Source organism: Melanerpes formicivorus, unplaced genomic scaffold (genome assembly GCF_026170545.1).
Source record: "Melanerpes formicivorus ecotype bairdi unplaced genomic scaffold, bMelFor1.0.p_v2 SCAF_21, whole genome shotgun sequence".
Taxonomy (NCBI): Eukaryota; Metazoa; Chordata; class Aves; order Piciformes; family Picidae; genus Melanerpes; species Melanerpes formicivorus.
The window spans coordinates 1,123,859-1,232,032 of record NW_027142373.1 but is presented as its reverse complement, the minus strand read 5'-3'; the positions used below and the strand labels follow the sequence as shown (position 1 = coordinate 1,232,032).

General features: G+C 50.0%; 3 protein-coding genes across 5 annotated transcripts; 2 read left to right on the top strand and 1 right to left on the bottom strand.

Annotated features, from left to right (window-relative positions):
- The first annotated feature begins 2,492 nt into the window (after window positions 1-2,492).
- ZMPSTE24 (zinc metallopeptidase STE24) lies at window positions 2,493-23,334 on the top strand. 2 transcript variants are annotated; one of them, XM_068150945.1, is made up of 10 exons: window positions 2,493-2,618; window positions 6,686-6,832; window positions 10,270-10,356; window positions 11,313-11,429; window positions 13,253-13,405; window positions 17,321-17,462; window positions 18,733-18,893; window positions 20,249-20,353; window positions 21,977-22,120; window positions 22,566-23,334. In XM_068150945.1, the coding sequence occupies exons 1-10, from the start codon at window positions 2,508-2,510 to the stop codon at window positions 22,788-22,790; spliced, it is 1,392 nt and encodes a 463-aa protein (XP_068007046.1). In that variant the 5' UTR covers window positions 2,493-2,507; the 3' UTR covers window positions 22,791-23,334. The 2 variants fall into 2 exon arrangements, with proteins under 2 accessions (XP_068007046.1, XP_068007047.1); XM_068150946.1 differs by lacking the exon at window positions 2,493-2,618 and adding an exon at window positions 4,872-5,029.
- A 2,753-nt stretch (window positions 23,335-26,087) lies between these two features.
- KDM1A (lysine demethylase 1A) lies at window positions 26,088-58,972 on the top strand. Its single transcript, XM_068150943.1, has 20 exons — window positions 26,088-26,381; window positions 29,221-29,386; window positions 34,083-34,142; window positions 37,388-37,521; window positions 39,485-39,563; window positions 40,298-40,390; window positions 41,475-41,581; window positions 42,309-42,390; window positions 43,541-43,635; window positions 45,047-45,189; window positions 45,695-45,785; window positions 47,553-47,687; window positions 48,842-48,915; window positions 49,561-49,672; window positions 52,462-52,594; window positions 53,334-53,521; window positions 54,201-54,315; window positions 55,289-55,416; window positions 56,911-57,057; window positions 58,099-58,972. The coding sequence occupies exons 1-20, from the start codon at window positions 26,094-26,096 to the stop codon at window positions 58,282-58,284; spliced, it is 2,556 nt and encodes an 851-aa protein (XP_068007044.1). The 5' UTR covers window positions 26,088-26,093; the 3' UTR covers window positions 58,285-58,972.
- Window positions 58,973-64,576: 5,604 nt separating this feature from the next.
- LUZP1 (leucine zipper protein 1) lies at window positions 64,577-104,107 on the bottom strand. 2 transcript variants are annotated; one of them, XM_068150941.1, is made up of 4 exons: window positions 103,950-104,107; window positions 75,068-78,319; window positions 69,968-70,132; window positions 64,577-68,611 (listed from the first exon to the last, which is right to left on the bottom strand). In XM_068150941.1, the coding sequence occupies exons 2-4, from the start codon at window positions 78,200-78,202 to the stop codon at window positions 68,573-68,575; spliced, it is 3,339 nt and encodes a 1,112-aa protein (XP_068007042.1). In that variant the 5' UTR covers window positions 78,203-78,319; window positions 103,950-104,107; the 3' UTR covers window positions 64,577-68,572. The 2 variants fall into 2 exon arrangements, with proteins under 2 accessions (XP_068007042.1, XP_068007043.1); XM_068150942.1 differs by lacking the exon at window positions 103,950-104,107 and adding an exon at window positions 97,605-97,662.
- Window positions 104,108-108,174: the final 4,067 nt, after the last annotated feature.

Genomic DNA, 108,174 nt, shown 5'->3' with positions numbered 1-108,174 from the left:
TGAAAGCAGCCTTGAAGAAACTGCCTTGGGGGTGCTGGTGGATGAGAAGCTCAACAGGAGCCAGCAGTGTGCATTTGCAGACCAGAGAGACAACCAGAGCCTGGGCTGCATCAAAGTGCAGGGTGAGGGAGGTGATTCTCCCCCTCTGCTCCAGTATGCTAAGACTCCACCTGGAATACTGTGTCCAGTCCTAGAGCCTCTATTACAGGAAAAATCTGGAGGTGCTGGAAGGGGTCCAGAGAAGGGCCATGAGGATGAGCAGAGGGCTGGAGCTGCTCTGCTATGGAGAGAGACGGAGAGAGTTGGGGTAGTTCAGTCCTGGAGAGGAGAAGGTTCTGAGACCTTATTGTGGCCTTTCCAGTTTTCTTGTAGCCCCTTTCAGATACTGGAAGGGACTTGCTTAGAGTATCAGGTAATGATAGGACTGGGGGGAATGGAGCAAAACTAGATTCAGGTAGATTCAGGTTGCATGTTAGGAAGAATTTCTTCCCCATGAGGGTGGTGAGACACTGGCACAGGTTGCCCAGGGAGGTGGTAGATGCCCCATCCCTAGAGGGTTTTAAGGCCAGGCTGGACATGACTCTGAGCAACCTGATCTAATGTGAGGTGTCCCTCCCCATGCAGCAGGGTTGGAACTAGATCCTTGAGGCCCCTTCCACCCCTGACAGTTCTATGATTCTTCTGTGTTTCCTTCCTTGCTGTCCTTCTGGATACATTACAAGGCCTCAAGCCTTTTCCTGTGAGTGGCCTTTCCCAGTCTCTGTGAGGATCCTAATGAGCAGGCATTTAAACACAGCCTTTTTGCTTTCCATTCCCCTTGATGTGGCTGGCAAGGGCTTGGCTGGCAGGTGGAAATGTTTTAACTGGGGTAAGAGCTCAGTGTAACATTTTTACCTGTATACACAACAAAATGTTTCAGAGAAGTTTGCCTTTATTCTTTTAGCCCTTCTGCTGACAAATAGTTGAGGTTCTTGGAGAACAGAGATTGGGTTTAGAAATATCACAAATAGTACAGCTCCACCTGCACCTCTGAGCTTTCCCCCCGCCATTGCCTGTGCTGTATTTTGCACACATTGTAAGCAGAAGCTGGGTAAGATTTCACTTCCTGGTCAGGGTTTCCTTTGCTTTCTTTTTGCACTTGACTGATGCTCACATCTGATTGCATTTAACCTTTCCTCAGGTTGTTTCCTTTCTTTTCCACTGTTGCCTCTGGGTGTCAGTACTGATAATTTTCTGCCCACTAGGAAGCTGTAGCCACAGATTTCCTGTGAACCACCTTATGGAAGCTTGTGAGTGAATTTTGTCCTCCCAGAATGATGGTGAAGGGACTGGAAAATCTACAAAGAGAGACTTTAGTCTGGAGAGAAGGCTGAGAGGGGATCTGATCAATGTTTACAAATACCTGAGGGGTGGGTGTCATGATGAAGGGGCCAGGCTCTTTCTGGTGGTGCCCAGCGGTAGTACAAGGAACAGGTAGAAGCTGGAGCACAGGAGGTTCCACTTCAACAGGAGGTGACACTTCTTTGGTGTGAGGGTGCTGGAGCTGTGGAGCAGGCTGCCCAGAGAGGTTGTGGAGTCTCCTTCTCTGGAGACTTTCAAAATCCACCTGAATGCATTCCTGTGTGACCTGCCCATGGTGACCCTGGTTTGGCAGGGGATTGGACTGGATGATCCCTGGAGGTCTCTTCCCACCCCTAGCATTTTGTGGTTCTGTAGAAAATTTTTAAGGTACAGGCTAAAACTAGCATGTATCTCCAGAGTAACTCACAGTATATCTGTGTGCCTGTTCTGACAGGTGTGTAAGAATGGGCTCACTTAGGATTGGTGTCAAAAGCAGCAATCTGAAGTGCAGGTTCAGTGGAGGTACCATAATGACCAGACTGGTGCAGCCTTGCCTCTCCCTTGGGAGCAGAGCTTCCTCCTCCTTTCTGTCAGGCTACCAAATTGTGGATCATTTAAAAACTACAACTTTGAGTTTTCATTTCTTTTACACTGTTAATATAAACTCTGCTGCAAACTTGCCACTGAAGAGTACTACAAAAATCAGTAAGAAAACCCACCTTTGTCCTAACCTGCTGCTTAAGCTCTTTAATAAAGTTCTCTAGTGTACACCTTTCCTGTTAAAACAACTCATCCTGCTGCTTGTGTCAACAAATTGGCACTGAGATTCAATTTTATAGCAGTTGTAGTTCTGTAATCCCACAGAACAGTCGTGTGTGAAACTTAAATTCCTCCAAGGTGTTCTGCTCTCACCAGATTGGAGTTGTTGCATGCAGGGGAGTCGCCACCACAATACCCAGGGCAGGTTTCACAGTTCATGTCTCTGAAGGATTCTGCAGAGCCTCTTGAGCAGGTTGCTGCTGTTACATCAGTTCTGCCCACAGGCTTGAATAGAGCTCAGGACAAATGTTTCTGTTTTGTCAGGTAAGAATTCAAGTCCTGGGAAATTCTTCAGTCCAGGAATGGCATCAAGGAAGTGGGGAGTGGGTTTTCCTCAGTGGTCGTACATGAGTCTTGGAAGCTGTGCACTGCTGGGCTTTAGTGCTGTGCCCTCCAGTTGTGTTCTTAGTTCTGCTGAGATGAGCCAGTTCCTGTGTCTTCAAGAGCTCCTGTTTGAAGTAAGTCCAACCATCCTGGACCAAGGTTCTTAAGGGCTGCTGCCCAGGTTACTTTCCAAATAAGTTTCTTAAACAAGTTGAAGTTTGCCCTCTGGAAGTCCAAGGTGAGGGTTCTGCATATTGAAAACTCCACTACCTCATGATTGCTGCACCCTAGACAACTTCCCACCATCACATTTCCCACCAGCCCTTCTCTATATGAGAACAGCAGGTCAAGCAGAGCCTGACCCCTGGTAGCTCACTTAAGAGCTGCATCAGGAAGCTGTCCTCCATACACTCCAGGAACTTTCTGGACTGCCTCCTCTCTGCTGAATTAAGCTCCCTGCCGATGTCTGGTAGGTTAAAGTCACCCACAAGGACAAGATCTGATGATCTTGAGACAGCCTTCAGTTGCTTGTAGAATATTTCATCTGCCTCCTCATCCTGGTTGGGTGGTCTATAACAGACTCCACTTAGGATGTCAGTTTAGTTAGGCCTCACTCTGATTGTAACCCACAGGGACTCATTCCTTTCATCTGCAACCTCAAGTTCTGAGGCATCAAGAGATTCCCTAATATACAGGACCGCCTCTCCTCTTCTCCCTCACCTGTCTCTCCTGAAGAGCTTTTAACCCCCCAGTGCAGTACTCCAATTATGTGCATCATCCTACCATATTTCTGGAATAACAACTCTAATATAGTCTTCTGGAGAACCAAGACTGCCAGTTCTTCTTGTTTGTTACCCATACTGCGTGCAGTGGTGTGCATGCACTTCAGCTGGGCTGTTGCTTTTTCAATTAACCCTAATTTATGTTCCACTCTCTCCTCTCCAGAGAGACTGGTTTCCTTAGCCACCCCCTTCAGATTTAGTTTAAAGCCCTCCCAATGAGCCCTGCCACCTCCAAAGCTAGTACCCTCTTGCCCTTTCTAGATAAATTCACCCCACCAAAGTCCAGCAGGTCAGGTGCAGTAAAAGTTGCCCCTTGATCAAAGAACCCAAAATTCCGTTGCTGGCACCATCCCTTGAGCCAATTGTTGATGGCAGGGGTTCTCCTCTTCCTCTCAGTGTACACCCCTGCCACTGAGGGAACTGAGCAGAACAGCACTTGAGCTCCCACCCCATCAGTCAACCGAGGGCCTTGAATTCCTTCTCAATCATCCTGCTGCTCATGTTGAGCAAGGACACCTCTGCATCCCACAAAACTTGTACCCACCAAGATCACTGTGAAGGCTAGGTCAGTGACAGCTGAGTGCCAGACAGTGTGCTCCCTCCTGACCAGGCCTCGATGGTCCTAGGTCAGAGCACTGGACAACAGCCTGCTCTTTGCTTTGTTGCAAACACACATGGTAGGGAGGGAGACATTGCAGGAGTCTGGTCTCAGAGCCAGGTTCCCATGGATACTACATCCTGCTAGTAAGTGCTTGGGAAAGTTCAGAAGTGTACTGACCTATTGATGAGATTTACATGGGAATGTGTTTGCTCTTGTCCAATCAGTTCTACTCCACCTTTATCAGTCCAGTCCGATGCCACTTCTGGGGGGCAATGCTGGGGTTGGTGCTCCCAGAGGTCTGCACTGTGTTCACTGTGCTGCAGGACACAGCAGACCCAGTGCATGTGCATGAGCACAAACCCCATCTGTTCAGCGTCCTCTTCCACACTGGTCAGCCTCATGGTTGCAATCAGGTGCAAACTAATGCAAATATGATCAAATTCAGCACTGTTAGGGCTGATGGAATCACGAGGCATAGAAGGGAATTTCCCCGAGGATCAGCCCGTGCTCTACACCTGAGCAGCAGGAGAGGCCTCTGCGCAGCTTCAGCGTCCAGCACGGGCAGGTGGGCGGGCGGCGCCTCCCGACACCACCAGCAGGTCCCGACAGCTCTTCTCCACCTTGGGGCACAGGGCCCACAGGCGCTGCAGCTCCAGCGGGGCCGTCCCGGGCGCCGCCTTGTCAGGCCGCCTCTCACGTGCTGTCCTTCCAGCAGCAGACTCGGCGCGGCGCCGCGGGCCCCTCGTGACGTGAGGAGGGGCGGTCGCCTCAGCCTCTCCTGCTGCTCCACGGGGCAGGCCCTCCCCGTCGCCCTGCCCTCTCCGCGGCTGGGCTCCGTGCGCCAGCGCCGCCCGAAGCGGCGGAATTGCTCCGTGGCAGCAGGGGCGGGCTGGCGCGGCAACCCCCCGACCACAGCTGCCGCTCCGCCTCAGGCCCCCTCACGCCTCCCCTCGGGGCCGGGGCCCGGCCCCGCCCGTTCCGCCGCTCCTCCAGGCGCCAGGCGGCGCCGCAGCGCGGGGTCGGCAGGAAGCGCGGGAGCGGCGCCATGGCGCTGCCCGGCGAGCTGTGGGCAGAGCTGCCGGCCGAGAAGCGCATTTTCTGCTCCGTGCTGCTCTTCTCCTGGGCTGTTTACCTTTGGGAAGCTTTCCTGGCGCACCGGCAGGTCGGCGGGGGGCTGGCGGGGGCTGGCGCCAGCAGGCCGGGGGCTGTGCTGGGCCCGACCCGGCCTCACGTGGGGGCGGCGGGCGGCGTTCTGGGCGCGGAGCGGGGACCGGCTTAGTCCGGCCCCTGTCTGAGAAGGACTTGGTCGTGTCCCGGCCGAGGCAGCAGGGCTGTGTCGCGGTGTCAGCCCTGTGCGCCCGCGATCCGCCGGTGGAACCGGTTCGCGCCGGCAAATTGCGAATAGCTATCGGGGAAAGGACCCCCGAGCAGGGGAAGGGACTCGCTGTGCTGTCTGTGCTCCCCGAGCCGAGCGCGAAGCTCTCGGCAGCTCTGCCGAGCCCGGCTCCTGCCCCTCTCTGCGCCTGCTCTGCTCGCACCGGCCCAGCTCCGGGGCACGGCTGCGCTGCGGGCCGGCCGTAGCCGCCCCTTGCTCTAGCGGGTGGTGGGGACCCTGGGCGTCACCCCCGGGGCTGGGTGAGCTCATGGAACCCTCTGAAAAATGCGGCTGTGGTGGGCAGCACCCTAACACCCACCCAGCAGCTCGAACCTCCTCCCCTGGCCAGGTGAGAGAGCAAGACCAATAAAAACTCATGGGTCGAAGCAAAGACCGATAACAGGTGAAGGAAAAGGGGGGGGAAAGCCCTGCAAGTTTTGTAAAGGCAATTGCTCACCACCTCCCACAAGAAGGTAGATGCCTGATCTGCCTCCAAGTAACAGCCACCTTGTAAGTCAAACTCCCCTCTTCCCCTTACTATTTCTGCTTTAGCTGTGGGTGCTTGGAACACCCCCCTGGTGAGCTCGGGTCAGCTCTCCCAGCTGTGTGGCCTTGCAGCCTCTTGCCCATCCTGAGCCTTGCTGTGGAAGAGAGAGAAAGAGAAAGCCTTGGCCTTGCCTCTGTTTAGCAGTGGCTAGACCAGGGGTGTCACCAGCAGATGCAAAGCATGCCTCCGTGCATGCCTCCGTGCATGCCTCTGTGCAGGCTAAACCCCATCCCAGCCTGACTGGCACAGCTGGGAAAGTGCTGCCAGGACTCAGTGTGGCAGAGAGAGATCAGCTGAGCCCTTTGGGAGGCTGCAGCCTGGTACTTGGTCAGAGGAAAAAAGTATTTTGAAGTGACACAGAATAGGAGCCTTTTGTCTTTGAGAAGGGATAAACATTACTGAAGCAAGGTAAGGAAGTGGGTGGAATAAAGACCTTTAGTCTCTAGAATTTTTCAAGTGGTGAGCTCTCTACCAAAAATGGAATTGCACCTTATGCAGCCACACAGCACAGTTACCTTTTCTGGTGAAGTTGCATGATTTGCATGGAAGGATCTAGTGTTCAGTTTCAATCTCTGCTTAGTCATTACTGTAGTGCAGTAAACCATATCCTGTGGAAAAACGAGTTTATGTGATCTACATGTAATAACTATTAGAAATACATTAAGTGGGCAACTCAGTTCCTGGTTATGACACAGTTATGCTTCAGCTTTGTACTTGGGACTTGATAGAAAGCAGGAGTTTAAGAGTATTTGTAATTTTTGAGCTATTTTTTGGCTGCTTTTTAATCTTAGAGTGGTGGCTCATAGGATCACGTCATATGTTGCTTTTAAATTGTATTTGTCTTTGTCTTTAAAACCTTGGATGCAGATTTCTAAGTTTCTTTTTCCCTCTTTCAGAGGCGGGTGTACAGGACAACAACATGTGTGCCACAGGAGTTAGGACAGATCATGGACCCAGAAACCTTTGAGAAGTCTCGCCTGTACCAGCTGGACAAAAGCACTTTCAGCTTTTGGTCAGGCCTGTACTCGGAGGTGGAGGGCACTGTAAGTACCTGTGCTTCCCCAGCATCCATAGGATACTGTTCTTAAACTGAAGTGCTTGTATTGCTGGTGCAGCTGCCTTGGTGGTGTCCTGGTATCCTAGGCCAGACACTGATGTTTGGCTGGTCTGGGGTCCTGTGTTTCTTCTTTGGCCCTGTGTTTGCTGTATGAAATGAAATTACCCAGCCAGCTCATCTTCTGTCAGTGCAGGGCTGAGTCACACTGCACAGCTACAGGGTGCAGTGCATTACTGGTTTAGTGGCACAGCTGGGCTGTTAGGGTTTCTTCTGCCAAATAATGAAGCAGCATGAGAATTATTTACAACTGTTACAGACACCTGTGGTTGAAGTGATGCAACTGGGATCAAGTTCTTTCCCACAGGGGTGATGGAGCATTGGAATGGGTTGCCCAGGGAAGGAGTTGAGGCCCCATCCCTGGAGATATTCAAGGTGAGGCTTGTCCTCCCTGATCAGCAGGGAGGACAACCCTGCTGTCTGCAGAGGGAGTTGGACTGGGTGACCTTTCGAGGTCCTTTCCAATCCGAACAATTCTATGAACTACTTTAATTTATAGATAAATTTTTAAGTAGAAGGTAATAAGAAAAGCCTGTGGGAACAGGAAGAGTACCAGTGGATACTTCTGAAGAGTAAGAACAATTAGCCTGGGCAAGTGACATTCACATATGTGAAAAAGCAGAGCCCTTGAGTTAGAACAAAGCATTACAGGTGTGGTACACAGACTTAAGAGAAACTTCTGACTTACTGCTGAAATGCAGCACTGCTCATCAGTAGCACAACTAGGTCAAAAAGGAATCCTGAAGTGCTTGGCATTGCAAAATAGAACTCGAGTATGATCTACAGCAGGATGTACTTAAGGAAGCAGCCAGGTCAGTTCTGAAAGGTAATGGCAGCAGTATTGTGAAATAGTGCAAGTGATGGAACTGTGGTGGTAAACCAGTACTGGAGAGTGGTGACTCCTCTTGACTTTTGCATATCCTGATCTCTTCTGTGTGGCCTGACCTGGACATTGTTTCATTTTCTGTGAACTTGGGAAAATGTAGTTACACACCTGTCAGCACTGCTGGTTCATTCCTCTTGTTGGGCTTTTTGGTTTGCTTTGGAGAATTTCTGACAATTTTGGTGTGAATGTGAAAAGCTTCTATGGCTTTGACCAACTGGAGAAGCAGTACTTAAATTGAAAACTGAAGTGATCCTCCAGCAGTGGATTAGTGGACACAGTGAGATGGTACCACCTGGCAAGTACAACAAGTCAAAAGGTTCTGAAGCTTTATCTTGCTTTAAGAGCTTTAGCCAAAGCAGCTTCCCTTGCTGTCTCTGAGGAAAACACACAACTGGAGTGAGCCTTTCTTGCCACTGTAGTGCCCTGCTAAACAAAGAGCTGCATCAGCAGTTTGTGCTTACCTTCACCCAGGACTACCATTGTTGCAGTCCCCCACAAAATTCTGGCTGCTAATTTGGAGAGGTAGGGGTTTGACAATGTTGTAAGCTTAGTTTCCTGTTGCAACCCCCCTGCCATGGGCAGGGACACCTCCCACCAGCCCAAGTTGCTCACGGACTCATCCAGCCTGGCTTTGAACACCTCCAGGGAGGGGACATCCACAACTTCCCTGGGCAACCTGTTCCAGTGCCTCACCACCCTTACTCTAAAGAATTTCCTCCTGATCTCCAGTCTCAATCTCCTCTTTTACTGCTCTTCCATTGCCCCTTACCCTGTCACTACTAGCCCTTGTAGAAAGTCCCTCCTCAGCTATCTTGTAGCCACTTCAGGTACTGGAAATCTGCTCTGATTTCTCCCTGGAGCCTTCTTCAGGATGAACAGCCCCAACCCTCCCAGCCTGTCCCTGTAGGGGAGGTTCTCCAGCCCTCTCATCATCTTTGTGGCCTCCTCTGGACCCTCTCCATCAGTTCCACGTCCTTCTTGTGCTGGGGACACCCGCACTAGACACTGTGCTCCAGGTGAGGTCTCAACTTCTGAAAGATTTCTCAAGCATTGGAACAGGCTCTCCAGGGAAGTGGTCATCATTTCTGGAGGTGTTGAAAAGATGTGTAGACACAACACTTGAGGACATGGTTTAGTGGTGGACTTGCTGTTGTGTTGGGTTAATGGTTGGGCTTGATCTTAAGGGCCATTTCCAACCTTAATGATCCTGTGATCCTGTTCTACCCTGACATCCGTTGTGTAGGGAGCCTGCAGCTGCTTCTCTGCGTACGTGTGATGAGGAGTTACTGCTCCTTCCTGTGATGTTGATCTCTGGCCTCTACTGGCTGGGCTTGCCACTTCCTTAGAGTGTGAACTGCATCCTTTGTTGTCTTTGGGAACTGCCTGGACTTGACAGAGGTTGTCATGGCCAAAGCTGGTGAAATTGGATGACAGCTTTGCAACATTTTGCTTTCAGTAGGCAGAAGGATGATTCGCTTACCTGGCAATTGAGCTGGAGGGAGATGCTGTGGTAGGATTACTGGCATGCTTTGATTTATTTCAGCCATTAATTATGTGTTTTTCTTTAATGGATAGTGTCAACATCATGCTAACAGCTGTCTTTGTTCAGGGATTGGTACTTCTTGGATTTCCAGCTCTGAAACCTAGTTTTTAGCCTATGAATCAAGCTTGCTTTGGGCACTTGCATCTCCTGCTGACACTCAAAACACACCCTGATAGTTAGGTTTTAAGACTACACCTTGTAAAAATGTGAACAGAATCTGCTTCCCATCCTGGAAGCCTGCTTGCTTTAAGCCTGATTTTTGTCTGTATAGGGATTGGTCACTTGCTGAGAAAGTAAAAGTGAAACGTTTGGAGTCAAGCTGCTGAGCAAACACCCCGCCCCAGCCTTTAACCACAGGCAGTGCTTGCTGTATTAGCTCTGGCTCAAGCATTTATTTGGTGATGGTGTGTCCTGAGCAGTCAATTAGAGTGGAGGCAGGCAGAAGGAAGAGGGCAGAAGGAGCTTCCTTAACATGGCTGATGCAGCACTGATACTGGAAATGAAATCACAGCCTTCTTCTGAAGGCCTTCCTTGGGACAGGGACTGCAGGCAGGTCCCAGAGCAACCAAGTTGCTAAGTCTTGCCCAGTCCTCCTAGGGAGGAGTTTTACAAGCATAGGCAAATGAGTTTAAGGTCTTCTGAAAAATCTGCCTTCTGTCTGAGCCAGTAGAGCACCAGAGTGTAGGCTTGGAAATGGTCTGGTATTTAACATATCTGCAAAAACCCAAACAAAAACTTGACCTGATCTGTACTTCTCTAAAGTACAAATGAACCATTGCCAAACATTCCAGCTTTTCTTTATGCACTGCTGAGATTAGAGAGGAAAAAAGCCTCATTTCTCATACAGCAAGGTGAGAACCTTTTGAGGGTGAAATGTCAGTAGAAGATGGTGACAGTCTGTTTCTCACTGCCTCTGCTATGTGCTTTTGTTCTGCAGATGATTCTCCTCTGTGGAGGAATTCCTCTTCTCTGGAATCTGTCTGGGCAGGTCTCTGGCCATGCTGGGTTTGGACCAGAATATGAGGTAAGTAATTTCAAACTGTGGTGAAAACATTTGATCCATAAACCATACTGTTACCATTACTTTTATTTTTAAGCTTGTGTTTACTTGAAGCAGGACTCAGCCACCATGTATTAAAAACAACAGGTGTGTTCTGGTGCGTGCAGGGATCACCAGATGGGACTTTCATATTAGCTTACTAATGAAATAGCTTTGTGTGCTGGAAACATTCAAATCTGAAAGCTACCTGAATCACATGGGGGTGAGCTGGCGGGGGTTGGAGGCTTTTTGTTTGAGTATTGTCATTTTACTAACCTTAGAAGTGATCTTCTGGCACAGCAAAAGGTCAGCAATTGGAGGCTGCTGCTGATGTTGCCTTTGTGCTGTGGGTGAGGCAGCCAGCCAAGGCCTGTCACAAACCCTCAGTTTGCATTTCAGTTTCTTTCATCAGTGTATCTCTTCTCCTTCATTTAACACAGTGACCAGCAATCTGATCATCACAAATGTGTTGTTTCTGTGAATTTGTCTAGCTCCAATTTCTAACTGGTTTCAGTGAACACTGACATGAAATCCATTTTTAACAGCTGGACTAGCAGTGTTAGTGCAGCTTAGCCATTTTTAACAGCTGGACTAGCAGTGTTAGTGCAGCTTAGCCATTTTTAACACCTAGACTAGCAGTGTTAGTGCAGCTTAGCCATTTTTAACACCTAGACTAGCAGTGTTAGTGCAGCTTAGCCATTTTTAACAGCTGGACTAGCAGTGTTAGTGCAGCTTAGCCATTTTTAACACCTAGACTAGCAGTGTTAGTGCAGCTTAGCCATTTTTAACACCTGGACTAGCAGTGTTAGTGCAGCTTAGCCATTTTTAACACCTAGACTAGCAGTGTTAGTGCAGCTTAGCCAATACCAGATTTTTTTTCTCTGTGGTTATGGCTTAGGGATTGTTTGTGGTTTTTTTTAATGGTGTCTCTTTGTTTTTAGATTGTTCAGTCTCTGGTTTTTCTGCTGCTTGCAACTCTCTTCAGTGCAGTGACTGGTCTCCCATGGAGTTTGTACAACACGTTTGTCATAGAGGAGAAACATGGCTTCAATCAGCAGGTACTGCAGATAGCCCTGCACTGACTGTCTGGGGTAGGTTTGGTGGGTTAGACACACTGCTGTGTCCCTGGCCCTGTGCCACAGACAGTTTGTTTTAGGAACTTTCCTACACACACTGCATAAAAAATCAGAGTGGTGCCACTTTGTGACTGTTTCAGAAGTACCCAGGCAGGAGGGCTCTGCATGAGCCCACCTCTGAGCACAGGGACCTGTGTGTTCTGGTGGTGGAATGAAGAACATTTCATACCTCAGCTCATTTTTGGATGGACTCTTCTGCTCTTCATGTGCCCTTGTTGAGCAGCCTGGGTCACTGCTTGGCAGGGGCAGTTCTGAGTCATGTACCCTGAGCAGATGAAACAGACTCAAGCAATGGCAACGTTCCTGCTCTGTTTCCTTTATTGAATTCTTGTAATCAGAAAATTCTGCTCCTCATTTGGATTTCTGCTAGGTACTCAGTATCAACCCTGGCTTTAACTTCTCTCACCAAGTTAGTTTAACCTGCTTCACTGTCTGTTTTTCCATGAGATCAGATTTTCCTGTTGAGAGAGGAGCCTCAGTCTGAGATTCACCATTAGCCATTTCTTGCCAGAGCACAAATTTGTTTCCTGCTTTAGGACCCAGCTAGCATTGCCCACAGTATTTTCTGTTCCAGCTCCACTAGGAAACTTATTTTACAGTAGAATAAAATCTGGATGGGTAGCAGAAGTGGGATAAAGCTGTTTGGCACACGGGCTGTTGTCTGTGTTTAACCTGTACCTGTGGCTAAGCTGTAGCAGTTGCTCTATCACCTGATGAGCCCTCCCCAGAAGGAAAGAGGACTTGGGAAAAGGAGAGAAGACCCCAGACTGAGAGGGAAGCAGGTTTAATGAAACCACAAAGCTAATGGCAATGCCAACATAAAGTATACAGAGTTGAGGGGAAGAAGTCAGAGAGTTGTGGTCAGTGGAATGGAGTCAAGTTGGAGGCCTGTGTTTAATGGAGTCCCTTGGGGGTCAATACTGGGATCAGTGCTGTTCAGTATATTCAATGACCTGGATGAGTGCACAGAGGGCACTGCCAGCAAGTTTGCTGGTGACACCAAACTTGGTGGAGTGGCTGACACACCAGAAGGTTGTGCTGCCATTCAGCCAGACTTAAACTGGCTGGAGAGTTGGGCAGGGAGTCTAACCTCCCTGCCAGAGCAGGACCACTGAGGCAGGTCACATGGGAACACACACATGTGGGTTTGGGATGTCCCTAGAGAAAGAGACTCCACAACCTCTCTGGGCAGCCTGCTCCAGGGCTTCAGCACCTTTGCAGGTAAAAAGTTTTCCCTCCTGTTCCCATGGCACCTCCTCTGCTCCAGCTTGCCCCCAGTGCCCCTTGTGCTGTCCTTGGACATCCCTGAGCAGAGCCTGGCTCCAGCCCTGCACATCTTTATCACTAGCAACGTGGGCAGCCTTCAGGCTCCTCTGCTCCCAGCTCCAAGCCCCAGCTCCCTCATCCTGTCCCTCAGCCTGCAGCAGCTTTGTGGCTTTGTGCTGGAGTCTGTCAAGCAGTTCCCTGAGGTCCTTGAACTGAGGGACCCGGAATTGGACACAATATTCCAGATGTGGCCTCACCAGGGCAGAGTAGAGGGGCAGGAGAACCTCTCTGACCACTCACCACAGACTTTCTAATCGACCCCAAGATGCCATTGGCCACCTTGGCTACCAGGGCACCTTGCTGGTTCAGTGGCATTGCTGGTTTGTGATTTGCCTGACTTTGCTTCTGTGCATCCACTAAAGGGGTCAGTTTCCTCAGCACCGTGGCTCTGACCACATCTCTGGATCCTTCCTTTGCAGACACTGGGATTCTTTTTTAAGGATGCCCTCAAGAAATTTGTGGTGACTCAGTGCATCCTGCTGCCCGTGACAGCCCTTCTGCTTTACATCATCAAAATAGGGGGAGACTACTTCTTCATCTATGCCTGGCTCTTCACATTAGTTGTTTCCTTGGTGAGTATATGGCTGGGGATCTTCCAGATGTTAGCTCATTTACATAGCTCAGTGTGCCAAGGTTTAAAAACAACTGTAAGGACCTGGGGACAAATCCAAGTCTCTTGGGAATTCCAGTGTCTGTGGTTCTGCTACTTTTCTACGCTGAATCAGTAGCTGGCATTTGTTGTTGTTACTTCAAAGGATCTTTTGTATCCATCATAAGGATTTGATGTTTTCTATTGTTGCTGTGAGCTCTGGAGTCTGTATTTCATTGAGCTTTTTATTTCTCAACATAAAGCTCTTCTGGCTTTTTTTCTCCACATGCTGACACTGCTCTCCCAAGGAAGGGATGACAGAAGTGCTGCTGTGGGTGCTAGTTTATTTTTAGATGACAAGAACACCTTAACTAGTAAAAGAATCATTACATTACAACCTGCCATATGAGCCTAATTATAAATTTAAGCTCATCAACCCCTAATTCTTGTGTGAAATTCAGACTTTCTGGTTCAACTGGAATATGTCACCAAGGAAATGTTCAGAAGTCCCTCGGCAGGAAATCAGGGTTGCTTTCTTTCATGACTTAAGTGGTTTTGGCTTTGTGTTTTTCTCCTCTTTCTCCCACTGCTTGTAGGCTCAGATTACTTTTACAGCTTGCTTTGAGTTTCAATTTGTCAGCTTCCTGTCCAAAGCACAGACACTGGCTGTACAAAAATGGGATCTAGTGCTGCGTGGGAGCCATGCAGTTAATGCAGGAAGACCTGATTTCCCACCCAGATACCCAATACCTCCATTGACTTTTCCAGACATGGCAACAGGGTAGGAATTGTGGCTCAGTTGAACCCATGGCTGCAAAGTCTTCTCATAGTCCTGGCTTTATGGGTCACAGATGTCCTTATCTGAATTGTATTGGCTGTTCTGCTGCGATTTTTGCTTCATTGATGCCTGTGGTGGGTTGGAAATTCCCCTCCCCCCGACATTAAATTTGCCAGACCAGCTCAGTTGGAAGCAAATGAGAGCTGTATTTGCAAGCAAAACTACAATCTACAATGAAATGCAATTAATATATACAAAATATACAATATTTACAGGTATTTAGAAATAATGAACAGCACAAGGACCACCCTGGTCAAAGACCAGGGAAGCTGCTAATAGCTTCTCCCTTCCCTGCCTCCTCCTTACCCCCCTGTACACAAAGGGACAAGAGACAGAGCACAGCAGTCACAACAAAGCAGTGCAGCCAAGGTCAAGCAGAAGCAAGTTAGCACCTCCCAGCCTGAAGAAGCAAGGAGAGAGAGAGAGACATTGTTTTGTACAACCAGTTCTGGTTCCTTCTCTCTCCAGTGGGATTGTTTAGAACTATCATTTTCCTTTTTACACCCAATAGTGATTTATTTACATTTTTACTGCTTTCTGTTCAAGATCTGTGAAAACATTTTAAAGGCATAGCCTAAAACTACCACAGTGCCTCACATGCAACTGAAAGAAAACCTGTGTGCAGCAGTGGATGTCTGCAGGGCCACTCTGCCCTGGCCTAGTGCAGTGACCAGTGCTGTGTTTCTGAGCCACATAGGGACAGTACAGTAGCAAAGTGCCCCACAGAGGTGGCAAGTCTGGCTCACAATTACTGCTTTGAGTTCTTTGCTGCTTTTGTTTGTTGGTTTCACCATGCAGCATTTCCTGGCTTTCTGTTGTGATAGCTCCAGCTGGCCTTATGCTCTGCCTTCTTCCCTTTTCTGTCTCTGCATGTATTCTGACTAACCCTGGTGTTAGCTCCCAGAAGTGTCAGTTCATGCCTACTGAAATGTCTGCTACAGGAATGCTTGTGCAGACTCCTGGCAGGGATTTCTTAATGAATTGCTCTTTTCCTTTCAGCCTTTTTTCAGAGCATACTCTTACATCCTAGTGCAGCATGGAGCTGGTACTCTGCCCAGCTCAGTGAAGCAGCCAAGCTCACAGCTTATTCCAGTGTGGCCCTTTTCTTTACAAAAGCTGGGCAGACAGTCATTCCTCATGGTGATAGCTAGTTCCTATTTGAAGCCTTTAGTCTTAAAGGCTTTAATCATTTGCTTTTTCATGGCAGGCTTACAGTGAAGTTTTAAAAGAACAGGTAGCTTTGGGACTGAAGGAAGAGCCCAGATTTTCTGGAGTGGCGTGCCCTTGCCCTTTGTACACCCAAAGTGAAACTTTTTTCCCCTCAGTTTCCTTTGTACCAGACATTGGCTGCTTTATTTTTGCCATATTTTCCTTAAAAGATGTAGAAAAACGTTGTGTGATCTCCTGTGAGAAGCTTTCTGAAAGTCCATCTGACAGCTTTTGCCAAGCAAGTTTAGTAGAAAGAAGAGAGAGATGTCAGTTGTATCTAACACTGAACTTCAAGGCAAGAAGCAGAATGTACTCAGCTAATGCCACTTATCTTTCTGGCACTTTCCTATCACAAACTATTATTTTAGTATTGCTTTGCCTCTCTCTTCCAGCTGAGCAGTCCAGCCTCTGTGCTGACAGGCAATGTTGCAAGACCCAGTGGCTCACTTTTCTTCTTTTAAAAAAGAAAGTAGTATTTTTTTCCTGAGGTTGCAGTTCATGCCCAGACAATTGGTGCTTTTCAGGTGTCTTGCAGTGTCACTGCAGCTTTACAGGGTGTTGATCAAGGACTGAGGCCTGTTTGAACAGTCTTTGACTTGCAAAATATGCTTAAGAGGTGTTAGATTTACCATTCAGAGTTCCAATTAGGGAAAAATTCCTTTACTCTGTAATCAGGGTTAAAATTACATCCTTCTGCCAGTCTGCTAATATCAGGGCTTTATACAGAGATGAGAGATAAAAGCTTGACGTTAGGCCATGCATGCTGCGTGTCTGAGATGCTGGTCTGGACTGAAAACGACAGCTGATTCCTGCTGGTAAAATACCTTCCTACAGCTGCTGCAAAACATCTGCAGAGCTTTAAATCCTTGTCTGAACTGTTGGTTTTATTTTCTTATGGTGTTCCATGTTGCTCTGCCTCCCCTTTGCTCTGACTGTGGGAAGGTCACTTTCCCTAGCTTTAGATTTTATTGGACTTTCTCAACAGGGCAGGTACTTTGGAAAGTCAGGAGACTTGTTTCAGTGGATAAAAACCTGTTGAGACAGTTTTGAAGCTCATGTTGCTGTCTGCTTGCCTCTCATGCCCTATTCCTTTTGCACTAACCAGAATTTGAAGTTTTCTCCAGTCCAGCTTTTTAAAATAACTAACTTTGTGAAGATTCAGAGTGTAAAGGAAGGTAGTTCAGCTTGTCTTTCCATCATGGTGTTATTCCAGTCCTGCCTTTCTCAACTGGGCTGCATCTCCTGTCAGTTTCAGGAGTTGCAGGTTCAATGCAGTGGTTTTTGGGACATGGCTGTGGATTACTGTGGACCAGAGGCATCAAGCAGTTCCTTAGCCCTCATACAGAAGGGCAAGAACAAGGGGGACATGGTTTTTTTTTGCCTACTTTAAACTGTGACTTTATAAGCTAAGAGGAATTTGAAGAACAGGACCATCTTCTGGTCCAGTCAGCTCTGCTGCTTAGTGTGAGGCACCTCAGAGCTCTCCAGCATTGGTGAAGTGGGTGAGAATGACAGCCTGTGGCTGATCAGACCCATACGCCCAGCTGTCATAGTGGTTTTGCAGTTTGATGTGCCCTCAGAGCAAACCCTCTGTTCACACTGGCTCTGCTGAGGACTGCAGATTATAGCTGAACCTGCCCCCAGCACATCTTGCCTTGTCAGCAGGCTAAGGAGCTGTGTCTGCAAATGGGATGAGCCACAGAAGCCTTGCTGTGGCTCACACTTCCTGCAGGACTCTGCTTTATCAAGTGTGTTTTCTGACATTGTGCCTTCTCCCTGTACTTCTGCTCCATCTTTACTACTGAACAGACATTTCTGTGCCTTGCTTGTAATTTCTGCCTGTGTTTGCAGGTGCTTGTCACAATCTATGCAGACTACATTGCACCTTTGTTTGACAAATTCATTCCACTTCCTGAGGGAGAGCTCAAGCAACAAATTGAAACGATGGCAAAGGGCATTGACTTCCCCTTGACTAAGGTCTACGTTGTTGAAGGTGAGATTCTTCAGCTAAAACACCTCTGTCATTTCACACCTGTGGATTTTAGCTTCCATTGTGGGTGCTGTAGTAGAGCACTTGCTTATATTCCTCAGCTGTTGGAATGCTTGTCAGTGTCTGTACCCTTTTCCTTGCCTAGAGGTCAAAAAAGCAAAGCTGAATGTACAGCCTGAACTCAGCATCTCATTGGGAGTGTTGTCCTGTCTCTGTGGAATGGAAATACACAGCACAGTCAGAAATGGAAGCAGCAATCAAAAGTCCTATTTTAGAACTTGAAACCAGAGGGGAAAGTTTTTGATCCTTTCTGGTCTCAGTTCAGTATGAGGCACTGTAGTGAAACAGTTTAAAAAGTTATGAAAGTTAAACCCACCTGTTCCTTCTCAGGGTTGTCACATCAGTGGTTTTTCACAGTCTGGCTGCACTCTTCTTACCTTCTGCATGAGACTGATGTGGTCACTTTCTAGTGATGAGTACAACGTGGAGCAGCTGCCATGTCCCTTCCTTGTAACATGTTCATGCAGCACTTTGCTTGTTGATGTTCCTGCTGTTGCTCACCTTGCTCCCTTCTGAAACAGATTTCAAGGACTTTCCCAAATTTTGTTTTGGTTTTGCCTGCTCTGTGAGGATCAGAGGTGCTTTTACTGCCCTGTCCAAAGCAGCATGAGATGGCATGAAAAGCTGGAATGGTAGACTTTAGCTGTAAGAGTCTTAGCTGCCAGGGTAAGAGAGTTGGGGCTGTTCATCCTGGAGAAGAGAAGGGTCATGGGAGATTTTGAAGCAGCTTTCCAGTACCTGAAGGGGACCTATGGAAAAGCTTGGGAGGGACTGACAGGGGCTTGTAGCAATAGAAAAATGGGCAGTGGTTTGAAAGTGGAACAGGGCAGGGTTAGATTTGACATTAGGAAGAAGATTTTTACTGTGAGTGTGGTGGAACACTGGAGACATTTAAGGTTGGTTGGGGCTCTGAGCAACCTGATCTAATTGGGATGTCCCTCCTGACTGCAGGGGGTTTGGACTGGGTGTGACCCATGGCTGCTCTCACATTTGTAGTGATTGTTGTGGTTGCATCTTACAGATGGACCAAAGGCCTTCCTTTCCTCCTGTCAGTGAATGCAATCAGCATTACTTAGGTAACTTCAAAATATGCTTCAACCTGGAATCTCAGTTGCTTGGCTTTGTCCACTGTTCATTTGGAATGCCAATGGAACACCCCAGAGTCTTCAGTGCCTGGCCTTGTCCAGCCTTTGATGTACATTTTCCCTCTCAGGTTCTAAGCGTTCTTCTCACAGCAATGCCTATTTCTACGGATTCTTCAAGAATAAGCGGATTGTGCTCTTTGACACCCTCCTGGAAGACTACTCTGCACTGAACAAAGAGCCAGCAGAAGGAGAAGATGGTGAGAATGAAGAGACAAAGTCTAAAACCAAAGTGAGTTCATCTTTGCTTTTCATGGTGTTACTTACTTTAACTTCCTGGTGAGATATTCCCACGTGTTTTCTGAGTGTGTCATAAAGATTCTAAGTGAGATGCTAAAACCCAAACCCTCAGGATTTCAACACCAAAGTATCCCTGAGCTGCTGTGACAGTTTTAGGAGTTTCTGGGGCTGTGTGAGTTATGTTGATAGTGGCAGAGACCATAGAAATCCACAGAGGCTTTAGGAAACTATTGGTTCCCTGCTTGTGAAAACCAGGACTTGTGATTGTTTGAAGCAGGGACCTGTTCAGAATTTTAGCTGAAGTTCTTTCTCTTGGGACTGCCAGGACTGTCTGTGTGCCATTTGTCTGCCTTTCACTATAGGCAAGAACTTGGTGCTAGAGGTGTGCAGGTGTGCACAGAGAGGTTCTACATGTGCCTCCTCCCCCAGCCTGCTCATCAGCAGGATAATGGCTTTTCATTGTCCTTTGCATTGCAGCTGCCATCAGGAGTCTGCTGGAACAGCTTTTGGGGATTCAGGAGAGTGTAGGGAAGGTTAAAAATGATGGAATCCTTTCTCGAGAGCTTGAAGGAGTAACAGAGAAGAAAGAATTGTCTCCTGCAGCCTAGCATTAGGCCAATACATGGATTGCTGTTCAGTCCAGCTTCTGTTTCTTGTAACTGTGTTGGTGGTGGCATTCTCTTCCTCCATGATGTGGGATAGCTTACTCCAGATAGGGTGATGACAGGAGGGGATGTTGAGCTCACCTTCTCTGGTCATAATGAGAATCATTTGTTCCATCTCAACAGATTCTTCAGCTGTGTTCTCAGTACACAAGCCCATGTACACAAGCCCATGTACTTCATTCTGCTTTGCTGGTGTACCTTTGAGGGTACAGATGTCCCTCTGACCTCAAGTTTTTTTGCAGAGGGCAGGGATGTTGTCATTACCTTCTAAGGGGACTGCAGTGCCTTGGAAGGGAAGCTACAGTTGAGGGCTCTGCTCTCAATTCTACATTGAAAATCTGAGGCCCTTCATTGTAATGAATTTTCTTGAGTGAAAAGAAAAGCCCAGGATGAGATCAAGGGATGGTAGGAGAGAGTTTGGAAAGGAAATCTTCTAGCATTCTTCCATGTTTGCATGAATGCCTCCTCAGCAGAGAAGTCCTGGGAACTTAGAAGTTGGGAGGGGTTGTAAGTATCTTCTTGAAAAAGGCTCAAAAAAGGCTCAGTCTGTCTGATGGTAGATGGGAAAACCCTAATCTAGGGACACTGAAGTGACCCTGGGAAAAAAACAGACTAGTATGTAAGAAATGTATTCAGTTGCGTTCAATCACATCTGATTTACTTTTGCTTTGTATTCCCTCAGAATAAGAAACAAGGATGTAAAAATGAAGAAGTTCTGGCTGTACTTGGTCATGAATTAGGTCACTGGAAACTAGGCCACACTGTCAAAAATATTATCATCAGCCAGGTGAGTTCTGCCAGAGTGGTGATTTGCTGATTTCCCTGCAGCATTCTGTAATTAGTGCTGTTGCCAAGCACTTGCGCCCAGATTTGCAAGTGCACATTTACACACTATCATAGAATCACGGAATGCTGGAGATTGGAAGGGACCTCCAGAGATCATTCAGTCCAACCCCCCTGCCAGTGCAGGGTCACCCAGGGTAGTCCACACAGGAATGCATCCTGTGTGGACATAAACTACAACACAGGAGGTTCATTCAACATGAGAGAGAACTTCTTCACTGTGAGGGTCACAGAGCACTGGAACAAGCTCCCCAGAGAGGTTGTGGAGTCTCCTTCTCTGGAAACTTTTAAGACCCATCTGGGTGTGTTCCTGTGCAATCTGTGCTAGATTCTATGGTCCTGCTCTGGCAGGGGGTTGGACTTCATGATCTTTGAAGGTGCCTTCCAACCCCTAACATCCTATGATCCTGTGAACCGCTTGCATTTTTTCATTTGCAAAGCACAGGTGTGTGCCTTCAGTTCTGACAGCAGTCTGTGCTGTGTGTCCCTCTGGCATGTTCCAGGTGTCACTCACCCTGCTGTTCTTACAGTTCCCAGGCTTTGCTTTCCTTTTCTTTAGCTGCACCTTCTGTAATCCCATCATGTCTTTCCTGAGATGTCTGCACCAGGAGTGCTGTGCTGTTCTATTTTGAAGATTGTTCACAAGCTTTTCAGGCTGTAAGCGTAACTTTCAAGCTCCTGCTTAAGACAATCTCTGTCTTTCCATTTCCTGGATTTTTTCCTAACCATGCAGCTGAACACTTTAGGGAGGTCCTTGTTGCTTTCTGCTTTGAGGGAATTAACCTTCAACTTCTGACATCAGTGTTGATCCCTCCTACCAACAACTGTTATGAAGCCTTTTGCCACTCTCCTAACTCATGTAGCGTTGGTCTTTGGATCTATTTTCTAGGTACTATTCTTTTGCTGTAATAGGGAGAATTTTTTTTCTTCACCAGCAGAAATTGTCACAAATTCTTGTTCAATATCTTCTCTTTCTGTTTGCTGTTACAGCCATTCCTTTTCTTTTTCTGTCCTGTGCGTTTCAGTAACAAACAATATTCTGGCACCTTCCTCATTAAGAAGACTGTTTGGTCTTGAATGGGCGCTAATGGCTTGGAAAGGTGCTAATCACCTGTAGAAAATGTGGGGCATGGCCCTGCCTCTTGCTTCTGGAAAGCCAGGCAAGCAGTGTGGCACAGGTGATGCATGACTTAGAGGCCTGGATTGTTCTCAGGAATAGAAGTCTGACACGGCACAGGCAGATTTGATTTCCTTTTAAGCTTTCCTTGGAACTTGTGCTTCATTCTAAGGAGATGGATTCTGCCCTGTGCTTCCTTCTCACTTCTTGCCTTTTCATCTTCCTTCACTATTGACGTTTTTATGTCCCTGACAGCAAACATCATTTCCTTAACTGCACACTGTAATAGAACCAGGCCAGCTGTTCATCCTCTTTGTCTGTTGGTTCTGAAGTGATCTCTCTGGGTATTTTTTCAGTGGTGTTTCTGTGCCAGTCTGTAATACGAATAAGCCATGTTTTAGACATCGATAACCCCCCTTCCTAATCAAGAATGTTGTTTCCTTTCTGCAGATGAATTCCTTCCTCTGCTTCTTCCTGTTTGCTGTGTTAATTGGTCGAAAGGAACTCTTTGCTGCCTTTGGTTTCTATGACACCCAGCCTACCCTGATAGGCCTGATGATTATTTTCCAGTTCATCTTTTCGCCTTACAATGAGGTAAACTGTTTTCAAGAAATAGATGCTGAAGTATCATCCTATTTAAAGAACGATTTTAATTTGGGGTAAAGGGGAAAGCTTGGAGTTTCTAGAGGCTCTGTGTGGTATCTTGCTTTAATCAGGAAGCTTAGAGGCCCTGTCCCTGGAGGTGTTTAAGCCCAGGCTGGATGAGGCTCTGGCCAGCCTGATCTAGTGTGGGGTGTCCCTGCCCATGGCAGGGGGGTTGGAACTAGATGATCCTTGTGGTCCCTTCCAACCCTGAATGATACTATGATACTATGTGGTGTAAGGCTCCCAGTTCCAGGTGTGGCCTGCATAAACCTTAGTGAGCTCACTCTGTAGCCACAGTGAGGTGTGGGCTGTGGGCAGGCAGATGCAGCAGTGGTTACTGATACTCAGGAGCCTGCAGATAGCTGAATGTTAAATGTGATCTTTCTCTCCACAGGTCCTCTCGTTTTGTTTGACTGTATTAAGCCGACGATTCGAGTTTCAAGCTGATGCATTTGCCAAGGAGCTTGGGAAGGCTCAGGACCTGTATTCTGCTTTGATCAAGTTAAACAAAGATAATTTAGGATTCCCTGTTTCTGACTGGATCTTTTCCATGTGGCATTACTCCCATCCACCGCTTTTAGAAAGACTGCAGGCCTTGAAGGACGTGAAGGAAGAGTGACAGGAGCGCTGGCTGGGCCCGAGACCCTGCTTCCATCTCAGAAGCAAAGTTCAGAGCTGCTTTTTAATTTCTTTTTAAAAGTAGTGCTCATGAAGTTCAGTGTTAAAAGCACCACACCCTGAGCTGGGTATTAAATTATAAAGTAATTTTTTTTTAAAAACAAAAAATTCCTGTGGAACTCAATTTAGAAGCACTGGGTGAAGCCCTGCCCCCCCCCAGACCCAGGCTTTTATCTTCCATACCATAGCATAAACCTGGAAAGGGAGGAAAACAAATGGATAGACTTCAGAACACTATTTCTTCAGTTTGTGTATGCCTTGAACAGTGCTTTTGATCCTTTTCCCATTCTGAGCACTCTGAACCTTCCCAGTCTCAAGTCTCTACATGGTGAAGCCTGTTGGAGTGACTTGATTTCTGAATAGTGATCCTTGTTCTTGCCAGGCACTCTCTGGGTTTGAAAGCTGACTGCAAGGGCTGGCCTTGCTCCTGGATTCATGTATGTCACCACTGAAAATGCTACTTAATAAAACCTCCTTTCTCTGAAGCATGGGAGGAAAGATGAATTCCAGCTGAGGCAGTGCACCATGGCTTCCATGAAAATGAGCACCAGTTGGTATTTGATAGCTTTATGCTAGGGCCGGGCTCCTCCTCTTCTCTGCAGTGCTGCTGGGGATGTGGGAGGCTGTACTGAGAGGCAGAATAGGATCCAGATGTCAGAGGAAGTTTCTAGTTCTCTGTTCTCCCTTTGGCCTGTGAGCAGAATGGTTAACAGCTTCTCCATGCCTCTGTTCTTCCATTTCTGTTGTACTTTGTCTGAGTTTGTTTTGTGTATGGAGCTGTCCAGTTTCTCAGGCAGTGCAGCAGAGCTGAACTTTTCTTTCCAGGGGGGTTTGTCCTCCATGCCATGGCGGGGGGTGTTCCATTAATACAAATCCAGCTGAAATAGCAGTGCTGGAATACTTAGGAAACACTCCTTGGCATTGTTCTAGCCCAAGAAAGAGTTTGGTCACGTAGGTTAGTGAAGGACAGAGTGAAGAATTGCTGGTGTGGCTTCTGCATTGATTGTCTTGGACTTTTCTGATGTGAGGGGGCAATAAATTGACTTCTGTTGACACAAAGCTAAAAGTTAATCTAAGGCAGTTTGTGTGTGCCATACAAATGTTTTGGAGCCATCTGAAGGCACATACTTAGTGTAAAAAGACAATTTTCTATCTGTGGTAGACGAAAATGTTCTGCTCAGCTCTGTATAAAGAGAGAAGAAGCTGAAGCAAATTCTTTCTTTTTTTTAGATGTCAAAGCATTTTCAAAAGACTCTGTTGTTAGTTTCAATTTGTTCTCCTGGGGATAGGGGAAAATGCCTTGTAAGATGATGGGTATGATGGTGGCTCAGGTGCAACAAGAGAAAAGATGTTGCTGGAAGCCCTTTGTATGCCTTATTCCAATGTTGTTTATACCCTAGTGACTGTGAAACTAAACTAGATAGATGGGCTTAAGAGACAGTTTTACAGAGTGGGGGAGCCTCTGTCTGTCGTGTCAGCTGTGTTTAATAAATAGCCCTTCAAAATAAAAGGATTAACTTAATTCTCTCAATTCAGAAGAGCAAATACTTGTGTCAGGTTTTCAGAGATTGGTTGGTGTACACCTGTGGAAAATGTATTGAATGTGTTCTGACAAAACCATTTGTCTCACCCAGAAGGGAAAACTTAAACTCAGCAATGAATTTTGTGGCTGATTCAGAGATTTGGACAGACACAAACAGGAGTGAAGTGGCATAATGAAGGAAATGTCAGTTCCTGTGGAGGCTTTAAATACTCTACATATGGGAGGACATGCACAGGGGAAAAGTTCAGTGTAGACCTAGGAAAGAGATGGGAGGAAGACTAAAACTCGAATGCTTTATAGACGTAGGACAAATGTTTTCCTTTCATCTGTCTTCCACGTTTCAAGGGACCTCATGAAGCATGCTCTGGGCATACTTGTGTCCACAAAGGACTGCTGTGGTCATAGGGCTTCTCACTTTCCTTGGTTGCCAGCTCACAAGGTCCTAACACTCCCTATGTGGATTAGATGTGCAGGCAGGGAAACTGCAAAACAGAATGTGTAGGTTAATTTGATGGCATGGCTGAGGTGTGTCGATTCAGCTTGGTGCTTGGGAGGCTTGCAGGACACAGACTTGGTAAGGAACACTGTGAAGCCAGGTGAGTAACTGAGATAAAAAATTTAAAATAATAATTCCATACTCAAGGCACCAATTCTGTGTGGAAACAGCAAGGGCTGCAGCAGGCAAGCACTGCCAGCAGCGAGACTGAGACTTCATTCTGGCCTCCATCTTTGAACCTCATGAGGTTCAGCAAGGTGAAGTGCAAGGTCCTGCAGCTGAGTCGGGGCAATCTTTGGTATCAGTCCAGTCTGGGGGATGATGAGATTGAGAGCAGCCCTGAGGAAAAGGACTTGGGGGGTGCTGGTGGGAGAGAAGCTGGGCAGGAGCCAGCAATGGGCACTGGCAGCCTGGAAGGCCAAGGGCAGCTTGGGCTGCACCCAAAGCAGTGTGACCAGAGAGGGAGAGAGGGGATCCTGCCCCTCTGATCTGCTGAGATCTCACCAGCTGTGGGCCCCCCACCACAAGGACATGGACCAGCTGGAAAGGGTCCAAAGGAGGGTCACACAAATCATCAGAGGCCTGGAGCACCTCTGCTCTGGGGATGGGGCTTGGAGAGTTGGGTCTGCTCAGCCTGGAGAAGGTTCCTGGGAGACTTCATTTCAGTATCTGAATGGGACCTACAGGAACGTTGGGGAGAGGTTGTTCAGAAGGGCCTGTGGGGACAGCCAAAGGGGCAATGGTTTGAAATGAGCAGGAGGGATTTAGGTTGGACATCAGGAGGCAGTTCTGCACAATGAGCCTGGGGAGATGCTGGAACAGGCTGCCCAGGGCTGTGGTGGAGGCCTCATCCCTGCAGACATTCAAGGCCAGACTTGACGGCGCCCTGAGCAGCTTGATCTATTTGGAGATGTCCGTGCTCACGGCAGGGGGGTTGGACAAGATGACTTGGGATGGTCCCTTTCCCCCCCAAACCGCTCCGTGATCTCCGGAGCCCTGCCCTGCTCCCTGCTGACGTGAGGCTTAGGCGCTCTCGCAGCCCGCGCTCCGCCTTCAGCGGCTGAGCCTCCGAGCGCCCCCTACTGCCGCGGAGGTTCGCCGGGAGGCTCCGGCTCTCCTGCGCACGCGCTCGCTGAGACGGTGGTGACGTCACAGGCGCTGCCGGCAGCGTGCTCGCGGCTCCTTTGTGCGGCGCGGCCGGGGCGATGCTGGCGGGGGGCAAGAAGGCCGCAGAGGCGGCGGCGGCGGGCGGCGAGGGCGGGCCTGAGGCGCCGGTGCCTCCGCCCGCCGCCGCGGGGGCGCTGGGGTCCTCCGCCGAGAGCGGCGGGGTCGCGGAACGCACTCCTCGCAAGAAGGAGCCGCCGCGGGCCTCGCCCCCCGGTGGTCTGTCCGAGGCGCCGGCCGCCGGCGCGGCCCCTGCACCTGGCGCCGAAACCACTGGCATCGCCGAGACCCCCGAAGGCCGCCGGACCAGCCGCCGCAAGCGCGCCAAAGTAGGTGTGGGTGGGCTGGCGCTGCGGGCTGGAGCGGGGGTCTGGCGGCCGCCTCGGGCGGGACCTGCGGCCGTTGGGCTTCGGGCCCCGCCCCTGCTCGAAGCAGCTTGCAGCGCCCGGGACCTGTCCCTGAGCGAAGGGCTCTGAGCTGAGCAGGCTTGACCCGACCTGGTCGGGCTCTGCTGGGCGGCACTAGTGGGGGGTGCCTTGAGCAGGAACGTGCAGGAGTGCGGGCAGCAAATGCAGAGGGTGGTCTCCTGTCACAGCTGAACCGCACAGGACCTAGGCAGAGTTTGGGCACTGTCACAAAGGGCAGCGTCTGCAGCGGTCCTCGGACCTTTGCAGGGCTTCCTGGTCAAATACCCAGCCGTAACAAATAGACCCCCAAACCAAAACGACCTCAGCACTGCATCAAAATGCCTCTCAGCTGATGTTCTCATGAAGCCCTTCGCCTTCTTGCTGGGGGTGTGTGGATGCAGCCTCTTTTGAGGCTTATGTGCCTGGACTGAGGCTGATTTGTCAGTTTATAGAGGCTGTTCTTCAGCCTCTCTCGGTGTTGCCGAGTTGAGTCATTGCTGTGTTGGAAGGTGTTACCCTTGCCCATTGAACAGCGATGTGTTAAGTCTAAAGGCTGTAAAAATCTCTCAATAATTTTGTCCCCCGGTAGGTGATTCTGGACATCTGTTTGGTGGGGAAACTTTTGATGTAAACCTTGGTGCAGAAGACTTTGGAGATCGTGGCTGTTGTGAGAGCTGGGTGTGTTCGATACGGAGGCTGAAGTTATGAACTCTGTTGTATTGTAGCTGTGGTGTTGGAACGTCTTGCTCTTCAGAGCTCTTAAGTGATAGCTGGAATGGTTCTTTGCATGTAGGAGCCGTTGGGGAGTCCAGCCTGATGCCAGTCTGAGTGAGGCTAGATGTCTATTGGACATAAGGTAGATTTTTTTTGACAGTGGAAGTGGTGAGAGCCTGGAACAAGTTGTTCAGAAAAGCTGGGAATGTCCTGTTGAATGGGGAGCAGCCTGATGTAATGAAAGATGTCTCTCCCCATGGAAGGGGGCGGTTGGACCAGATGATCCATCATTGGAGGTGTTCAGGAGGAGACTTGATGGGGTGCTTGGTGCCATGGGTTAGTTGTTTAGGTGGGTTGGATTGGTTGATGGGTTGGATGCAGTGATCTTGAAGGTCTCTTCCGGTGTGGTGTGGTCTGGTCTAGTCTATCCTATTCTATCCTATCCTATTCTATCCTATCCTATTCTATCCTATCCTATTCTATCCTATCCTATTCTATCCTATCCTATTCTATCCTATCCTATCCTATCTTAAAGGTGACTTCTGACCCAAACCACTGTGGGATCTTCAGAGAGGTTTTACATACAGTGCAGCGGTGTGTAACAAGCAGCAGTTAGTGCACTAGCTCTGGGTTGTATTTCAGTGTCATTTCTCTGCACTGCCCATACCCATCTGCCAAAGGCTTTCACCTCTAATACAGTATATCCCCATGATCACTTCAGATCAGCACAATCACAGAATCAAACAGGTTGGAAGAGACCTCCAAGATCATCAAATCCAACTGATCACCCGACCCTATCTAATCAACTAGACCATGGCACTAAATGCCTCATCCAGGCTCTTAAACACCTCCAGGGACATTGATTCCACCACCTTGCTGGGCAGCCCTTTCCAACGGGCAATAACTCTTTCTGTGAAGAACAAAGTTGCCTTACTGCAAAGTTTGTGGTGTGAACTCATTTGGGGAGGGAAAGCATAGGTTTTTATTTGGCTTGATTGTTCTCTGGAAGTCGTATGTGCTCAAGGAGGATAGCAGAGCTCAGATGGCCTTAGGGCAGAACTGGTTTGTGTTCGTTTCAAATGCCTGTGATACTCAGGACTTCAGAGTGGGAGTTCACAAAAGATCCTGCATTTACTCAACAGTGTGGAAAACCGAATGTGCTGGGCAGGGTGGAATGTAAGTATTTGAGAGATGGCAGATGATGGAGTGAGTTTTACTGCCCAGGGCAGTTGTAGGAGCTGACCTGTAGGATATTGGAGCTGCTTTCTTTTTGTTTTGCCCATGCCTGCACGTTGTGAGAAGTGCTTTTCTCCCTTCCTGTAGCTAGGAAGTTCAATAGCAACACGCAAAGCTTTCTAACTTTGGACAAAATCTTGGTGTATTAAACAATGTGGGACACTTTCCTTCTAGGCTTTCTCTTGGGAGATTTCCATGTTTCTTTCAGGAGGAGCAAGTCTTTCTAGCTAACAATATTGTTTATTTTTACTGAAGAACGAAACAAAATACATATGGCAATAACAGATTTTGTATTTTTCAGTCTTGTGTTGAGTGCAACCATCCTGGAGGGGAGACAAATGTCATCTGTAGCAGGGCAAGAATTGCCAGTGAACAGGAGACTGTGCAATTCATGTCTCTGTATAGGATATGGGTGGGATTTTCTTAGGAAATCTTGTGTACAGTTCTGGACTCTCACCTCTGAGAGATAAATTTAATTTGGAACACAGGAGGTGAAGGCAGGGAAGAAAAGTAGAGAGCTTAAATGGTGCTGTAACAAACACACATGAACTAAGCTCAGTATGAACAGCAAGTGCCTGCTGTTCAAGCTGGATACTGGATGGAGACCTGTTTTTAGCGGAGGTACCAAAAGGCAGAGCTTGTTAAACTGTGGAAGACTTTGTAACATGGTAACTGTGTTGAGGCTCTGGACTTGGTAACTCAGGTTTTTGCTTTCAGCCATGAGCAGTATGCTGCTTGCGATGTTGTTCCTTTTGATAGTGAGACTTCGAGACATCTTCTGTGTGTTTATTCTCTGTTGTGCTTCTTGCAGGTGGAATATAGAGAGATGGATGAGAGTCTTGCAAACCTGTCAGAAGATGAATATTACTCTGAAGAAGAGAGAAATGCTAAAGCTGAGAAAGAGAAAAAGCTACCACCACCACCTCCACCAGCTCCTGCAGAAGAAGAAAATGAAAGTGAGCCAGAGGAGCCATCTGGTGAGCAGAGACCTTACCATCTGATACTACTTACCTGTTTTATTGCTAGAAGTTAATTGGGGTAGGTGTAGCATCATGAATCCTGTGTCTGGTTTCAATCTGGTTTGGGGTGATTTATCTACAGCATTTTCTTTGCTGGCCCTGTATGTGGAAGGAGGGGAAAACCACAGAGGAGCAGCCTGATGAAGATAGGAATGTGCATGATCTAATTCCAGACTAAGCCAAACATCTCATACTACATTCTCATGATCCTTGTCTTTGGAAGCTTGCTGTCCAGAATAACTTCTTTGGCACTTCACTGCCACACCTGCTCATGCACCAACATTCACTTGCACCTCTGAGAGACCAGAGGTTAGCTTCACTGGGAGGCTTGCTGTGCAGGAGGAGGGTCAATCTACAGTAATTCTTGTGGCTTTGAACTATGACTCTGATCTTAACGTTCTGGTTGGATACTGTTTGCTTGAAGTGTAATGCTTTCTTCATTACCTTTGACAGAGTTGTAAAGCTTCACTTTACCTTGGGAAGTTTTTCAATCAATCTTGTTAAGGAAGCAGCTTTTGAAATTCATGGTATCCATTCTTTGCCTCTGCTGTGTTTACAGCTCCCATCCTTAGTTAGGGCTCTGCTGCTGTATTCCTTTTCTGTCTACACAGTCCTGCTTTTGCAAAGTTTAGCTGTTGGAGAGATTTCCAGAGATGTTTGCTAGTTGGTTTTAGACAGTAGCTGAATCCTAGGAGCTGAATTTTGGTTTTTTTGCTTCATCACTGATGTGAGTAACTGTTAATCTTCATGTCTGCTGCTCTTAATTGGCTTCTTTTTGGCTGGCAGGTTTGAGAATGTGGACTGCTGTCAGTTTGGGGATACTGACAGTTTCAGAAAATACATGAGAAGCCACAGTTGTGTTTTCTGTCTTACAATTTGCCACTGCAATCTCTCAGTTGCAGCTGTTGGCTGCATATCCTAACTTGATACAGGAATAGCTCATATGCTTGGCTGAATACTGGCAGTGATAAAAGCCCTTCCTGCCCCTAGCTGTAGCTGATCTATCAAAAATTGAATTTTAATAGGTGTAATGAAGCAAGTATCTTAAGTTTACTGTTTAATTAAGCTTAGACTTCGGGTTTAATCCTTGAGACCTAGCATTAATACACATCTGGTATTTCTCACATGTTCTTTTGTGCCTGTAAGAATAATTCTGGAAATCAATTTGAGGCAAAAGCAGTTTGTACAGTGTTGTAACCCACAATGGAAGAAGCATGGAAGATTGGCAGGGGCAGGCTCATGTCATTCCTACACACAAGTGTCTGTTCAGCAATCACTGTGCACACACTATACTCAATTGCCTAATTACAGTAACCTTTAAAACAAGCTCTGTCTAGCTCCTTAGAAATAAATAGATTTCAGGTCATCATCTCTGTTCTCCATTCCTAGAGATCATAGAATCAATAAGGTTGGAAAAGGCCTGAAAGATCATCAACTCCAACTTGTCACCCAAGACCTCATGACTGCTAAACCATGGCACCAAGTGCCACGTCCAGTCCCCCCTCAAACACCTCCAGGGACAGTGACTCCACCACCTCCCTGGGCAGCCCTTGTGATATGCATGAACAGCAGTGTAGGAAGGTGACCCATTTTCAGTTGTCATTCCACAGCTAGTGGCTTCTGAAACTCTGTGCATTGGTGGATCTCTTTATCTTTATTAATGCAGATGTCAAGAACGTTAGGTCTCTTATGCTGACTATTAAGTGCACCAGAACCTGTAATTCAAGCAGCTGTTAGCAGAAAGAGGCTTGGAGTCTGCTGTGTGTGAGGAGCAGTGTTTATAGTTGAAGTTTTCTCCCTGTCATTTCTTGGAAGCATCAACTGGAGTTTTCAGTAGGAACTATTAACTAGAGCAGGATTGCATATTGGAAATTGAACAAAATGCCAACAGTTATCCTCAGTGTTTCTGGTAGTTTGTATCCTTTGTATGTTTGGAGTTGTGCAGTAGAGGAGCAAAGCTGTCCTGTTAAGTGGTTGTGACCTCCCATGTGGAAAAGCCTAGCTGTGGAAACATAATGATTTCATAGTGGCAGTAGCTGGTGTTTCATTAGAGTGTCCTCACAGACGGTTTCCAGTAGAAGCAGGTTATTGATTAGCACACTGAGGTGACAGGGACATGCTGGTGTGATGTGTTCAGCTGTGGAGGAGCCCAGAAGTTCTGGCTGTGCAGACTGTTAGGGTCTGAGTTTTCAAGACGTACTGCATCTTACAGCAGAGCAGCTTTGAAGGGTGTGACACTATTTAATGATTAAGGTATTAATTTCCCTAACCTACCTCTTCTCTTTTTCACTTGATACATACTGTCTGATAGCAGAAAGGTTTCTCTACTCAATGGCATTGGTGTTGCTGTTTGCCAACATCCTTTTTGAAATTAAGCAGCCTGCTTTTGGTTTTCTCTTAAGGACCTTTTATGTTTGCCTTTACCAAAACAGTTTTTGTAGCTTCCAGAAGGTTTTCTTTACCCCCACCTCCAGTCTGTTTAGTTTTGTCAGTATTCTTTGTGGTACCACAATCTCAATATTCTGGCTGTGATTTTTCCACTGAAGTGTGAGACACAACATGACCCAGGTCGTCATCAAGTGAAGAGTCACACTTAGTGGTGCTCTGTCTCTGTCTTCCATCTGACTTACCTGTTTTCTCAATCCAGTGCAGTATTCAGTGGTTGTGTGCTGAGACAGTGGATAATTGTATGCAGTGGACTTCATTGTAGACCTTCTTTCTGTCTGCTGGTAAGCCTTTGTCATTCTGTTGCCTTAAGGCTTCCAGCAGATTCTGCTCTGCATATGCTGTGTGCATCTGCAGTCACTGGATCTTAGCACAGATCTGCAGTTGGCTCTGCAGGTGGGACCTGACTTCTAGGAGAAGCAGCTTGCACTGGCAGGCCACGTGTCCACGCTCCTGTAGTCGGGCTGGGTGGTGTTTGGAGTTGTGTCTGAGCAAGCAATAGTAGGGATGCTTTTTTTTTTTTCAACCTGACAGTTTTTTAGATGTTGTTAACAGAAGAGGAAGGTAATGGATTATTTTTCTTTTAAGTAAAATGAAGGGAGGTTTGTTCCCTTTCCTCAGTGTTATCTCAGGGATAATGAATGTCCCAGGCTGATGCCAGCACCTTTTCAGTTTAAGGAACAGAAGGCAGAGGTGTAACTTCTTGCAAACCCAGGGCCTGTGCCAGAGTGCAGACAGTGCTTGAGTAATGTTAGTCTTTCCCAGGATGGAAACACTCCCAGCAGATCCTTAGAGTGTAGGTGGGGGGAGGAATTTTCTCTTGCTATTGCAGGATTCATAGAATCCTGACATTGGGACTTCTGAGGCCTGCCAAAATGCAGCTTTTTGTCATGGCCTCTCCTGTAAATTTCTGAACTTCCCTGCTGGTAACCTAACCTGATGATAGAAAGTACTACCTCTTGCTCCTCTGCTGTAGCTGAGTGAAAATGGCTTTCTTGCTTCAGTTCCCTTTTTTTTTCATCTGTAGATGTGGAATGTTGCCACGTTCCAGACGCCCAGACATCAGTCTAGGGTATTGAAATTTGCTTTGCTTTCTGTGTCTTGCTTTAGGGGTTAAATTTGTAGCTCAGATGAAATTCTTTTAAGTTAGAGCATCCCCTAAGAGCCTGAAGTTGTATTCTGGCAAAATCATGGGCTCAGTCCCAAACTCAGCAGAGTAATCTTAACAGTTGTGTGTTCAGCCTTCCTGCTCTCTGGGGTGACAAGACTTTAGGCAAAGTTCTGACTGTGGAAGAATATTGCTTACAAGCTAAGCCTGGAGCTAGTATGAAGATTAGGAGTGTGAGGGGTGACCTATGTTAGCTTTGTTCCTGCAATCATCACAGCTGTACTCATCTCTGTTCTAGACATGCTCTGTTCCTGGTTGTGTCTGGGCTGCTGTGTAGGACTTGGATGCAGGCTCAGGTGATTCTGAGGCTTCATCAGATCTTTTAGATGAATACTTTGCCTTTCCTCGTGTTTCCAGTCCTGAACACATTGAAAGACTGATGTCTTTCAGTGATGGGTATTGATCACATGGCTGATCAGTGGTATTTACAGGTACTTGGATTCAAAGGTGGTGCTAGTGTGCTAGAACATTGTAGCTCTATCAAGGGTGCCGAAGCCTATCTGAGTGATCTGAGCCTTTCAATGCAATTTCTTTCAACAAGATTCAGTGAAGGATTTATGTCACTGTCAGGCTCCCTTGAATGTAAGAGGCTTCTCAGAATGGTTCATACTGTCCCTTGCATATGGGGAGACTTGGGATTACAGAGGACAAGATTATCAAATTCTTACAGTTTGAGATGATTGATAGAATCTGCTGGTATCCATCCACCAGATCTTGGCAGTAGGAAATGCAAGCTTGCTGTTCAACTCCTAGCCATTACAGCAGTCGATCATAAGTGTTTGGCCAGCAGCAATGCTGCATACTGTGTGCTTCTTTGTTTCTCTTAAAGTCTGGTGTGAAGCGTTCCAGTAACATGGATAAACTTTAGAAGACCACAGACTTGGGTGCACTGAACCTAGGTTCCAGGAGATGGGGTTCTCAGGAAATGGGTTTAATTAGTTGGTGGAATTTAATACTTACAACGCCAACTGCCGGGCCTTTTGTCCAGTATGGTTTAATTTATGGAGTAAGGTCCCTGAGTTCTCCTCTTTCCTTCCACAGGGCAAGCAGGAGGACTTCAAGACGACAGTTCTGGAGGGTATGGAGACGGCCAAGCATCAGGTGAGGGTGGCGTTTGATGCTTGCCACTTAGTAGCAGGAGCCGCCAGGATAGGGATCGATGCTTGCGAGTGCGCATGGGTGCGGCTGTCCAGACCTTAGCAAGAGATGCAGGAGCTGGTTACCCACCTGTTAAAGTGAGGAGTGTTCTCCCATTTCAGTTGGGATCCTTACTCACTGCAGAGGAGGATGCTAACCTGTGTGGGAATGCCTCAGGCCGATCTCTCATCCCTCCGCTCCTCTCCATGTTCAGAGGAGTCCAAATGTGCAAGCAGTGATTTCTTACCTAGCCTATTTTTACCAGCTAGAGTGACACAGAAGGACCTGGACTTCAGCCAGCTTGCTGAAGAAACATATAGCCTGGGATGCCTTTTTGTTCCTTTGTTGTTTTTTCCCTTTTGCAAGGGCTTGTCTTTGAGCTGTGTGCAGGGCTTAGCCCTAGATCTGTCTGCTGGGGACATTCAGAGTCTGCTTCTCTGGGGCTGGAAGGGGAACTGCATTTGCATTGGGTCAAAATACTGATGCTAGCAGTGTGCACATATTGCTTGACTGACAGCAGTGGTGTCATTACTCTGAGGTACTGAATGCTACTGAAGATCTTGTCACTCTCACTTGAAGATTGAGGATTAGGATTTTAAGCAAAGGCTACAGAACCTATTCTGTGCCTCCAAGTTGCTCTTTTTGAAGCAAATGTAACTTGATTGTAACTTCTGCCAGTCCATCCTTGCTGTTCCAGGTAAAGGAGCATAGTTGTAGTTTGGATCTTGCCACTTGCATAGAATTTCTGACTGCTCTAGATTGTGGCCTTCAGGATGCTTTGCCTCTCTCATTTTTAGGCCAGCACTGTCTTTTTGGACATTCTGCATCTTTTGCATTTTGTGTCTCTGTGGTGTGTGTGCTTTAGCCAGTGTCTGATCCAACATCCAGGTAACTTTACTTCAGAGTGTTTTTCATCTGTAGATGTTTCAGTAAATCTTTAAATGAGCAGCATCCCTTAAAATTTCTTCTGTGGGGAGGGAGATGATCAGAACTTCTAGCGCCTTAGTTGATGATGCTGAACGTCAGAAGTGTGCAAGAATGTGTGTGAAGAGATGAGAGTCCAGACCAGGCAGAGCCATTCCTTCAGTCATTAAAGAGTTCCCTGCCTCAAGGAGAATGTGTGTAGCTCTGAACTGGTACTGCCTTTAACATGTGGCTTTCATGAAACACAAGCAGTAAGTGTGTGGGATGGGGGAGAATTTAATCAATACTTCCCCTTGGAGTTCTGTCCAAGGCCCGTAGGAGCACCAGTTATTCTGGATTCTCAATTTGAACAAATAAATCACAGCTTATCAAGAAATTGGCAGGTTGCCTTAAATCCACATCTGAGAGCTTCCTGGTAGTTGATTTGCTGCATGAGACTCAACCCTTTTCAGCCTGTGTCTGGAGAAGGCACACTCAGTTTAGCATAAGCCTACAGATGGAGCCAGGCTCAGCACTTCAGATCTTTGTGTAGCTGACCATTCTCTGAAAGTTCTGCTGCTAAGCTTTTGCTAACACTTCATGATCTAGAACCTGAATTCAGATTTGTTAATGTTAGCAGAGCATTGGTAACTTGGGTTTGGTTTACATGCACACTTGTACTGAATTCCTCATTTAGCTTCTGCATTTGTACAGAGACGCTTGCACGCTTGGACCAGTGTTAGGCTGCAGGACAACAAAAGGGCTGAGGGCTTCCTGGAGAAGCTGATGTTCCAGCAGAGCTGGAGTTTCTATTCAGTAGTAATATGCCTGTCAAAAAGTGTTGTAGGTGTGTCAGCTTTTCCTGTTAATTTCATTTTACTTTCTTGCAGTGGTCTGCTACTAATTTCCTCTTGTAAAATCCCTGTAAATGATCACAGACAGTTTTTGTTGCCTTGAGTCATCAGACAGATCTAGCCTTTGCTTGTGAGTGATTTTTTTTTTTCCCTTAGGTTTACAATTGTTTCCTTGCTTGTGGTTTTTTTTTTTTCTCTTCACTTTGGGGATGTAAAAATGCTTGGAAGTGAAAGGTGTATGTGGCCACACCAGTGTTGAAAGAATAGAATTCCTCTCCCCAGTGCAGTGACACAACTACCTCTGCACATGAGCTTCAGACTTTCAAACAACTGTCTTAGGCAGTGTAACACTGCAAGGTTCTGTTTTCTTTGATATTGACTTAGACTCCTTCAAACAATTGCAGTTTCAGCAGATGATCTTACTAGGTTACTTCTGGGTTTTTCTCCACCTGGGGATGTATTGGCTTGTATCTTTCCAGATTGAATCTCCTCTCCTCTGTGTGTCCTGATCTTAAGCCACTTCCTAGGACATACAAGATTTTTACTGTTCTTGCTGGGTCTCACATCTCTGTACTTCCCTCTGCTTGCTGTGCCTGCAAGTGTCACTTTTTACCTTCTGCTTGTGCTGTAGCTTGGTTTGTTGGTTTATCTATAGGGTATAATTCAGATGAGATTGAGGAGTGTAAGATACATGACTTCATTGCCAGCCTCTGAGTCAATACAAATGCCTTTATGAATGAAGGAAATCTCTCCTGTATGTGTTCAACATTAGTCTATTCCATGTGGAGCATTTAGAAGGACAAGTCAGAAATCTGTAGTTGATTGTGGGCAGCACCTGTGGAAGGGGACACAAGAACAGCATAAGCAGGATTGTATTTCATTGCCCTGCCTGGTGTCAATAGACAAAATATGCCAAAGGAGAGCTTAAGGTAGGTTCCTCTAGCTTGAGGAGTTGGGTGCCAGTGAAACCTTGAAAAGTAGGTAAGAGGGCTCTGGAGGCATTGTTGCTTAGATCTTACAGATCTTTTGGCTTGAACAGGTTCCAAAATACTTTTCATATTCTGGTAGGAACTGGAAGCCACACAATGAAGGAGAGCATCTGAAGCAGTTGTGTTTTATGACTGATGTGTTCTGCACATGTTCTGTTGACTCTTCTGTATTCTACTGATACTTGCCCCTGCCCCACTGATTTTTCAGGGCTGGGGGTGTGTGCTCCTGCTCCCATAGTATCTATGTTATTCACCCTAGATGATACTTGGAATTCAAAGACCTGCTGCCTTGGAGACTTACATGTCTTGCAGAAGCAAATCCAAGGACTAAATGAAAGCATGCCATGAAGTTGGCTACCATATCACCTCCAGACTAGATACACTGGCTAGGAAGAGCAGTGTAAAAGTGCTTCTTCAGCAGTTGCCTTTGCCTGCCTGTAGACAACTTGTCTTTTTATTGTAGGTGTGGAGGGTGCAGCTTTCCAGAGTAGACTTCCACACGACCGTATGACATCTCAAGAAGCTGCCTGCTTCCCTGATATAATCAGTGGGCCCCAGCAAACTCAGAAGGTGTTTTTGTACATCAGGAACCGCACCGTAAGTTTACTGTCAAAGCCTTGATGAACAAAGGGTAGGATGTTCATCTGCCCTGCAGTTACCATGTCTAACAGTGGGTGGGGTTTTGGGGGTTCAAGGTGGTGTGGCTTCATCTCTGACATCCCATCTCTGACATCCCATCGTGATCTAAGTTGCTGCAGAAGGTGTTACCCAGTTCTTGCTTGAGACAGTGCTGTGAGGCAGCATAAAGAATCTGTAGGATGTTTACAGTCAGGGCAACCTTCAAACCTACAGGATTCAGCTTGTACAGATTCTATAAAGAAAAGAAAGAGGAAGCTGGTGCAAGTATTCTGTTACTTGGTCTCAGCTTGAAGTCTCTGTAGAATACTTAAAAATAATATTCAAAGACATTGCTTAGAATAAGGCAAACTGCTCAGCTTTCATTCTTTTTACTTTGCTTAGCATTCAGTTGCTGTAATGCTGAGACATCCAGCCACTCCCTGGCTTATTCTCAGCACCGGGCAGTTACTTTGCCAGCTTTGATTTCATGAAAGAGACTAACACTGAGAAAAGTAAACTGCTTCTGAATGTTTGTAGCTTTTCTGTCCTATTCAATGCTTCCATGCAACTTAAAATATAGAAAGAAGGGTCAATACAACAGCTCATTGGGGAGTTCTTTCAGCTGAGTCCAGGCAAGCATGCCTGAAGTTTAAACCCTAATAAACCTTTAACAGCAGTATTGTGTTTTGCAGATGATGCTTTACAATTGTGGCAATGCTTTTAGGTTCCTCAGCACTGAGAGTTCAGGGCTTTCTTCTGTCCTTAGTGGAAGGTCCTTTAGGCAGCTTAGAAAAATTCATGGTAGGAAAGCAAGAAATATTTCTTTTGGAAATGGCTTTGTTGCCATAGTGAAGAAAGACAACATCTTAGGTACCATTCAGGTGTTTTCAAGAGACTTGAGCTGATCAAAAGGTGTCACAGTGTGCTAACCATGGCAGCACTCAGTGCTTAGTAACTTCAGTCTGTTGAGATCTGTGTATGGGGACATCTTGTGCTAAGTGCCTGACTTTGGCTTTTGGGAAGCCTCCCTCTCATTAACCTCAGTTGTAACTTTTGGGGAGTCATGAGATGTGTAAAAACAGAGCAAGGCAAGCACAGGGACTGGAACAACAGTTTGCTCAAAATGTGCAGTGTCACAGACAGAAGCTCAGCAGTGATGGCTTTTAAAGGAAGGCTTGCAAGGGGAATTTGCAGGCCTGGGCCGTGGCAGCTGCTGGGCTGGTGTCTGGTTCCTATATGCTGTGGAGGATCTTAGAGAAGTTCCTAAGCAGGAATCCCTATCCAAGGAAGACCTGTGAGAGGATCTCCTCCAGCCAGGATAACAGGTTGTAGAGCAGTGGATGAAGTAACTTCTGTGCACAGCAGAGCTCTGGAGGAGCTGTAAACTGCAGCCTGCAGCCTCTTTCTTAGAACTAGCACAGTACCAAGGGGTTTGGCTTGGGCACAGACACCCAAAGCTCCTGGAAGCTGGAGGAGTCAAATTAGTAAGACTGGTATTTCCAATTTGCCTGGTAATGACTGAAATCAACACCTGAAGGAATGACTTGATAGGTAAAAAGTCAGATGCCGACTGGTGTTGCATGCCTGATTGAAATCACACTCATCACCCTTGCCACACAGCTGGAAGGGAGGCTGTACAGACAGGCATTCTGCTCCTTCCATTTTGGAGGGGTTTTTTTTGCTTCAATGTGTGTTTCCTCATATGTGTGATCAGGAGATTTCCTAATCTGGTGTGTTTAAACTTGCTCAGAATGGTGTAGGATGGGCTGTACTGCACCTTAAAAACAGCGGAATGCTGGGTCCAACGTGGCTTGGATAGAGCACTGCTAAAGTCTGGCTCACTGGGGAGTTTCATCTCACAGTGTTTGGTAACAAACAGGCATGTGGGCAACACCTTCTATATTGCTTAGTAAAATGTGTCATCTTATTTATTTAAATACAGCTGCAGCTCTGGCTGGATAACCCAAAGATACAGCTGACATTTGAGGCAACTATCCAGCAATTAGAAGCACCTTATAACAGTAAGTCAATCCTTTTACTTGTCAGTGGAGCTCCATGAGCATTTGTGTATGAATGGGGTGTTGGAGTGTGCTGATTCAGGTCTGTTAGAGTTTGTCTGCTAAGGAAAGACATTCCTAGCAGAATTCCAAACAGCTGGAACAATAAAGGGTTATTACAGAAGCTTCCCAGGAGGGGATTCCCAGACATTTTTTAAGGTTTGCTGTGACTCCGTGGTGGTTTGCAGCTGTGAGATTGTCTTAGCCATAAGGTTTTTGTGTAAGACCTGAGCAGCAAAGAGATGAAAGAATGCAGCAAAGAGCCAATAAACTGGAAAAGGCTGGAGGGAAGTCTGTGAAGATCCAAGTGAGCATTTCATGCTCCAGTGATGGCTTGACTTGAAACTGGCAAAACCCTTTACAGTTTTGTGTAAAGAACTCTGGATTTTTATAGTCAGTTTCAGAAGAGGCTCTTCTGCACTAGAGAAATGGAAGCATGTAGTGGTCTGGAGGGCTTTCCAGGCAGTGCTCACAACTGCAGGACAGCATGGAAAACAGCTTGTGGTTTCCAGAAGATTTGGCCCTAGCTTTCCTCAAGAAGATGGATGCTTCAGTGGGGCAGCTGGGGGTGCAGAAAGGGACATGTCTGGTGTGACCTTAGTGGGTTGCTGCTGCTTTACATTGGCTTGTGAAGACATTTTCAGTACCTAGGTGCTGCAGGAGGTGCAGCATCATCTTAAACCATGACCATGTTGCAGGTGACACCGTGCTGGTTCACAGAGTACACAGCTATCTGGAGCGGCACGGGCTCATCAACTTCGGCATCTACAAAAGAGTGAAGCCCCTTCCCAGTAAGAAATGTGTCTGATTGGAATTGTTTCGTTGTTCTGTGGTTTCTTAGGACAAACTTTTGAGTGCATTTTTCAGGATTGTGGTAGTGAGAAAATAAGAGAAGGCTGGAAAGCCATCTGGTAGACATCCAGGCTTTTAATTTTGAGAGGGGAAATGTTTGCAGATCATCTGTAGATCATAGAATCATGATTTTGGTTGGAAAAGACCTTGGAGATCATCTTGCCCCAACCATTACCTAACTACTAAACTGTGGTGCTAAACCCATGTGCCTCAGCACCACATTTCTGCCCCTTAGAAACACCCCCAGGGATGGGGGTTCAACCACCTCCCTGGGCAACCTCTTGCAGTCTGAGAACCCTTTAAATCAAGAAATGTCTTCCAATATCCAACCTAAACTTCCCCTGGCACAACTTCAGACCGTTTCCTCTTGACCTATCATCTTTCTAACCAGTTGAAAGAATCCTGCTTGATGATTTCAGTTTCTAGGCAGTTAATATTTCCAGCTCCTTATCAAGTTTTCAATCCTAATTTTTAAAAGAAAGGAAAAGCTTTTAAAACTGTAGCTGTCCCCACTCCCTGCAGGGGGCTTGGACCAGATGACTCCTGGAGGTCCCCTCCAGCCCAAACCACTCCAGGATAATTCAGTGACTGTCACAGTTTAATTGGTTCTCTTTGTTCCTTGTATGTGTAATGAAAGCCAAGCACAACACCCTGCTTACCCTGTATGCTTTATCCTGCTTGAATTTGTACTTTCTAGGTTTTATTCTGGGACAGAAACAAGTAAAACTATGATACTCTACCCCACAGTAATTAATAAGAATCAGTTTCTTCCAAGAGTTCTTTCTAAAGTACTTCTTTGCATGTTTTCTTCCCTGGCACAGAGGCACTGCTGGTGCATTTTATGTGTATGTAGTGACCACGCTCTGTACAGCATTTTCTTACTGTCTTGTTAAGGAGTTTGTTCTGTCAGAGCCACCAATGAGAAGGAAGCAGCTTTTTGTTCTTGGTATCTGTTACATGCAGCTTTAACATGAGCACTCAGAATGCAGCAATGCACAGCAGCTTCTTTCCCCCTTTCTTTAGCCAAGAAGACTGGGAAGGTGATCATCATCGGTTCTGGAGTCTCTGGGTTGGCAGCAGCTCGCCAGCTGCAGAGTTTTGGAATGGATGTCACAGTTCTGGAAGCCAGGGTATGAATTTCTGTGCTATTTCACCTCTATATGGAAACTTAACCACATTCAGTAGTGGCATAAGGCTGTGTATCCCAGCAGCATGCCCATGGGCTCTGTGCCACTGGAGGCAGTCAGGGTGTGCTGCTGAGTGCTGAGCCTGACTCATGGGAAAACAAGTCTGCCTGTTCAACTGGGGCTGGGCCAGTCCTTTCTCAGGGATGGGCTGGGAGTGTAGGCAGGTGCTGGTGTCATATACCAGTAACAGGCTGCAGTCTTCTTGCTTTCATGGTTGGAAAAACTGATTTTTCACTGGAAGGCAGCATGCAAGTCTGTCAGAAGCTTGCCCACTGGGCAGACTTGTATGGAGCTGCCATGTAGTGTCTTGCACCTTTGAAGTCTGCGAGGATGATTTCCTTGGTTGTTACTGTCTGCTCAACAGAGGCTTTAGTTCTATGGAGCTAAGTTCTGTGGTGCCTGAACTACTGATTGTTCTTGCAGTGCTCAGGTATTGTAGCCAGCCCTAAGTGAAATCTGCTTGATGTAAACTTGATGAGGTTTGGTGTAATTAATCAATGAAGAGCAGCTTCATAACTCGTGTAAAATAAATCCATTGACCCAGTACATTGAATTTATCTTGTGTTTTGCTTCCTGACTTTGTTTTGTTTGGATATTTACTTCTGACACTTTCCTAACACAGATGTGTTGCTGAGTGTTACCAAAGGTCTCCTCTGTTCTGCTTTTAAAGGACCGGGTAGGAGGAAGAGTTGCGACCTTCCGCAAAGGGAACTACGTCGCTGACCTGGGAGCCATGGTGGTGACAGGACTTGGTGAGTTTGCAGTGCCAATAGGAGTGGGGAAGAAATGAAACCTTCTGCTGTTGCCCAATGATTTTGGTCATGCTAGGACTTTTCAATGATTAAAAAGTAGATGTTCCAGTTCAGCCTCTTTGACAGTCTGCGTTTGTCATCAGGAATTCTTCAGGACAGGAGGCGTCCTGCGCTGGACCTGCTCCAGCCCTCAATGTCCTTCTGGGAGTGAGGGGCCCAAAACTGACCCCAGTACTCAAGGTGTGGCCTCACCAGTGCCTAGTACAGGGGCATGATCACTGCCCTGGTCCTGCTGGCCACACTGTTGATCCAGCCCAGGATGCTGGTGGCCTTCTTGGACACCTAGGCACACTGCTGGCTCATCTTCAGCTGTTGTCACCCAGCACCCCCGGGTCCTTTTCTGACAGCAGCTTCCCAGCCACTCTGGCCCAAGCCTGGAGTGTTCCTGGGATTGTTGTGACCCAGGTGCAGGACCCAGCACTTGGCCTTGTTGAACCTCATACAACTGACCTTTGCCCATAGATCCAGCCTGGCCAGATCCCTCTGCGGAGCCTTCCTACCTTCAGCAGGTTCACACTCCATTCCCCATCACTCTTTGTGCCCATCCAGCCAGTTCCTAACCCAGCATATTCCACCCATCTAAGCCATGAGCAGCCAGTCTCTTCAGGAGGATGGTGTGGGAAGCAGTATTGAAGGCTTTATTAAAGTCTAGGTAAAGGACCCCCACAGCCTGTCCCTGACCCACTCAGCAGTCACCTTGTTGTGGAAGGAGATCAGGTTCATCAAGCAGGACCTGCCCTTCCTGAACTCCCTGAAGTTGTGGTGCAGCTGTGGGAGTTTTCTTTGACCCTCTGAACACTCTGCACATAAACATTTTGAAGATGTTTACAGCTGTGAAGTCTCAGTCCTGTAGGGTTGCTGCCACCCTAGGACTGTGCCCTTTTTATGTAGCCCTTCCGGTGCTGGTGGGCAGGGGCTTTTTCATGACCTCGTGGCAATAATTGCTGGGAAGAGAAGACCTTGGCAGTGTTCTGCTGCATCACTGGAATGCATGCCCTGGAGCTGTTGTATTTAGCCTAACTGTGGAATTTTTATTTAATTGCAGACAAACTTTGTGGCTGCTCTGTTAACTGTGCACAATGTTTTCCAGGAGGAAATCCCATGGCTGTGGTCAGCAAACAAGTGAATATGGAATTGGCTAAGATCAAACAAAAATGCCCACTCTATGAAGCAAATGGACAAGCTGTAAGTCTGGTACTATTTTCATGAACCTTCTACAAAGAGGTAGCATCTCAAGTGTATTTGTTCCCAGGCTACTCTTCTAGCAGGAGAGACCCTCCAGGAAGAGAGCAGGGCACTGATGAAAGTGTGTGTCTGTTTATAAGCAGTGAGTAATCATACAATCACAGACTGGTCTGGGTTGGAAGGGACCTTTTAAAGGTCATCTATTTCAACTCCCTGCAGTGAGTGTCCCTTTCCATTTCCTTTCAGTTTATCCCATGAGTCCCTTTTTTGCCCCACTCTTCCTCAAAACCTTCTCAATTCCTGTCCACCACTAATAGCCAAGAGCACAGCCTTCCTTGGTTCAAATAACTACTAATGTCCTTCCTCTGGCATTTTGACAGGCTTGATGGTGCTTGCCAGGAGGCAAGTTGTGGCTTTAAAATCAGCTAATTCTTCAGCCTTCCTAGGAAGTACCAAAGGTGTCCTTGAAAAACAATATACACCAGAGAGTAATTCAGACTAAAGCAGGATTTGCCTCTAGAAGTCTAGGGACAGGTACTAATTGGATGTGCTTCATACCTTGGCTACTGTCTTGACAGCTTTTCACATCTACACAGGTACCTTTGCAGTGGTTAACCCTCCCTGCCAGTCTGCTTCTACTGTCTGCATTTGCATGGAGTGTGCATCCTCATCATCAAGCAGGTTCCTGCAGGCTGGCAGCAGCACAGGCTGTTTAAAGGAGACTTTTCAGTGCAGTCAAGTACCACTGTAAGAGTCCTGCAGTGCTTCCTCTATCATCCTGTAAAGGCTGGACTGGTAGTTTTTAGTCATGCTGACCAGTCTGTCCCCTGAGCTGTGTCAGGACTAAAGCCTTGTGATTGTGTAGAGCCATCTTGCCAGCAGAGTGATCTTTTGTCCCTTTGGCAAGCTTTAAGAGCTTTGAGCCCAGCATCCAGTAAGGAAGTCTTTGTGTTCCCATAAATTGCTTTTCTCATACAAGATAAGTCATTTGCCATAGAGATTTGTTCTTCTTGGCCAGAATAGCTTTTTAGCCACACATCCTGGCAGAGGGACTTTTGTGTCCTTTTGGCACATCTGCGAGAGCTCAGGGTATTAAACTGATGAGGCCTGGTTTTCCTTACCCTCCCTCCAGCTGAAGGCCCTGTGATATCTGACTGTGTGAGCACTGCTCTAAGAATTCCTCTGCACCCTGCCTTACCCCTGATTTGAGGAATGGCAGCATTTGGAGCTTGTTACAAGGTGCTGTGAACTGAGACACCGCACCAGAGAAATTCCTGTCATTGCTCTGGTTTCTTTTCAGTTTTTAACCTGTACTGTTCAAGAGGCTTTGAGCTTTGGTGGCCTTTGTTTGTTTTCTTTTGTTGTTTATGAGCAGAGTTTTAAGAAGCCAGTTTGTTCTTTTGACTCCTAGGTCCCAAAAGAGAAAGATGAAATGGTGGAGCAAGAATTTAATCGTCTTCTGGAAGCCACATCCTATCTCAGTCATCAGCTGGATTTTAATGTTCTCAACAACAAACCCGTGTCCCTGGGTCAGGCTCTGGAGGTTGTCATACAGTAAGTGACCTCTCTCTTCCTGCCAGGCTTCCCCAAAATACCTGAAACAATTGTCATGCTCCTAAAATAAGCATTGCCTACTGAACACAACTGCTTGGTCTCTGAAGAGTTCTTGTTGTGTATTTCTTGTGTGTTGAAGCTAAATGTGTCCAAGATGGTTAAAGGAGCAAACATCTTTTCTTGAGAGACTCCTGAAGCGACATCACTGCAGTAGCTGGTGGGGGGGGTGGCTGACTCAGTATGAACTGGTGTACATAGAGCCCACTTGTGCTGCTTAAAAGGCAGTGGCATTTGTCATACATCTTTTAATAACAGTAGGTAACTGTAGACTCCTTTTGGCTAGTCAAGTGTCCCCTGTTTACTGAAGCCACTGTTAGTTTTGTTTGCCATGCAAGGATTTACCAGGACACTCCATGCTATGCACTGTTGCCCTGCACTGATATGGTGCTAAGGAGCTTCTCAGTCATTCTGTGCCTGAACTGACTCCAACTTTTACCTTTCCAAGATTGCAGGAGAAGCATGTGAAGGATGAGCAGATTGAACACTGGAAAAAAATTGTGAAAACACAGGAGGAGTTGAAAGATCTGCTTAACAAGGTCAGGTGATGGCAGCCAGCACAAGAGGTTGCACTGTGTGCCTGAAGATGGCAACTGTACAAAAACTGCCATGAAAGAGTCACCAGACAGTTGCTGGTGGTGCTTAGTTTTAAATGTATCTGTTAGTTTAAGACCTGCCTAGAGGCTCTGTCATGACAAAGGAGTCTCCATTTGGGAGGAGGAGCTCATAAGTGGTTAGACACCAGACTGTGAAACATAAATGTGGGAAAAGGAAGGGATAGGACTGTTGTAGTTTAGAATCTGTCAGCAAGTAAGCACCATGCAGCTGCTTGCTCACACAGAGCCAGGCAATGGTGGGAGACCTCTGGGGATCATCCAGCCCAACCCTTCTGCTAAAGCAGGGCACCCATGCCAGCTTGCCCAAGATCACAATGTCCAGGTGGGTTTGGAATCTCTCCAGAGAAGGCGACTCCACTACCTCTCTGGCAGCCTGCTCCAGACCTCCAGCACCCTCAAAGTTTCTCATGATGTTTAGGTGGAACTTCCTTGTGCCTGTTGCTCTTTGTCTTATCACTGGGAACCATTGGAAAGTGTCACCCCATCTTCTTGCTCCCTACCCTTTATTTGTTGATCAGCATTAAGAGCAGCCCCTCTCTGGCTGCTCTTCTCCAGGCTAAACAGCACCAGGTCTCTCAGCTTTTCCTCCTCAGATCCTCCAGTCCTCTCCTCATCCTTGTGGTCCTCCAATGGGCTCTCTCCAGTAGTTCCCTGTCTCTTGAACTGAGGAGCTTAAAACTGGACACAGTACTCCAGACCTGGCCTCACCAGGGCAGTGGATTAATCCTCTGTTTGAATATTCCGAAGTCTATGCCTCTGGGATAGGGAGGAGGAAATATGAGAAGCACATGAGTCAAGATGAGGAGAGGGGAGGAGTCATTCACAGTCCTGGGCAAACCACACTTGACTTGGGAATAAAATCACTTCAGTCTCATACCTCATCCCCTTCTTCTCTGACCCTGATGCCTACATGGGTGTTGTTCTCTCATCTTACTCCCCTCTCCACCTCAGGCTCCCCAGCAGTTTTTTTTCCCCTTCTTAAATGAGTTATCTCAGAGGCTCTGGCACTGTTGGTAATTGACTTGGCCTTTGCCAGCAGCAAGTTCAGCTTGCTGGGGAAGCTTCTAGCAGCTTCTCACAGGAGGCTCCCCTGTAGCTCCTCACCACTACCAGCACGTACAACACATCACACAAACCCCATCCAAGGAAGACAGGATAAACTTTGTGGGGTAGCTTTCTTTATGGGTGGGGGGACATGTTTTACAATGTTGACTTGACCACAGAGCTCCTCTGTGGAATAGAACCAGTGCTTTAGGCCTACATTCTGTTGTTGTGGTTGTGGAGGAGGACATCTTCATGGAAGTGTCTCCAAGATGTCTGAGAACAGCTCCCATCTCCTAAGTTACTTGCCACACAGTTTTCTCAGAAGTCAGTGATACAGGGTTTAGACCAGGTTGGTTTGGGGTTGGGGTTTAGTCTGGTTTCTTGGAGGCAGAATTTCATGGAATGCCAGGTTGGAAGGGACCTCAAGGATCATCCAGTCCAACCTTTCAGGGTAAGAATAGAGTTTAACTGAGATCCCCAGCACCCTGGCAAGCTGTGCCTTGATACTAACAAAGCCAGGAGATCTCTTTGGTATAATGAGATAGTCTGAGGTGAATATCCAAGTTGCACAGTGACCTGCATGAGATCTACCATCCCTCATTTTTTTTTCTCCTTTTCTTTCTCCTTACTTCTCCACCTAAAAAGATGGTGAATCTGAAAGAGAAGATTAAAGAACTTCATCAGCAGTATAAGGAAGCCTCAGAAGTGAAGCCACCTCGTGATATTACAGCAGAGTTCCTTGTGAAAAGCAAACACAGAGATCTGACTGCACTCTGCAAGGTAAAGGCTGGCACACAGCCATCACCTCAGTCAGTGGTTTGTGAGGACTTCAGCAGCCAGTATAAAAGCATCCCCATGCCTCACTCTGATCCAGCACTCTCCAGAGAATGTGACTGATGATAACTGGGTTGCAGTGGTGATAGCAGTGCTGTGTTGCCTTTAAGTCACCTGGCTTTCATGGCTCATGATGGATGTTAACATGCTGAAAGTTCAGTTTTAGTACCAGTCAGTGCTGGCTGCTGTCAGAAACTCTGTGATGTGCTGAAGGTCTGCGGATGTTCAGACTTGGTCCTTAGTACTGCTGGGTCTCACAACAGTCTGCAAGTTTTGCATTTGGAGAGAATTACTCTTTAAGATTAAAAAAAGGCAGTTCCTTAAACATCTGAAGATTATAATTTCCAGAGCTGTGCCTTGACAAGCAGAGTCAGTCCTCTACTCTGTGTGTATCTTGGTATAGAAATACCCCTTCAAAAGGAAACCAGAAAAGCTGTTCTTTCTGCGACAGTGAAGGACACTTGTTAACCCAGGGCACACAGAACCGAGCATCATTGGCCAGCCCCTTCTTCAACAGGACCTCTATTAGGAAGCTTGATGTATCTGGATATGCATTGGCAGATTTTCTATCCTGTCAGCAGAGAACAGCTTTGTGCTCTGGTGGCTGCTGTTACACTCCTGGTAGGACACTTCAAGGGAAGTGATTGTTGCCTTTGTTCCCAGTTGTACTAATGGTTTTTAAACTAAGGAACAAACAACCCCCAACCTCTGAAAGAAGCTTGAGGTAGATCATGGTTTTGCCTTTTGGATCACTGCTTCTGCTTTGGAAATCTCTCTTTTCAACATTAATTATCATCTTTGAAGAGAGGAAGAATGTAAGTAACGTGTTGTCAGTTCATGGTACCATGGGGCCCTTAGAATAGCAGGGTGTAGAGGACCTTGGTGTCCTTGAGACACGAGTGTTTCAATTCCTGAAATGCCAGCAAACTAACCTTTCCTGTTGGTGGCACAGACTTCTGCATTAACTTGACTTTGGCTTCACTAAAACCACGACTCTTGCACTGATTTCTCTTGTGATTAGGTTTAGTCTGATGCTGGATGATGTCGTTCAGTCCTTTCACAAGTAAACTGATGTTAACGTTTGCTTGTAATCCTATCAGGAGTACGACGAATTGGCGGAAACACAAGGAAAGCTGGAAGAGAAGTTACAAGAACTTGAAGCCAATCCACCCAGGTAAAGCTACAGACTGGAAAACTAGGCAGGCTTTGTGCTACTTTTCACTGAGTTTCAGAAATGCTGTGGTGTGCTCTCTGTGAATGTTTTGAACTCCAGGTGTTAGGAAGGCACAAAGATGGAGTTCCCTTCTGTGTTTTCAGAACTGACTTGAACTAAAAAGGTGGTTGTAAGTAGGGTACATTTCAGTAGATACCCTTGCTGTCAGCAGTGCCTGAGCCCAGGAAGCTAAGCTCAGCAGTGACAGCACACACACACTCTGCTGGTTTTGGCACAGCAGGACTGGTTTGCGCGCTGTAGGTCTGTAGGAGGTTTTGAGTCGTCTGCTTTCCACATACTACTTAAGCCATGATATATCCAATGTGGGCTTTTTTTATAGCTAGAATTAAGTTTCTAGCTTCCCTTAAAATATTTTCCATGAGCTCTGCTTTGAAAATGTGGACTTGCTGGGCTTTGTTGTTCAGCTTTCATGTAGGAGGAGTCTGTCTTTGAAACAGATTCTACTTGCTCTTTGAATTATTTTTTTCCACTGAGGTGGGATTCAAACAAAAAAACCTTCTCAATAAAGTGTCAAAAGCAGTGCATTTGCACCTTCCTGCTCTAGCAAAGTAAACACCTTTAGTTTGTTTGTTTGTTCTTCCCTAGTGATGTTTACCTGTCATCAAGAGACAGGCAAATACTCGACTGGCATTTTGCCAACCTGGAGTTTGCCAACGCCACGCCGCTGTCCACGCTCTCGCTGAAGCACTGGGACCAGGTAGCTCCTTCCTGCCTGCATTCAGCAGGGCACTAAAAACTGAAGCTGTGTTTTTTTTCCTTCTCATACAATCTTCTCTGTTTACAGTTTCTAAACACAGAATTATAGAATGGGTTGGAAAGGGCCATCCAGTTCCAAGCCCCGCTGCTGCCATGGTCAGGGACATCTTCTACTAGACTGCGTTGCTCAGGGCCTCATCCAGCTTGGCCTTGAACACTTCCAGGAAGGGGACATCCACAGCTTCTCTGGGCAACCTCTTCCAGTGTCTCATCACCCTCATGGTGTGGCAGTTTTGGGCTATGCTTTTAAAGTTTAGCTGCAGAAGAAGAATTTCGTCCTAATGTTTCATCTAAGTCAAGCTTCTTCCAGTTTGAACCATCACTCCTTACCTTTCACTACATGTTTCCATAAAAATCCCCTCCCCAGCTCTCCTGGAGACCCTCTTCAAATACTTGAAGGCTGCTCTAACATCTTCCTGGAGCCTTCTCTTCTCCAGGCTCAACAGCCCCAACTCTCCCAGCCTGGCTTCATAAGAGAAGTGTCCCAGCCCTCAGATCATTTTCATGGCCTCCTCTGGACCTGCTCCATCAGGTCCATGTCCTTCCTGTATTGAAGGCTACAGGGCTGGACACAGCATTGCAGGTGAGGTCTCCCCAGAGCAGATCAGAGGGGCAGGATCCCCTCTCTCCATCTCTGGCCATGCTGCTTTGGATGCAGCTCAGGCTTCTGGGCTGCGAGTGCCCATTGCTGGCTCCTGTCCAGCTTCTCACCCCCAGCACTCCCAAGTTCTTTTCCTCAGGGCTGCTCTCAATCTCTTCCTCCCCCAGTCTGTATTGATAGTGAGGATTGTTCCTACCCAGATGCAAGACCCTGCACTTGCTCTTGTGAACTTCATGAGGTTCACCTGGGCCACCTCTCCAGCCTGTCTAGGTCCCTCTGGCATATTGACCACACCACTCAGCTTGGCGTCATCTGCAAACTTACTGAGGGTGCCTGAAGCTTGCTGTGTCATTGATGAAGAGATTGAACAGCACTGGCCCCAGGAAGGACCCCTGAGGCACACCACTTGTCACCAATCTCCATCTCAACAATGAGCCATTGACCACTACCCTTTGGATGCAGTGATCCAACCAATTCTTTAACCACTGGGCAGTCCATCCATCAAATCCACATCTATCCAGCTTAGGGAGAGGGATGCTGTGAGGGCTGTGTCTAAGGTTTTATGGAAGTCCAGATGGATGACATCTGTTGGACTTCAGTTGTCCATTGATGTAGTCACTCCATCATAGAAGGCACTAGGTTGGTCAGGCAGGACTAGCCCTCGTTGAACCCATGCCATCTGTTTTGAGTCACCTCCTTGTCCTCCACATGTTCCAGTGTAGCTTCCAGGAAGATCTTCCCAGGCACAGAGGTGAGGCTGGCAGGTAAGTAGTTTCTAGGTGCTCTTTATCACCCATTTTATAGATGGGTGCAGTGTTTCCCTTCTCCCAGTCTCCAGGGACTTCACCTGACTCCAGGACTTTTCAAGTATCATGGAGAGTGGCCTTGCAACTACATCAGCTAGTTCCTTCAGAACTCTGGCATGTGTCTCATCAGGTCTCATGGATTTATGGGTGCTGATGTTCCCCAGGCAGTCCTGATCTTCCCTTATGGTGGGAGGCACTTTACCACGCCGGTCCACACTGAGTGGTCCATGGGCTGGAATGAGGGGTCAAGCAAGACTGCCAGTGAAGACTGAGGCATAGAAGTTATTGAGTACCTCAGCCTTTTCCTCATCTGACACCAGCTCTGCACCCTCACTCCCCAGTGGGATGCACTTTCTCTACCCTTCCTTTGCCAGCTGCTAGACCTGTAGAAGCCTTTCTAATTATTTTTTACGTCCCTTGCCAGGCTTGGCTCCAACCATTCCTTGGCCTTCCTGACCTCATCTGTACACCACTCACCAGTGTTCCTGTGCTCCTCTCAGAATTCCTGTCCCTGCTTCCACTGCCTGTGTGGTTCCCTGTCGCTTTGTTTTCACAAGCAGGTCCCAATTCAGCCATGCCAGGCTCTTCTCTTCCCTGCCTGATGTCTTACACACAGGGCATCAAGAGTTCCTGCACTCTGAGGAGAATGTCCTTAAAGATCTGCCAGCTCTACTCTGCTGCCCTATCCCTACAGACTACAGACTAACTCCCTGAGGAGCTAGAAGTTTGTCTTCCTAAAATTTAAAGTCCTGACTCTTCTCCTTGCCTGTCCTGTGTCCCTTGGGGCTGCAAACTCCTCCAGTGCAGGATCATTGCAGCCCAGATTGTGACAGCAGTGATGAGTTTGCATTTGTGACCATCAGGTACACTGTTTTTCATGAGGTTGGCTTGGGCCCACCTCTCCAGCCTGTCAGGTCCTTCTGGATTTCATCCCTTCCCTCCAGTGTGTTAACAGCACCACACAGCTTGCTGAAGGTGCCTGAATCGCACTGCCCATGTTATGAACAGAGATGTTAAACAGCACCACTCCCAGTACCAGCCCCTGAGGAACACCCTAATCACTGGTCTCCACTTAGACATCACCTCTGTTTTTATGCAGATACTGAGCCCTTGCATTATTATTTGCTGATAAAATTCCAGGCCACTTTCTGCCAGTACCAAACCAATCTCTTAACACCTTCAGAAAGTCCTTGTCCTTCTTACTCGACTGATACCCAGGATCTCAGATTTAACTCACAGTTTGCCATTGTGTGGATTTGCTGGTTGTTTTCTACTGCATTGTTTGCTTTCCTTACAAATGCTTTTGATGCATCTTCCTTTCAGGATGATGACTTTGAATTCACAGGCAGCCACCTGACTGTGAGGAATGGCTATTCCTGTGTGCCTGTGGCGCTGGCAGAGGGGTTGGACATCAAACTGAACACAGCAGTTCGACAGGTTCGCTACACAGCGTCAGGTGAGTGCCACCCCCTCTGGAGAACTGCTTTGAGCAAGGGTGGTCATGGAAATTAGACTTCAGTGCTTCTCCAAACAGCTCTAAAGATCTCTAAAGATCTAAATAGGTTTCCTCTTATAGGTTTGGAGTTAGATAATCAGCCACATTTCGTACTCCTGTTAGTTGTGTAGGAAGATGGAAATTTGCCAATGTTTAATGTGTTTTGCTTGTTTCCATGCCTGCTTTAAGGTCTTCCTTTCATGCTGTGCTTGCTGGCTGACAAGTTCCATTTCTTTACTTCAGTGGCAAGTATTTGGACTGCCTAAGGTTTGGTGCCACAGGATCTGATACTGAAAGTATTACTGAATGTGATATGGACTTGGAAGGAACAGATCTTGTTCTGCAAAACACTGGGCTTGGGAAACTGTCAGCTGGGAGAGCAGCTCAGTGAGAGGCTCCTTGTTTAGTATCCATTTATTTCTGCATATATTCAAATGCCATTAACTGGCCTTAGAGGAACCTTGAGGCTTATCCCACTCTGGCCATTTTGGGTGCTGTGTGAATTGCACGTTCTGGAGTTGAGCTGTGTGGCCAGTAACACTCACTTGCCTACAGGTTAAGTAGTTGTTAGTGTAAAGCTGTCTCCATAAACAAAACCTTTGCTGCTGTAGGTATGGTTTTATGGTGGTTTCTTCAAAGTTTAATCCAGTGCTTTTTCCTCTGGGCCTCCTAAGTGATTGAGTTTTTCTCCTCTTCCCAGGCTGCGAGGTGATAGCTGTGAACACCCGATCTACCAGCCAGACCTTCATCTACAAGTGTGATGCTGTGCTCTGTACCCTTCCTTTGGGAGTGCTGAAGCAGCAGCCTCCAGCAGTACAGTTTGTGCCACCTCTTCCTGAGTGGAAAACTTCTGCAGTGCAGCGCATGGGATTTGGCAACCTTAACAAGGTGACTTGGTCATCACGGGGGCTGCAGCAGGCATGGGCCTGCAGGAGGCAGAAGCTGAAATGTATATGGAATATGTGTGGTGGGCGAGAGGAAGAGCACATTTCCCACTTTTTTCCAGCCAGTTTGCTAGACTTTGGTCTGGGAAATTACCTGGGGAGCTGTAAGGACCTCTTTTCTATTTCCTGTAGGAGTTTAAAGTAGTTACATTTCAGAAGCAGGTTGAGCCACTGTGGTTTATTAACCAGCAAATCTGTAAGCTCTGAGAGCCTTCTGACCTTGGCAGACAGCACAGATACACTGCATGTGCACAAGGCTGTATCCATTCACCAGGTTTTCCTTTCTTCACCCTTCCAGTGATGAACATCAGTGAGTGTAATTGTCTGGTGTCAGATTGTTTAGCTGTGCCAGGGGAGGTTTAGGCTGGATGTTAGGAAGAAGCTCTTCCCAGAAGGAGAGATTGGCCATTGGAATGGGCTGCCCAGGGAGGTGGTGGAGTCACCGTCACTGGAGGTGTTTAAGAAGAGACTGGATAAGGCACTTAGTGCCACAGTTTAGTTGATTTAGATGGTGTTGGGTGATAGGTTGGGCTCCATGATCTCAAAGGTCTTTTTCAACTTGGTTAATTCTGTATTCTGTTTCCTGTGGGCTTCTCCTGACTCTTGATTCTGTTTGTTCCTAGGTTGTGTTGTGTTTCGATCGTGTCTTCTGGGATCCAAGTGTCAATTTGTTTGGCCATGTTGGCAGCACTACTGCAAGCAGAGGAGAGCTCTTCCTGTTTTGGAACCTGTACAAAGGTAGCTGTGATGCATGTCCACTTCTGCAAGCGTCTTGTTTGCACAGCTCAGATCTAGAAAAGAGCACATCTGGATCTAGCAGATGTGGGAAGGATGCTGTTGGTGTTCACATGTAGGTATGATGCAATACAGGGTTTGTAGGAAGATAAATGGAAGCACCACTGACTTGCAAACAGCTCTGTACTGAGCTAGGGCAGATAGAGGTTTCCTGGTGCTGAATTTCAGGCAATATCTGCTGACTGCCATTGCTGCCCATCTGTTGTAACCTCTGCATTTCTGTAGGCTGCTTTATTGCCTTGCACACTGGTGAAGCTGTGCTGTGACTTCCTCAGTGCTATCTTGGCTGCTTCTATTAAGCATCTATTTAGTTGCCACTGGTATTCTGAAAAACTTCACTTTCTGATTGTGTGTGTGTGTGTGTGTGTGTGTGTGTGTTAGGAAGAGAACCCAAGCCCTGTCTAATGTGGCTTTATAGTATTGTAGAAATGGAGCAAATGCTGTGTGTCTGCTGAAGAGCAGAGCTTAATTACCTGCTCTGGCAGGAGGATGTGTTGACTTCTCCAGGAAAAGGATGATTTTGCTTTGCAGCATTTCTAGATGAAAAGTTGTTTCTTAGTTTCTAAGGCTCCTTGAGGTTCTTGCTGGCCACTTAACATGATCCACCACTGTGTCCCACAAATCATACCTGCACTGAAGGAAACCTTCCTTCTGCATGCTGTGTGTCCTGATGTCTGTGTTTGATACACCAGTTCTTTTGGTAATTCTGACTGGCACCACAGCATGTATTGATTCACTTTCCTGTTGGGAATTGGTGCTGTTGGTAGCAGATGTGGGACTCCTTTGGCTGAGTTGTAGTATTTAACCGTGTGATTTAGCTGCCAGTTCATGCCCATTCAAATCCAACCTGTCTAATTTAAAACCTTTGAATTGCAATAACCAACTGTTTTTTTCCTCTCTCCTTCTCCACCCCCAGCACCCATATTGTTGGCCTTGGTGGCAGGAGAAGCAGCAGGGATCATGGAGAACATCAGTGACGATGTCATCGTGGGGCGCTGCCTTGCCATCCTCAAAGGCATCTTCGGCAGCAGCGCCGTGCCGCAGGTGGGTGCAGGCAGCACCGCTGGGCAGCCTGGCTGCAGTTCTCAGCAGCTGCCTGGAATGTGGACCATCTCTTGGTTGGTCAGGGGGCTTGGGAGGAGGGGGGTTTAGGATCACAGAATTATCTAGGCTGGAAAAGACCTTTTAAGGTCATCACATCTCACAGTTAACCTGGCACTGCCAAGTCTCCTGCTAAACCAGGTTCTTCAGCAGCACATCTCTGTGTCTTTTAAATCCTTTCAGGGATTATGATTCAGCCACTTCCCTGGGCAGCCTGTTCCAAGCCTTGACATCCCTTTTGGGGAGCAAATCATTCCTAAGGTCCAGCCTAAACCTACCCTGGGGAAACTTGAAGCAGTTTCCTTTTCTGTCAGTTGCAGCTTGGGAGAAGAGACCAACCCCCACCTGGTTCCAGCTTCCTTTCAAGTTGTAGAGGGCAATGAGGTCTCCCTTCAGCCCTTATCAGGATGAAGGGCAATATAGAAGGTGAGGGATCTGGAACACAAGCCCTATGAGGAGTGGCTGAGGGAGCTGGGGTTGTCTCCCCTGAGCCTCTTCTTCTCCAGGCTAAAGGTTACTGCTCTCTACAGCTATCTGAAGGGAGGTTATAGCCAGGTGGGGGTTGGTCTCTTCTCCCAGGCAACCAGCACCAGAACAAGAGGACACAGTCTCAAGCTGTGCAGGGGGAAGTTTAGGCTTGACCTTAGAAAGAAATTCTTCACAGAAAGAGAGATTGCCCATTGGGATGGGCTGCCCAGGGAGGTGGTGGGCTCTATGTCCTTGGAGGTATTTAAGAAGAGCCTGGATGAGGCACTTAGTGCCATGGTCTAGTTGATTAGATAGAGTTGGGTGTTTGGTTGTACCTGATGATCTCAGAGGTCTCTTCCAGCCTGACTGATTCTGTGAAAATGAAAGCTGATGGATGTGTGGGCACATGAACTACAGCTGCTGTTTGGGCTACTATGATCTCAGTACCTTTGTACTCTGCTCTGCAGTTGTCTGGATTAGCCACACGTTCAAAAGTACCTCAGTGAAGTAAAAATCTCTGGATTTATTCTCTGTTGGCCGGGATTTATTCTTCTGTGATTACTAAAGATGATGAAGAAATGTTAGAGGCATTTCTTAGTCTTCTTTGTCAGACATAACATTGATGACATCTAGTGCCATCCAGGAAGCCTGTACTCTCATTATCTTAATAACAGGAGAGGAAATGGAGCAAACAGTGCCCTGTGTGCATGTGCAGCTGGCTGCAAAGTCTGAGTGCCAGAGCAGGAGCTGTGTGCAGGGTGCTGTGGTGACACCTTGGAAAGAAACAAAGTATTGCCCCCCAGACACAGCCTTCACTTAGTGTGTCTTAGCAATGCACATATACCTGCAGCTCCACCGTGAACTTTGGCCTGAGGACTGTTTTATTCTTGCAGTGTGGATTTTTTCTGATTTTGCACTAACTGTAGAGCTTGCCCCATGCCAGCCACTGAAGTGTCTGTCTTGTCTCAGCCTAAGGAGACTGTGGTGTCCCGCTGGCGTGCTGACCCATGGGCCCGAGGGTCCTACTCCTATGTAGCAGCTGGATCTTCTGGGAATGACTATGATTTGATGGCCCAGCCAATCACTCCAGGGCCAGCCATTCCAGGTGCTCCTCAGGTGAGAGATGTTTCCCTTGGTTTTAGGAAAGCCTCAAAGCAGGATGTTCTTGCAGAGTGATTTGCAGGGCGGTCTGCACGCAAGTGCCCACAACTTGCAGCTTCTGACAAATGAGTAGAACGTGTACAATAACTCAGTTCTCCATCCACACCTTCCCATGTTTGGTGTCATTTGTTTGCTAGAAAAAGAGCTTATTTATTCAGAAAATCAATTTGGTGATGTCTAAACATCATAATATTAGACCTTTCTTGTGTTCCATACTCCATATTTACCCTGTCCATCATCATGCTGAAGTGAGTGGTAGTGATTGGAAAGAGTGAAGGCTGGAGTGAGAGGAACAGGAATCAAAACTGGTTGTGAACATTGAAAGGGTGAAGCTTTGAAATTCTTAGCCATTCTGAAAGCACCCTCAGACAAGGATGTATTTGGGTCCTTTTTCTAGTGATGCAGGTCAGTAAACAAAGCTATGGATAAAGGAGTTCTCTGCAGAGTAGAATGTATGAAAGTCTGGGGGTTTCCTACTTTCATGACACTATCAGTAGTTGGTTTGTGTCTCAGTTTTAAGAGAAACTGGTAATTTGAATGACTTGCTGAAGTTTTTGTATGCTTACTGTGCTAGAGGCCATGTCCCCCCCATCCTTGTTGTTCAGTACGTGTGGGGTCTTGGCCGCAGAGCAGACACAGCTCGATGCAGCGTTCAGCCAGCCTGTACAGCTGGCCATGTTCATCGTGCTCACCTGTCTGGTTCTGAAAGGATTGGTTTATCAAGTGGAACTTCATTATCTTTTTACCAAAGCACAGAGCTGCCAAGTGTCTGCTGGTATTGCACTCCTCATCAGACACGTGGAGCCCTGCTGGCACACAACCAGTGTGGGTGCAGATTTGCTGGGTTATTGGTAGGACAGGTAAGGACAGATGATTCCATTTGCATCACCTTCATGTTTGTGAACTTTGGGCTGTGATTTAGAGGGCTCTGGGGCATTCTGCTTAGAAGTATTTGCTTGCTGCAGCACAAAACTTACCAATGTCCCTGCTCCCCAGCCCATCCCTCGGCTGTTCTTCGCGGGAGAGCACACGATCCGCAACTACCCTGCGACGGTGCACGGCGCGCTGCTGAGCGGCCTGCGGGAAGCGGGGCGCATCGCTGACCAGTTCCTTGGGGCCATGTACACTCTGCCTCGACAGCCCACGCCTGGGGTGCCCCCTCAGCAAGCTGCCAGCATGTGAGAAGAACAGAAGGTATCAGAAGAGGAACGAGAAGACCACAGTGCTGCTGTTGTGCACTCTTCGAGGCGAAGATACCCCCCCCGGTATCTGCTGAAGGGACCCAGCCACCAGCTGCTGCGAACACTCTCATTACAACGGCTCTACACAGACTTCCCTCACCTTTGGCTTTGGTATCCTTCTACAAAATACCTCCTGGCTCTCTGGAGTGTCAGTGTACACAGATCCTCCACTGCCGCGCTGGTCAGCGACTTCTGTGACTGTGCCGAAGTCAGGCGTAGAGGTGGAGGCTTTTCGGTTGGGTTGTTTGGGGTTTTTCTACCTATGTGTGTATTTACAGTTTGGTAAGTGCACAGGGCCCTCTAGAAGCTTGTTGCTACAAATAGTAGCTTAGTGTAGAATTTATGGAAACTTCTTTTTGTTGGGTCTTTTTGTTTTGAAGAAGAATATTTTTTGGACCTCTTCTCTTCTTATCTGGCAGTTGAGGTTTGGTGTGACTGTTTCTCTGCCAGTACCAGAAAATCATCTCCCTTCCAACGTGGCCCATTGGCTGCTGCACCGTGTCCACCCAGGCCTAGAAAGCAAGCCAAGGGTGTGCTGAGCATACTGGTTCATTAAATTCTTCTGAAAAAAAGAAATCAGCAGAATTGGGTATTTGTAGGTTAAAAATGAGGGGATATATTTGTACTTGTTTCTATAGAAACGGAGTTGCCAAGCCAGGACCTTAGCAGAAGGCCCTGATCTCTGGCACTCTGCTGTGCCTTTGATGAGCTGGTGATGCACCTGCCCTTGTTGTGCTTCCAAAAGTCACTGTGGGTTGGCTGCTTTCCCTTCTTACTAACTCAGCACATGGAGCCCTCTTTTCATGCACTGAGCAGGCCCGTTTAAACATGTAGGTCCTTTTCCTCTCTCCTCCTTTCCCCACTTAACACTGCACTGTTTCTTTTTTCTTCCAACTTGTCTCATCCTCCTTTTTCTGCACTTGATTTCTCTCTCATCTAACCATGGTCTCTCTTCACACTTTTTCCTGCTTTTTGGTTTTTCTGCCCTGCTCTGCTAGAGGACCAACACCTCTTCTTATTCCATGCTCATGTCTCTACAGTTACATCACCTGCTCTTCTTCCTGAAGGAAGTGGACACACAAACACAGCACAGCACAGTCTACTCATTTAGAGCTGCATTATCTTTGGTCACAGACTCTCTGTTTCCCTGCGTTGTTGCCTCTGCTGCTTTCTTGTGTCTCCTCCTTAGTAGCTGGAAATGATTCCTCTTTCTGACTGTCTCTCTATTATCTTGTGGTGGTTTCATAGTTTCATAGTTTCATTCAGGGTTGGAAGGGACCACAAGGATCATCTAGTTCCAACCCCCCTGCCATGGGCAGGGACACCCCACACTAGATCAGGCTGGACAGAGCCTCATCCAGCCTGCTCTTAAACACCCCCAGGGACGGGGCCTCGACCACCTCCCTGGACAACCCATTCCAGGGTTTCACCACTCTCATGGTGAAGAACCTCCTCCTCACATCTAGCCTGAATCTCCCCACCTCCAGCTTCATTCCATTCCCCCTAGTCCTATCACTACCTGATATCCTGAGAAGTCCTTCCCCAGCCTTCCTGTAGGCCCCCTTCAGATACTGGAAGGCGACAATTAGGTCTCCTCGGAGCCTTCTCTTCTGCAGACTGAACAGCCCCAACTCCCTCAGTCTGTCCTCATAGGAGAGGTGCTCCAGCCCTCTGATCATCCTCGTGGCCCTTCTCTGGACACGTTCCAGCACCTCCACATCCCTCTTGTAATAGGGGCTCCAGAACTGGACACAGTACTCCAGGTGGGGTCTCACCAGGGCTGAGTAGAGGGGGAGGATCACCTCCCTCGACCTGCTAGCCACACTTCTCCTGATGCAGCCCAGGATCTGATTGGCTTTGCGGGCTGCAAGTGCACACTGAGAGCTCATGTTGAGCTTTTTGTCCACCAGCACCCCCAAGTCTCTCTCCTCAGGGCTACCCTCCAGCCAGTCACTGCCCAGCCTGTATTTGTGCCTGGGATTGCCTCGACCCAGATGCAGGACCCTGCACTTGCTCTTATTGAACTTCATGAGGTTGGCCTGTGCCCACCTCTCCAGCCTGTCAAGGTCCCTCTGGATGGCCTCCCTTCCCTCCAGCGTGTCTGCTGCACCACACAGCTTGGTGTCATCAGCAAACTTGCTGAGGGTGCACTCAATGCCACTGTCCATGTCCCCCACAAAGATGTTGAATAAGACAGGTCCCAGGACTGATCCCTGAGGGACTCCGCTTGTCACTGGCCTCCACTGGGACATGGAGCCATTGACAGCCACTCTTTGGGTGCGGCCATCAAGCCAGTTCCTTATCCATCTAGTGGTCCACCCATCACACCCATGTGTCACCAGTTTGGACACCAGGATGTGGTGTGGGACAGTGTCAAAGGCTTTGCTCAGGTCCAGGTAAATGACATCAGTTGCTCGCCCCTCATCTATTAATTTTGTCACCTGCTCATAGAAGGCCACCAGGTTGGTCAGGCAGGATCTGCCCTTGGCAAAGCCATGCTGACTGTTCCCAATCACCTCTTCACTATTCTTTTGAGCGAGTAGTGACTCCAGGAGGATCTGCTCCATGATCTTTCCAGGCACAGAGGTGAGACTGACTGGCCTGTAGTTCCCTGGTTCCTCCTTCTTGCCCTTTTTGAAGATGGGGGCAATGTTTCCCCTTTTCCAGTCTGTGGGGACTTCACCAGACTGCCAGGACTTTTGAAATATAATAGAGAGGGGTTTAGTAACCTCATCTGCCAGTTCTCTCAGTACCCGTGGGTGTAACCCGTCGGGTCCCATGGACTTGAACACTTTCAGGTTCTTCAGATGATCATTCTCATTAGATGCTGAAATCCAGCACTAGTTACCAGAAATGGTGATAACTGCCCTTTGCTTTGCTTCCAAGCCACCCTTGGGTGGCCACAGCAATGTGGAATTGTGTTTGAAGTGACCCCAAGTTAGATGTGTGGAGCACAACTGTGTGCAGATGGGCATCACTTACCTGGGTTCTGAACCTTTTGGGTTTGTTTTCTCCCTATTTTGTTAAGCCTTGTGGCTTAACACCAGGAAGTTCAAATCTCAGCCATGATCCACTGGTACAAGACAGAATTGTCTCCAAACTCAAGTTCTTGGGGCAGTTAGAATTGCTGTTTGGGCAACATTCTCCTGTCTGTACCTTTGGCTCGCTCACAGAACCGTGTCCTTCACTTCTGAGCACCACATCAAGCCTGGCAAACTGCTCCATTTGAATGCTTGCTCCTGAGGCACTGAGGATACCTCAGCTGCTAGTCTCAAGTAAGCATGAAAACCCACTCCTGTAACTTGCACTGTGTTTGTCAGACTCCTGAGCTCCTGCTGAGCAGCAGAAGAAAGCTTCTTCTGTAGCTGTTGAGGATGGAGGATGTGGTTCAGGATGTGCCTGGGGTACTACAGCTAACTCATTTGCCTTCATTGGGCTGTGTGTCCTACCTATGTTTTTGTGTGCCTTGTAGCCCAGATGGTTTGGAAATCTCTCCATCTCAGTATGCTGCTGCTGTGCCCCAAGGTGCAGGAATGGCTAAAGGTTTAGGACATCTTTTTACCCAGACTTCAGGGTGTCCTGATGGGTATGAGGCACCCAGCATTTCCTCATAGTGACACGTGAAGGGTTTGGGCACTGCCTCTGTTTTCAGAAGCAGCTGAGATGCTGCAGCCTTGAAGAAAACAAGATTCCTATTTGTTGTCAACTTGTCATAGTTCTGGAGGTAGCCAGTCCATCTGAGGAGTAAGGGTGAGCCAGACTGGCCCTGAAAGGAGGTCCTGGAATCCAGCTTGGGATGAGATTTGGCCAGGGCTGCAGCTGGTAAGATCTTGAGCCTGGAAGCACCTGGAAAAACTACAGCTGAGAACACTAAGCTGATGCAGATATTTCATGAAGAAACCAGTAAGGGGGGATCTTGTCCTAGCCCTCATCTCTCTGCAGCTGTCAGGTTTAGTCTGTTTGGGGTCATCTTTTAGCCTGTACAATCCCAGCTTTGTTGAATGCACCACAGGAGGAACAGAGTGGATGGGGAGCTTGCAGTTAATGGTCTCAACTTTATGGCTGATCCAGGCCTAGTTCCATCACTGACAGGAAGAGGTTGGTTTGTTCTCCACAGCACCATAACTGGCATGGTTGGCCCCAAGTACCAGAGGCATCACCCACGGTCCCCCAGCACATGGGCCAGGCTGGGGCAGTGAGACTTGGTGTCACATTTGTTCATTGGCAGCCAGTGCTGAGGCTTCCTGTGCAGAAGGAAGCAGCTTGTGCTGCAAACACGGTGGTTTCCAGAGATCAGGATAGTTCTGGGTGAGGCAGAATTGCTCAGGATGAAGGAAGGCATTTGGCCAGCCCCAGGCTGGCTGTGGCCACCCCATTAGAGGGCTGAAGGGAAATGTTTGTTTGCAGTGTGGGGAGGTGATGGGGTCACAGCCTGTGAACAGGAGCCTTGAAATCCTAATAGAGGTTTGAAAGTGAGCTGGAGCAGATGAGCCCAGGGAGGCCTTAGACCAAGTTAGGCAATGCTCCTCCCAGCTAAACTGCAATGGCAAAGACTCAGCTGCTGACTTATTCATTTCCTCCTGACCTGGCTCAGTTCTTTCCTGCCATGGCTGCTTCAGCAGCAGGGTGCCCTCCACCCTTACCACACTTTGCCTTACCCTTGATCTTCTGAGGCCTGAGAGATGTTGGTTTTAATCCACAGCAAGCTGAGGAGACTGAAAGGAGACTCTCCTGTAGTGTGTAGGCCACCAAGTGATAAAACAACTGCTGCTGCTTTATCTGGTGGTGGTTTGGAAGGGAAATGGCTGTGGCTGCTGTGCCTGCCTTCATGCCAGCAGCATGCTTAGATAATGTAAGAGGGAAGATGTCTCTGGGGACTGAAGGGTCTCTGTGTCTTTAAACCTTGTTTCCAGAACTTGATGAGAGCTACACCGAATTCCAGTTCAAGCTGAATGTAGAGAGCTTCACAGCAGTGGTGTATGGCAGCTGTGCAGGTACCAAAAGCAAGGAAGTATGTCTGGATTTCAGATGCCTTGGTTTAAGAAGCACATTAATGAAACTCTTAACAAGGATGAACACACCAGAGAGCTGGTGGAAGGAAGGCTGTTGGTGGGATCATGGGTCATAGGCAGGCAGTGTCCCCTGTGCCAGGGAAAGGTGATGCTGTGTGCTGAAAGCATCCAGAGGTCACTGGGACTGGCTCCAGTCAGACCACCTCTCTGCAAGGGCATTGGGACTGTGCCTCTGCTTGGAGTGGTAGCAATGGTGGTAAGCAGATGAGTTTGAAGGGTTAAAGGGAGCTGTCAGCTACCTCTGTAGCTTGGGCAAATCCTACCTTGGGATGTGGTCTCGGAGTTAAAATGTAAACACTGCTTAGACCTCTGCAAGTGGCTGATCAAGAGCCCATAGGAAGGAACAGCCTTGGATCTGGGCAGAGCAGCATAGTCTAGCTCCAAATCTCACCAGTGAAGGTGATCTACAGCAGCAACCTTCTCAGAGGTACAAATAAAGCAGAGAGGTTTGAAGATGGACATTTGTTTTTAGGCATTGTGAGGGCTCTTTGACCCCCCGAGGCAGACAGAAAAGCTTTGGCCAATACAAAGTGTGGAGCAAGGCCCCTTCCAAATCCACCTCCTGCCCACATGATGTGGTTCTGCTAAGAGGGAATCCTTCTGTATGTGACAATTTCAGTTCTTCATTTCCTCCTGATCTGGCTCAGTTCTTTCATGCCATGGCTGCTTCAGCAGCAGGGTGCCCTCCTCCTGGAGGAGACTAAAAGGAGACTTTCCTGTAGTGTGTAGGCCACCAAATGATAAAAAACCTGGTACCTGGGTCCAGCAGAAAATTAAGAATGGTGAAGGAGGTTTTGCCTCTTGTACTGACCTCTGTGTCCTCCACCTTCCATCGGGAGCTGGCAGCAGATCTTGGTGCCATTGCCACCTGCACTAGCTCAGTGACAAGGTGGCTCACTCCCCTCTGTGGAGCTCTTCTCCAATGTGCTCCCAGTCATGCTGGGCCCAGGTCAGCCAGTGCAGAGTGGCTGTGTTCATCTTGATTTGACAAAGGTGAATTTACTGCAGCCTAGGGCTGGCTGTGTGAGATCTGCCCAGACACAAGCTAAGAATGAGGCAGACTCAGCTCTCACACACAGCAGTGCAGACTGGAGCTGCCTCAGCACTTCATCAAGGGGGCACCAGCACCACTGGAGCTACAAACACCACAGCACAGACAGGTAAAAAGAGAAGAGTTTTATTGGTTATATACTGCAGAGCTGACAGTGTTGGAGTCAGGAGAGACATGCAGCTACACTGTGTGTTTACATTTGGCATGCAGACTAAGAGCACTGTGTAACGGGAAGGAGGTGAGCACCATCTGTGGCCACTGCATGGGCAGCCTGGGGAGGGAAGAGCTGGCTTCCCTCTACTGAGCACGCTGAGACAAGGTGAGTTTTGAGAGGGTGGAACAGTGCTGATAGCTCTGTTGGACACAAAGTTTGGTTCAGGGGAACAGGCAACGACCCTGGGAAATCTGCTTAACTGGGATGAGTCTGTCATGGGAAGATTTTTGCATTGTTTTGTCTTCTAACTAAGCTGCCCCAGCCCAAATACATGTCTGCAAATACAAAAAATAGATTTATTCTCTTTAAAATACATTCCACACAGCCCAGAGTGCTGTGTCCCCAAGGCAGGAGCCTGCACTGCGTGAGGGCAGCCTAGGAAGGTGATCCTTTGGGTCCTTAGGTTACTGACCATGAGAGGCATCTGCGAACAATGGCTTCATGTTTCATCACATAAAGAGCAGTCCACTGGAGGCTGGCCTTGGAGCAGTGCTTCCACCACCCCAGTGATGTGCAAGGGTGGCAGAGATGAGGTCTACTTTGTTGGAGATGACACCAATGTGACTATTGCTTCACTCTGTGGCTAGGAAATTGCTGTCAAGTGTCCTGAAGCACCAAGCAGTGCCACCCTGCCCTGTGCTTCAATCTTTTGCTCTCCTGGAGGTACTGTCCACAGGAGGACTGTGGCTCTTCCCTGCCTGTCCACTGAGCAGCAGTTTGACAATGCATGGGACTGGTGGTTGGACTCCTCCATGCTACCTGAGTGCCTGGAGAGGCATGCTGGTGGGATGTTTCTGGACACAAAGGAAGCTGATCCACAAAGCAGCCAGCTGCTAAGCCCTTGGGCTGGGGAGAGCCCTTCTGGGAGCAGCTGCTGGCTCTGCACAGGGGAGCAGCACCTCAGTGTGCTGGGGAACAGCGAGCACTGGCAGCCTTCCTCTGTACAGCAAAGACATTTACACCTTTGGAGTTACCCCAGAGCCTGGTGCACAGCCTCGTGGCACTGCCAAGCCCACTGCAAAGCCTGCAATATTTATATGCTAAAATTACAAATACTTCAGTGCTGGCAATATTTACACATAGACTATCTTACAGCTGGTCAAAACAGTGTGCAATTTGGGTCCAACATGTTGGGTTTCCTGAAGTCACTGCTGCAAGTTTAATAGCACAGTCGGCTCCTATTGCACTCAATGGGAGGGCAGGGCCCCTGTCCATCTTACAGAGGGTTTCTTTCTCAGACTGAAGCTCAGTTGTGTTAAAAACAACCCAGTGCAGAGTTACTGAGTGACATCTGTGTTCATTATTTACAAGCAAGTGAGACTGAGTCAAGAGCAGGAGTTCAATGCATGTGCTGTGAAATATTGAACAGGTGACCGAGGCAGCTGGAGGAAGAGGCAGCATCTGTGAGAAGCACCTGAGGAGAGCAGAGCTGGAAGAGCTGCATGGCTGGAGCAGCAGCTGGGGCTCCCACTGTATGCTGAGCTGGCTGAGCAGCAGGGGGAAGCCCCTCCAGTTGCCTGTGGCCTGGTCCTGGCTGACAAGAAGGGAAAACCCAGCGACTCCTGCTGCTGGTGAGGTTTCAGACAGCTCTGTCCCTGGGGTGAGCTGTGGGGTTGAATCCTGTGTAACCCCAGGGGGTCACGTCGTAGGGATGCAGAGCTTTTCTGGCCAGGACTGAACCAGTTCCTTTAGGAAGAGCTTTGGAAGCACCATGCTAAGCTGGATCCATGCCAAGCCCATGAGAAGGAAAGAGCTGCTGGCTGTGTATGGGCAGCCCAACCATCCTGTGGGATATGTGCAGAGCTCATCGCTGGGAAGAAAGCCATACAGTCACTGCTCAAAGCAAGCCTTTTCCTCTTCAGAGCATATGTGCTGGCCAGCTGTGTGTAAAATGAAGCTGCAAGCTCTGCACAGCAGTGACATGGGGCAAGGGAAGGCCCTCCTCAGGGTGCTGCTTCTTTGTGGGACTGCACTGCAAGGCCAGGCGGATTGTCAGCAGTGGTTCTTCCGTGGTGACTGTCACTGAGCACATACTGCATGGCTGGAGAGCTGCTCAGCAGCAGGTTTGGGAATGTAAATGGAGATAAATAATGACTGTGCTGTCTGAGGAGAAGGTAGATGCCAAGACACTGCCGACATGTGAGCTCCCAGGTGAAGCAAACGGGAGCTGCAGGAGGCACAGGGGCTGGAGCAGCCACACTTTGCAGCAGTGCAAAGCGGCCATGCAGTGAGGACCTGAGGCAGCATACTGAGTTTTGTAGGGAAGTATTTTCTTCAGCATGAAGCTAAGGGGCAGAGAGTCAGAGTGTAGCATCCAGAGGCTGGCAGAAGCTAGCAAGCAAGCCAGCCCCATGAGCATGCTGCTGAGATTGGCACTTCTGGTCAGGCTGTGATTCTGTTCAGCAGCTGTGGGGAGGGCCGCAGCCGTGCAGGAGACAGGGGAAGCCTTGTGGGGGGTGGTGCTGGTGAGCCTGCCATACAGGTAACCCCTGAGCCAAGCCAGCTGCTCAGGGTGGCTATTGCAATTTCACAGGCTTGTAAAGAAAACTGCAGGAGCTGCAGTGGCTTTCAGCACTTCCTGGTCAATGTGGGGCAGGAGAAGGCCTTGCAGAAACCTGACTTTAACTTCAGCATTTCAGTTCCTTTCACTTTTACTTTGGATTTGGAGTTCAGTTTTCCCCCCATTATACTTCATGCCATATTCATCCCATTCTGTGCTGGTTCTGCCACGCTATGAAATGGGAACAGAGAGCAGGTGATAGAACTGATTTTAATATCATTTAATTTTAGGATGATTAGAGCTGCCACTCAGCACTCATTTTGAGTCATTCTCTTTTAGTCTTCTGCAACTTGACACTCATGATGAAATAAAAACAAAAGAAGAAGAAGAAGAAGGGTTAAAAAGGTTAAAAATACAAATTTGGGAAACCACCTCAAAATTGGAAAAGGAAGCACTGCCCAGTGAGCCATGCTGCAGCTCAGCTGGGGGGCCAGTCCTGCTGTCTCCAACCTGGGTTTGGAAGGAAGAAGAACATTCTGCTTGTTTCTTTTTTCCCTTGGAGCTCAGCTGCTCCCAGCGAGCAGCAGGGTTCTTGTTTGTAGGCCATGGTGGATATAAAGCATCATGTAAGGAAGCTCCTCAGCACAGGTCAGGAGAAGGTTTTACTGCTGTGTGAACTGCTGTTGGTTTGGCTCTGTGGGTGACTTCTTGGTGCAAGCTCTCAGCCGGTGATGAGGAGCAGGTCATGCAAAGCTTGTTGCAGAGACTGCCGGCAGCAGGGAAGAAACTGCTGCTCAACAGTCTCAGCTCACCTTCCCTCTCACTGTGTACAGCAAGCAATGGGGCATGGTGTCCTCCTGTCTAGACACAGAGGATGCTGGAACACAGGTACTGAGGTGGCCACAAGCCAGGCCAGCAAGGCTGTGCTAGGAGAATGCAGACTCTCCCCAGGAGCTGAAAGCTTTCCATCGTGAAGCTGTGTGGGCCAGCTGTTATAGGCTGGAGTCACAGGGACGCCTCTGGGATCTTGTCTAAAAGCAAGTGGTTAACAAGTTCTCTCTTGCCCAAGGAGTACCATCATTCAGAGCTGCTGTGCAGTCCAGGTTTTCCACATGGAGACACACCTATCATCCTATGGAGAAGATGAAGTTTGCAGGTACAGAGGTGAAAAGTGGGAGTCCCCTGAGCAAAGTCTCTGCAGCTGCCTCTTCAGCAATGAAGGAAATGAATTCACTGATAAAGCTCCTGTACCTTGCAAATCACATTAGCAAACTGGTTTCAGGCTGGCTGAAGCCCTTGGAGAGGTTACAGCAGGTGTGACACCCACAGCTCAGGGCTGTCCTGCCTCTTGCCTCACTGCGTGGCCTGTTCCTGGCGTGGGGAGGACACAGCTCACCTCCGAGATGTCGTCCGGCAGGCACGGGGAGCACCCTGAAAGAGACAACCCCATGGCATCAGCCTGGCCAGCACCTGCAGCTGCCCCTGCCAGCAGTTCTGCTCTTGGGCAGGGCATCAGGACTGCCTTCAGGCAGTCACCCCAAAGCCTGTCAGGATCCCAGCCCAGAGCAGAATGATCCAGCCCTGCCCCACAGAGGTTTTCAATGCTGCAGCATACCCTGCACACCCTTCCACACCCACAATGTGGCTCTTGCAAATGAGATGCACAATAGCTGACACCAGAGAGGAGATGAAGCTGCTCTAATGTCAGAGCATGGCTCTAGGTGTGGGGTGCTCAGGCTCCTGTATGCCAGGGCAGGTCTGGGCAAGACAAAAGAGCCAGCTGATGGTGTTTGTGTTACAGGCACCTGACTTCACCCAGCTTTTATTTGCTGTTGACCCAGACTGTGCCAGCAAGGGAAGCACAGCCTCAAGTACAGGATGTCACTGTGGGTAACTCCTTTCAGTGACCACACAGAGCACTGCTGTGATGTCCCTTTCCTCAGCTACCAACAAGGACAGTGACAGTTCCCTAGTGCATACACTGCCTGTCTCTAAATGCCAGCCTGCAAGGCTCAGCTGGGACCATGTCCCTCTGGGCTCTTCATTTTGTGCAGCTTCACCTAGAGGCATCACCATGTAGGGCTCTCAGCTGCCCCTCTGCAGTCCTGCTGCTCTTACATAAAGAATCAACAACTCCTGCCCAGTAAGATACCCTGATGACAGGTTTGAGGGCTTAAAATAATTCTGCTGTGGACAATCCACAAATGGCAAGATGCTCTCTGCTGTGGGCAGTGGCAAAGGAGGAATTCCAGGCAACAAATGACCCAGACCACTGTGTTCTCAGAAGAGAGCCCCTGGGAAGAGGCTGGAATCCATATTCCAGGCAGTAAGTCACTAAGGCAGGGCACTCTCCCCTGTTGTATCCAGACAGATGTGTTTTGGGAGGCAGAGCAGCAGGTGTACAGCAGGTACACAGCAGGAGGCAGAGCAGATAAGCCAGAAGCTCTGATTTTGTCTCATCAAACATTTCCTTTCCACCCCTGCTGGCCATTGTGTGCCAGGGGATGCCCAGGTGCAGTGCCTCTGATTCCCTGGAGAAAGACTTCAGCCATAAAGCTGCACAAGTTCAGAACAGAACACAGTCAACTTTTTTACCAGTGTAGGAAAGAAGCAATTTACCAGGGCCCTGCAGCAGACACCACACCTCTGGACTGTGCTCATTTGAGACTGAGCCTCTCCTGCATTCATGTTGGGCAGGTTCTCTAAGTTATGCTACTGGGAGGTCAGTCCAGATACTGGCTTCTGGCCTTGCCCCACTTATGCTGCATGCTCCCTGACCTCACATACCTGCTCCTCCACTTGGAGATCCAGCGGTGCCTGGGGGCTGGACACAGGGTCCTGCAGCTCCACCTTGCTGGCTGACCTCTTCCCTGCTGTGTCAGCCTGTGAGAGGTACTCAGAAGAGCCACACTGTTTCCTTCTGGAACTGGGCACAACATCTCTGCTTTCATCCTGTGCAAAAGACAAGGAAGAGGGTTGGGAACCTGGGACTATGAAGGGGTCTGGAGCAGTGCTGAGTACCTGGTCCTGTGTTTGTAGGGCAAGGTGCTGGCTTGAGCCTCCTTGGAAAGCAGGGGCTTGGGCCAGGCCAGCTCTGGCATGTCCTCACTTCTGTGCTGGGTCACTGTGGGCTTTTATTCAAACTATCCAGTGACTTTAGCCCAAGTCTTCTGCTCAGTGAGTGGGCTCAGCCTGTGTGGCTTACTGGGCCCAGAGTGCCTGCAGCCTGAGGCTGTCTCAGCAGCAAACCCCAGACCTTAGTGCCTGGAGCAGTTACTTCAGAACTAACTCTGAGTTTTAACTGCCATGGGTGGGGGGTGGCCAGCAACCTGGCCCTCCCATTTTGCTGGCAATGAAGATGCCATGTGGGGTTGTCCTACACTGCTGTCCTCACAGAGCCGTCTGCCTGGCACCTTTTCAACTCACTGACATTTCTTGAGTGTCTGCAGAGATTTTCATGGCCTCATGCCCTGGGATTCAGAGACCTAGGGGCTGCATACAGGCTGGCTGGGTCACCTGTGGGGATGAGTGAGGAGTCCCTGTCAGCCTCCCTGGCAAGATGGCAGTGCTGCTGCTGGTGCTAGCTGGAAAACTTCCTCATCCACAAGTTCCAGCACAGTGTAAGGCACCATTGTGTCAACATCAGCAACAACCCAAACCACTGGAGCGGTGAACTCACAGCTGCTGTCATGTCACCAGCTACTGGGCAAAGTGCTGCTGAAGGCTTCATCACCTCTGCTCACTTGGGGTGTGGTGCTGTGTTTACTGAAAGACAGTGGACACCCTGGGCAGGGGCTGTGGGTGCTGGTGGAACAGATTTCTGACACCACTGAGTGAGCACAGAGGAGCTCCATCCCCTTGGGCAGCTGGCAGCGTCTCTGCTGTCATGCAGCATGAATTTATGGCCATCAACCCAGAGAGTCTCAAAGAATTCCACAGGTAAACAGCTGAGCCAGGCCCATTGGGCTGGCCACCCCCATGTGTTGGCAATGCAGGCCAGTACCTCCTGGTCCTGCACCAGAGCCCCAAAGGACAATCTGCTGGTGACAGACAAGCAGCTGGGGAGATGTTCTGAACAGAATGTGACCCACCAGGAGTCACACAAAACAGAATTAAGCCCCTGGACAAAGTTACTGAAGTCCAAGGGAAAGATGAAAATGATGTTGTGCCTTGGCTGGCTGCTTCAGGAGAAGCTGAAGTGGAGTCAGCAAGGGTGACAAGGGTGACCTGGTGTTAGTCCCTACAGCAGAACACAGACGGGGCGAGAGGCAGCACAGCCCTGCATGATGTCAAGGAGAGCTCGCCATGAGACAAGCAGGTGTGCACAGCTTCACTTGAAGAAAAGCCTGTCCTTAGGATTCTACCTAATCCACGTGCCCAGATCAGCCACATTAATGCCACAGCCACATCGATGTCACATCCACACCGATGTCACAGCCACAAGGTCAGAAAACGCCCATGCCCTCAGCCTGCACTGCAGCCTGCTCGCTGCGCTGGGCTCGCTGCAGCACGGCTGGCTGCAAGCAGCAGAGGGAGCTGGACTCCAGCTGCAGCAGCCAGCCAGCAGCAGCCAGCCATACCTTGACCCTAGCGACGCCTTTGGCACCATCTCCCATGGCATGCTGCTGAGCAAGCTCAGGAAGTGTGGGATGGAAGAGCAGACAGTGAGGTGGATTTAGAACTGGTTACATGATAGAGTCCAAAGAGTGGTGGTCAGTGGTGCCAAGCCCAGATGGAGAGCTGTAACTAGTGGAGTCCCCCAGGGATCAGTGCTGGGTCTGGTCCTGTTCAACATCTTCATCAATGACATTGATGAGGGGACAGACAGAGTCTGCTCAGCAAGTTTGCTGAGGATACCAAACTGGGAGGCTTGGCTGAGACACCTGAAGGCTGTGAGGCCATTCAGAGACTTGGACAGACTGAGAGCTGGGCACAGAGGAACCTGATGAGGTTCAACAAGGATGAGTGCAGAGTCCTGCAGCTGGGAAGGAAGAATAAACTGCAGCAGGACAGGTTGGGAGGTGATCTGCTGAAGAGCAGCCCTGTGGAGAAGGACCTGGTAGTGCTGGTGGACAAGTTCAGCATGGGACAGCAATGTGCCCTGGTGGCCAATGGGATCCTGGGGTGCATTAAGAGTGTGTCCAGCAGATCAAGGGAGGTTCTCCTCCCCCTCTACTCCACCCTGGTGAGATCTCATCTTGGGTACTGTGTTCAGTTCTGGGCTCCCCAGTTCAGGTGGGCCAGGGGTCTGCTGGAGAGGGTCCAAGGGAGGGCTACAAGGGTGCTTAGGGGACTGGAGCACTGCCTGGGGAGGAGAGGCTGAGGGACCTGGGGCTGTTTAGTCTGGAAAAGGGAAAACTTAGAGGGGATTTAATAAATGTTTATCAATATCTGAGGGCTGGGGGCCAGGAGGGAGGGGACAGACTCTGCTCACTTGCTCCCTGGGATAGGACAAGGAGCAATGGATGTAAGCTGCAGCACAGCAGCTTCCACCTCAGCACAAGGGGGAACTTCTTTACTGTAAGGGTCACAGAGCCCTGGAGCAGGCTGCCCAGAGGGGTTGTTGGAGTCTCCTTCTCTGGAGACTTTCCAGCCCTGTCTGGATGTGTTCCCCTGCATCCTGAGCTAGGTTGTATGGTCCTGCTCTGGCAGGGGGGTTGGACTTGATGTTCTCTTTGGGTCCCTTCCAACCCCTGACATCCTGTGATCCTGTGGTCCAGAAGCACCAATTGCTCTCCAGGTCTTCCAAAGCAGCACTCTGAGGAGCTGCTACAGCTGACAGCTGCTGACACCTCCTCCAGCTTCACTGGGGCCTTCTGCCCACACCAGTGGCAGAACCAGGAAGGTGCCTTGGGACCTCCCTGCAAGGATTACTGCCAGGTGCTACACTGGCTCTGTCCTGAGGGCCAGGCTGAGGCAGGGGCCAAGCCTCCAGCTTGCTTTAGTCTCCTGCTGTGCTGCAGCAAGTAGTCAGGCACTGTGAGGACAGGAAGATTGATCCTGGCAAAGCAGCCAGCACAGAGCTTGTGTTTTGCAGCTCTGGTTCTCAAGGCAATCTCAGACTCTAGAGTGTGGAGCTGGGAAGAGGTGCCCCTGATGCCTTCACAGGAAAAGAAAACGTGCAAAGTCAGCACAGATCATGTGCCAAAGCTTCTGCAAGAGAGATCCTGAACTGAAACACAAATCCCAGCAGCAGACTGCTTGTGATGAGGCATCTTACAAGCCTCAAGGTGCCCTTCAAAGGCAGATATTCTGGGGGGGAGGGGGGGTCCCAAGGGCATATTGCAGTAATTGGAGCTGCCCAAATAGGCACAGTTTGGTGTATCTGGTAAATCTGTACCTGCAGGGTAACTTCATGCTCCTCATTTACAAGCTAAATATACACTTCATTTGTGACCAAAAATTCAGGTTTGTGCCTATGTGGTGCCAGGGTGATTTTAGGTCAGAGTATGATGCAGAGAGCTCAGCCTCAGGTGAACTACCCCTGTGGTCACCTTCCTGACTGTCACTGCAGCCAGAGGCATGGCTGGAAGCCACCTCATTCCTCAGGGATACCCAGGATGGCCATGCAGAGGTCAGGCTGCTCTCTGAAATGCACTTCAGCAGCTGCTGAGGGCACCTCACACAGCTGTCAACTTTGATCTGCCCTAGAGCCTGCATGCAGAGCACACTGCAGAGCTGCACTCAGCTCTAGCCAGGCTGCCATGGGGCAACAGGAGAGCAACCTGTGAGTGCCCATCCTGCAGGGCTCCAGGCCTGACCACCTGTGAGCCCAGCTGCATGTGGCAATCTGTGAGGCTCAAGGCTGTGGGTGTTGGGAGATCCATCTGTCCTAGGAGTTTGAATTCCCAATTTCCCAAGCACAGGAGCAGCTATTACCCAGAACAACAATCTCAGCCATGCCAGTTCTGCCTGGATTCATGGAGCAGCAGAGGCTGCCTGTGACCCTGGCCAAGGAGAGAAGGTACTCTGAGCGTCCCAGTGTACCTAGGCAGCCAACCTGCCCTTTGTGAGCTTCTCACTGCCACAGAGGTGGGAGAGAAGCTTTACAAAGGCAGAACTCCTTTCATATCTTCACCACCTCACCCTTGTCAATGCCACAGTAACTTGGCTCTGACTCTGTCCCTTTCAGATTACTCAGCTGGGCTCCTCCTGGAGACTGGCAATGGCAGCAGCTGCTTAGAGCAGCTGAGTGTCAAAGAGCAGTGCAGGAGCTGCAGTGTGTGCTCTAATGGTCTAGAGGGGCACTTGATGCCTGCAGCTCTGGCTGGGGACACAGCTCATGAGCCCAGCTGTCTGCATGTGTCAGCTCTGCTGTGAAGAGCTCCCTTCACTGTGGTACCAGTGAACAGGGACAGGAAAGAGCTCAGCTCAGCTATCCCAGGAGCTCTCATGTCTTTCCAGGGGGCATACTGACACAGACCAGGCTGGCTGTGGCACCAGCCAGCACTCATCTGTGTAGGAGATGCTCAGGAAACATTTTCAGACTGGAGTCTGGTTTCTCATGGGGAAACTGCAGCTCCTAAGCAAAACTTCCATCATGCTTTCATTTCTGTTTCAAGCTGGCAGTGCACTGCAAAGCCACTCTGAAAAGCACAGCATGTCCTACATAAGCTGTGACACTGTCTTCCCTTCTCTTGGCAGCACCAAATGCTACTACACAGTTACTCACATGGCCTTACAAGACCCAAGCAGATGGATGGAGTTTCAAGAAGCCTAAATCAGGTAGTTCACAAGTGAGGAGCTCAGCTGATGACAGCAGGAGCAGGGACAGGGCAGCACTTGGGAAACAAGCAGCAAGGATTTCAGATCAGGCAGCCCACAACCAAGAGGAGAGCTGGGGAAGCTCTTCAGCTGCAAGCCAAGCACTTCCCACAGGGTACTTACGAGCGGCATGGTGCGGTGGCAGGCAGCGGCGGGGTCACTGGCATAGCTCCTGCGTGGCAGCAGCTCAGATGCACTCAAGTTACTTTTGGTCCTTCGGGACCCCAGCTCAGGGGCACCCCAGGAGCTGGCTGTGGCACTGCTCCTTGCTGAGGTCTGATCCAGGGAGTTTGTTCTTGCACTGTTCCCTGCCACGTCCGAGAGGTCCACTGAGGACCTGCAGGTGTTTGTAGCACTGGAAGCTGCACTTTTCTCCACTTTGGTTTGAGAGTCCTCTAGGGAATGTAAGCCTTGTCTTGTTCTCCAGGAACTTCTCACAGTGACATGCTTTGTGTCTGCTGCAGCTGCATCTGCGAGGCCATGGCTCTTCCAGCCAACTGCCTCTGCAGGCCCCTCGCTGCTCCTTTCCAGGAGCTCAGAAGTCTTTATCACAATGCTGCTTCTGGAGACCACTGTTTCTGCTTTACTTCTGGATGCTGCCTCTCCACTTCTGTCTGCCTCAGGTAATTTCAGAGCATTTTTATTGATGGATATCTCAAAAGGGGTGGGGAGACTGTTTGTTAGTGGTGAGGGCTCATTGGGAGCAACCCTGATGTTGCTGGTGGTCACGTGCCGCTCCTTTGGGTCTGCGCCGGCCCTCGGAGCCGTGGGCTCAGAAGGGAAGATGGTGATGCTGCTTGTCATTTTGTTTGTCACCATTTTTAAAACAGACTTCTGTTTCTCTGACTCTGCCTCAGAAATGGTCCCTCCCATGACTGCCTTCATATCCTTCTCAACAATGGCAGGTTTAATGACAGCTTTTGACCTCAGGGCTTCTCTTGGGCTGAACGACCTTCTGGGCTGAAATCCTCCCGCACTGGCATCTGCTGGTTTCATACACTTGGTGGAGTCTTCCTCACTGGCAGTGCTTTTGTCATTTTCAAAAGGTGATGCTCTAGGACCTGCCCTGGAGTTGGAGAACTGCTTGGCACTGACTTTCTTCCTGGTCTCAAGCTCTGAGTGAGTGCTGGTTTTTCTGCTTCTCCCCGATTCTTCATCTGCATTAAGCTTCTCCTGGTTACTCTGGGTGTTTTTCAAGCCAGCACTGACATGATCTGTTGCTGAAGGTGTAGACTGCTCCATGTCTTCTTTATCCAGACCTGTGAGAATCTGCAGAATGTCCTCCTGACTCCTGGAGCGATGTGAGCGCTTGCTGAGTGTCGGAGCCTTCAGGCTTTCAAGCGGGGTCTCTGCTGATTCCTTTTCCTGGGACACTATTGCTCTTCTAGCCCTCCCCTCCGAGGGCTGTCGGTGTGATGCGGCAGAAGTGGTCACTGCTTCTGCTTTAGAGCCAGTGGAGTCAGATGCCAAGGCATGGGAAGAGAGGTGGTACCTGTGTGCTGAAGCTGTGCCATTGGAAGAGACGTGATGACCTCGGGTGAGCAGTGTGTCCCCTGAGCCCTCACTGACCTCTGCCTGACTGGATTTCAGCTTCTCAGCCAAAGCAGCCACAGAGTCTCCTTTGCTCGACTTCTCATCCTGTGTGTCAGCACTGGTTTGGCAGCTGCCACGGAGCACCTGGGATGGCTTTTCAGCCTTGGACCTCAGGCCTGCATCACCAACAGGTCTGGAAGGCGCCTTCCAAGCTTTCTGCTCCTGTGCAGCAGGTGGATAGCGGCTCAGGACAGATGGCTGCTCCTTTGCTCTCTTCCCCTCGTGCTGTGTGGCACTGCCTTCCTTCTGACCAGCAGAAAAAGTGGAAACTGAGGATTTCTCCTCCAGTCTTTTCGTATCTGTCCCAGCAGGGTCTGAAAGGGCAGATGCACCGGCTGCCTTTCCTGCCTTTCTGTTCATCAAGCTGGGGCTGAGCACCTGCTTCCCACCATGAGCGTAGCTGTCATTGCTGACAGCGAAATCTCTGTTCCTCGCTCTTTCCCGGCGCTGCTGCGGGGAGAGCTCCCTCGGCTTGTGCCGGGCCGCCGCCAGATCAGCTGTGACGCCTCTGTATTTGGGCCTGTCGTGTTTGCCCCTGCTGAAGAAGCTGCTGTCTTCGTTCTCCAGCTCTCCGTTCTCCAGCTCCTTCTGCTTCTTTATCTGCATTTTGATTTCCTCCAGCTGCCCTGCCAGGAGCTTGTTCTTGTTCTGCTCGCTCAGGTAGCTGTCCTGCAGGTCGTTGTTTTTGGCTTTCATTTTCTTCAGCTCTTCCTCCAGAGACTCGAAACGCTTGACCTGGGTTTTCAGCTTCTCAATCTCTTGGGTGAGATCTTTCACTTTGTTGTCTTCCTGGTTTTTATTCTTTTGGTTTTCTGATTTATTCCTGGCTTCATTTTCTACGTGCTTCAGGTAGTCCACGCTTCCCTTCCTCCTGGTCTCCTTAGAGGGCAACGCAGAAGTCAAGTCATCTTCGATCCTCAGGTCATTTCTGTCCAGGAGATTATTGGATGACCTCTCCAGCAAGTTGGATGCATTCCTGGTTTGATCTGCCCTGGTCAGTTTGTTGTTCTGTTCTAGCTTCTGGGTGAGCTCCTGGATGATTTTTTCGTTCTGCTTCTCTCTCTCATTAAAATATTTCCTCTCAGTGATGAAGCTCAGAGCCAAGGACTTCAGTTTTTCTAACTCACCTGTTAAGCTCTGCTCAGTTTTATCCAGCCTGTCCTCAGAGGCTTCCAGTTCTCTCACTTTCACTCGGAGTACTTCTAACTCTGTAGATATCTTTTTGGTCAAGTTCTTTTCTTCATTGAGGCTCAGACATAGCTGCGTGCAGTCGTTCTTGCTCCTGCCAAAGGCCTCCTCCAGCTTCTCCAGCTCTGCCATTCTCCTTTGCAGGTGCTCAATTTCTGCCTTCAGCTCTCGGGTCAGACTCTCCTCCTCCTCCAGCTTTTCTTTCATTAAGCGGCAGAGCTCCTCGGCTTTCCTGATTTCTTCGTCTTTGCCTTCAATCTTCAGCACTCTCTTCCGCAGGGCCTCCACGTCAGCCAGCATGCTGGAGTTGCTGCCTTCTGCCTGGATGACTTTGTCCTGGAGGTCAAGCAGCTCATCCTCAGCTTTCTGCAGGTTTTTAGTTGCTTCCTCCAGCTCGTCGAGGCGGCGGCTGAGGCTCTGCAGCTTGAAGCGCAGGTGCCGATTGGAGGTTTCCTTGTAACCTGTAAATTCTGCCATGGTGACTTCTTCTTCCTTCTAGGGGACAGCTTTGCTTACTCTAGGTGAACGGTGTGCTCTTTAGCACCTGGTGTATTCCTGGTAGGTTACTCTTCCTTTGAACAGAGCCAGTCTCACCTTGAAAGAGAAAGAGTGCTTCAAGTCAATATAAGCTCAGCGTGCAAACACTCTCACTGTGGAAGTCAGACTAGAAATGTTCATATAATTAATTAAACACACTCTGAGTGCTAAATGAGGAGCAGTGGGACTGCAGAGCAGAGCTAGTGTCCATTTACACTGCCATTTCCAACCCCAGCCTGTTCCTGCCAGTGAGGGAAGGACAGGCTGCAGGTCTGCACAGGCCCTCGCCCCTGCCCCCATGCAAGCTCTTGGGCAGGACTTGGGTCCCTGTGCATGGACACACCAATGCTAGCAGACACCCCTCTCTTCAGCACTGCACCAGTCTCCTGGATACACCTTAGAGATGAAGAATCAAGAACCATAAACAAGACCTGGAAACCAGAAAATGCAATCCCCAGCCCTTTGGTGGCCACTGAGCAGGGGACAAGCCCCCACATCCCCCAGCTCACAGAGGCAGGGTGGGATTGCTGCTGCCAGGCAGCACTGCCCATCACCACCAATATATCTCCTACAAGATGCTTGGCAGAAATATTCACCCAGTTTGTAGTCACACTCTGAGGACACTGTGGCAGTGGAGTTCCAAGCTTCTCCATCCAGTTTCTAAAGCTGCCTCTGACTTCAGCTATCCTCACTCACCAACTCAGGAGACAAGCAGCTGCACACATTGTGCCTCTCCTCCTTGTGCTGCTGCCAGTGAGCACAGCCTGACACACAAAATGCAGCTCTGTGCTTGGCAGCAAGCAGCAGGGAGACCACCTGAGCAGGTCAGACTGGAGGATGTGCCATCCCTGGCAGCACTGGCATTGTCCTGTCCTGGCTCTCGAGGCATGACCCCAGCATGTGTAAGGACTGCTGGAGAGGATGGAGGTGACTGCAGCTCTTTGTCCCACACCCTTGTCTGGCTGCCTGCCTTGAAGCAGAGTTTGGCTTCCAGCATTGTTGTGGAGCTCCCTGCAGAGGAACCATTCAGGAGTTTCCTATTCCACAGCACCAAGAAGCAAGGATCAGGATGTGGGGAGGGGACAGGAGGGCAGGGAGGCTGCAGCGCCCCATGACCAAAGGTGATTCATTTCCTGCCAGGCAGGGGGACAGGCCTGCCAAGAAAGCCTCTGTGCACGCTGGGCACCCTGCCACCCCTCTCTGAGGGACCTCCCTCACTCAGGGTGGGGGGCACCAGGCCACCTGCTGGGATTCAGGCAGCTGAGAGGAGCCCTGAAAAGAGCACCTGGCGAGGAAGCTCAGGGGCATGCCCATCCTCCCCCTCACCGCCACAGTCACAGCCCACCCTTGGGCCACCTCCCTCACACTGCCCACAGCAGCTGTGGGGCCAGCAGATCCCACTCAGAAACCTCAGCACAGCCTCACAGCAAACCCAAAGGGAGCAGTGCCCTGAAACAAAGCTCCCAGCAGGCCCAGAGCAGGGAGGTAATGGTGGTGAGCCATGGCTAACAGGGGGTAGTGATGGCTAATGGTAGTTAATGGTGGTTACCCATTGTTAACAGTGGTTAGCCACTTGTGACTGGGAGCTCAGTGAGCAACTGGAGGCAGAGAAGAGACCTTGCCCTGAAGACAACAGGGAGATCACCCTGTGAGATGGCCTGGAGTGGTCCAATGCAGTGTTTGCCATGAAGGAAAAGGGGTTCTGGGCACAGGGAAGGGACTCAGTGTTGCTGACATTGGTTGCTACAGAGTCTGGGCATTGCCTGCAGAGGTTAGTGCTGAGTGAAGAGCTCCACGTGAACCATGAGTCAAGATTTAGACTCTTTGGCTACATGGTCACAACTTATTGATCATAAAGAGGAGAGGGATGTTGGGACTGCATCATGAATCTCCTCTGTGGATGCCAGAAGCTGCTCAGGCACAGAGGAGAACCTGATTTAGGAGGAAACACTCCAATCTTCAAATGGAGCAGAAAAATGGACTTGGCAATTAACTGCATGAATGGATTACAGCAGTCATGATCCCTCAAAGGCTGATGATGGTTGAAGTCTTTATTAATGAGCTCAACAAGTTTGTGGATGATGCTCATAAGAGGTGTGGGGAGGCATGGATAATGCACTGGAGGGCAGGGCTGCCATTCAGAGGGACCTTGACTGGCTGGAGAAAGGGGTGGGCAGCAGCCTCCACAAAAAAGTCCAGTTCCTGCTCCTGCAGCAACAGGATGGGATGGGCTAGAGGTGATGGGTGGCAAAGCAGCTTGACAGAAAAGGATATGAGCAGTCCTGGAGACAGACAGCTGCACAGAGCTCTCCAGTGTGTCCTGGCTAAGGCCAGCCACAGACCAGGCTGTGTCAGCAGGCATGTAGCCAGCAGGTCAAAGGATGGGATCCCTCCTCTCTGCCTGGCTCTTGTGAGGCCACACTTAGAGTGCAGGGTCGTTTGGGACAGCCTGGTACAAGAAAGACATAGAACAATTGGGCTGAGTCCAGCAGAGGCCACCAAGACAGCCAAGGGCTGGAGCAGTGGCCCTGCAAGGAGATGCTGAAGGAACTGGAACACAGCCTGAGGAAGGGAAGGTGAAGACCTTTTGTTGCCTGCAGCTATGAGCAGGAGGATGTAGGGAAGGCAGGAATCAGGCTCTCCTCTGGGCACACAGTGAAAGCAGCACAAGATACAAGCTGCAAGGAGAAAAGAATTCAAGTAGCTATTAGGACTTTCTTTTGCCACACCCCCCCCCCCCCCCCCAAGTGGTCAAACACTGACACAGATCCCAGAGAGGCTGTGGGACCCCCATCTTTGGAGGTAATCAGAGCTCTGCTAGAAGCAGCCCTGGGACTCCCTAATATCTCTCCAGCTGACATGGTTTACTGCAAGAGGTGAGAGAGGCTCCATGTAACCAGCTTAGCGTGGAGAAGCAGGATCACCCAGGGCAGGGCACCCAGGAACACATCCAGGAGGGTTTTGAATGTCTCCAGAGAAGGAGACTCCACAACCTCTCTGGGCAGCCTGCTCCAGGCCTCCAGCACCCTCACAGTGTTCCCCTGGCACCTCCTCTGCTCCAGCTTGCCCCCAGCATCCCTTGTGCTGTCCTTGGACATCCCTGAGCAGAGCCTGGCTCCAGCTCTCCACATCTTTGTCACCAGCAATGAGGGCAGCCCTCAGGCTCCTCTGCTCCAAGCCCCAGCTGCCTCAGCCTGGCCTCACAGGGAGATGTTCCACTGCCTGCAGCAGCTTTGTGGCTCTATGATGCCATTCAAAAGGGGGGGTCACAGTGTCACAGTATCACCAAGGTTGAAAGAGACCTCAAAGATCATCAAGTCCAGCCTGTCACCACAGACCTCATGACTAGACCATGGCACCAAGTGCCACATCCAATCCCCTCTTGAACACCTCCAGGGACAGTGACTCCACCACCTCCCTGGGCAGCACATTCCAGTGGTGAATGGCTCTCTCAGGTGGACTCTGTCAAGCAGTTCCCTGAGTCCTTGACCTGAGGGGTCCAGAACTGGACACAATATTCCAGATGTTGCCTCATTCAGATTCCATTTTCCCCATGGATTTGTCACTGGGTTCTCTGGTCTCCCTCAACCTGCCTGTATCCCCTAACCACTCACATGTATCAGTACCCTCCACTGTTCAGCAGAGACTGTCTCTCAGAGGTCTTTGACTGTGGTTCTGAACAGACCATCCTGGTTAAGCTGTGAGAATCCAGCACCTGGGACATCTCCCACTCTCAGTTACCCCTCAGGCTGTCAAATGCAGCCTTTGCTGCACACCCAGCCTTGCTCACCACCTGCACTTTGATGAGAGCATTTCTCTAGCAGCAGGACAGAATCTTTCCCTGGGACTATATGCTCTTGTTTGCACAACACAGTCACACAGTGACCTACACAGATGAGCTCTACCAGAAGACCTCAGACTGTGCATCTGTTGCTCTCCTGATGGACAGCAGCATCTTGCCCTACACATTGTTCTCCTTGCTCTGATTTGGTTATGGGCAGGAGTCCCACAGATGCCCACTGCTCTGAGTCTGAGGATGTCCTCAACACACCCCTGTGGGAACAACTGTTGGCACCCCCTCCTGCTGTGCTCTCTCCTGTGCCAATCTAAAGATGCTAGCAGTAGTGCCTGCTGAGTGTTAGCAGACTCTGCTCTCTCTCAGGAGCACATTCTGCACTTCATAGTGGAGAGCTGCTCATGTGCTTCTGTATCATAGTATCAGTCAGGGTTGGAAGGGACCACAAGGATCATCTAGTTCCAACCCTCCTGCCATGGGCAGGGACACCCCACACTAGATCAGGTTGGACAGAGCCTCATCCAGCCTGGGCTTAAACACCTCCAGGGACGGGGCCTTGACCACCTCCCTGGACAACCCATTCCAGGGCTTCACCACTCTCATGGGGAAGAACTTCCTCCTCACTTCCAGCCTGAATCTCCCCACCTCCAGCTTCATTCCATTCCCCCTAGTCCTATCACTACCTGTACTGACACTGCAGCAGCCCTCACTGTGGTGGAGGGGGCCAGCATTGCTGGTGTCCCAGGGGAGAGCATCACTCAGAGGTAACATCTCATCCTGTGTGTGAAGGATCAGCTTTGTCCAATCCTGAAGATGAAGGAGCACTATTCATGCCTTGTCCTACAACCACTTTCTTTTCAACTCTTCTTTTGCTCTTGAAGATGCAGAGGTTTCTGGCAGAGCCTGGAAATCAGCACTCTCATCACAGGCCAGAGATGGAAGCAGAGCCCAAATCAGACAGGAGAACAGCAATCTGCCCCAGTGTAGTTGGAGCCCTTGGGGTCCTCCAAACTGAAATCCACACAGGCTGACTTTTGTATTCCTCAGCTCACAAGTGGTCCAGTTTCAGATGAGGAGCAGAGTGGGGGTAATGTCCATGCTCCTATGGATGGGGCATACCCTTGGTACTACTCCCTCCCCCTCCTCAAACACTGCAGTGAATTTAGAGCCTTCCTGCTGTGAGCTCTGCTAAAAATACAGCTCAGAATACCCGTGGGAACTGCACTGGCACTGAGCACAATGCTGGGAGTGTTTGCACACACCTGGGGAAAGGCAGCCTTAGGCAATGCAGGTATCTGGACTAGAGATTCAAATTGCATGAGAAGGCTGACAGCCACTTCAGGCATAAAGACAGACCTGGGGATGGCAGCCAGCAACACCCAGGGTAGTAAGGGCAGCCCTCTTAGGCCCAGAGAGCCAGGCAGGTCAGGGGGCAGCTGAAGAGACCACACTCTGGTCCTAGTGGACACTCTTGCCCCTGGAGTGTAGGTTAAGTGTCTCTGTTGGATTGTGCCCCATGTGCAGATAGAAGCACAGAACCACAGAACAGTCTGGGTTGGAAGGGACCTCCAGAGGTCATCCAGCCCAACCCCCTGCAGTCAGCAGGGACATCCTTCACTAGATCAGGTTGCCCAGAGCCCTGTAAAGCTTCCCCTTGAATATCTCCAGGGATGGGAACTCAACCACCTCCCTGGGAACCTGTTCCAGTGTTTCACCACCCTCCTGGGGCAGAACTTGTTCCTCACATCCAATCTCAGTCTGCTCTGCTCTCATTTCAAACCATTTTCCCATCTGTCCCTGCAGGCCTTTGGGAACAGTCCCTCTGCAGCCTTCATGTACCCCCTTCAGGCACTGGAAGGCTGCTCTAAGGTCTCCCTGGAGCCTTCTCTTCTCCAGGCTGAACACCCCCAGCTCTCTCAGTCTGTCCCCAGAGCAGAGCTGCTCCAGCCCTCTGATAATTTTTGTGGCCCTCCTCTGGACCTGCTGCCTCAGGTCCATGTCCTTCCTGTGTGGAGGGTTGCAGAGCTGGACACAGGTACATCTGCAGGCTGCACTGAAGGGCCTCTGGTGTTGCAAATGCAGGGAGCATTGACATGCCCTGCTCTAACACAGCAGTGCTGCTGAGGATCTGTGCCTGTACCATAGCTCACCATGCTGACAGCAATGGCAAGATTTTCCTTCCCTGCCCCACAGTGGAAGGGGCTGGGAGAAGGGCAGCATCAGTCCTCATTTGAACAGCAGGATTTCTCTGCCATTTTTGTAGAACAAGGGCACTGCTGACACAACTTGCAGCAGATGAAGGACACTATGGCCAGAGCCTCCCATCAGTCAGAGAGAAGAAAGGAAAGTTCTTTGTTTGATTTTGCCTTTTTATGGGCTCCTCATGGCATCTTGATCCCATACTGATGCACAGTTGTGGGAACAGGAGAAAACCCACAGACTATCACAGAATCACAGAATGTGCCTGGTTGGGAGAGACCTCCAAGCTCATCCAGACCAGCCCTCAACCCAGCACTGCAGGCTCAGCACCAAACCATGGCCCTAAGCACCAGGTCCACAGCTGCTGGAACACCCCCAGGGAAGGTGACTCCAGCACTGCCCTGGGCAGCCTCTTCCAGTGTTTGAGAACCTTCCAGAGCAGAAATATTTCCTAGCATCCAGCCTGAACCTCCCCTGGAGCAGCTTGAAACCAACGAGCGCTGAGGTCTCCCCTCAGCCTCCTCCTCTCCAGCCTGAACACCCCCAGCTCCCTCAAGCCTCTCTTTGTGGCCCAGGTGCTCCAGGCCCTTCTCTGCTTTTCTCTGCAAAGCTGGTGCTGCTCTTCTCTGGCTCCCCTCTGAAGTCACTGCTGGCCTTACACTGCTTCACAAGCAGGGGCTCCCTGAAGCCAGGCCTGAGCACACAGTGACTGGGGGCAGCATCTTCCTTCCAGAAACACACCGAGGTGTGAACCTGCAGGAGTGCCACATGGAGCCCTGAGGCTGGTGCCATCCTCGTGCTGGGAACCCCTGGCAAGGGGAATGCTGCCTGTACTCTGGACTGCAAAATCTACCTTACTGCTGTTTCAAGAAGATGTCCCCCACTGCCCTGGAATCCAAGCTGGGGAAGGTGTTTTTCTTCTCTGACTCAGTGTCCCATGCTGCTGCCTGCACTGTCCCTCAGAAACAGATCTGCCACACCTGACTTCACACACACGATGTGGGCAGCTCTCAAGCAAGTCACAAACCTGGCAGTGTCCTGCAGATGCCATGGGGAAGGCAGCCCCAGCTCAGTGGTGTCTCTGCAATATTTATTGGATGGAGAGGGGCTCCACCTCCTTTGCCCCTCCATCCCTCTCTCCCACCTCCATCAGGCTCAGCACTACAAGGCCTTTAGGGACCAGAGCTGTCACCATGACTTCTCCTCACTCCCACAGCATCTGCTAGCCTCAACATGCTGCCTGAAGCTCAGCCACCCATGGGCTGGCTGAAAGCCACAGGATCCCAAGTTCAGGAAAGCCTCATCCCAACTATCCTGCCACAGGGCCAGCATTCTGTCTGTAACTGTTGTCTGCTCAGCACCCAGATGTCACTGAGTTTTAGCTGCAGTTCTCCAGCACTGCCCTGTTGAGGAAAGGGGCTGAGGAAAGGGGCCTTGAGCTCTTCAGGGATACTGCAGCACGAAGACATTGATTCAGTGTTAGCAGCAGCACAAACCCAGACAGGGCACTGGAGAAGAGAGATAAAGCAGGAAGGAAAACCATTGCTCTGCCTTGAGTGCTGTGAGCTCCCAGCATGTTTAGGTGTTCAAGAGGGGGCTGGACATGGCACTTGGTGCCATGGTCTAGTAGGCATGAGGTCTTGGGTGACAGGCTGGACTTGATGATCTTTGAGGTCTTTTCCAACCTTGTTGATTCTATGACTCTATGTACAGTGACTGCCTGGGATCAGCCCCTCCAGCCTCAGAGACAGCTGATGGGGGGAGGAGTTACTCATACAGAGCCACAAATGATGGAGAGGAGCAGAGGAAGCTGATGTTTGCTGCCATCCATAAAACACCAAGTGGTGGGCACCAGCTGGAGTGACTGTGGGGAGGTTCAGAGCCAGCAGTGAGGCCATGGAAGTCAGCAGGTGCAGGGTATTAGGAATGGCAAAACGTTTATAAGGATCCAGAAAATGATCACAAGAACTCATGGAAGAAAATGTCAAAGGCTACTGAAAGCAAAGAGCACAAAGTCCTGACTCAGGAAGCTCCTCACAGTGGGCAGGAGGGGCAATCATCCTGTGAGTGAGCTGCTGCCACACTCCTGCCCAGCACCTGCCTCTGGAGCAGCCTGGATGCTAAGGGGACAGCCCCTTGGGCTGACCTACAGCTCTGCTCCTTCTCTTGCCTCCTGTGGCACACTGGGGCTGTTTCTTTGCAGCACACTGTGTTTCAGGCTCAAAAGTGACTCTTTCTTCTGCAATCCCCACACTCTTCCACATCACTTCCAGTCTCCCTCTCTCCAGCTCTCAACATTCAACTTCTCCAGCTGTTCAGTGTATGGTGAAAGCTTTTCTCAGCTTCAGCTTCCACACTGTCACTTTAGCAAGCTTGCCTCCTACTGCTTCTAAGCTCTTACTCTAGCCACCATAAATCTTACTCTCCAAGCACAGCCTCCCTCCACTTTCTTCTGTCACACTTGTGCTGCAGGCTGGGACAGTAACACTGGCACTAGTTCCTGCTGATATTTTCATTCCTTCTCCCCACCCTGTTGTCTTCTGCTCATCTCTGGTTGGGGCCATTCTGTTCAGTGCTCTGCTTTTGCTTGCATGTTGTGGTATGCTAAGGCACTGCTTGCTGTGGGATGTTGTGGAAGCTGGAAGTCCTCATGGGCTCATAAAGCAGCAACTAAAATCCGTGGAAGAAAACTTCCTTGAGGTCATACACTCAGGGACAAGGACTCACTCCTAGCTCAACAAGTCTCTGAACCAACACCTGCTGTCTCTGGCCTGCATCATTGCATGCTGCTCCTGTTCCTAGTCTCTCTCTAGAGTCCATTTCTAGCCATTGCTGGAGGAGGAATAGGGGTAGGTAAGCCTTTGCTCTCACACAATAGAGTACCCAAAAGCATAAGCCCACACAATGCCCCCAGAGCTGGGGCAGAAATCCCTGTGTGGTGCACCTAGTAAGGTCAGCTTCAAGTACTCACAACCACCTCCAAATCAGTTTGCTCATGAGACACAGCTCTAATCTTCACACTCCTGCCATCATTACAGCTGAGTGCCAGTGGGACACTGGCTGATCCCTGCCCCATGCCTCTCTGTGCCCCATCTGACACAAGCTGCACTGCCTTCTACCAGAGTGGTGGAGGCACATCTGAGCCAGCTCCTCTAACTGCTGTGAGCTTTGCTGGCCTAAAGCCTGGCTCAGTCATTCAGATGTTTCCACACAGATCCCTACAAGCCTTGCAAAAAGCAGGGACTGCTGCAGAAGCCCTCCCAGATAAAGGAGCTGGTGCAGGGAGGTGGTTATTCTGCCAGCAGCCCTCCTGGAAGAGCTCACTGGAGTTTACCAGTGCTAAAATAAAGCTTTTTCGCTCCCTGACACCCTTCCCAAGAACAGCTTGGGGAGCTGCCACTGCTACTGACTGCCCTGAACTACTGAACCATCTGTTTTCTGCCTTGGCCAGAAAGGAAAGGACAGGCAGGCAAGCAGCCTGTGAGGGGGTGTCTGCCCAGCCCTGGCACAGCAACACAACTCCCCAAACTCCCAGCAGATCTCCAGGGATGAGATGGAGCAGAGGCTTGGAAAAAGGAAGCACACAGGCCCAGAAGTAGCTACACTTCCCATCTGCACCAGTCTTGGAGGCCAAGACAGCAATGTGGCTGCACAGCACATGGGAGGGCTCAGCAGAAACCCACCACCTACCATCCCCCAGTGTGCAATGGGAGAACAACAGGGTGCACCTCTCAGTGCCACCCACACAGCCCCAGCCACCCCCTGCTCAGCAGGGCACTGCATGCCCCTTTTTCCCTCTCTGGCACCAGCAGGGCTCCTCTGCTGTCCCCATGGTCTGCAGTGCATTGCAGAAGCAAGCAGATCTGTGACTCATCCTGAGGTGCAGAGTCTCAGGCTGCCTACTGCTGCCAAGAAGCAGCTCCAACAAACACAGTGGCATGCTTGACTTACCCACAAAGGCTGTAGGACATCACACTGGACCCCAACCCACTGCTGCTGAGCTTTCCCAGAACCTTTACTGGTCTTCTGATGCACTGCTTCACAGCTCATCCGGCAGGCAGGGTTCAGCATTGCTCTGGACACCCTGCTGATGCCACAGCAATGGCTCTCTGGCCCTCAGCCCAGGAGCAGGCTGGCCCTTCCCATGGTTCTGGAGCTAGTCTGCACAAGGAGGGACTCTGCTAGTATTTGTTGAAGGATTCCCCCAGGTCCTCTCTCCCCTGCTGCCTACTTGTCACAAGGTTTACAAGCTGGCTCTCTGAAGCCCATGCTCTCTCCTTGCTTGTGGTGCAGTCTGCATTCCTACCCTTCACTCTGCTTCAGCCATTTGAACAAATGCCTGGGCTGCTGCCACCTGCTCAGGGATGTCCCAGACTGTCCTGACTGCAGCTGCTGGAGCAGTGCATGTTGGCTGAGCTGGATTTGATGCATTCTCACTCCCAGCTGCATGTTCTCCCGTGCTCACATGGCACCTAACCCAAGCAATTATGCAGGACTTCAGGGGTAAAACTAATTTCATTAAGGTAAGAAGCAGTGGACTGAAAAATGCTTGATCTAGCACCAAGGAGCACACAGGTATGGACGAGGGTAACAGTGAGCAGCACAGAAGCAAGGAAGGAAGGGGCAGGAAAAGGCACCATGCCTTCACCAGGGAGAGTCTGACTGCCCACAGCTGCCAGGAGCATTTCTTAAGGAAAAGGCTGACAGAGCTCTAATCAGCTCCCACCTCCAGGAATTCATGTACCTCCAGAAAGCTCCCTGGATCTGCACTTCAGCTTTGAACTTGCACCTCCTCGAGGAAGCCAGTGTCCCCTTGTGACACCAGCAGTGCCAGACCCTAACCCTAACCCCCTACATCCATGCAGGCCACCACCACTTTACTAAAGGCAGCTGGAGGTGCTCTGAACTCAGGGTCAGAGAGGCAAAGGCTAACTCTGAAGATAATAAAAAGGACCTTCCAGATCTCACCAGGGACATGAGAGATGCCATGCAGTGCAGATCAGCATTAAGTTACAGACAAGGAAAAAAATCCTCAGTTTCCATGGGGCAGCAATGTGCCCTGGGGGCCAAGGAGGCCAATGGGACCCTGGGGTGCATCAAGAGGAGTGCGTCTAGCAGATGCAGGGAGGTTATCCCCCTCTACTCTGCCCTGGTGAGACTTCATCTTGAGTACTGCATTCAGTTCTGGGCTCCCCAGTTCAAGAGGGACAGAGATCTGCTGGACAGGGATCTGCTGGAGAGAGTCCAAGGGAGGGCTGCAAGGATGCTGAAGGGACTGCAGCACTGCCTGGGGAGGAGAGGCTGAGAGCCCTGGGGCTGTTTAGTCTGGAGAGAAGAAGACTGAGGGGGGATGTGATCAATGTCTACAAATATCTGAGGGCTGGGGATCAAGAGGGAGGACACAGGCTCTGCTCAGTTGTGCCCTGGGATAGGACAAGGGGCAATGGATATAAACTACAGCACAGGAGGATCCACCTCAATATGAGGGAGAACTACTTCTCTGAGGGTCACAGAGCCCTGGAACAGGCTGCCCAGAGAGGTTGTGGAGTCTCCTCTGCAGACTTTAAAGGCACATCTGGATGTGTTCCTGCGTGACCTGTGCTGGATTCTATGGTCCTGCTCTGGCAGGGGGTTGGACTCAAGGATCTTTGGAGGTCCCTTCCAAGCCCTAACATCCTCTGATCCTCTGATCCATGTGAAATTACAAGCTTTCAGTTTACCAGAACCATGCAGGGAAATCCCAGCTCATTGTTCCACAGGGCTCAACAATCAAACCTAGCACCATGAGTTACTAGGAAGTAAGGACAGCACAGAAAGAAAGCAAACATCCATTTGCCACTGCAGCAGCCCACAGGGTGTCAGCACCTCCAAAGCTGTTTGCAGCTCTGGTCCCATCTCAGCCTCTGCTGCCAGCCACAACAAAGACAGTCAGGAGGATGATTTCTGCAGAGGAAGAGTTGGGCAGGAAGAAATTAAATGACATCCAACAAGGTCAAGGGTAGAGTCTTGCATCTGGGAAAGAACAACCCCCTGGACCAGGATAGGCTGGGGACTGCCCTGTTGGAGAGCAGCACAGATGAGAGGGACCTGGGGGTGCTGGTAGACAGAAGGATGCCACTGAGCCAGCAATGTGCCCTTGTGGCCAGGAAAGCCAAGAGCATCCTGGGGTGGATTAGAAGGACTGTGGTTAGTAGGTCCAAGAGGTTCTCCTCTCCCTCAACTCTGCCCTGGTGAGGCCACATCTGGAATATTGTGTCCAGTCTGGTCAAGAAGGTCCCTCAGGTCAAGAAGGACCTCAGGGAACTACTTGACAGAGTCCAGCACAGAGCCACAAAGCTGCTGCAGGCAGTGGAACATCTCCCTGTGAGGCCAGGCTGAGGCAGCTGGGGCTTGGAGCAGAGGAGCCTGAGGGCTGCCCTCATTGCTGGGGATGAAGATGTGCAGGGCTGGAGCCAGACTCTGCTCAGGGGTGTCCAAGGACAGCACAAGGGGCACTGGGGGCAAGCTGGAGCAGAGGAGGTGCCAGGGGAACACTGTGAGGGTGCTGGAGGCCTGGAGCAGGCTGCCCAGAGAGGTTGTGGAGTCTCCTTCTCTGGAGACTTTCCAAATCCACCTGGATGTGTTCCTGGGTGCCCTGCCCTGGGTGATCCTGCTCTGGCAGGGGGGTTGGGCTGGATGATCTCTGGAAGTCCCTTCAGTCCCATGCTCCTCATGACACACTGCTAAGCTGCTGGACTCTGCCACAGGGCCCCTGTGGACACCAGAAGTTCCCAGGTGTTTGGGGCAAACAGATAAAGAAACACCACAGATGTCTCCTGAGGGTTAGTGCTGGGAGCAGCACCCAGCCCTGTGAGTGCCTGTGCCACATGGGGCTGGGGGAGTGTGCAGGAGCTACCTACAGCACACCTTCCCTGTTCCTGCTCCTCCCTAGGGACCTGCTCTTGGCCACTGCAAAAACACTGAGCTAGGTGCACTTGTGGTCTGACCCAGAACAAACAGAATGGCTTTGGGTTGGGAAGCCAAGCCCAGCTCACAATCACAAAAGATCTGTCCTGCCACATCTGCACCAGGAGCTGGGTGAAACAAAGCTTATGGCAGAGATGGAAACCACAGATAGGGCTCCCCATGGACAGGGCTCCCCTGCCCTACCAAACCTGCAGTGCCTCCAGATGCAACAGTCCTTGCTAAGTCCTGAGCCACCCCAGGAGACAGCTGGGAAGGTCCAGGGCAGGCCATGCCAAGAACCACACAAAGCAGCACTGCTGACAGCAATCCAGGGCTCATCACTGCCCTCCAGCACTCCTTAGTACTAGTATGGAAAATCCTTTGGGAACAGCCTCAACAAATGGACAACTTCTAGCTGCATCTCAGGACAGGTGCCCTGTGCTCCCTGCACACCCTGCCCTGCACCTCCTTCTGCTCCAGGCACCCAGGAGCTTGTTCTGAGCAGGCACTAGACAGACCCTCAGACAGCACAAGGAACTGAAGTGTGACCTACCTAAAAATGATCATTCAGATTTAAATAAGCCTCCAAGCTTTCATTTTCCATTAACCTCTGCTAATAACCCTTTAACTCAGTAACCCTCAGCAGACATCTGGGACTAATTACTCTGACTAAATTAAACATTCAAACACAAGCATTTAGCTGCTCTCTCCTAGGCCTGCTGTGTAAACCATCCCATACCCACCCACTGATCACAACAGCCCTGCCCCTAGGAACAAACATGATCAGGAGCAGTGGAGGTTTCATCCCCAGCCTCTGGAAAGTTGCTCTTGCTGGGGGATCCCCCTTCAGGGCAGGCTTTTGTTTCCTTTGCCTTTCCTGCCCTAGCCTAGCTGACACCTGACACAGCCTCTGCCATGCACAGTCAGCACTTGCCCTGCTTATTGCAGGGGCAGACAATGAAACCTCTGGTACCATTCTAGGACTCTGGGGTGCAGGGACAGCAGCAGTGCCCCAGCAGGCGCTCTGAGCAGCCGGGCAGGCAAAGCCCGCGGGGCTGAATGAAGGCTGCAATTAGCAGCAATGCAGGTATGTGGAAGGGCCTCCAAGGAAGCTGGGATCGGGTTACAGGTGCCACCGCTGGTGCTCCTGCAGCAAACCAGGCTCCAACTGCAAACATCTAGTGGCTGAAGAGGGCTCTGCAGCGCACTGGGTGCATGGTGCTGCCAGCAACAGGACTGCAGCAGCTCCCAGCTCAGTGGCACCAGGAATGCTGTGCAGCCTGCAGCTTTTGGACAAGCATCTGTTAGAGAAGGGAGAGAGCAGCAGCACCCCAGCTCAGCTGGCTGGCAACACAGGGGTGAACGCTGCTGGCAGGAGGAGCCCCAGAGATGTCAGTCAGCCTCCTGAAGTGCCTCAGGCATGCAGGCTGCCTGGCTGGGGTCACACCATGCTGGGGTGTCCTCCAGAGGGGCTCTGGGTGTTCACTGAGAAGCAGCCAGCTGAGCCAGGGTGGCAGGACAGTGAGGAGCAGGACAGCAAGGGTGACAGGACAGCAGGGCAGTGGGCTGGTAGGGTGAGGCCTGAAGCACCAGCAGGCAGCCCTGCCATCAGCAGTGATGAGTGGGGGATGCTGCACCTACCACAGGCTCTCACAGGCCAAAGCCTGGGTGATGCCTCCCTGAAGCAGGGGGACCCAAGGCACAGCCTGTCAGATGCCTTCATAGAATCATAGAGTCAATGCCCAGGCCAATGCCCAGGCCAATGCCCAGGCTGACTAACACACTGTGAGGGATCTCCAGCTCCTTCACAGCCTCCCAGCACAAGCCCTCAGGAACCCTGTCCCCTGGCTGTGCCATAAACATCAGCAGTAGCTTGGACTCCCTTCTAAGAGCAGTCATCTCCTACCTTCAGGCCCCATCACTAAAGCTTCAGAATTCACCTTTTTGTGCTTGGAAGACTGAACACAAGCCTTTTCTGTTCAACCTATTGCTGAAAATGCCCTTGGATAACAAAAAGATTGCACTTACAGACAGATCCCAGGCTGAGTCCTTCAAGGAACACACTGCCTCTGTGAGGCCACACTTGCAGCTTTGGGGACCCAAACACACTGACCTCCAAATGAGTGCTCCAGGCATGCTGGGGAGGCTCCAGGAGGAGCTGTGAGGACAGTGTCATGACACCCTGCAGAGGTGCTGCTGGAAACAGCCCCCTCAATAACCCTGCCACATTCATGGAGAGAACATTTTCACCTGCAGGCTGAGTGTCTCAAGAGGACAAGGGGCATGTCACACAAGGGATGCACAGCACTGGGCCAGAAGCTGGCCCAAAGGGCCACAGAGGTGTGAGTGTCTCACTGCACTGGCAGGCAGAGGCCAGCTGCGTGTCCAGGCCAAGAGCTCCAAGGGAAAGCTCAATGCCCTCCACAAATCAGAGCTCCCCAGGGGATCCAGCAGCCATTGTTGGGATGCTCCTTAGTGCAGCACAAGACAGCAGATGGACAGCAGCTTCTGCCCAGGCTGCAGTCACTCCTCGTTCGATGGCACATGGAGACTGCTGTGCCCGGAGTGGGCACTGACAGCACAGAGGAGCAGCCAGAACCTCCCAGGGGGAAGACAACCTCAAGTGACCAGCTGCCCCCTCCAGTATGCAGCTAAGAGGCTGTTTGGGGTCACAAGTGTGAGACAAGATTTCACTGATGATGACTGTCATCAATGGCCTGGAAGAGGGACAGAGAGCACCCTCAGCCATGGCACCAAACTGGGAGCAGTGGCTGACACCCCTCAGGCTGCACTGCCATCCAGCGAGACCTGGACAGGCTGGAGAGCTGGGCAAGGGTAGAGGGGCACCTGCTACACCAGCAGAGGTGAGGGGTGACCTGATGAGAGTAGCTCTGTGGAGAAAGACCTGGCAGTGCTGGTGGACAAGAAGCTCCCCATGAGCCAACAATGTGCCCCTGTGGCCAAGAAAGCAAATGGTCTCTTGGGGTACATGAAGGAGAATAAGGTCAGCAGGCAGAGGGAGGTTCTCCTCCTGCTCTGCTCTGCCCTAGCAAGGCCACATCTGGAGCACTGTGCCCGTATCTGGACTCCCCACTTCAAGAGGCAGGGAACTGCTGGAGGGAGTCCAGTGGAGGCTATGAAAATGAGGAGAGGACTGAACTGTCTCTCTGAGGAGGAAGGGCTGAAGGAGCTAGGTCAGTTTGGTCTAGAGAAGAACAGCCTGAGAGGATACCTTCTCAATGCTTACCAATATCTGAAGGTCAGACACCACGAGGCTGGGGGCAGTCTTTTCTCAGTGATGCCCAATGGCAGAACAACAGGCAACACGCACAAGAGAGAACACAGCAAGTGCCACCTAAACTTCAGAAGTTTCTTTCCTGTGATGGTGACAGAGCCTTGGAGCATGCTGTGCAGAGAGGCTGTGGAGTCTCCTTCTCCAGAGAGATGCAGATATGATTCTGGGTAACCTGCTCTGGGTGAACCTGCTTTAGCAGGGTGGGGTGGGGTGTTGGACTAGATGACCTCCAGAGGTCCATCTGAACCTCTACCATTCTGTGATTCCCAGCATGAAGGTGCTGAGCAGTACTCCACCAGACAGGGCTGACTACATCACTAACTTCAAAGCTCATCCAGCTCATAGCAGCCTCTTGTTCCCGGGGCATGAAAGGGTTAAAGATGCCAACCCACTCGCGACTCTCCCAGGAAAACTCTGCTCTCCAAAGTCTCCATTTCATGCTGCTAGAAACCCAACGATCCTGAAACAAGAGAAACACTTCTGCTGGGCAGCCTGCACTTGTATCTAATGGACACCAGACAAGGAGCACTCCGGACAGAGGGCAGATTGTGTGGCTCCTGAAGCACAGACATTCCTGCCAGCGCTACACAAGATGCTAATGAGGACATTTGCAGGCTCAATGTCAAGCATTAATTCCTCTGAATGCCATTCCAAACGGAGAGCAGAGCCAAGGGGGGATGCTCTTCTTACAGCACCTTTAAGAACTGGAAAGTAGAACACTGAGCATAAGCCACAAACAGGAGCAGAAGGTCTCCCTCCAGCCCTTGTCCAGGGCAGGGCTGGCTGTCCTCACTCTCTCACCTTCTTATTTATGTGTCCTTTCTTGACTTGTGCTCCCTGGACTGAAGGAAGGAAGGATGTTTCTCAGGAAGGAAGGACTGTCTTAGCTGTACTGAGACAGGACCACACTGCTTCCCCCACCACACTGTTCCTTTCTACAGAGCAGGGGAGAAGTGGCAAATCCACATTTGGTCTCCTCTCGGTTGCCAGTCAGGGGATGAAGTTAACCCCAAGAGCAACAGAAGCTAATCCAGCTCCTGCTCCAGGCAGGGTCAGTGTCAAGAGCTGGAGCAGAGTGCTCAGAGCTTCATTAAGTTGTGAGAATATCCAGTGCTGGAGCTGCTGTAACCCCTTGGGCCCTGCTCAGGTCACACCAATACATCAGTGACAATTATGTTCCTTTATACCCATTCAGAAGTTACCATGCTGCAACATCCTGCACCTGGGCTGGGGCAGTCCCCAGCATCTATACCAGCCTGGGGTGCAGAGTAGGACCTGGGGGTACTGGTGGATGAAATATTGGATCTGAGCCAGCAATGTGTGTGTGCAGCCCAGAAAGCCAACCATGTCCTGGGCTTCATCAAAAGAAGTGCAGCCAGCAGGTGGAGGGAGGTGATTCTCCCCCTCTGCTCTGTTCTCAGGAGACCCCTCTTGGAATACTGTGGAGTCCTCAGAAAGATTAGAGCAGGTTTAGAGGAGGCCACAAAAATAATCTGAGGGCTGGAATCCCTCTCCTGTGAGGAGAGGCTGAGAGAGTTGGGGTCATTGAACTTGGAGAAGGCTCTGGGGAGACCTTATTCTGACCTTTCAATATGTAAAGGAGGTTTAGAAGACAGACAGACTTTGGACCAGAGCCTGGAGTGCCAGGACAAGGGGTAATGCTTTCAAACTGAAAGAGAGTAGGTTTAGATCAGACATAAGCAACATATGTCATGATGAAGGTGATGAGACACCAGAACAGGTTACCCAAAGAAGCTGTGGGTGGCCAACTTCACTGGAACTGTTCAAGGTCAGGCTGCGTGGGGCTTTGAGCAACCTCATCTAGTGCAAGATCCACCCAACTCTCATGACACTGCAGACACCACCTCACCAGTCCTGAGCAGAAGAGAACAACTTTCCCTCCTCGACCTGCCCAAGGCGCTGTTACTCACAGCTTTGCACGCAGTCACTGCCGTGTCCCCCACTGCGGTGTTGACCCTCTCCAACGTGTTGCCCACAGCCCTGCTTTTGCAGCAGAGGAGCTCTGTGTGCCCCACCAGCTCGCACACAGCACAGCAGGGCTCTGAGGCAAGCACTGTGCTGAGCCCTGGCAGCCACATGCTCCAGCAGCCTCAGCAGGAGGCACTCACTCGCTGGAGGCACACAGGGCAGACCTCTAAAAGAAAAGGTTGATTGGGGGGGGGCAGGGAGGAAGAGAAAGGGGGGGGTGGGGGGGAAAAGGAGGGATAAAGAGGAGAAAACCAGAAAGAGCCTTGCCTGCAAATCAGCTCAAAAGGGAGGCAGCAAAGGAAAAAGGGGGGTGATTTGTGGCTAAGGGCTCAGGAGCCTGTTTTAAGACAGCCAGGGACATGGGGCTGGCCACTACCACTGCTCGGGTGAGATGCAGGGAAGGCGACCCAGGCTCCAGCAGTGTCACACAGCAATCAAGGTACTCAACAGAGCACAGCTGCTGTTCTGCATTTGGAGCTGCTGTTTCACTCTCCCCATGCCTAAACCCAGCCTCACATCTGTAGCTATTTAACATTCAGCTATCAGAAGCTCTTTGCTGTCCGCACGCTGCAGACACTGAGCACCCAAAGAGCTCTCTCCTATCTGCAGGAAAACAGCCCCCCCAGCTCCACAGGTGACAGAGCCACTGCGGTGTCACCTTTGCAGGCACAATTTCACAGCTTGCCCAGATCACCCACGAGACACACTCCCTCACTCTCCTGACGGTCTGTTTCAGATCAGAAGTGCCCTGTTCCAAACTGGGCTCCTTTTTGCTGCTCTGCCCAATGCCCACGAGCTTCCCAAAGGTACCCAGAAAGTTCCAGGCATCAGCAGGCAGTCTCTAGAGTACCAGGACCAAATCTCACACAGAACCATCAATGGCTACATGTCACACAGGACACCTTTCTGCTAAGCCTTTAATCACCGACGACAACACTAAACCCAAGCCCAGCTGTACAGAATGCCACACACACAACCGGCTGAGAAGCTGCTCAGGGCTTCCTGACTGCTCCAAGTTCAGATTCTCCCCACAAAGCAGCACCCACAGTTATTTATGATCACACAGGTATTATTGTTCTCCTGGCAAAACAGACATACTTCCAAATGATTCACACTACCTGAGCAATTAATGTCTTTGCAGCTCTGTTCCAGATCCTAGGTCAGGAATCTCCTTTCTATTCTGGTAAATTCCACTAAGATACCACATGTAACAACAAGTTCCTGAAGCAGTTTCATCAGATTTTCCCTTTAAGGTAACCCACTGCACTCCCACGTGAGGCACAGGCACCTCAAAGGCACAAGCAGCTGGAAGTGCTGCAGTGGAATCAGATGATCAGCAGGAGCTTGGAGCCTCTGCAGCCCTTCGGTTTGGGATTCTGTGACTTTCAAACCAACTCCTTAGGGAAGCCACAAGCCAGTGCTGTTGCTTAGACCCCAGATAATGCACATGAAAGCAAGGTGCCTCTTTAAGAGCTGAATGTGAAAACAAAGCCTGACAGATTCTGCTGCAACACACAGAGGGTGCAGCACTGCAGCAAAATCTGTCCTTCCCAGGCACACGATGCCGTGCTGCATGCAGCACGCTGCAGCAGAGCTGATGACACCAGCAAGCAGAGAGCTGAGCTGCCAGGAGCTCACACCACAGCCTTGAGCTGCTTCACCTTTCTGCAAGGTTGTGGATTGCAAGCAGCAACAGAGGAAAATGTAAAAAGTAAACACTCAAGGTAAAGAGAAAAGTGTTTGAGCTAATTAAAGAGTTGCTTCAGCTTGTGTTTGTTTAAAGCAGTCATGAAGAAAGGCACTTTTTTAGTTCAGAATGAAGATACCACTTGAGAGGGCAATTAAAACACTGCAACACATACAGGAGCAGCAGATACAGGTCTGGCCACCTCACAACGTGCTCAGTCTCCTGCCCTTACTCCACCTCTTCCTACTGTGGCACTTGCACTTCAAATGCAGCATGCTTACTGCTTCCCACTCCTGCAGCCTTGCAGGGGATGCAAGCAGCTGATGGGATGACTGCCTACATGTTGCCTTCTGGCTCCTGGAGCGGTGCTGCCCTGCAGCAAAGCTGATGGCTGCTGGAAAGCAGACTCCTGAGCAGCCCTGCCATGCTGTGGCGTGAGGCAGCTCACCTCACCTGCCTACAGAAGCATCTGCTTTTCTCTCCTGCCATGGAGCCTGACACATGAGCCCCAAGCTGCAGGGGTTTTGTAATATTTAACATCAAAGCTGTTTCCTAGCAGGGCTAAGAAGGCCTCAGTCCTCCTCTGCTACTGCCTGTCCTTTCCACAGGTGTGTAAGGGCACTCTCCAGGTGCATGCTTGGTCTTGGCCACAACGCTGCTTGCAGGGTGTCCAAATGAAACCTGTGCTGCTGCTTCTCAGCTAGACAATCATAAATCCAACCAAGGGATATGGGTTTTCATGGCAAAAAATCTGATTCATACCCACCAACACTCCCTCAACCATCAAGTCTGCAATTTGAAATACTGCACCTCAAAACTGGCTACGTCAATGAGTTAATCTGACACCAAGTGAGGGCTGATACCATGGCCTGGGCTGTAGAGCAGGTCACACTGTGACTTCACCTAGGACTTAAAACCCCAGCCAGCTAAGTGAATTCAGAACCTTAAAACCCCAGCCAGCTAAGTAAACTCAGAACTACAGATATTTATGCACAGGGGGTAGTCCACACAGCATTCATTGAAATCATTGAAGTCTACACATTCCCTTTTGTGACTGGAAGGGGCAAAGCCACCACACATTCCTACCAAACCAGGGCAGATGGCAAGAAGGTGGTGATGAAGCATCCACACTTGCCAGCACTTCATCCTGGAGCACCCTGAAGCCCACCTGTGAGAAGTGGGATCTGCCCAGGGAGCTGGACCAGCCCACCCCATGCCTGCCACCAAGGAAGGACAAGGCCTAGCACCAAGCATGGCTGACTTATGGATGACTGGCTCCCCAGGCACCAGGGCAGTGCAGAGGAAAAGGCAGCTCAGGACAGATGGTGTTAGGCTGCAGTGGGACAAGAAACAGCCAGAGACATTTCCAGCTCACACAAAGTATTTACACACACAGAAACCACTGCATTTGGCTGAACACCAGTGTGCTTTGCTGGCCCCAGCTCAATACAGATGAGCAGACTCCAGCTCAGAAGTTACTTTGAGAAGAAGCTATTTTAGGTTTGCCCAATCCTGTGAAGTGAAGATCTGACAAACAAGGCCAAAAATTGTTGGGACTTAACATACCACAGGAACTTTTCCACTGAAGTCCTGTAAATGGGGTGTCTGCCCAGGTCTGGGCACTTTGTACGAGCAGGAACTTTGTGAAGGCAGCACATCCACAGTCACCAGGAAAGCAAGGTGGTAGCAGAGACACAAACAGAGGTGGGACCTGCAATATACTCAGGGGATGCCATCACTGCACAAGAGACCTCACAGACTTCGGACTGCTTCTTCAGGCTGAAGTTTTATAGCCACTTCTTTGTGGCACTGCACTGCACCTGTCCCCTTCTAGCCCTGCACTCCCCCATCCTGGCCAGACAAAAGCGACCCTGCAGCCAGGCTGGGAATGAGGCAGAGCTGAAGGGGTAGCTGATGGTTAATTTTCACCCAGATCAGCTCCCTCCATATTGCTGCATGGAGTTTGCATTGGCTGGGGCAGGGCTGGAAAGAGCACCCAGAGGGGAAGGTGGCTGGGACAAAGGCAGAGGCAAACCCACCTCCATCAGCTGCAGTGCCCACCTGCACCATGCAACCATGGCTGCAGAGGATGTCAAACCCTTCCAAGGCAGCAGAGCTGCAGCAGCTCTCACCTGCCTGCTGTCACCCCAAACCAAACTTTCCAGCTGATGTTTCCTCATACTTTACAGCTGTGTGTTTTGGCAGCTCTGCTCCCAAGTGAATAAATGATCTATTTGGTTCCTGGGGCTACTGCTGTGGATCCTATGGGGTTCCACCATCAGCAGAGCTTATCCAGCTCTCGCAGCAGAAGGCTGCCTAGCAGGCTAATGGTTAAGTATAACATCAGAACTCTCTCTCCTTTCAGCCTTTGACTGCAACAGTGCATACAGCTTGCTGGATTTGTGCTTCTAGGAGAAACTCAAATGTTCAGGAATGAAAACACTAAATTTGCTGCATTTCACTTGAAGAAAGGAACTGAATAGTCTCAGCTCTGCTTTACAGAGAAGGAAACAGAAACTGCCTGTGCATGGTGTTTATGCTTGTGTGCACACTGCTGGTGTGCTTGGATAAGCTGCTTGTTGCACCTGCATATCTACTCCACCCTGGTGAGGGTTAAAGAACACAGGGCTGAACTGTGCCTTGCAACCCCTTATCTGCCCAGATTAGGGCCTCAGCAGAGGATCATCACTGCCAAAACCCAAGACAAAGCCAGAGACATACAGGATGTGGCTGACATCCAATGCCACACTTTGTATACGATCATCTCCAAGAGTGCTCTGATTTTCAGGGTGCTGAACCACCCCAGAAGCCACCTATGGAGGCACCACAGAGGTCAGGAAGGCTCTTGAATCTGGGCAATTAAAGGTAAATGGTTTGTGGCTTTTCTACCAAACTGATTGTGTCACCAGCTGTAAACCTTCAAACCCAGAGAGATGAGACTGTCCACAGTGTATGCAGTGGGTGGCCACAGTCACCACCAGGGGAAGGCTCCTTTCCCTGTCACCCTGCAAACAGCTGAGCTCAGACGTGGAGCTGAATCTCACTTTCGGTGATGATGGAGTGAGGAGGAGATCAAGCTAAAGGAGTCAAAGCCCTCCAAAGATGCACCCTCCCTAAATCAGAGAGTAACAGTATGGAAGGATGAAGCCAACCACCAGCACCAGGGATGCAGAAAGCGCTGGCAAACACCACTTGCCTAGCAGCAGTCACCAAGTGTTTGAACACAGTCCTGCTTTCTGCTGCACATGGGCAAAGGGCTGCACAACAGGCCTTGAAGATTTGGGAAGAGAGATCTACCAAAGCCTTAGCCACCACAACTGATGGTGTCCCTTCTGATAAGTTTCAAGGGTTCCTACGACTTGCACTGCAGTAGTTAGTGCAAAGCAGATCCCTGCTACTAACCATCACCACCCTGGGCATCTTCCAAGCCCAGCGGCCTCCTAGAAGGCTTGCTTGTTTCATTCTAGCGTAACACTTCTATCAGAATCATCCTACTTTGCCACTTAGCTCAGTCCTGCCAGCCACACCTTCCCAAAAGCTTCAATGAGGCAGAAGGCACAGAGCAGCTGGGTGGGAAGGAAAGGTTCCACCAAGGATGAGCAGGACCTCAGAGTGCCTGTGTGCGATACTGTGGCAGAGTTACTCTCTAGGATGTAATCACCAACCCATTTTAACAACCAAAATCATGTGGGACAGATTGTGAGGCGTGCCAGACTTTTAAATGCTATGGTTTCTGGCAGTAGTCACATTTCAGAGTACTCATTTCTTGTAACAAGAGCTATTTTTGTCCAGATACCCTAGCTCACATTAAATAAGTTAGGTAACATATTCTCAGTTAGAGCAAAGTTTCAGAGCTCAGAGAGAACCAGAGGGCTAGTGAAGAGCCCACAATGCCATTAACATTTTACTTGCTATGAAGTAGAAATCAGTCAGGCTGCCCAGTAGTGGGAGTGAGAAAACTTAATATTTATAGGATTATGGGGAAGCTGAGGCTGAAGGGCTGCCCAGACCAAAACAGAGGCATAGCTATGGCTTAGTTAATGAGTACCTGCCTGCCCCATTACCCCAGTTCACTCTTGCCTGCAGAAACTTTCAGTCACAGGTCCAAAAGAAACACAGCAACCAAGTCCCCACATCCTGCTCCTCCCTGCAGTGCCTGGCCTGCTACAGAGGGCTGCTCGCCTGGACCAGCCCGAGTGCAATCCCAGCAAGAGGGTTCCATGCCCAGGAAGCACCCCCACAGCCAAGATGGGTCCTGCACGCCAGCCTCTCACTCCACCACTGCTCCCTCAGACCTCTCAGAGCCCTGGCATAGGGCGGCCAGCCTGGCAGGCAGCACCGACAGCCTTCTGCCGTCCTCACCACTGTGCAGCCCGCACAAGGGAGGAATTACATTGAGTGTGCCGCGGAGGCACGACAGCCACAGAGCAGGCTGGCCCTGCCGTGTGCCACAGCCATGGGCTGCTGTGCCACAGCCGTGGGCTGCCCTAACAGACCAGAGCACATCACTGCTGGCTCCGTGCTGGCACAGTGAGCACACGCTGAGGAACACTGTCCCTCCTCACCATCCAGCAGGCCAGGAGACGCAGCTCACTGCCAAGAGACTGCAGGGCTGTGGTAAGAAGCTGCATTTTTTGCCCTAAACTCTGCATGCCTGAGACTACTCCAGGGCTAGAGAAATGCTTCCCACTTCGACTGTCATCGCCGTGTGCACCGCCCGGAGAGGCACCGCCCGCCCAGGCGGCTCTCAGCTACAGACCTGCTCAGAACCAAGCCCAAGACAGGCTGCAACGCCAAGCTCGGCTCCCTGGGATCGCTGTGGAAGATTTTAAGGGCATTTCTGTGCCAATTAAAAATCTAATCCCACCGCACCTCACTCGAATGGGCTGATTGGCTGGGATGGTCACTTTTAAGTTGTGTTTAACTGGTTTAGAAGCTTTAGATGTAGCATGGGAATGAAAAAAAAATTACACAAGTTAAATTAGTAATGGAAGTGTGGTCACCAAGGACAACCAGCAAGGGTCTGCTGTTCCACTTTCTTCGCATACCAGTGCGTGAGACACCTGGCAAAGCCAAATGTGGTACTTTTAAGAGAAACAAAAAGGGGTTGCTACGTTCCATCAGCGAATTCCCTCACGACAGGGGAGCAAATAAGGATAACTGATTAACAAAGGCAGCGCACATATCAAAGAGCGTTATTAACCGTACCATAGATGTGGGTGGGCTGGGGAAGGAAGGAGAAGTTAAGAAAAAATAAGCAACAGAAACGGGAGTGTGTGGCTGCAGCAAGGGAAAAAAACCCAACCTGGTTAGTCAAAGAAATGCACTGCCTGGAAACCTCCAAACTCTTAACTACACCAAGACGCAACCATGCGCTGCGGTGGGTGCAAGACCTTCCCCGAAGGCAGCTCTCGGCAGCCCCTGAAGGACCGTGCCCTTCCCGGGCGGGACCGGGCGCCGGCGGGGCCGCTCTCCGGTCAGGAAAGCGGCGGTTCCGGTCACGTCGGAAGGAGCCCGACGGCGGCCCCATTTCCGAGCGGGAGCCGAGGCCCCGGCCGGCGCCGCGGGGCCGGGTCGTCCGCGGTGCGGCGGCCTCGGGGTCCCCACCGCCGCCACAGCGCGGCCAGCCGCACCTCCGGCGTCCGCCCGGGCAGGGAAAGGCGGTCTGCCGTCCACCGAGACAAAGCGGATGCCTCAAATTCCGCCCCGCCCCGCCGGTCTGGCGGAGCTGCGACACCCCCCACCCACACCCTCGTCGTCGGCCACCTCTGCCTACCTGGGCAGCGGGAGCGGCCGGGCCTCCCTCCGGCCCGGGGCGCGCTTTCGCCGGCGGGGCAGCCCAGGCTCGGGCAGCCGCAGCCCGCGGGGGGCTCCGGGCTCGGGCGGCGGGTGCGGGCGCTGACAATGAGGGGAGGGACGCGGTACCGGGCGGTGCTTGACGTCAACGGCAGCGGGGCGGGGGTTGCCCCGGTCCGGACGCGGTGCGGCGCCGCGGCGCCCTCCCCCGGCTCTGGAGCGGGCGGGGAGGTGCCGTCGGCCATTTTGGGGGAAGGGGCCGGGCCGCCTCGGGGGGCGGAAGGTGCAGAGGTGGCTGAATTGGTCTCGGGGGTGCTGCCTTTTGGAGGGCTCCGGGAGGACAACGGGGATGCCCCGGTGGATGGACGGCGACTTGCCGGGGGCGGGTGCCGTGGGACGGCTGCGGGACGGCGCGCGGGGTGCAGGTGGGGCCCGCCGGATCCCCGCGGGATTGTGCACGGAGTCCTGCAGACAGTCCTGCAGACAGGCCCCCGGTGGTTCCTCCTGACGCTGCCACCGGCTTGGCCTCTGGCACCCCCGCAGGGCTCTGGAGGGGCTTCTGGCCGGGTGGGCACTGCCGGTGCCTCAGCAGGCGCTCCCTCCATGCCCAGGCACTTCCCAAGTGACCTCTTCGTGAGAGCAGAGCAGGCGGCTGCCTGCCAGGTGGCACAGAGGGGTTGGTCCTCCAGAGCCTTTCGTTGCAGCTCCCCGGCGGTGTTAACCTCGGGAAGTTTAAGGCTGAAGTGAGGAATAAAGTGAGGACCCGGCTGTAGTTATTTCCAGCTGTAGTATATGCGGCCCAAAGCTGCTCAGATGAGTTCAGAGACCACAGCCCTTTCAGGGCCGGCTGGGAAAGGCTGCTCAGGGTATTCCCGGGCTGCGAAGCACAGCTCCGTGGCTGAGCTGAGCGGTGGCGCAGCTGCAGGCGCCCGGGAGCAGTGGTTCAGGGCTGGTGCACAGCGCTGGGCTGTGGTTGCCTGCCTGTGTCCACCGAAGCGCCGGTCAGCAGCTGGTGGCACCTCCAGCTTCCCTGCTGGGCAGCGTAACGTGGTAGTCTTCAAATCCATCGTCCCCTTTTGCCAGGGGGTATGTTAGGTGAAGCTGTTCTATTTCAGACCATGCCAAAGGGACATGCTTTGGGTGCTAGGTGTTTTGGCTCTGATGAGGCTAGGTGATAATGTTATGGTAGAATATTGCCCATGGTGTCATACCGAACTAAAGTGCTACTCCTTGGTGCTGCTCCCATAGCACACTGACACACACTCATTCTGAATGAAGTGTTAACATTTCAAAGTGAACTTTCAAGGTTTCCATCTGCAATCCAAGCTCACACAAAATACAGAATGAGCAAGACCTTATTTGTAGGCAAACTGAGGAGGGCCTGTGTCCACCCATTCCAGCTGGGGTGTGTTTGCTTCCCTGGAGCTCCACCTGCACACAGTGCTCAGCAGCAGAGGCTCCATGTGCTTTGTGCTGCAGCCACCCTCAGCAGGCTTTCTGGTTCTCTGCTTTTCTGATGCCACTTGAGCATTTCCAAACTGGTCTGAGGGAGCTTTGCTAGTACAGTGCCAGCTCTTGCAATCCATCTAGCAGTGATGTGTCTGTGTTTCCACCGTGAAAAGAGCTGAAAGTAACAAAAGCCTGAATGGCCTCCTGTCTGTGGATGGGTGCAGCAAAGTAGAGAAGATCCAGCACCAGGTTGGGTATCAGGTTCTCAATATGGAGACCACAAAGGAGTTTAGAGCACTGAAATACTTAGGAGGCCAAATCCTCTGGTTATGAGGCCAGAGGTGAAGGTGGCTTGGGTAACACTGCTCCTGCAATGTTGAACCTGCCTCACAGTAGGAGCAAAGTAGGGGATGTGGGGCACAGTCATCTGGATCAATTAGTTGAGAGGTGGTTGAGGTGATGCTGTGGGAGGACCACCCCGTATGCAAAGTCAGCACAATGGAATCTGTTTGATCTTGCTGACTAGTTCAGCAAGTATCCAGTGACACTGGCCAGGTCCAGTGCCAGGCTTCCAAGGACAACCCACCACTTGTGTATCAAGGCAGGATTTAAAAATGGGATCCTTCAAGAAAACCTCCCCAGACCATTCTGTGGCTGCAGCAAACCTGGATCTGAATAGTGATTCAGCATTCTGAGGAGGTCTGAGAGGATATGTTCTTGGGAGTGCGCTTTCCATGGGATCCAGAGTGTCTGCCAGGCCCTGGCATATGATTGAGAAAAGACATCTGCCAGCATGCCATGCAGGCTGTCTGCAGTAGATGTTCATGGCAGTGTCTGAAAGCACTGACCTGGTGGTGACTGCAGACACAGCCCTGGTCACAAGTGTAAAACCTATGATTTTTAATGGCTTTAAGTGCCAGGAAATGGCATCTGTGTGGCCTGAAGGTACAGCAGCCTTTGTGGGCACCAGGTGGGGCTGATAAGACAAGTCACCCTTGTACTTGAGCAGTTTAAACATCTTGCAAGATACTTAAAATATCAATAAATCATGGAGTGGCCTGAGTTGGAAGGTACCCTCTGTGCTTGGGCAGAGAGATGTCCCACTAGCCTCATTCAGCATAGCCTTAAATACTCCAGGGATGAGGAGTCCACAGCTTCTGTGGGCAAACCATTCCAGTGTCTCACCACCCTCATAGTAAAGAACTTCTTCCTAATGTCAAATCTAAGTCCCTCTTGCTCTAGTTTAAAACCATTCCCCCTCACCCTGTCACCACAAGCCCTTGTCCAAAGTCCCTCCTCAGCTTTCTTGTAGCCCCCTTCAGGTACTGGAAGGCTGCTCTAAGGTCTCCCCAGAGCCTTATTTTCTCCAGGCTGAACAGCCCCAATTCTCTCAGCCTGTCCTTATAGGAGATGTGCCTCAGCCCTCTGATGTTCATCTCCAACAGTTCCACATCCTTCTTGTGTTGGAGGCTCTAGAGCTGGACACAGTACTCCAGGTGGGGTCTCAGCAGAGCAGGGGGGGCAGAATCCCCTTCCTTGATCTGCTGTTCACTGCTTTTGATGCAGCCCAGCACATGTTGATGGCTCATACCGAACACCTCATCACCCCACACCCTGAAGTCTTCTTCATGGCTGCTCTCAACCCACTCAGCAGTCAGCCTGGATTTGTGCTTGGGATTGCCCTGACCCAGGTGCAGGACCTTGCACTTGGCCTTGTACTTCATGAGGTTTTCTTGGGCCACCTCTGCAGCCTGTCCAGGTCCCTCTGGATGGATCCCTTCCCTCCAGTGTCTTAACCACACCACACAGCTTGGTGTCACCTGCAGACTTGCTGAGGGTGCCTCGATCCCACTGCCCATGTTGCCAGCATCCAAACATGGGTGTTCAACACACTGCAGAGAGCAGTCACTAGACAGAGCTCCTGAGTGTGCCGTGGCCAAGCATTCCTCCCTCCACAGCTGAGTCACCATGATGAGCCCTGTGCAGGTTCAGTGTGGATCCAGACCCGCTGTGGAAGGTGGGTGCCTGCTGAATGCCCGAACCCTGGTCCTAGCCTTGAGGTGTAGTTGTGTAAATCATAGCACAGCTTTGTCCCTGGGCATGAGGAAAACATTCTGCATCTCTTCATGGAGATTTTGGTGGAAGTGGCTTCTCTCACCTTGAGCCTCCCTCTCATAGGCTCAGGAGCTGCAGTGGTGTCCAGCAGGAGCACAATACTAACATGACAATGATGGCATCTGTCTTGTTAGCACAAAGACCTGCCTGAGACCCTGATGTGTTTGGGGATGCTTCCCAAAGGCAAGGGAGGCCTGGTGAAAGCTGTATGCCTGTAACTACCTGTCAGTGTTGGCTCTTTGCTGGTGGTGAAGCACCTGGGGGTTCTGGGCTAGGACAGGGACTAGGCCTGTCCCTGCCATCAGGCTCAGCACCAGCTTCATGTAGTGGGTGTGGAAGGCTGTGTGTAATGAGTAGAATCAGCAGCAGGGCTTGGGTGGCACCCAGCCCTTGGTTGGCAGGCTCAGCTGATGTGCAGCTGGTGATGCAGATTTCTCAAATAAGTAAGTTTAGTGTTGTGAGGTTGGAGGGTTAGAAATTCTGTCCTGGGAGAGGAAATGTGATCCATAACCTAGAGGGAAAGAGGAGGAAGGAGGAAGCTGGGCTGCTCTGAGGGGAAGGAGCAATCTGTTAAAAAGCTGATTGTGTTCATGGGGGCCCAGGGCAGCCACCAAACCACCAGCCAAGAGGACAGACAGGGA

What these genes read in the sequence shown, in the direction of transcription:
- ZMPSTE24 (XM_068150946.1), top strand. Translation starts at nt 4,913, where the DNA reads ATGGCGCTGCCCGGCGAGCTGTGGGCAGAGCTGCCGGCCGAGAAGCGC. An exon ending in CTTTCCTGGCGCACCGGCAG is followed by an intron (nt 5,030 to 6,685) that starts GTCGGCGGGGGG and finishes TCCCTCTTTCAG; the next exon opens with AGGCGGGTGTACAGGACAAC. An exon ending in AGACAAAGTCTAAAACCAAA is followed by an intron (nt 18,894 to 20,248) that starts GTGAGTTCATCT and finishes GTATTCCCTCAG; the next exon opens with AATAAGAAACAAGGATGTAA.
- KDM1A (XM_068150943.1), top strand. Translation starts at nt 26,094, where the DNA reads ATGCTGGCGGGGGGCAAGAAGGCCGCAGAGGCGGCGGCGGCGGGCGGC. An exon ending in TGAGCCAGAGGAGCCATCTG is followed by an intron (nt 29,387 to 34,082) that starts GTGAGCAGAGAC and finishes TTCCTTCCACAG; the next exon opens with GGCAAGCAGGAGGACTTCAA. An exon ending in CGCTGAAGCACTGGGACCAG is followed by an intron (nt 49,673 to 52,461) that starts GTAGCTCCTTCC and finishes TCTTCCTTTCAG; the next exon opens with GATGATGACTTTGAATTCAC.
- LUZP1 (XM_068150941.1), bottom strand. Translation starts at nt 78,202, where the DNA reads ATGGCAGAATTTACAGGTTACAAGGAAACCTCCAATCGGCACCTGCGC. An exon ending in GCCACCGCACCATGCCGCTC is followed by an intron (nt 70,133 to 75,067) that starts GTAAGTACCCTG and finishes TCTTTTGCACAG; the next exon opens with GATGAAAGCAGAGATGTTGT. An exon ending in ATCTCCAAGTGGAGGAGCAG is followed by an intron (nt 68,612 to 69,967) that starts GTATGTGAGGTC and finishes TGTCTCTTTCAG; the next exon opens with GGTGCTCCCCGTGCCTGCCG.